Consider the following 138,211-nt stretch of genomic DNA (forward strand, 5'->3'; position numbering starts at 1 on the left):
GCTATCCAAGGGCCCTGTCTGGGGGTGCCCCATTGCCCCCTTGTTCCTATTGAGCCCCCCCCACACACACCTTGCCCCATGTGGCTGTGGGAGCAAAAGCATCAGCTGTGGAGCTGCTCCCACGTCTGCTCTGCCTGCTCCTGGCTTTGGGGACTGGGGCTTCCACCTCATCCCCATCATGCAGCATCCCCAGCAAGGTCATCCTGCCCCAGGCCTTGGCTTGTGGCAAACGCGGCACTGGCTCCACGACCAGCAGCCTTGGGCAGAGCTGAGCAACCAGCTGGTTGTTGTTATCCTGCACCAGGGAGGAAGGGGCAGCGACTTTGGGCTTTACTGAACAGAAACAGAGGTGGTCGTAGGGTGAGCTGCATCCAAAGAGCCAAACACAGAGTCCTCTTTTCAGAAGGATTTTTGAGAAGGGGAAAATATAGCTTAATTGAAGGGGTGGAAGTGCTCCCTCCTTTCAGATCAGAAGGGCTCCTCTGGGGTTTTTGCAGGCAATGTGTGTCCCCTGGGGTTACCCCGGGTTGGCTCAGTGGGCACCAGCCCAGGGACAGGCAAGTAGCAGGGACTGTCACAGCCATGAAACACCCTGTGAGATCCCTCCAGCCACAGGCTGGGGCATTTGCTGAGGCTGGCAGGGACTGGTGCTGTCCCAGGAGCTGAAGGCACGTGTAGGACAGTTGTCAGCACTGGGGCTGCTTGCTGGAGCTCCGAGGCTGCTCCGGGTTCCTGAGTGGCATCTTCTCTGTGAGCCCCAGCCTGCCTTTCATCTCCTGCACTCAGGAGTGACTCAGGCCAGGAAACTGGGCGACATGGCAGCCTCTTTCCCCCATGTCAGGATGCCTCGCACGTCCTCCTCAGGCTCCCCGCAGCAGCTCCCAGCCCGGGGCTGCCGGCTGCTCTGCACGCCGGGGTGCCCGGGGCACCCACGTCCCAGCTGAGCCGGCAGCACGCTGCGGGTAGCACGGCCGCTCGGTGCTTCGTGGGTGGACAGCAGCAACGACATTCCTTCAGAGATGGGACGTTTCTGCTCAGGAAGGCCTGAAAAAAGCCAGGGACAAAGGGGGGAAGTGATGGCGGCTGTGTCTGGAGTTATCTTGCCGCTGCACTTGTGGGGGCTGCTGAGTGACAGCGCTTTTCTGTTTCGCTCCTGAGAGTCAGGAAACACTCATCTCCGCCGGCTCCCTTCCTGCCCTGCCTCGCCCCGCGCTGCGGTTCGGCGGGCCCCGGGCAGGGGGACGGAGCCTAGCCACCTCTCCCGGTGATGCCCGGGGCCAGCGGGCACTGCTGGCGAAGCCCTGTGGGTCCCTGAGCCAGCACATCCTAAACAAGTCCAGAAGCCAGTTGTGGGCTTCTCATATGGGGAGCAGCTCATCAGCCAGGGTGGCAACGGAGCATAAAACAGCTGAACTGGCCCTGGGGGGGACCCGGGGACGACGGCGCAGGGAGGGGATCCCCCCAGCACAGCCTTAGTGCAGGGTGCAGGACCATTGTATCATCCTCCCTGAAATGGGAAGTGAAAGAGTAGCGGCAGAAGGATGTTTAGCTTAACCCTGTCTGCTTTGGAGTATCCTGTGCTGAAATATTGCTTTAGAGCTTCTTCCAGAGCCTGCTCCGCTCTGGATGCCAGCGATGCACCTGGGACTTCAATAGAAACAAAGGAATCTGTTTTCTCTCCCTTTAGGAGTGGAAGAATCACAATATTTTCAGTTGGAAAGACTGTTTTTTCCACCATGTAAAAAGTGTTTTGTTTTTGCTAATAATACTTAGAATTTCTCGAGCCAAAACCAGCCCCAAAGGTGTCGGCTGGACTGAGCTATGGCTGCTTCTGCTCTCCTCCTGCCTCTGTTTCAGCGAAGCATGATCTGCCTGGCCTGGTATCACAGGGCTGCCGGTGCCAGTGGTGGGACAGGAATGAGGATTTCTCCTGCCCGTGTGCTCAGAGCCAGTGCACAAACCTCAGCTCCTGCCCTGGAGACCTGAAGGAAGGAGTTTATACAGTATAACAAAACACTGTGGGAATCAGGTTCATCACTAGAGCGAGTTTCAACACTCGCCCAGGCTGTCCTGGTGTTTAAGGTGCATTTCAATATCTTTCAAATGTGGGTTTTTTAATAACTCCGTTGTCAGCCAGGTTCTCCACCAGCGCTGCCCCAGCCCAGAGCTTCCGCATGGCCCCACTGTGGTTTCAGCCCCTCTTCAATTACTTTTACAACCCTGTTTGCTCTTACTTGCTTTGCTCTTGCAAACAGCAGGTTTGACAAGGCACCATTTGCAGCAGCTTCTCCAACACGTGGGATTGATAAAGAGCAGCAGCCATAGCCTCAGCCCTGCGAGAGCTGAGCTGCCAACACTGAGCGAAGGGGAAGGGCGGCAATTAAGAAGCCAGCGGGGAAGCAAGTGATTCCTGTCGCTGCTGCTCTGTGTCTCGGCTCAGCATGAAATTGCAGCAGGCACAGAGGTCAGGGAGCCCCGGGAAGCTGCGGCAGCGTGTCCCCAGGCTGGGGAGGGCAGGGGGTGCTACACCGTGAGGATCTGCTCTTCTGGGAGAGAGTTTTAGGGGTCTCCGTTTCTGGGGCAAGTTCAACCAGGGGGTCTGTAACCAGGCCCTGCTTCCAAGCAGTGAAATTACTATTGCTGGAGAATCCAGTTTCCTTTTCAGGCTTTCTTAAATTATTTGAACACAGAGGTTTCCACAATGACTTATAGATTCAGAAATGTGGGCGTTGTGTTTTCAGTGCCATTATGGACTTCAGAGGGGTGCCACGTTTCAGATCCGAAATGGAGATGTCTGCTTGGGCACAGGCTGGGGTGTGCAGCCCACTGCTAACCCCACCGTGTCCAGAGATGGGGTTCAGTCTCCTCCACTGCTCCCACATCCCAGATGGGGCCACCACGCTGGGAGCTAACGTCAGCTCCCTGTGATGGAAATGTCGCAGCAACTGGCTGCAAACCTGCCACAGTCTCCGGGCTGAGCAGTTCTACACTAATAACAGATTTTTCTAGGGCCAGGTTCCTAAAGTCCCGCAAAAAACAGGGCTTTGTCATGGAAATGCTGAGACGACATTAATGGCAGTGTCCTGAACGCAACTCTAATTAAAGAGAGGAAGGAGAACTGAAGCAGGATGTCCTGTTTGGCTGCCCAGGATGGAAAGCTTGTCACAAATAAAGTGCATTCTCGTACTTTGTCTCCGTCCCTCTGCACAAGGCTTTCCCAGATTCTGCAAACATTCATTTTCTTATCTCTCCTGGATTCTTGTTTCTTTTCTTTTGAAATAGCTCCTCACAAGAATGTTTTTTCTCTGCTGTATTCCCCACCGAGCTCTCAAACACACCAATCAAACAAATGTCATCTCCTCGAACACAAAGTGAATGTGCTTTTTATTCCTTGAACAAAATCACTTGGGCACAATAGCTGGTTGGCTCCATGCAAAGAAACTTTCCTATTAACGTCGCAGAATAAGCTCTGGCAAGCGAACAGGGACAGGCAAATCAAAGCTGGGAGCAAGATGGCAAATGTTTCCTTTTGAAAACAGGCTTTCCACTGAATTAGCCCGGGGTATGTCACAACCAATCTCTGAGTTGCTTCCTATGATAGCAGAAAAATAAATCAAAATCAAAACAAAGCAAACAAAAGAAAAAAAAAAAAGGAATTCATAAGTAACAGGCAAGTAATTTAGTTTGCTGTGTGCCACAGGAATCCTGATCCACCTGATTTTTGTGCTCATATAGAATCTAGCGAGTGTTGGTGGCTTTGTACCTGGCACTAGTCTCAGCAAAGCTCAGATTTAAGGCTGATACTTGAGCACAAAGCACTGTCCCAGCAGCGCTCCCCTGCAAATCCAGGATGCAAAATCTGGTATGTTTATGGAAAATAAGATGCATGATCCAAACTGGAGTGTTCATTTGTGCAGCAGGAGGAACTGGGCACGTGACGATGTCCTGTCCCAATGACTTGGTTTCTTTGCTACCAACTGGCTGATCTAGATGTTACCGCTCCTGCTGTGACATTGGCCGCGGTGCCTTTGCTGACCTGCTCATTTGCTCGGAGCACGGACCCTCTCTGGGCTGCTGCCAGGGAGGCAGCAGCTCCAGGGCCGCTGTGCAGGGTGGATTTCTATGAATAAAGCAGCTGAAGGCTCCCTGCGGTGCGCTGGGCTGGCACAGCCTCCAGCAGCGTTGCTGAGCCCTGGGTCCTCCTGGAGTACAGGGAAAGTGCCCTTTCACTGCTCAGTGAAAGTTGGGTTGTTCCCAGCATTTCTGCTCTACAAGTCATCTCTTCTCCATTGGGGCACTTGGGTAACGCTCGTGTGCCTGGAGTGGGGTAAGAATCCTGATGTTTGTGGGTGGGACTGGCTTCTGCTGCCTTCTGATGGGCAAAGCAAGGGCTGGGGAGGGGATGAGCTTATTCCAGCCCCACGGGGTGACCTTGCAGCCCTGTGAGTGATGTGGAGCTCAGGGCTCCTCTCCTTGTACCTCCAGCTCTGCCACTCTCCCTGCCCTTGCACAAGCACTTGTGACCCTGTCGTGATCTGCCCTGCCTCAGCATCCCCATGGGGTACAGCCTGCCTGGTCTCGCCACAGTAGCGCTTGTCCTCCCAGTCTGGTCTGGAGTCCCAAACCCAGTGCTCTGACTCTTCTAAACCCATCCTTCCTGTGAGAGGAACCAAATACCTCCTGGTACCCAGCCTGATACATCCAACTCTGCCAACACCAGCTCCCTGCTCTTCAAATAACCCGCTGCTGGCTTTTACACTGCCAACCAGCAATGCCTCTGTGTCATCAGCCTGATGGTTACGCAGCACTTTCTCTTGGGTGATGGGGATTGCCCCACGGTGGGGAATGCCAGCAGGTACGGGCAGGGTGAACTGAGATTTGTGTTGTCCTTTCCCTGACCATGCCCTGGGGGTGCCCTCTGGGCTCTCCTGGACTTTGTGCCTTTCCCTTGTCCCTCCGCAGCCCTCCCTCTCCCCGAGCCCCGGCTCGGAGGGTGCATTCCTGCGGAGCTGTGTACACATTCCCCACACTGCTGGCACTGCTCCCGGAGCCCGTCCCCGACACACCGGCATCATGACTGTGAGCTGCTGCCGTCACCACAACTAGGGGAAAGTTTAGGCCTCCTTATCCTTGCAGGTTAATGAATTACCTTTATGCACCAAGGTGCTGGCTGGGAGTTCAAGTGGAACAGAAATAAGAATAGAAAACCATGGGGCTGGCAAATTCCTGTGTGTGTGGTGTTCTGTAATCCTCACCTGCTCCATACACCACTCACACCGCTCTTCTGCTGACATCCCAGGCTGGACATTGGGATGGGCTTGCCCAGCTTGGCTCCCTTGATGTCAACAGACCCGTAAGTAGAACCTGAAGTTTCACTCAGGCTTCAGCTGGGGGAGCTTGGTCCAAAACTTTTGGTGGTAAAAGGTAAAAATACATGTTGGAGCTGGCGGCAGCGGTGGAGGCGAGGGAGCAGACCTGTGGCAGAGAGCTGGAGGGTGACACCATTTCCTCATGCAGTGAGTCATTGCAGCCACGGTGCTTCCAGATGCACCTTTGCCTAGCACCAGGCTCTGCAGATGTATGACCTTAGCTGAGATGATGCCTGACCCGTTCAGAAGCGTCTGTGTCTGTCCCTCTGGCTCTGGTTTTGTCCCTCTAAGTGCTGGCGGGGGCATCCCTCCAGCTGCACGTATTGAGGCTGGATAACTTTGGAGAAGAAAAGTGGAAGCCTGCCAAGATATATTTGGAGAACCGCAGCTTTAGTATCAAGAGGTGATTTCATCCGAGCTCAGCTGTGAGGTGTCTGGGATGTGCTGTCAGGGGGCTCCATGCCTGGGCTGCTTTGCCCCAGGGTAAGTCACTGGAGCCAGGTGAGCCACTGGGCAGGCAGCCCCCGGCCAAAATCAGTGAGTCTGCCTTCCTGGATAAAACCAGGATAGAGGCAACAAGAGAGCACAAAATAACCCGTTTAACTGTTAGGCCACATTCATCCTTCTTGCAGAGATCACATAGGAGCTCCCCCCGGGAGAAATTTGGCCCATTTTGTCTAATTAGTTTCTCTCCTGCTGACACTTGCTGACATTTGCGGCTGACATTGCCCAGCCGCGGCTTCACGTTCTGAGCAAATATTTTGCTTGGATGGGAGAAAATCAGCTCCGAGGAGCTTGTGTGAGTATGTGGAAACCCAAACTGGAGCTGGATCCCCTCTGCTCCCTCAGGCCCCTGTTTATTACCTGCAGCCCCAAAGGAAAGCAAGCCTGGGAAAGCGATGCTCTCGCTGCAGAATGCACGATGCAAGCTTTTAGCCTGAGCTCTGGTTTTAGGGCAGAAACCCCTCAGGCAGGTTTGTGCCAGGGGTTTGGCACAGGTCTGACTGATGCCGTGAAAAGTGGTGAGAAGGAGGGAAGGGCAATGAGGCCCTCGGTTGCAGCAGTTTATAAGCCAACGCTCTTTATCCAGGATTGCTCTGACAAAGTGCTGGCTACCCCGGGGAGGTCCCAGACTGAGGCACTCGTTGCAACTGACTCTGGGGCTGATTGTCCCAAATGTCCTAAAGTGCTTAATGCCCTTGGAAATAGGATGCTTGAGCATCCTATCAAGGTCTCAACCTCTGTATCCTCCAGCTCTGGAGCTTCCTTGGGAATCTGGCTTGCATGGGGGGAGAAAGAAATACAGAGAAAACTGTGGATATTCAACCCACTAAAACAGGGACTAGTGGTGAGGACTAAAATTGTTAGACTAAAATGGTTAGACGAGACCACACAGATAATGTTTTGACACTTAGTCAAGCCCCTGGGGCCTCAGTTCACATCCTCTTCCCAGAGAAGTGAGGAGAGGGTTTTGTGGTTGACTGAAAAGGGACCAAAAATTGTGGGGCCAGTGTGAGGTCTTGACCACATAACAGGTTGAGTTGATGCCCTGCCTGCTTGTCCAAGAGGCTCTAAATGGGACTTTTGGGGAGAAAGACAAGGGGATCCACTAAATCCCATCCACCAAATCTCATCCAGCTCACCAGACTGGCAGCGTTGGGGAGGGACAAAGAGAAAAACGGTAAATATTTTGCAAAAAAACCCAGGGACTGTCCCTCCTAGCCAGGAACTGTTGACAGGTTTCGGTGACGCCCTTCACCTAGGATAACTAGGAGGGGAGCAGGCGGTGCAGCGTTTGCAGTCGGGCCCCGCTGCTGAAGGACGGCACGAATGGCTGCGGGAGCCCTTTGTCAGGAAAAAGCCTTTATGACTATATTTGTGCAGGCAGCTCTAAATGCTCAGACCTTTATTCTTTCAGGCTTTTAAACTAAAGGTCATATTCTCTTCCCTTCCAGAAAAAAAAAAAAAAAAAAAAAAAAAAGAAAAAAAAAAAGAATTCCTCTTGACGCAGATCCCCTTCCCCTCTGGATGGGAGTTCAATTGTTCTTGCAAGCAAGCTCCAAATCTGCCCCTCGCATTCACTTCCTTTTTCCTGCCCAAAAGGAAACAGAGATTTCTGACTGTGTGAACTAGTCCTTTATTTAAGGATACAAGAAAATAGCTAAATGCTAATTCAGTGTAGTGCTATGCACTTTAGCATGCTGCATGGCAAAACAAAAGAAAGAGAAACATATCCCCGCCCTTCCCAGTTGAATTGTAAACTGCACACTGATTTGAGTATAATGGGTATTTATGAAAGTTATACTAAAACATTTACTGAAGTCCAATGCAAACCAAAACCCTTCAGTCAGGAAGTTTTTAGCTACCAAAAATAATCTCCAAGCCCTGGCTAATATTTTTAATGATCATGTGTTCTTGGGAATTTCCTCTTCCCTCCATGGAGATAAGTGATTAAACAAAGTAAAGGCAGTGGCCATTTTGATACACTGCAACATGTCAGAGAAGAGCCATATCAACGGTTCTTTTTTTGTAACTTTTTCCTAAATTTTTACTTCTGCATTTACTGTCTGACTTTTAGGCTGAATTCCACTTCTCTATTATGTTGCTGAAATCCAGTGAAGTCAGCAGAAAAGTCATGAAAGTTTCCTGGGTAGGATTTTTAAGCCAAGGTATTAGATCCACTAACTGGGAGACAGTTATCTATTACACACCTTACTAATTTTATAAAAAGACATTGAGGTCTATTCAGCTGCATGTTACTTGGCTTAATCATTTCTCTAGAATGCCATGAGTGTAACGTCCTGTCCATTCTTCAGGTCTTCTGCATGGAAACTTCCTCTGGACTTTGTCCCACACAATGAGATCAGAACTGGCCCTTGGAGTGCATTTTTCAATACACCAAGTATTTTTGACATAGAAAACTTTTAATCAGTTGCAAGTGTTTTGTCCTGCAACCGGGCGCTTTTAAATTTTCCTTTATTGTTGTCCGTAATGGCCAGTAAGAGTTGCTGGGAAAGGGAGTGTCAGCTGCAGGCAGGGAGGAGGAGGGCTCTTGGCCCTCAGGACTTTGGTGGAGGATGGAGCAGCCCAGAAGAAGTTGCCTCTGCAGGATCTAACACCATTTCGTGCCGTGCAGGAGGCTTTGTTGTGGTGAGAAGGAAATGTTTCCCCTTTCCGTGCCTTCACCCAGAAGCCAGCGTTCCATGAGCTGGCGCGAAGATGCTGCTCAAGCCTCCGCTTTAGGCACCGGGAGGTTCGCGGCTCTGCACCACCCCAATTGCACAACTGCTCTGGTGTGTGTGGTGCACGGCTCCTTTGTCAGACCCTGCAAAGGGATGGCCTTTACTGCTTACCCTCTATTTTCACGATACGACTTTTCCTCATGGTGTTGCATAAGGTTTTCATAGAAATAAACATTCACTGAAGGTCTTGCAAGCCAAGTCCCTTGTAGGGAAGGGCAGAGCACAAAGAGCTGAACTCCTGGATGGTGATAAATCATACTGGAGAAATCCAGCTCATCCTTTTCAAATATGCACTTATGTCAGGAATGCTGAAGTATGTGGCTTGTTGCAATAAGATACAGTTCTCACCGACTCATTAAAACAAACGTTAATCTTGATTAGCTCTCAAGATGTTCGTGCATCACCAAAGCTTTGAAGCAGGGAGAGGACGTTTTCTTTTTGCATCCTCAGAATAAAGGCAGGTCTGTGGTGGTCCTTACTTGCTTGAGTGTTTGGTGTTACTTTGTGGGGAGAATTCAAAATGCGTATTTTGGATCTTTGCTGAAAGAAAAGTCCTGCGTTTATGATTTGAGCTCTGTTGTCAAAGTATAGTAAAAATAAAAGAATGGTCGTAAATGTATCCATCTCTAGAGACGCTCCTGGTGCAACAAAGGGGCACCTGGATTAACTGAATGAAATTTTGGCATTCAAAATGTTTTCCCATTTTTCTGTGCTGGTGGGATTTGGCTCCAAGGCAGGCACCAGGGACATGCAGGGAGCACATCTCCTCGTACCTCGGGGAATCGAGGGGGAACGTGCAGGTTTCCCAGCCCAGTAAGGAGCCCAGGCACTCGAGTCCTTATTCGGTCTGCGATAACTCTTCTCCAGAGGGACTTGCAATGAGAGAGGCTCTCGCAGCCCAGTTCTACAACCTGAGGAAACGTACTTTGTCCTTGCATGGACGAGGAGACACTGAAACCCCCGCAGCATAGATCTAATCCACCCTGTGTGTCTTTCCATTGCACATGGGTTTCAAAAAGATACGGTCTTGCTCAAATATTTTCTGAATGCCTGATACCTTTCTGCAGCAAGGGGAGGTATCTGTGAGTGATACAAAACTGCTCCGGCAGGACAACACTGAAACCTTATCTCATACCAAAGGGCAGATAAAGGAGCCCTTTACCAAGCTAGCTTAGCAAAAGAGAGGCTCTGGGCTTTTTCCCACCTCTATCCTCGATCTTATCACAACAGTAGCAGCAAGGCATGGCCACATCCCCGACCTTGGGTACACTGGGGTCCCCGCGGTGCTCCAGATTGCATTGCTGCAGAGCAGGGGAGCTTGTCCCCCAGCCCAGGGTTTGCTGACTGTGTGCAAGACACCAGCTTGCACAATATTTAGTGTCTGCTCCCCGTCTCCCTCACTTTCTCCCCCTCTCTTATCAAGCTTTCCTTGCTCTCTGTCAACAACAAGAGTGAGAGGGGAGGCTGAGCCCGCAGGGCTGCTCAGATGAAGCGCCCCAAGGGCTGGCATGCCGCTCTGCCCGCCTGCGCTTGAGCTGCCCACCACCAGTCTTACAGGGATGGATTTTTCACGGGAAATCACACGCGAGCTCTCTTGGCAACTAGTACACAGTCCTTGGCAGCTACGTGTGTGGGAGTGCTTCAGTAGTGTCTCAGGGCAGCCCTGATTCAGGGAAGCACAGATGCACGAGGTGCTTTATGGTAAGGTCTGGCTGATCTTTTGATTCCAGTCTTAATTTTGCTGGAGTTGATTTATGGGCCTGGACAAACTGACCTCGACGGCACAAGCTCACTGGTGCTGAGGTTCCCCCGAACCTCTGACACACCACGGGAGCACAGGCAGGGATTTAAGCACGCACTCAGGTGTTGCCCACAACAGAAACACTTCTCTGGCCGGGGGCTGTGTCCTGAACACCGGGCCGGTCGCTCACACACGTTGCCTTTGCTTTGGTTTATTACCATGTTAGAGACATCCTGGAAGAACCTGCCAATCTTCTGTAGGAAGCACTCCTTAAAGTCTGCATTATAGAGGTCAACCTCCAGCTTTCTGTCATCACAGCCCCAACTCCTTGTGCAACATGATGTTGGATGTCTAATTAACAAATTGGTAGCAATTACCCTTTGGTGTTAAAGAGCAGCTACTAGTAGCAATGGGAGAGAGAAGAGGCCTTATGGATGTTAGGACACCTTGAAAAATGTCTTTCTTGAAAAGGTGGAGACTTTCATGAGGTAGGAGAGACCTGCACAAAGAGAAGGCCTTTGCCCAAAGCAGGCTCAAGCTGTTTTCTCCTGGGGAAGAGACCCAGCCGCTCTCCAGTGGCATCTGCAGCCTCCGGTCCTGGCAGCACTGACAGCAGATCCAACCATCCCTGGATGATGTTGCATGGTGCTTCCCAAGTGTTGAAAATCAGGAATCTTTCTGACTCTTACTGTCAGAGATAAAACAAGCATTTACCATGAGATAAAAAAATCTAGAGATACAAAAAGCCTTGGGCAAGCTGAAACAACAAGGAAAAACCTTGGAAGAGGCAGCTATCCCAAAGCATCTTTTCTTTACCTCTCTTTATGGTCTTTTTTTTTTTTTTTTTTTTTTAATTAAAAGACTAATAATTGAAGACCTGAGGCAACAAATATTCCCCAAACAGCTCTTCCAAAAGAGCCTTTCCCAGTGCTGTGCAGGAGGGTCCCTCTGGACACAGGGTTGCACAGTGACCCAAAACTCCCCTGCAAACAGAAGCCTGTTGGCCACCTCAGCTTGTCACCCCCCAGCATGGCCCCATCCCGAACCAGCCATCGTGTGCTCACAGCCTCCCCAGATACTTCACTGGTGAGGGTTTTGTTTTAACAATAATGCTTTTTTTTTTAACCCTTAGGGAAATTTGAGTGGGAAAAATATGATTTCAAGTCATGATTCAAACTTTGGAGCTCTAACGTTCAAAACTCAATTTATGAACTGGGGGACTTTGATAGTTTCAGAGGAACTTTTTTCCTGAATTCTTATTTATTTGGAATCTGCAACATTCTCTGCAAAACGTGGATAAATTTCCTTTTGATGGAGGATTTTCACCAGGAGAAGACAGTTCTATTTCCCAGCCAGGCTGCAGTCGCCTGCCAGACTCCCAAGGCTCTCCCTGAGCAGCGAGAAGCACTAATGAAGAATACAATCTCTGAACTTGATTAATTACGTCTGCACTGCACGGGTATTCCCATGGCACCCTCAAAACTTCTTGGTCCTGCCCCGGAGCGCAGGAGGCACACCGTAATCTCTGGGCTGGACTCTGCCCAGCTCTGTCGCCTGTTGTTTTCACCAACATCTTCACCTCAAGGGCGGGCTGGAGAGGGGCCAAGTTTGGTTTAGAGGTGCCACTCCTCCCCAGGATCTGGGCATGCAAAACCTGGTGCCTCACGAGAAATATCAGCAAGGGGATGAAGTTGGCTGGGGTGCAGCTCATCCAGGGGATGGTGGGGTACACAGGGCATGTGAGAGAGGCCCCCAGTGCTGAAACTTGGCTGCTGGGGGTCTTGCCCTGGTACTGGTGGCTCTGAGCACCCTGGCAATGGCATGGGCATGCTGGAGAGCAGCGCCAGGACCTGGCTCCAGGTCCCACAGGTGCCCTGTGCATCCCATGTGCAGCATCTTCAGCAGCTGGAGAAATCAAGAGGTGGTTAAAGCACGAGGATGGCAGCCTGGGCTCAGCAGAGCACGAGCAGGGAAAGGTTTTGCTTTTCCTCCCCTGCTTCCCAAAGAGATTCAGGTTTGAAATACCGTTTCCTCTTGCACTTAGAGGCTCAAGCAAGCCTCTGCTGCTTCTGCTGAGAATTAAACCCTGTGAAAAGTTCACAACACCTAAAATTAGGAGTTAAATTTATGTAGCAGGTTTCATGCAGGAATCTAAAAGCAGTTCATGGATGTTTGTTGAGCAAGCAGCACAACATCCCTGTGATGGGACTGGTGCTTTTATTATCCACTGATGAGAAAGCAGGCAAGGGATGGTAAAATAATTTTTCCATGGAGAATACGGGAAGTGGGTGGAAACAGGACCCGGGTGGCCTGGATCCCATGCCCCCACCCGATGGCCGGGGACCATTCCCAGATGCAGCGTGCTCCCCAAGAAGCAGTCATCACTCAAGGATTTGGAGTGTCTCAAGCCTGGAAGCATTTGGCACAGTGCTCCTAAATCCAGCAGAGGTCTGGGCCAGCTCTGTGGGGGTGCAGCAGCGCTTTGCACTGGCTGAGGCTCCGACCCCGTCCCTCTGCAAGCAGCCTGCACACCCCTGCCAGACACGGCTGGGCTGCCCTCCGCTCACTGCGCTGGCAAAAGCCGTGCAAACTGAAGGAGGAGTTTTTGCCATCTGATTCTGATTGCTGCTTGGTAACTGACTTGATTATTTAAAGTATCAAATGTTGCTGCGGGACAGCATTTTTCCCGATACTTGCTCGCATGCTGATTAAACCCTGACTGACTTCCAACGTCACAGTGAACAGCAGCACGCTAGCAGAGAACAGCCCAAAAAGACCAATAAAATAAACCCGGCAGGACTTAGTTTCTCAGGAGCAGCTGAGACAAGAGGGAGAAGACATACATAAGAGAAAAGATCCTGCAGCACCATGGAGGAAAATCCATCATAAAGCGAACATGGCCTCAAACTTAAAGGGATTGGCGTGGGCAAGGCAGCCACATCAGCTGACAGGAAAGCAGCATGCCACACTAATTGGCTAGTGCTAATGAGGAGCTAAAGCCCCCTTGATCCCCCTACTCAATTCACGCCTGACAGGCCCTGAATGTCCCTAAGCCGGGGCAGAGCGGGCTGCCCGGCCTTTGGAAAAGCACATGTTCTGCCTGGGGGCTGCCTGCCCATCTGCTTGCCCTGCTTTTGGTGGGTCCCACTGCCACCTGCCACCGTGGGCTACCAAAAATGTCACCTTTGACAGGCTGGAGATGCTGCCAGGGAACTTGCACCGCGGCGTGCACCAGAGGGGATGCCAGCAGGAGGTTTGGGGACGATGGGGAGGTGCAGGCAGAGGCAGGGCTGTGGGCACGGCCGGGTGTGCGGCACTAACACCCTGCAGCTCCCTCCCTCCTTTCCTCCCTCTCGCACACCGTAAGTGAGCTTTGGCTGACGCCCAGGTTTTCCCCAGCACCGACTTCCACGGGAGGGTAGCGGCGGCTCTGCAAGATGAAGCGTCATGATTTCAAAATTAAAAATACCCGTTCGTATGGCCCCTGCTGACCACTTCCCGCTCCAGCAGCTACTACTAAAGATACCAAAGACTGGGTAAACAGGAAGTGTTTTCCACACATCCCGTCTCACTCCTGCGGCTCCGCTGCTGAGGCCAGAGCAGTCCGGCTCCATGCTCAGCTCCGTGTGCATGTGGAGATGTGGGTCGCCGATGTCCCAGCCATGCACCGAGACCTGCATCCATCCTGGGACGGAGAACATGGGAGAGGCGGCATAGGGCCAAGTGGTGGTTGATGCAACTGATAAAATTCGGGTCTAGAGTTTTTCCCAAAGTTCATGGGATTCAGTTTTGGGGGAGGATGCTAGGAGCCTTTGTGTAGGCTCTGTACGTTTGAGCATTGAGCCTGTGTGTCTGCTGACGGTGGAGAAACCTGTCAGCTCCGGACCCAAGTTTCCAGTATCCATCCTCTCTGATCTGAAAGGAACATCCAGCGCCGTCTCTTCTCACAGGCAGCATGTGCCATCCATGCAAGCCCTGTAACTTTCCATAGGGAGCTGCTGCTTAAAACGCAGCTCCGAGCACAAAAGCAGACCCTCCCTACAGGTTAGCGTCGCACGAACACATAAACATGCACAGCGTTTCATGCACAACTGGGCACAAACTCACGCTTGTGTCTATAAGTGACTCTCCTGAACCGATGCACTCCCATGCAGTCCAGCAGCTGGCGATGCTCGCAGCAAGCAGCATGTGGGATAAAGTCACCTACTGCTGGAGAGAATGATGGGCGGCAGAAAGCAGACTTTAAAAAAAAATCTGCCAAGGAAAACAAGTGGGGTCTTCCTTTAGCCATGCATTTATATAAATAAACACAGGAATATTTTGCAACTCCTGAGGGACTTGCCCAGAGTAAAGTTTTGCTGAATAAGGATGGGAGTAATCCTCTGCTCACCATAAGCCTGCGCACAAGTGCTCTGTGCTGCCCAGACTGGGAGGACCCAGACGTGTGCGGCACGAGCTGCGGACATGGCTCTGCTTCAGGGGAGCCCCAGACAACACACGTCCCCCCGACCCATGCCAAGAGCTCTGCCAGGACAGGAGGAGAGCACACGGGTTGCTGTGGGGGTCTTGATGCCCGCAGCAGCAGGCAGCAATGACCTGGCAGTCATGGGGCTGCTCGCTCGGCGGCCTGATTGCGTCCTCTGAGAGAACCGAGGAATAATTACCAGCCGCACAGCCCTCATGTTCTAAAATGTTTTCTTTCCTGGCACGGTCTGGGTCAAAATTTCAAATCCCAATTGGAAAGTGTACTATTCCTCCTCTGGCTACCCAGAACCAAGGTAATACAGACATTAAATCTGAAATCACAATCAGCTTTGCACCAGAGTGGCCTTGAAAACTGCAGAACGGGGGCAGTAACTTCCATGCCTCTGCTGCCCGGCGCTGAAGATGCCATCTTTGCTGGGTGATGTCCTGCAGCTTTAGTGGCCCACACTGCACGTGCCTTGCTCGCTCTTTCCCAACACAGGGACAGCGTGACAGGGGTAACAAGCCGTCCAACAAACTGACTGACGGCTGCGTTTTAACCCAAATTTCAGGGGGTCGCAAATATCCCAGAACACGCTCTGCTGGTACCTAACGTCAGCGTGGTGCCCTCTGGAGAAGATGGCTGCCAGCCCCGCCATGCTTGGCGTGGGTTGTGAGGGAGGTCTTGATGCCGTGAGGGTCCCCATGGCCCCCCGTCCACCCCCTCCAAGGTGGAATGAGAGGTGGGGGGAAGGGGGGGGTGGGGGGGGGCGGAGGGCTGCTGCCAAAATGTGCCCCGTGCCAGCGAGGCGGGAGGGCGGGGGGCAGCAGCCATCTTAGGCCTGGCGTGAGGTGCAGGTCGGGGAGCCCAGGCAGGCAGCCCTCTCCCTCCCCGTGTCCTCAGGGACGTGCGGCTTGCCTGCCCTCCATTTCGGCACCCTGTGGCCGTCCCCGGTGGGCACGGGGTGGGGGGTGCCGCCCCGCGGCCCCTCTCCCCCTCCGGGCGCGGGGCGGCCGTGTTTGTTCTCCTTCGCGGCGCCTGTTATCAGCGCGCAACACACACAGGAAGTCCTGTCTGGGATTGTCCATCCCCGGCCTGATTTATACAGGAAGAAAAGCATAAAAAGCCACCCTTCCACCTCAGCAGCCACCTCCTGCCTGTGCGCGGCCGGCCGCCGGCCATGCCGGGGGTGCGAGGCGGGTGCCCGGGCCGGCCGGAGCCAGGGCGGCCGGGCGAGGATGGACACCGGGAGATGTTGGGGAGCATGGCGGCACAGCGGGGGACGGCGGGGCACCGGAGGTACCGTACGAGCTGTGGCCATCGCCGCAGAGGGGATGGGATGGGATGGGATGGGATGGGATGGGATGGGATGGGATGGGATGGGATGGGATGGGATGGGATGGGATGGGATGGCAAACTAGCACTGGGGACAGCGGGAGTGTGTCCTCACCAGGCCAGCCCCTGATGGCTCCGGGCACGTTTTTGCCCCTGCTCAGGTAGGGACGATGGCGGGAGCCTCGGGGGGCTGGTGCACACCAGCAAAGGGCTGCCAGGGCAAACTGGTTTTTAAAGCGTCCTTTGGCCGCTCCCAGCCAGGCCGGCTCTGCTGTCAGCCATGCACGGGCTTCGCTGAGGGGCATCTCCAGCGCTGGTTTGCTCAGCGCAGAGCCCAACCTGCAGCACTATTATTTTTAATTCACCCCGCTGGCACTCAGGCTGTTTTCCAGGAGCAGAGAACACAGAGGGTGATTTTACCTCCTATGCATGTAGAGGAAGGCTGCAAACAAATACCTGCGAGATAGCTGGACATTCTTAGCAAATCTCTTTTATTTGCATAACTCATTCACTTTTTCCATCTGCCGGCTCTCTGAACACCTCTGACACAGCACATTGTTCGTCTTTCCCCCCGCCCGCTCCCGCTCCCCTCCACGCAGCACGCGGCCGCGGGGCTCGCCCTCGGCGCGGCCGGACCCCGAGCCGTGACGCTGCGCTGCTGATTTCAGATCGCACGGCCGCAGAGGTTCGGCTCCCGGACGCGTCCAGGGCGACGTGGGGCTGGACGGGGCCGCGGGCAGGGACCGTCCCTGCTCTCACGCAGACCTGAAGCTCGCCCTGGCTGACGGCCGAGCCTGGAGCGTGCCGGTGTGTGCGTGCCAGGAGCTCGGCAAAGCTTCTCAAATTTATAACCGTGGAGCTGGGTGATTTTCATGTTATCTCTTTTCAGCTACCTGCAGACCTGTGGGTCCCGCCATCCTAAGTTGTGGCATTACACGGTGCGGGAGGGAGGCTTTCAGTGAAGTACCTGGGGTATTTTGGGGTAAAAGACTGGGTGTGGGTCGGAGCAGCTGGGATATGCAGGTGCTGACTGGCTGTGTGGGAACATGGAGAAGGACCACGCTGGTGAATGGGTCTCGGTAGAAATAACCCAGCATACTTTTTCCCAGGGTCTAACGTTCACAGAATCCATTCACTGGGCAGAGAATCAAACATAAGAAGAAATAATGAGGCTTTGTCAGTGATAAAATGAATTTAAAAGTGGATTGGGAAGCTCTGCTACCGCTTGGGAAGCTGTGTGAGACAGAAGCCCAGATGCAGTGGCCTCCTCAAAAATCCACTGCTCCTCCGGGTAGTAGCAGAAAACACCGAGTCTGCCCTGTCAGATTTTGAATGTTATTCCCTATGATCCAGCATTCATTCTGCTGATTGAGTTAGTCCTCCTCTATGCTGTTAAACTACCAGCTCTGTACAAGTTTCCCTAGAGGTAAGGAAGAGAAATTGAATCTGGGCTGCAGGCTCATTTGAGCCTTTTCCCAGACTCTACTGCTGCAGTTGGGGCTGGCTCTGGGGAGACAGATTTACAAACTGCAACAAATTAGAGTAAACGAACCTGACTCACAGTCACACCAGCAGCAGAAGGGCATGGCGAAATACAAGGGAAGATTTAACTTGAAGTTTCAGAGCAGACAGAGAAAGAAAAGGGTCTCTGTAAACAGAAGAGTTTGATCAGAAATGTTATTTCACTCTCCATCCTCTCCCAAAGTGAACGCTTGGGTTCCTGTCCTGCCCATAGCCTGGGAGGTGACTGCAGAGAGGAGCTCTGCTTAGTGCAGGTTTCTGGAGCTGGAGACTTTCTCCTGATATAGAAGGATAATCAGAGCAAAAAACAGTCTTGAGCAAAATGCTCTCTCCTGAGCTGCTCACTGGGATGGTGGTGATGAAGTGACTGAGCCGTGCGTGCAGCTCCCAGCTATTCCCACCGCACTTCCCATGCGCTCCTCGGGGAGTGATTCACTGGGAAAACACAGAGGGGGACAGCAGAGTGGGGGGACTATACCCCGCTGAGTAATGCCACTTTTTGCCAGGGAAATTTCACAAAAAGCCATGAAATTCAGTTTATTCCTGGGAGAGATGAATCATTTCCCAGCTTTTATGCAGCAGCCATTACTGCCTCCTCTAAGTGTAAATAAGAACTTCTTTATGTGCACATAAGAGAAAAAATAAGCCTGGCTACAGGATGTTGTCCTGTTCACGCATTGGTTTTTGAACAGCTACAGCCAGTCTGCTGTACGTCTCTGTGGTCGCCTTAAGTTATAACATAGCGGTCCTGAGACACTTAATGCTTGTGAAGATCTTAGGCAAAAAAAATATAACTTTGTGAGAGTCAGATCTTGGTCGTAATATGCACAGCACTGGGCAACTGGTGACGACAGACCGAGAGCTATGGGCCAAGTACTTTTCTTGGTTTGGCCTGCTTTGATCCCACTGACATCAATGGACTCATCTAGATTTCCACTGAGATAACTGGTCTGCAGCTGATGCAACCGAAAACAATATGGGACATAATAGAATAGTGGGAGGTCATTTTCCTTACAGAGCTCTGCAGAACAGGGACTGCTCCAAAGCCTAAACTTAAGTGTAAAGTTTACAAACAGCCTTATGAAGAGCCTGAGCAGAGGAGCTTGTCCTAAAACAGGAAAAGGCATTCCCCCTTTTTTCAGAAGCACCAAAAATTCCTATTGCTTTAGCAAGTGCTTCCAGTTCTGTGCAAGATCCCTGCAGAGGTCAGCAAGAGCCCATTGTACACAGCAGGTATGGGGTCAGCCACCACTTGTAGCAGCTGAAAAGTTTTGCATCTGTATGTGTGTCACTCTTCTGTCTGTCTCCCCATCCGTCTCTCTCCATCTGCCACTTCAGCACCTCTGGCCCCAGTTTGGGGAAGTGCTCGTGTGCTTGGGCATGTCCCGTTTGCTGTGATGGTCTGTAAGCATTCCTCTCTCAAGCGAGGGTTCCTGATGTGGGACCTTAGTGCCGATCTCCTATTAATTGTTCTCTGTTAATCATTCCTTTGTCGTGCATACAGAGCAAGAGCAAAGTTGAGTCCCCCCTACCCCAGCCCCAGACACCTTCACACCCCCCCTAGCTCACCTACCCCAGCGGGGGCCAGCTGGAAGCCCAGCCCACACCTCCAGCCCTCAACCCACCACGGATGCTCTCAGGGTGCTGCTGGATGTGGAGCGAGTGCAGCTTGGCAGGTCGGCGGGATGGGCTCTAGGAAATGGGGAAGAGGGTGAAAAATCTCACCTTCACAGTCAGCCCAGTGCTCAGCCGGAGACCTGCTCCAGGCCAGCACTCAGCGTGCCTCATAGCTCACACTGGTGGTAAAACCAGTGGGAGACAAGGAGGTTTTGACATTGCTAAATCTAAGAGGGAGTTTGGGCAGAAACATTTCTTTCTTGGCCTGGAGACAAGCATTAATATTAGATGTCGTGGGAGTACACTTCTAGTGTGCAAGGGAGAAAGCTTTGGAGGAAACATGTAAAACACCGGTCCCGGGGAGGACTTCAAATTCAGACAGACTTGCAGTCAGGAGCCAGAATCCTTCAGTGCCTTTGTCAGAAGCTCATCACACCCATATTAACAGAGCCAACAAATCTGATCTTCCCCCACTCTGAACTGGCATAACTCCTCTGCTTTCAAGGGAACTTTGCCAGGCAGTGTCCTGGGGGGATTTCCTCCCAGGATAATGAATATTAGCATATAAGACACTGAACCCTCCCTAAGATTGAAGGATTAAATGCTCTTTTAATGGCCTATATGCAGTTCTTAAGAAGCTGACATGGGCTTGAGCAAAGATTTGACCCAATAAATGGAACTGGAAAGCAAACATTTTGCAATTAAAATACTTGCAGAATTTTAAAATGATGCAGTGCACTTAGAGAATAGTTGCCCAATGGCTCTCTAACAGAGACCCTGAAAGGCGACGTGGTTAGTCCTCTGCTGCGTGGTGTTGTCCCACAAGGAGCTGAAAGATGAGTGTCGTGAGAGATGCTGGGTGTCAGTGAGGCCATCCCCCATCTCACCATCAAATTTACACTTGGGATCCCGGGGACTTGTGCAAAGGTTGCCTGGGCAGTTAGGGGTCTTTGTTCTTAAATGAATGTGAGTACATACTGAAGATGGTAAAATATAGCGTTGGGGTACAGCAGATGGGATCAGAAATCAGTGTAGAGGAACCTGGATATGCCCAGGAGAGTGTCAGCAAGAATGGGGCACCCCATTCTCTTGGGGTGTTGGAAAATCCCAGCCATGGGCAAACTGCTGGAGGGGATAGCTTGGTGTTCAGCAAAGTGTGGGCGCTGCGTGAGGTGGAACCAGGGCTTCTCCTCTGCTCAGCCCTTGCTCGTACCCCTGCCTGCTCAACCCCAAAGGGTGCAAAGGCACTGTGGATCTGCCTGGCCTTCCCCACTGGGGTCACAGCAAACTCGTGTGAGCGAGGGGAGGATCAGGACCCATAGGATGCTCCTAAAACAAACCCCCACTGTGCAGCCTGCACTGCACAGCAGGGAAGGGACGGGCCCCCCCATGCCCTACCACCAGGACTGTGGTGCCTGTGCCTCTCCGGCACACCAGCGAGCCTCGGTGGTGTGAGCTCAGTGCCAATGCCAGACACAGGTTCTCTGTGGCCACGATCCTGCTTTCGTCCTCCAACCCACTCCACAAGGACCTTTGGGAGCTTCCAGGGAACCCACACCAGGTCCACCGTGGGCAAGGGCAGGTCACTGATCTCTGCCTGCATGACAAGGGGAGTGTAACAGTGGGCTTTTTTTGTTCTGACAGTAGGAAAGCAAGATGGTCCTTCAGGAAAGGATCCCTGCCTGGGACAAATGATGGAGCACTGAGGATAAGGTGAGTGTCTCGGCTACAAAGCGAGATCCTGTGCTTTCGGTATGGTCAGACGGAGAAGTTTTCCATTGGCTTCCAAATGCATTTTGCAATTATTAGACAAGTTGAGTATCAGGCTCTGTTCATCTCCCCCATACACCAGAAAAAAAAAAACCTAGCACTCTCTGCATAATAAGAAAATTACCATCCCTTCAAGGCTCTTGGGAAAAGTTGCCTGTGCTTCGTATTTATGAGATTAAATGGGCTGAAATCATTCCCCAGAGCTAGGCTGGATCCAGACAGAGTGAGCAAACCTGTTTGTGCCATGCGAGGTGCTGTGTAACGTGGAGCTGTGTTTCCACCAGCACCAGCAAGCCTTTTGCTTGCTGCTGGGAGGGATCCTGTCTTCCGCACACCCTGTCGTCCCCAGCAATGGAGCTTCAGCTTCACCAGCATGTCCCGGAGCTGATTCCCCTCTGCTCTGCTCCCTTGCCCAGGGAGGATCTCGTCAAAGCAGTTTATGGTCCTTTTACACGGGTCCACCTGAGAGCCCCACGCAGTTTCCCGGGAGGGTGCAACATAACCTGAGACAGCTCCAGTTCAACCAGCAGCCTCAACGTATCCATGAGGAAATACAGGGGATCGGCCAGTGATCTCAGTTTCTCTTTCAGAGCCATTATTAACTGGTAAATATTTCCTTTAAATGTCTACAAGCTTTCAAAAAAATTGCAAAGTTTAATGGGAACAAATATTCATTCCCAGGGGGTCGTATCCTGCCATTCATTTGCACATCAGACCCCTGCTATCATTAAGGCTGGTTCTGTGCATGGGTAGGCGCCTAAGTCATCTGAAAAACAATAAGCCTCTGTGCTCTAATTTCCCAGAGAAAAATGTAGACAAAACAAGTGGCAGTTTGGCACAAGCCAAACTGCAGAATTTGCTTTAATAACCAGGCATTTAACACGAGAAGCCTGTAGGCAGCTGGGATCGGCCTGCTTGATCAGTCCCCGGGCAGGTGTTGTGCAAAGTGGCAAAGCTGCGCCCTGCGTGGGTCTGTGGGTTGAATTTGGGCATCTCTCCGGGTCGACCCTCACGCCGCTCCGCAGCCAGCGGGGCGGCCAAGGAATCCTTCAAGCATCCTTTAGGGCTCACTGGAAACCAGCCTCCCTGTCCTGGCAGTTCACTGCCTGCTTCTGAAGGACTTTGCTGTTGTCATGAGTTCAGGGGAATCAATAATATATGTCTTATAATTATATGTCCTCTTGGGGAGTGCAGAACCAGCTACAGTATTTTTTAGCAAAGGGAAATAAATCCGCCCTGGCCGCTGCACTGGTGATGGACCATTTCACCTGGGAGTCTGAACACCCCTGGGTGAGGGGCTGGGGGCTCTGCTGGGGTCTCCTCCTCTCACCATTAATCCCCTGCCCACTCAGGCGAGCTGGTCTTGGGGGGAGTGGGGGGTCAGGGACCTTGTGTCCTCCTAGTGTGGGGCGTGCAGAAACGGGCTGGGGGGGCTGCAGGTCGATGCCAGGGCAGGGGTCCCCCGCAATCCCGGCTCCGTTGGGGTCAGCTCAGCGGTGACAGCATACGGGGCACGGCGTCAGCATGTCCCCCCCACCCTGGGCTGGGCTTCTTGGGGGGGTCTTGCCCTGTCCCTCCATGTCCCCCCACCCCAAGACCAGACTTCTCCGAGGGTCCTGCCGTGTCCCTGCACAACTCCTCGAGACCGGGCATCTCTGGGGGAACCCAGCCTGTCGCTGCATGTGCCCCCCAAAGACCGGACTTCTCCGGGGGTCCTGCCCTGTCCCCTGCACGTCCCCCGGGGAGCCGGGTCACCTCGGTGGGGACGCGGGGGCCGGCGGGGCGGGGGCAGGCGGAGGTTCCCCGGGCCCCGGCGCTTCCCCCCGACCGGGAGGCTCCGCTTTCCTCCCCGCCGGGAGCTCATTGGGCCGGGGCGGAGGGACCGGCTCGGGCCGGGGGAGGAAATGCGGGGGGGGCCGCGGCGCGGCGGCGGCTCCGCGGCTCCGGCACCGGCACCGGTGAGTCCCGGCGGGGGGGGGGGGAGCTCGGCAATGCCCCGGAGGAGGTGGGGGGGGGGAGGGAGGGCTGCGGCCGCATCCTGCAGCGGGGAGGGACGGGGGGAGCGTTTCGTGGAGCGGGACTCGCTGCCGCAGTGGGGGCTGCCGAGGGGTCCCGAGAGTCCCGGGGGGGAGCGAGGGGGGGTGAGGGGGTGGGGAAGGTTCGGGGGGGGGGTGTCTTTAGGCGGGGGGCGGCGGCGGCGCTGCTGTCTCTGTCTGCCCCGGGGGGTGCAGCGCCCGGGGGAGCGGGGCTCGGCCTGCTGCGGGCCGGGGTGAGCCTCCCTGCGCCCATCTCCGCGGTGTCCCCATCCCCGCGCCCAGCTCCGCGGTGTCCCCATCCCCGCGCCCATCTCCGCGGTGTCCCCATCCCCGCGCCCAGCCCCGCGGTGTCCCCATCCCTGCGCCCAGCTCCGCGGTGTCCCCATCCCCGCGCCCATCTCCGCGGTGTCCCCATCCCCGCGCCCATCTCCGCGGTGTCCCCATCCCCGCGCCCAGCCCCGCGGTGTCCTTGTCCCCACACCCAGCCCCGCCGTGTCCCCGTCCCCACACCCAGCCCCGCGCTGTCCCCGCGTCCCCGTGCCCTATCTCTCCAGCATCCCTGTTCCTGTGCTCCGCCGCGCCTGCCTCCCAGCCTGCGGAGAGAGCAGCCGGAGGCGTTTGTAAGGGGAAAATCCATCTTGCTGCTGCTGCCGCTGCCCCTCTCCAGGAGGGTTTGGCTCTAAGGGCACAGACCGGGGCCCACGCGAGGTTGGGAGCAGTGGTTTCACCTGCAGAACCAGGCCAGGCTGTTTGCAAAAGCGCATCTGTCGCATTCCCATGAGGGTAATTACATCCTCTTGAGGGACCGGATTCTCTTGCATCACTTTGCAGACAGACCCCGATTCCTGCTGCTGCCATCAGCTGGAGTTTTAGCCTTGGTTTCATGGGCAGAGCTGGACAAAGCACTGCTCACCTACACGGTGGGTTGTATTTTCCTTTTGGTTGCTGCAGCGGGTTAAGAAAGAGCAGACTTAGGAGAGTTACAGGAACGTTTCTGGCTGATGAGAGGGGGGGACCCCCAGACCCAGAGGAGCACATGGCCAGCTGAGGAGACTTTGCTGCCCCCTGAAACAGCAGAAGCTCAGATGCACCCACATAGTTTCACTTGACAAACCATGGGGTTTCACCTCTTCATATGAGAGATTAGAAAGGCAATGACAAAAAAACTCTGTGGTTTGTTTTTGTTTTTTTTTTTTTTTCCTTAAGCATGAAAAGATTTTCCTTGAGTTATGTGCTTTAAAAGAGGACTGTTAGAACAGATAGTGGCAACAGGTTGGAGGATCTTCAGTGGCTTTAAAGAGGCTGATTTTTATAAACTCATAAAAAAGACAAGTATAGGTTATCATATTTTCCACTTTTGAAACTTTTTCTGGTATGAAGCAACCATAATTTTATGACCCAGAGGGATACTCTGACCACTTGAGGTAGGGCAGTGCTGCTCCATTTCAAAGCAAAAAACCAAACTGTCTATATTTTAGGCTTGTGCCCTGTGTTTCTTGCCTTCCCCACAGGGAAAGCTCCCAAAGCAGACACAGGAATCCTGTGGGAGGACAGAGATGGTTGGCAGAGTTTTACTTACAGACTTCTGGAGAAGCACTGCTAGTCTGAGGATCTGTGATTGTAAGGAAAATATGTGTCCCAGTATAGCCCTGGGAAAAGCTGGTTGGCTGAGCAAAGGGGAATTAGTATGTCTCCATACAGTAGTGTCCCTGGGATGTCTCCAGGAGGACTGGGGAGAAAGAAGGTTCCTTCACTTTTTTTTTTTTTTTTTTTTAAATTCCTACAGGTTAACCAAGATTTGATTTCCTGATGGTGGAGATACCATATATTAATCATTAGAAGATGAATTAGATTGCTACATTTGGAGGAGAATGGAGGACCAAAGGCTTTATATCACCAAAATCCTCCTTACCTCCTCAAACCTGGGCTTGTACAGAGGTTCAGATGGGCCCGTGCTGGGCTGAGCTCAGTTCCCTGCTGGGCTGAGCTCTGTGGGAACAGAGTGGGTATGTCGCTATCCCTCGCTGTCCTGGAGCCAGACCCTCAGCTTCCACAGTACCGCAGAATTCAGGGACTGAGGGAGGTCCCAGCTCTGTTTTACAGCAATAAAGCCGATTTGCTGTGACACGACAGCTCCCTGTAGCTCAGCCAGGCAAAGTGCGCCCTGCTCGTGGGCTGAGGTGAGCCCCTGCCTGGGTGAGGAGGGGACGGGGCTGCTCAGCCGCCCGCCCACTCCGCGCTATCGCTGCGTGGAAATATGCACAACGTGTTTGGTATTAGGGGGCAGGAAGGCACCAGGCTGGTTTCTCTCCAGATGCGGGTCTGCATCTCTCCATGCCTCAGTTCCTTCACCTGCACAAAGGAGAAGATGATACTGAGTGCCTTGGAGAAGGGCTTTGAGACCTGCAGGGTCTACAGATTTGGGATGGTTACCCCTAACATCTTGGCTCGAAGTTAGGAACTGTCCCAAAGGAGTCAGGAGGTGAACCTGAAACTCTCCAGTCCAACCCCACCCCACATCACCTGGGGATTTTAGAAGGTTTATTTGCAGCTCACCATATTTGCAGTTTCAGAAGGATGTTGCATTTTGTGTTGCCTCCCCATAAAGCCACTCCTTTCTCAAGGTTTAATCAGAAAGATTGATTCTGTCTTTAATTCAAGTATGTTTAAGGTGGGTTTCTTTATTCCTTCCTCCTTTAACTGCTGCCATCCGGAGGCCAACTGTTTTGTTTCAAGTAGATATAGTTTAAATTAGGTATTGTTACTGACCTTCTTCAGCCTTGTTTCATATTTGTCCTCTGCTAGAAAATCAAAGCCTCTTTATTCGTGACTCAGTACCGACTCTCCAGACGGTACATATGGCCCTTACAGCACTTTTCTCTGGCAAGAATTTGTATTTTAAAGAGAAGAAGGTCAGATTTCAGTGTATTATGTGGTGGGAAAATGCAGTTTTACAACGCTGTATGGATTAAGAAATTACAGGCCATTGTTTTGCCCTCGCTGCCTGGAATTGGCAGTTTATTTCAGGGCGACACAGGTCCCTTCCCTGCCACGGTCTCTGGTGCCACAAGAGCATCTCCTGCATTGCCGGGCCAGGTATCCCCCCGGGGTAAACCACTGCCACACCGGTGACTCGAGTGGGGCAAAGCGGGTTTGCACCTGGAGGAGCACCCGCCTTGCAAGGGGTTCATGGGTCCCTCGTGTCCCCTCGTCCCCTGTGCTTTAGCACGTCACCCTGCTCTGTTGCCAGCAAGCGTGCTCCTGCCCCAGCCCCTTGCGCTGCCCTCGGAGGGTCTGTGCACGCCCGGGGCCATCCCTCTGACCCCGGGAGAGGGGGCTGGCCCCGTCCCCACGGCTCCGTCAGATGTCACCGGCTGGGGACAGACACCCCACGTTGACTCTGCTCCTCTCTTGCTCGCAGGGTTCCCCGCTGAAGGGCGAGACATGCAGTAGGAGCCAGCGCTTCCCACCAGTGACGCTCGGTCGTGCCGCACAGCCCAGGGCGCCGCGGGAGGGACGGGACATGCGCCGCGTCGGCTGCCTCCTCTCAGGACTCCTCTTCATCCTCAGCGTGACCGGCACAAGCAGCTTTGCCCGGGCTGGGTAAGCCCCGTTTTTGTCTACATCTCCCAGGCGTGCCTGTCTACATGTCACAGTGGGGCGCATCCTCTCTGAGTGATGAAGAGCCCTGTTCAGCCAGCCAGCTACACACGCGTGGGAAGCTCCACTGGGCTGGTGAGGAGGTGGGAAAAGGCTCTGCCGAGTCCTCCTGGGGCAGCCAAGGTTCAGCAGCCCTTTGCTGGTGTTTGTTTTTTCACTGAAGTGAAAAAAACCTCTCAGAGAAAATGCCCTGGCTCCGTTTACCTCCATGCAGGGGACACAAAAACATTCTGGGCTTTTTGTCTGGGAGAATCAAAAGCTAATCAGGCCCTGAGCTGTTCATGAATTATTATTGTCTCTTTCAAGTACATCCTTGCACAAAAATATGCGTGCAAACTTGCTATCACACCAATCAAGCCTTGCAAACAAGCCATCAGAGATGGACTCAGCCTCCCAGCTCGGAGGATGCTTTCAGGGGACGCAGGCGTGGGAAGCCCTGGCGGGTTTTGCCTGCTGTGCCCTGTGCTCCCTGGGGTGCAGCAGCTGTGGTCCAGTGGCAGCTCCAGAGATTCCCCTTTTCTTTCCAAGAAACAGGTCCGACATAGCGCCCTGGATCCCGGCACAGCCTGGGCAGGCACAGCTCGGCTCCCACTGGGTCAGAGGAAGCCCAGAGCTCGGTGCCCCAGTTTCTTCCCCAGCCAAAAGGAGCTTGAGCTCAATGCCCACCCCCCAGATGCAGCTCACATCTTCTACAAAGTTTGTTTTTGCACTGAAATACTCTCCTCTCGTGTTAAACCTTTTGCATTCTGGTCGTGACTAAAACCACAGGCTGCATTCCTTGCTCGCACGCACAGACTGCAGCTATAGCTTTATTCTAAATTTTGCAAAGCAAACAATTGCCATTTAAAAATTGCATCTTCTATAGCATTAATCAGCAAAGCTGAGGGGAGTTCTCTGGAGTTAATGGAAGCCATCTGATGTCCATGCTAATTCCCAGGCTTTTTATTCTAGTTTCTAATTGGGCTGGGAGGTTGAGACAAGTAGATGAGTTCCTCAGTGGGACTGACCTGCTTGGGCTGAAAAATGTTGAAAGAAAGAATTTTTAACTTTGGCTGTTAACCTTGGGAAAGGTTTTGACTACATCACATTGTGTTAGGAAGACTGGAGAGTGACTTTCATCTGGCCTCTACATTTCTGAGGTGAGCCTGACCCTTCCTCTGAGATCATTAATTTTTTGGTGACCACAGGGGGATCTGTTTCAGGCGTGCAAGTCTCAGAAAGGAAAAATCCACCCAGAAAGCCAGTGATTTTAGGACAAGGGAGGCAATGAATGGAAGAAGAACTGCTCTGAGTAAATCCCCCTTAAATCTGGGCCCCAACTGCTCCCCCGGGATGGAGGGACTGTACTGGGGTGAGTGTACGAGGAGGCGTCAGCAGGGAGGAAGAGCTTGCGCAGCCAGCAGTGCTCCAGCTTTGTGTCCCTGCCCCGAAACAGCTTGAAGTAGCCTCCCAGGTCACTCGGGCAATTAGCCACTGCCATTTAAATAGCCCTCTGTAGACAGGGACTGTCAGGCCACGTCCTGGGCTGGTGTAAATCAATGGAGGCCCTTTGCCCCGAAGGGAGAAGCGCCGGGTTGGTTTTTAGCCGGGGTCTGAGCCGCTCCCCTCTGCTCAGCCGCAGGGTCTGCGCCGCGGGGCCGCGGAGCCGGGCGGCCGCCTACGCCGAGTCCCACGTCGAGCCCGTCTACCAGCCCTACCTCACCACCTGCCAGGGCCACCGCCTCTGCAGCACCTACAGGTGAGGGCAGCCACCTGCACCACCGCCCTGGAACCGCACAGGGACCCGGATCCATCCCAGCGAGCCCGTGAGGAGGGGGGGCTGCGGAAGGGGCGGGGGGTCCTGCCTCCATCCGTGGGGAAGGGGCTCCCAGCCTGGGAGGTGCCAGCGGGGCTCTGACCCACGGGTGTGGGAAGGGGATGGGGGGACTCGGGGTGGGTTCTCGGTGACGTCTCAGCCCCATCTTTGCGTTGCAGGACCATCTACAGGGTTGCCTACCGGCAGGCGTACAGGCAGCTGCCCCAGCCCGCGGCCTCGTGCTGTCCCGGCTGGAGCAGAGCTAACGGCCACACGCTCAGCTGTAACAGAGGTAAGAGGCTGCTGTGCCACCCCGGTGCCAGCGCTTGCCCTTTCCCCAGAGCCCAGGAGCTGTGCAGCTCAGGTCCCTGGATGAGGCCCCAGCAGCCAGCTCGCTCATTTACCGGCACTCTGCCTGTCAGGCGGATTCTCCCTGGAGGAAAGCATTTAAATTTTCGGCGTCACAACTAAATGTGGTTCAATTTCTGATTAATTCCCAGCCTTTCTCCACTGCCTCGCAGGCCTTTTTCCTTTGGGATCGCTTATTAACTTTATAGTTACCAGAGGATAAATAAAACGAGTAAGTCCTTTCCACATAAATCAGCAGTAATGGAAGAGAAATGCTTTCAGGAGGCAATTGTGATGTACAACGCAAAACAAATGCAAAACACATCAGCAGCAAGTCCATCCCCAGATGAGCTCAGAGTGCAGCACCAGGGGCTCCCCAGGGCCTGCTGCTGCCCGTCGGCTCCCGTCCCTCCCAGCTCTGCTGGCTGCCAGCACTTTGGCTTCTTTCCACTCTGCAAACCCAGGATCCTGTTCATCCCACCCATCCTGCACCCCGTGCACCCCAGTCAGCTCAACCCCACCGCTGCGGGGCTGGTGCAGGGGTACGTTTTGCTCTGTGTGTACACGCCCCCACGGTAGCAGGGGAAGGGAAATCGGGACCCCTGGAGCTGCCTGATGACGCTGTGCTCTTTCTTTTTTTTTTTTTTTTTTTTTGTCTTGCAGCTCTCTGCTGGGTGCCGTGCCAGAACGGCGGGACCTGTGCCTTCCCTGGCAGATGTGCCTGCCCACCTGGCTGGACGGGGCCAGCCTGCCAGACAGGTACCAGCCACGCCGCTCGCCTCCGGGCTCCCAGCTTCTCCGGGGAGCAGCGGGGCTGCCATGGGGCTCTGGAGGTTCTCTGCCCACAGACTTGACCCCTTGATGGGGGGACAGGGACCAGCACTGTGGCTCCTCACCAGGCCTTGGCACACGCCTGGTGCTACTCAGACCACAGAGAGGAAACCAGTGTGTCACCCCTCCACACACACCCACCCACACACGTGCACAACTACACGTGTTGCTCCAGGGCAGCGACGGAAAGGCCGGGAAGCTCAGCTCCCAGGGGAGCTCGGACCTGCCTTCGGCTGCCTCAGTGCTCCCAGCCCTCACATGCAGCCCTGGCATCTACATTTTCTCTCCGCTGCTGCTCTGTGCTGGGTCAGCACGAGCAGAGGTTGTACTCTGCCATGTCTGTGCAGCCAGCGAAGGGCTTTCTGCAAAGCAGCCCTTACGCTTGTGGGGTCAGCCTGAGATTGTGTATTTGTAATGACCCATCTCCCAGGCTTTGTACGCTCTTGCTGTATACTAAGACGCCCATTTACTGCAGGGACTAAATCTGTAAACCGAAAATATCTGGGGGTGGAGGGGAAGCCTGGCAATCTCCAGGCACCAAGCTCCTCTCCAGCGTGACAGCAGCCCGATGCTCCTCACCAGAGCACAGGGAAATCAGGCAGCGTGGTGCAAACCCCTGCCACGGTGTTTCCTGGCTTTCCACCCTCCCGTAAGGCAGGGGAGGAGCGTGTGGCATTGACCCACGCTGGGCCAGGCAGGGCTGAGCACATTGCTGACAGCTCGGGCTCCAGCACAGGGGGGGGAGAGGATTTTCCCACTGCCTAAAACAGATTCGCCTGGGCGTGGGAAGCGGTTCAGCTCATTCTGCTTTGTGGGAACAGCTTTAATAACTCCCCCGTGTGAGGAGAGGTTACTGGGTTTTGTACACACTTGAAAGGCTGATAGCTCCTCGGCCACGGCTGGCTGGAACCAAAACCCCGGCCATAAATCCAGGATGAGAGCTGAGTGCTGCCTGTGCCCGCCTGGCCAGAGCTGGGACATTTCTGACCACAGCTTTTTGTTCTGGCTCTTTTTTTTTTTTTTGGGGGGGGGGGGGGGGGGGAGTAGGTGGAAGAGGGAGGAGACCAGATCCCCCGTGGGGTTAGCTCAGGTTTGCTCCCACCGGGTGCAAGAGGAAAAGCTGTCCCAGGCGCTGGCAGCCCCTGTGCTCACACGCTGCAGCGCTGGGAGCACCCAGAGCTGGGCCCAGCACAAACGCGCGTGGCCTGGGCACTCGCTGGGGCCCCACTGCAGCCCCACTGCGCCTAAACCCGTGTGTGGCTGAGCCGTCTGAGCCCCTCACCCCCCCACCCCCGGGGAAGCCCTTCCTCACCACCCCTGCCCTCGCTGAGCCCTACCTGTGGTTTCAGACGTGGATGAGTGTGCCGGCCGGAGCCACGGCTGCGGTCAGCTCTGCATCAACACAGCCGGGAGCTACCGCTGCGCCTGCCAGGACGGCTTCAGCCTCGCTGCCGACGACAAAGCGTGCCAGCCCCTGGTGCCAGCGCCCGAGCCTGAAACCTTCAGCCAAGCAGGTAACCTGTCCCCTCTCCGCTGCAGGACAGCCCCGGCTGCTCAGGGCCTTCAGTGAAAGCTGGGATTAACACTCAGCGTCACCGGGTGGTAAGAGACAGGAGCGGGGACAACAGCCAGAACCCCTCAGCTTTATTCTCAGTGACCCAGGAGTCCCTCTACCACCCAACCAACCTCCCCGGTGCACAAATCCAGCCACTGCTCCATCTGCAAGGGTGACAGAGCCTGGCCGGGGCGTACGGGGTCTGGGATGTGGCTGTTCTCTCCCTCATCGTTGTCCTTCCCGCAGAGCAAGTCCGGAGCCATGAGGAGCGGCGGGCGCCGCTGGTGACGGCCCATTATTACTTTTGGTACGCGCTGTGACACTTCAAACTCGTACCGTGAGTAATAATGCGCTGTGGCCAGCACAGGCATCACGCAGTAAACGCCTGGGAGAGCAGAGCACCGTCTGCATGTGCCCCACAAGCCACCTGCCTTTATCCCCTGTCCAGGGCCCTCAGCAGGGACAATCCTTTGTGCCCACCATGGGACAGGGCAGACCCGGGTACTAACTAATCTGCCACCACAGGCACGAAAGGCCAGGCTTTGCCAGCTCTCTTATCACTTAAGCATCACCCCACCTGCCTGAAAAATTCCCCGCTTTGTTGCAGGTACTCCGGCAGCAAGGTGAGGCTTGTGCCCGTTAGCAGCAGGACTAGATGCCAGTGCTTGCAGCAGGCGTTGGATCCGATTGATGCTGCGGGGGCTGGTCCCAGCGGGACAGACCCCAGGGACTCACTAGGAGGGCAGTGAAAAGCAGCAGAGCTTGGCCCGGGCCCTGCAGCAATGCCTCTCCCCAGCACCTTCCAGTTCATCTAGGGCAATGAGCTTTTACTCACTGACCTTCCCTCGGTCACTTTTTCAGGTCCCCCCAGTGAAATGAAGGAAGAAATGAAAGACCTGAAGAGCCGAGTGGAAGCGCTGGAGCAGGTGAGCTTTCAGCACGCGGCTCAGCCCTGCCCTGTCCTGCCCCCGCGGCCCCGTTGCAGCTCAGGGCCAAGCTCAGCCAGCTCCTACCCCGGGGCCGTTGGCAGCCAGGGTTTCCCTCCGCCCCGGCTCTATTTTTAACATCACCCTGGCCTCACGCCGCAGTGATCCCAGCTGTGCTCCACGCTGCCGCCAGCGCCCACGCAGCAGCTCTTCCAGCCCAGTGGCCCTTCGAACGTGACCAAAGCCCCGCGAGCCGGCCGGCGTGCCACCCCGGGGGGGGGGGGGGGGATGCCCCCCGGACCAGCAGCATGCTGTGTCCTGCCGGGTGGTCCTCCCGGCCGGGGAGGACACGCTCACGGCTCCCCTTCTCCCTGCAGAAACTCCAGTTGGTGCTGGCCCCCTTCCACAACCTCATGCCATCTGCGCCGGAGGACGTCGGCGCAGACCCCATCAGCCGGCTGTCCCACTCCCTCCAGCAACTGGACAGAATCGACTCCCTGAGCGAGCAGATCTCTTTCCTTGAGGAGCGGCTGGAGACGTGTAAGTGCCTGGAAAAAGCAGGGTTGAAGTATTTCACTCCACCCACGCTGGCCATGGTGCGCAGATGCGGGCCAGCGAGATCAGTAACACATATGCCACTATTAATCTCTATTTCCCTCAAGCTCAGCAGCCTGTAATTAATAAAAGATGAACACAAAACAGCCCATTAGCTTCATTTCAAAGCTGTTTCTATGGCTGCACCATCTGACTGCCCTTGTAGCAGCCAAAAATCGTAAGATTGGCACATGGAAATGTGGCTCTGGGGCAGAATCAGTGGGAGCCCACTATAGGCAGTGGGTCACACCTCGCAGTCGGCACCCACGACGTCTGTGTTCCATTCCTGTACCATTACAACTTTTTAGAAAAGAAACCCCAGCCCTTAGGAAATTAACAGTCCAAAAAGTCAATCAGGAAAGTTTAGGGAGCGTGCAAAAGTTGGCAGATTTACGAGCCTGGGAAGTTTTACGCATTTCTTTTTGAAGTCTGGTCCAAGCAGCGGACCAGAGAGGGTCTCCTATGTGCAAACTCTGAACGAGAGACACGGGGTGAGAGCTGTCATGTGTGAAATGGCTGAAGGCTGGGGAGGGGGGTGGGGGGTGTTCCTGCCTGGTGTGCTCCCCAACAACACCCCAGATCGGGGCAGCATCCCCTCAGGTCCCTGAGGTGTGTGCAATGCTCGCCCTGGAGCACTGCAGCTTGACTCAGAGCAGAGCACAAACCATATGAAAACTTTGGTAGGCAGCTCTTTGCAGCTCGCTTTCCCATTAAATAACTCCAGTCAAACACACCCAGAAACTGGGCATGGCTGGGCCAGCTCAGGAGCTGGTGTGCAGCAGCAGCCTGGTGCTCAGGGCAGAGGGGCGAGGGTGCTTGGAAAGACTCGAGGGAAAACTGTGTTTCAGGGCATACCCAGTCCCAGTTCACTGCTTGCAGTAATGGCTTAGATATAAAAGACTTCAAAGAACATGTTTGAAGACTAAGTAGCTGCAAATAGACACTTAAAAAACATCTCAGACAGGGGTAACGATCAGAACCACTGAGTGTGCCAGCAGAACAAGTTTCCTAATTTTGCCCTGTACATATTATTAGTGGCAGCACCAAGGAATGTGAATAGTATCACAAGGTAACATGGATTTAGTCCAGGGGATGACTCCAAAATCCTCAAATTAACTTCTGCCAAGCCTGTTCCAGCAAGCAAAACTTGTTTTCGTCCCTCTCATGGTCTTGAAAGTCCCTGGAGGACACGAGACTGTCCTTTCATACGCCAGCAAGCACTGGGGCTTGCAGGGCATCCCACGGACAGTGAAGTAGCTGTCCATTTTTCCCTGCCTTGTGAAGCATTTCACAACCGAACGCTAAGATACAACTGCACCCTCCAATTATCCGCCCAGCAGGGATGTGCCTAAAGACTGAAAAACATCTCCTCCTCTTTAAACCACCGGTGAAGGCACAAGGTTGGCTTTCTTTAAGCCATAACCTTTTTAGCCCCTCTCAGGCTGAACCAGCCCCGCTTCGGCCCAGGCCGGCGGCGCTCGGCTGTGCCACAACCCGCGGAGCTCCCTGGGCCTTGGGGACATTGCTGACCCGCTTCCGATTGCTGCCCCACGGAGCCAGGGGCTGGCGTGGGGACAGGCTGGTCCCAGCCTCCCGTCCTGGGGCAGCCGGGGGGCGTTGTCGCCGGCTCTCCCCACTCCTCCGGACGCTTTGCACTGGACTTCCCAGGCCCAGGCGAGGACGACGCTCCCGGACGCGGCGGGGCAGAGCCAGCCTGGGGGTGTTTGGCAAAGGGAAAGCAGCGAGTCAGGGTGACATTCAGGGAGGTTGAGGTCAACCTCATCCCTCTTGGGGAAAAGCGACAAACCAAATCCAGGCTAACAACATTACTGGATTTTTTTTTTTTTTTTTTCTTCCCCATCTTCCCAGGTTCCTGCAAGAATGAACTTTAGCCGAGCAAGCGAGGAATTGGAGCAAGCTGAGTGCATCTGCAGCTCTTATCTCACTCTCCAGCCCCAGGCTGGGGACGAAGTCGCATCATCTACAGGAAGGCACAGGGGAGCAAGAGAAGGCTGGCTCCCCATCAGCATCTCCATCATTTTCTCTTCCAACTCACCAAAGGTCAAGCAGTTACTGCCAAACTGGACTCTGAGCCCTCAGCATCTCACCCCCTTCCTGCTGGAGAGGCAGAAAATAAATGCCTTACCTCATGCCACTAGTGCCTGTCTGGCTGTGCCAGAGAGACCGGCTGTACGTGAAGCTGTGTGGTGCCGTGCTTTGCCTGGCTTTTACTTAGGGTGACCCTGGGACATCACCTCCCCAGGAGCAGGGGGCACAGGGGTGGTTGTGCTGCCTGCGAGGGGAGCACAGACCCGGCCCGGGCAGGACAGCTGCCCCCCCACACCCCCTGCTCCCACCTAGAGAAGGCGGGGACGAGTCCTGCGTTTGGAGGACTACGGCCCAAAAGGACTCGGTGCAGAGGGGCAGCCCCAAGCCAGGCATCACGGCAGGGGACGGGTGCAACCAGTCCCTGCAAAGGTACCGCGCCAGCTGGGTACAGGGAGCGTCCCTGCAGCTCCTGTTCTGCGCCCTGGGACCAGTCCCCAGCGCTGGAGGTTGGCTGGTGCCTCGCTGCTCCTCAGCGTGGCAGCTGCAGCAGCTTGTTCTGAATTCACCTGCTGACGCTCGCAGCGCTCCGCGCCGTCCCAGTAACAGGGATGAAGCTTTGACATGGGCCTGAGGGTGCAGAGAGTGTTTTTACTTGCTTTAATAGATCAACCTTTCCCTGCGACAGTCCCATCATCAGCACAGAGCAGACGGGGACGAACCTGCCACTCAGTAGTGCCCACAGGGTGAGGTTAAGGAGGGAGGGACAGTCTCCTGCCCTGGGGGCCAAGGCCTGGCAAGCCCCAGTGCTTACACTGGTAAACCAGGCCCTCCCAGACCCTGGGAGGTGCTGTCAGCACCTACCAGCCCTCAGCACCGTTTGCTCAAGCCCAAGGATCGGTAGAGCAGAGCAGCTGCGACCAACCCAGTGCAAGACTTTGCTCCTTGCCTCGAGCAGAGCGGTGCCAGCTGGGCACCGGGGAGCTGCAGGGGCTGTCCCGAAATAAAGCCTCCAGCAGCGCACACGGAGGCTGGGGGATTGTTACTGGCTTTGACCCGGGCTCCCACCCACACAGGCACCACCTTCCTCTTCCCCCGCAAGAGGTCCCTGAAGGCATTTGTCCTCCCAGCTGAGGCCAGGCTGGGGTGCAGCAGCACAGTCCTTCTGCCTGGGAGGTACTGGGAACAGTACCTTGCCCTTCAATCACCAAACCCACTCCCTGCAGGAGCTGAGGGGTCAGCACCCTTCTTCCCCCCCGCAGCAGCCCTCCTCCCCCAGCTCCCACACAAGACCAGGAGTCTCCTTTATTTAAATAACCAAAGGTGTACTTTTTTTTTTTTTTTTTTTAAAGCACATCACATTATTCTCAACCCAATTAAAATTGAACAGCAGACAACTGCGCACAGAGGCACTGCTCCCCCCTCCCAGGGATGGGTGTTGCAGGAGTCACTCCGGGGATACGGCCATGCCCCCCAGGAGCTCTCCCAGGACCCTCCTGGGTTTGACCTCCATGACAGCCCTTTATCTGCTGCTCTTACAAAGTGCTGGTTTGGTTCCCATCCTCCCACCCCGACCCGTCCCACAGAGGGGTCTAACCCCTGAGTCTGTACTAAGGCCCCTCCAATAAAGCCCCCTGCCCCCACAAACATCAGCTCAGGCCAAGGGTCCCCAGTCCTCCCTTGGGGACCGATGGCTCTACAGGAACTCCCTGCCTTTCCCTGTTGAGGCTTTAACCCCAAAATGCTCCCTGACTGCAATTCCACCAACACAGCCCCAAGCCAGGCTGCGAAAACCCGCTGGGTTACCCGAGTAGTCCATCTCAAGGTTAAACGCTGTGCACCATGAACAGGAGAGTTCAAGCCTCCCTGAACCTGAGGGAGAGGTGAAGGTCCCCCCCTGGAACCACGGGCCTGACCCAGACGTGCTCTTCACACAGGGCATCAACACCTCTGCAGCTCCCTGCCATGGATCCAGGAGCCCTGCTGGTCCATCACCTCAAAGCACAGGGGAACTCCCTTTATCTGAAGAGGGAAAGGAACCCATTTCCTCAAAAAAGGAGAGTTAAAGCCTTCCGAGCCCTCTTACAGTGGCAGCTCACCCACCCTGCAGCTCTGCAGGAGTTGCACAAGCCTTGCAGAGCAGCAGCTCTGCTGAGATCAGCCAAGACACACGGGATAGGCACCATCTTTCGGCCAGTGCTGACCATGACAAGAGGCAAAACCGAGCACAGCAGAGCCCTGTGCACCTGCAGCAGGCACCAGGCTGAACCACCGGCACCACCACGGCAGGGAGCTGGCAGCGGTTTCCCAACACCGAGGCAGCTCTGAGCCAACCCAGGTGCAGGTCGCACACGGCATCCAGGTGTGCCACAAACAAGTCACACGTGAAGACGGGTTTGCCCAGGACTCCAACACATTTGTGCAGTTTATAAAACCAAGCTGGTGGCTCTGAGTGGTAGAAACAAGGGTGCGGTTTCATTCAGAAGATGACTCAACTTGTAAGGCTGGACAGCATTCAGCTAAACTTTGCCCAGACCATATATGCTGGTTTGGTCAGGCTGCAGCTTCCATCTTCACTGCTGCACCCCTCAGTGAGCAAGGGCACCCGTTCAGGCAAGGCAATCACACCCCAAGAGACACTGTAAGGCTGACTGGCCCCGTACATGCCCCCTCTGCAGCCCAGCTGAAGTTACTGGCCCTAGGTGCTTCCTTCCAAAGTGAAAGGAGTGCCTGGGCAACACAAAACCCCAGCACAAGATGGTGCTGTGACCCAAGGGCGTCTCTCAAGGAGACAGGCCCTACCCCAGAGACCAGCGTGAGCTCCACGGGGCAGGGTGGCAGTGCTCCGGGCTGCCCAGGGAGGACACTGCGCTCCCAGTGCTGCCAAAGAGCCAGAGTCTGGATTTGCACCCAATTCTCAGCCCCACTGAGCAGCATCAAGGATGTGCAGATACAAATTGCTGTCTGGTGGTTTCCACCTGGGACAGCACAGGGCCAGGCCAGCACAAACATGTGTGCAGGGACACTCATGTGAGGCAGAGCCCAGCCTCTGGCCAGGTTTTTGTTGTCACCCCACACCAGCTGCCTGAGCTGGGGGAACTCACCTCTCTGGGTCATCGAGCCCTTTGGCAGCACAAGTTTGATGCCTGAGAAATTCATAAAAAGGAGACTTTTCATTGTGAGATAATGAACCCAATGGGAGAAATCCACTCAACGGGGAACCTCAGTGCTGGCTCGACACCTCGTGTGTGCCAGTCTGTGGTGTTCCCAGAGTTACAAGTCACTGCAGAGGAAGAGAAGTTCCTTGGGTATTTGGCAACAGACAGGTCCCTTCAGCCACCACCACATGGTGACACCACTGGAGAAGCATCTACGATGAGTCCTTTGCCTCACTTGGACGGCCGGACAGCCTGAAGAGGGTCTCCCTCATGGTGCGGAAGCATCTGTCAGTGAGGTCAGAGACATCGTCTGATGTCAGGCCTTTGGTCTCTATTGCAGGCAGAATCTCAACCTTGATTTTGCCTGGGAACAAAAGAAGAGCTTGGGAGAAACCCACAAGCCACGGGAGCACCGTTCTCTGCCCTCCCAAGACCCCTGTTCCCCCCACCCTGGGCAGCCCCAGCACAGGCCTCATCCCCTCACAGAGCTTCAGGCAGCCACCCCTGGGATTAGACCCTGCCCTCAAACAGCCGCGCCACGCAGAGCACTTCCCTTGTGCCCCAAAGTGATACCCCAGGCAGAGCTTGCAAGGCTGCTGGCCACTCTGCCCCTACCTGCTGGACAAGAGAGTAGGGGGAGCCCAGGGCCACGGACCCGCTCAGCTCCGGGGCCGTGCTGGCCACAGCCTGCACCAGGTGCTCCCTCCATCTGCTTCTCTACAACCCTGCAACCTTTGGCTGGCTCCAGCCAGCCAGGCAGGGAGCATGGCAAGCATGGCTTCTACCCAAAGAAGAGTTACTGCTCCAGGTTGACTATATGCCAACTTTCTGCCCAGCACTTGTACTGACAGGCTTCAGAGCTTTGATACGATCAGCTTCCTTGGTTTGCTTGCAGAGGGGTCCGTGATTGAAAGGTAAGGAGGCTGAGCACGCTTGGTTCTTCCCACAAGCCCTCACCAAATCACTTGGGCTGTGCCAGTTACAAGAGGGAGAGGTGGTGTCCAATTTTTAATTGCAACATCCCTCACTGTATTTAATTACATTCTTTCCTGAGTTAACACAGCCCAGGCTCTGGTGCCAAGCGCTTTAAACTGACTCCACACAACTCCCAGGGGGATGACTCCTGTTTACTTCAGCTCTGCTTCCCTCTCACACCCATGTGAACCAGAGCTCCACATGTGTATGGCATCAGTCCTGTCTCTAAGTGACTGTAAAGACCCTCAGGCTCCTTGATACCTGATGTAAATAGATTCTTCTTTGGGTTATAGAAGGTAGTGAAGGAGGAATACACCACAGGGATCACTGGGACCTGGAGGAAGAAGAGGCACAAGAGGAGTTACTTGCACTGCAGCAACTCAGGGCAGGCCAGAGACAAGCAGCAAATCCCACACAGCAGAGCTGACCTGGCCCAGCTCTCAGACACACAGGGCACACACAGCCCCACAAGAAAGACCCACTCCCCTAAAGGCTGGGGAAGTCAGGAGTCAAATGGGATCAAAACCACTCCCCCAGCAACTCAAGGCACAGGGACATTCAAGGCACTAGGGCCAAGTTACACTTCAGCCTCAGGTCAACACTGGCTCTCAGGGCTTCTCGTCCCAAGCCAGTTTTCCAAATTCAGGTATCTTCTGACCTGCAAACATTGGAGGGTGCCTTTTTTGACAGGTCTTGCCATGCTGTACAGGCACATGTTTGGGGGAGGCCAGCTGGTATGCCTTCAGCTTCTAAGGAAAGGAGTCACCAGTTGCAATCAATTGCTCCCAGGGAAGCTTCAGACAGGCAGAGACACAGCCAGGAGGGCAGGCACAGAGTCATTATCTCAGTGCTAATAACACAGACAGGATCTACAGTCGGTGATTCAGGGGGAGCGTTAGCAGAGGTGAGTACCATTTCCACTCTTGTCCTTTCCTTCTCACAGCTGCTGGCCCCTGCCTCGGTTGCATCACGCTGGCAGGAATGAGAATGGTACAATGCAGGCTACACCCTGGGCTTGGCCAGTTGAATCCAGCAAGAGATCTGGCACCTACTCCCTTCCCAGGAACCCTGCTACAGCACCTCTTTTAGGGAAAAGAGTTTCCCCTCAGGCCTTGAGTCATCCAGTCCCGAGATTCAAGGCAGAGCATGCATGGGAAGGCAAGGCACCCGTCTCCTCCCAGCCAGCTCTCCGGCACCTAGTCCCCAGCACCCAGGAGCCGAGCAGGGTGTCCCAGCTTCCAGCAACTGCCTGGGCACAGGCAGCACAGCCAGGTCTTCAGTGTCCCTGGCACACTGCCCCAGAGCTCTGCCCAGGCAAGCACCACCGCTCCTTCAGCAGCACTGATAGCTCTAGCTCTCCAAAGCAAGGAGCTGTGTCTCTGCTCCACCACTAACTGCTCACGGATCTTGCTGTCTTGGAGAGGAAAAGCATTTAAGGCATACCAAGAAATGCCATACAGCTGTCTGGGAGGGAGCTGCTATTTCCACACAGACCAAGCCCAGATGTTGCTCTAAAGCACTAGCATTAACAGTCCTGAATCAACACTATACTATGGCAACCTGGGGGAATTGAGAAATGCATCAACAGCTTTGGGATTCCCCAAGCAAGCTCACGAAGTGCAGCACCTGCCAGAAGCAAACTCTGTGCTGCAGCTGTGCTACCAGGAGCAGGGCACAGACACTGCACCACCACGCTGCCAGGCAGCTGCCTGCAAAGCTAGAGCTAGGGGATGAAGTGTGCCCGTCCCCCATGCTCTGCCCTCCAGATGGGACACTGGGACTGCAGTGCTGGGGCAGTCAGGAGACAGGACAAGGCAGCTTCTCCACTGTCTGCACCCATCCACAGGGGTCGAGTCACTCATGCAGGGGATGAAAAAGGCTCTTGGATCCTGCTGGGCAGCACTTATCACACCTAATGGTGGTTTAGCTGGGGAGCTCAGAAGAACACAGCTCACTTGAGAGAATATAAGCCATATCACTGCATGACCAGTCTGCAATGCCACTGCAACATAATTCAGGGACCCTGTGCAGGAGCAAAGTGCTGTTACCTGTGCCTGGACAGCAAGGTGAAATGCTCCTTTCTTGAATGGCAGCAAATCCCCAGTGCAGTTCCTCGTGCCCTCAGGGTACACCCACACCTTCACCTGCGCATGGGGAGATAAGGCTTTGCTCCAGCAATCTACCCGCAGTGCTCCCTTCCTGCTGGCCCAGCCACCAGCCAGGAGCTGCAGGTGGCTGTAACTCCAGTCGAGCCAGCACCAGCAGTTCCACATCCCCCCACGTCACCCCAGGATGCCCAGACACATGCCACCCCACCAAGCACCACAGTCACACTCACATTTTCAGCTGTCATAGTCTTGGCCACCTCTGCCATCACCATTTTGGCACTGGTGGTGCTCTTCCTGTTGATGAAGATGACACCGCCGAGGTAGATGATGAGCCCCACACTGCCAGCGTACATCAGCTCTTTCTTGCCCACCTGGACACAGTCATCGGGCAGGACCTCCATCAGCCCTAATAAGATGGCAGAGGGTGAGACCCAGCAGCCACCCCCCTCCACCTGCACTCAGATGGGACAAGAGACACGATTTGAGGTGTGGAGGAGAGGACCAGGGACAGGCCAGTGCCTTGTTTCTCTGCTGGTTTCTGCTGCCATCAAGAGACCAGGAGATTCTTCACACACCAGAACAACAGGGGCAGGGTGGCTGCAAATTATAGCAAGACCCCTCAAAAGGCAGCTCACTCTTTGGCCCCAGGGTGCGCAGCAGAGCCACCCATGACGCTGACATGCATGCTAGGCCAGCCAGGCTATCAGCCAGGAAGGGATGTAAAAGGGAACTGAGAAGCACCTGAAGCTGAACAGTACCTGGGGGGGCTGCAAAGGGGTGTGATTGCTCAGAGTGAGGGGAGTCCCTTCCTGCAGGCAGCAATGACAAACTGGACCAGCTGGCTCGGTAGCACAGGCCTGCTTGGCCAGGGGATGTGGGCAGCATTTTTCTGATGGTGAGCAAGGGAACTGCTCCCTCCCCCCCGCCAGCTCCTCACCCATCATGTCGAGGATGCTCTGGTGGTTGGACACAATGATAGCAGGGCCCTCCACCTCAAAGTTCTCCAGTCCTTTCACCTCAAACCTCAGGCCGAAGAAATACTTGAAGCTCTTGACCACAGTTTTGATGATTCTGCAGAAGAGAAGAGCAATCAGACAGCAGCAGGGCCAGAAGTTGACAGGGTCTGCTATACACAGGGTGGGTGGAAGGAGAGAAGAGCAGCTCTGTGACAGAGAGCCTCCAATCTCTGTGGTCCACCCAGGTGTCTGTCCTGGATGGCCCCATGTGCTCAAAGCACTTCAGTTGCATGCTAAGCCCCGTCAACTCCCAGTGTGGAAGTTTTAATGGAAGCCCAGGGAAAACTGATTGTAAATTTGAGTCTGGTACAGCCAGACTCGATGGCCTTCAAGCTGACAGCATCAGCTCACAACCAGGCTCACTTACAAGATCTTTGGAAGAGGCAAGTCCAGCCTAGCACAGCTGCAAACAGAGAGCAAACTGGAATTCCTCCAGAGTCCAGGAGGGAGAGATGCTGGTTTCAACACTGGATCAAGGACCACTCCTTCCACTGCCAGCCTTATCCACTTAGTGCTGTTTGTTTCCCCCTGTGCCATGCCTGTAGTCTGCTCTGATACTATCAGTGTTTTCCTCCTGCAACCAACAGAGCCCCATAAATTGTTCGGACAGTTCTCCTAGGAGCTGCCACTCCCCAGCACATGGGTGTTAGCCTGCACACCCATCACCCAAGGAAGGCTCTGCCAATCCTGCTCCTTGCAGTGTTGGAAGATGCTGTTTAACGATACAAACACAGGGTGTCGTTACACCAGGCGAGTCCAAGAACGGAGGAGAATGAAGGTGAGAAATACTTCCCTGTACAACACAAGGATGCAAGCAGCAAACAGGGTGCTCCCCACGCAGCCTGGCAGAGGCTGGGTGCCCCCGGCAAACCCATCTTCAAGCAAATAGCTTTTGCCTGTCAGTTCGCTTCCCCAGCGGATCTACAGGTCCGTCCACAAAGCTCCCAGCTTTCTTCCCCTGCACCCAAGGGCTGGGGGCCCAGCTGGCAGGAGGCACCAGCAGCTCCACTCGGCCCTGCCAAAGCATGGAGCAGGCTGCCGTGCCCTTGCTGAGCACAACCAGCCCCGGCTCGCTGGCCCAGACCCTGCCAGCCCATGGGAGCAGGGCCCGTCTACACCACCCCCAGACAGGTGGTTGCTGGGGACCCTCCAACTTGGCCAAAGGACACAGCCAGAAGCTGGCAGCACGCAGGGTCTATTTTGGGCAGGGGAGCAGCCATTTGTCAGGACAGGAGGCAGGAGCTTGCACACGTGCAAAGCTCCCAGAAGCAGCCTCCAGAGCAGATGCAGGAGCTGACCTGCCCTCTGGCAAGCATCTAGATGCCCTGCCTCAGGGCCCTGGCAGACAGGGGATGGAGATCTCCTCCCTGCAGGAGAGGACTGAGGGACAATGTCAGCTTCTCACCCACCACAGGGTCCAGCTGGAGAGCTGCACAGCACCATCAGCCTGGGAAGCATCCCTGTCACCCAGGGCACGAGGTGAGCACCCAACTAGTGTCTCATCCTGGCTTGGCAGCAGCTCCCAGCACCTGCTCTCCAAAAGTATCCCCACCCCTGCCATCAGCTCTTCAACCACACACCTCTGCCAACGTGACTTTCCCCAGTTTGCTCCTACCCACAGTGGGGTTCGTATCTCCGTGGCATGCTCTGCCATGCAGACCACCCAGGTGCTGGCTTTCTCACTGGAGTTCAGGCCAAGCCAGTGCCCGTGGGTGACACAGCTAAAGTGACACCACTGCTATCAGCCCCCATCATTCAAACTTGCTGCAAAGCTTAGAGCTGCACCCAGGGAAAGGACACAGGGAGACTGCAGAGCTCCCAAGCACCACGGGCCCGCAGCGAGGTTACAGGAGTACAGTCCAGGTGAAGAGACAAGGGGGCAGGTGAGGAGAGGCAGGGTGACACGAACCGGTGAGGTCACGGTGGATGCTGTGCCACCAGACTGACCTAAATCCCACTTCTCCTCCCTTCTGACTGCCAACCAAAAAAGAGGTCACTGATCTGGAAGTCACACTGCTCAGTAGCTGCCGGGAGAGGCTGGTTACACATTACTCAAGAGCAACCACCCAACTTCCTCCTGCCAGTAAGGAGTCAGCGTTTCCTTGCACAAGATGTGGCCTGAGCCACTGAAAGAGGCAAAGGGGCAGAGCTCAGAGCAAGTGAAGAAGAACAGGGTGACCAGCAGCCCTGCTGAGCTGGCCACGTCATCCACAGGGTTAAGGAGTCCTACTCCCCTACAACCCTGCAAGCAGCTTCTCAGCCAGTATGAATGATCCTGACAGTGCAGTCACAGCTGCAGAGAGCTGTAAATCTGATGAATTTATTGCCAGATGAAAGGAAAGAGTAGAAAAGTGAGAGGGAATGTGCCTTTCCAGTGCATCAATAACAGCCTGAGTCTGAAAGCCAGCAGCCCCCAGCTTCACGTGCTCTGCTCTATGCCACAGCCTGTGCCAGAGGCCTTTTTAGGATCCTCTGATTTTCAAGGATTAATGAAGTGTGCTTACCAGATTGGAAGCTCTTGCAAGAGGTTTCACCCCTCGATAAACAGCTCTATCTCTATCAGACACAGGGGGCAACCTCTTCCAAGTCACACCAGCTTGGCACTGGAGCCAGGAGCACAGAAAGGACGAGGTGTTCTGCACCGGGCAGTGACACTGTTATCGATGTCTGTCCACCAGCACATGCTCTGCTCCAACCCCTCCCCTGAGCTGGAATAAGCAGACTGGGATGTTGTAGAAATAAGGAGCTCGCTGGATCACCTCAGCCAGGGACCTCCCAGGGGCTGGAATACATGACCACGATCATCAGCCAGTGCCAGCACATGGAAACGATGGGCTTAAGTTACAGGAAAAGGGCGGTTCTGACCAAAATTCAGCTCTGAGTTTCAACATGAGGAGTTGTCCAGGGCAAGGAATTCTCATTCCCAAACAGTTCCTTCAAGTTTACAGGAGATCTACAAAAAGTTTTAAGGGTAGAGAAAAAAAAAAAAACAACCAAACAAAAGAAAGATAGAGAGAGTGTCTCTATAATGGACATCATAAATTCTCCCAGCTGCAAAGCTGGTTGTGCATCGGGAAGCTGCTTCTGAGCGAGCCAAGGCAATCAAAGCTGGAAACAGAGCTTGGCTGGAGATCCCAGAGCAGACTGCTGTTTCCAGTGCCTGGGGCAACTGCACCTAAGGGTATGGCAGAGGGATCGCAGACCATTGTGCTGGGGCAGGGCAGGGCAGAGCCCGCAAGGCAGGACATGGGTGCCCTGCGCCCGCTCACTCCGCCCTGGGCCTTGCCTACGGGAGCTGTGCTGCAAAGCAAAGTCCAGCTCCTCCAGCAGAGACGCTTCCCAACCTTTGATCCAAAAGGATGCAGGAAGGCAACAGGGCTCCCCTTTCCCCCACACCCATATAACCCGGCCTGGGCGCAGATGATTAGAGCAGGTAAAAAGCTGGATATGGGAGAGCAAAGCAAAGAGCCCAAGTTCTACTTTGGTGCCAACAGAAGCGCCAGCTCTGCCCTGAAATTCTGCCTTCGCACGTAGAAGCCGCCGCCCCAGGCGTCCTGTCAGAGGACACGCACAGCAAGGCCTGACAGCAACAGGCATGCCCCGGGCAGCTGCGCTCCTCGCACCAGGCTGAGGGCAGCATATTAAACACCATCTGCCAGCGGGCAGCCCTGCTTCTAGAAGAAGAGAGATAAACAAACAAACAAACAAAAACCAAACAAACGCACACTGCTGTCGCATAGCTTTCCCCAAAAGCTTTCCCCCAAACCTGTGCAGCCGCCAGAGCGTGGCCGCTTGCCACCATCCTCACACCTTCCAGGCCCCTCCAAAGGATGCTTGTCCCCAGGTGGGGTCTCTCTGAAGGGGAGGGCACAGCCACGGGGCAGAGCGGCCCCAAATCACGAGGCAGCCCTGCTGCCACCGCGGCAGCCACCTGAGGGTCTGCTGCCACGCCGCTGAGGTAAAGGAGGCCTCCATCACCCCCCCCTCACACACACACACACAGAAGCTGAGACTGAAACCGATCTCCCCAGTTTGTGTTTCACCCGCCCGCGCCTTGGGTCTGCCATGACACCCGCAGGGCTGGCACACCCCCCACACACACACACACACCGTTTCCCCTCACTCACCTCATGTTCTTGACGGTGCGGCCGCCGTTGACGAGGAGGCAGACGGGCGCCGTCAGCGCCGAGCAGACGACGCAGAGCAGGCAGTAGAAGCCGATGCGCAGCGCGAAGTTGACGGCGGGGCTGAGCTCCGCCAGGACGTGCAGCAGCAGCAGCAGCACCGCCGCCCCCCACAGCAGCCAGCCCAGCTCCATGCCGCCGCCTCGGACCGCGCAATCCCGGCCGAGGCAGCACCGTCTGCCGCTCCTCCTCCTCCTTCTTCTTCTTCTTCTTCCTCCTCCTCCTCCTCCTCCTCCTCCGCCGCCGCGACGAGCGGCGTGGGCTGCGCCCGCCTTATGTGGGCGGCGCGGACGGCCCGGCCCGCCGCCGCCCCGCCGCTCCCCTCAGGCGAGGCGGGAAGGTCCCCTCGGGGCGCGGCGGGAGGATTCCCTCACGGGGCGGTGTGGGTCTGGGTGACCGCGTGGGACGGGGAAGGAGGGCTTTAGGTCCCCTCGTGGAACCCTGTGGCATCTTCGGGTCTCTCGTGGAGCCGTGTGAGGTTTTCACTCCCTTTTTAGGATGCCACGTAAGGTCTTTTCGGGGGTCCCCTCATGGTGCCGGTGAGGGGGGGGGGGGGGTGTGTCTTTGGGTCCTTCATGGCGCTCTGTGGGGGCTTTTGGTCCCACACAGCCTGGTGAGGAGGACTTCGGGTCTGTTCGTGGTGCTATGGGGGGGCTTTTGGTCCCTCATGGCATGGTGAGGAGGGCTTGGGGTCCCCTCGCGGAACCCTGTGGCGTCTTCAGGTCTCCCATGGAGCCATGTGAGGTTTTCACTCCCTTTTATGATGCCATGTAAGGTCTTTTGGGGGGTTCCCTCATGGTGCCGGTGGGGGGGGGGGGAGGTTTCGGACCCTCATGGTGTGCCGTGAGGGCATTGGGTCTGTTCATGGTGCTATGGGGGGGCTTTTGGTCCCCCATGGCACGGTGGGGAGAACTTTGGTTCTGTTCATGGTGCTTTGGGGGGGCTTTTGGTCCCTCATGGCATGCTGAGGGGGACTTTGGGTATCTATGGTGCTATGTGGTATCTTTGGGTCCCTCCTGTCATAGTGTGGGGTCTTTGGGTCTGTCGTGAAAATTCACAACTGACTGAGGTCAGCATGGGTCAGTTGTGAATTTTTGTGACAGATCCCCACTCGCCACATCTCCCTGCCCCTTGTCCTGCCCACGTTCTCCACTGGTGCTTGATGCTGGTTTTCCACCTGCACAAATGCGCTGAGTGGGATGGAGCTTTCCCCACTGGTGCTGGGGTTAGGTCAGGATCAGGCCCAACAGCTTTGTGGGCCCAAAGCTGGCAAGGGAGATGAAAGTGTGTCTGCTGGAACTGACTCAAACTGTTTCACCAGCCTCAGCAGGTTTTGTAACACTTTATAGCAAAACCCTAATCCCACGGGTGGCGGTGACTTCACCGGGTAAGATGTGACCCTGGTGCTGAGTAACCTCTCAGCATCCTCAGCTTTACAGCTCCTGGAAAACTCAAGGAAAAGTGATTGTCCCTTTCCAAATAACCACTGTTAACAAAACAACTCTCCCTAGTCTCAGAAACAGGTAGCGGGCTGTTCCCAAATGAGCTGTCACCAAAACAGAGAGGGGCTCACTGCATTTTCACTGCCCCTCAGCAGCTTTAATGCTTGAAGCAGGAGACAAGCTCCTTCTCTCCGCCGTGGAGCTCCATGCCAGTACTCCCTACAGCTGCCAGGCAGTGACATCTCAGAGCTGGTCTCATGATTCCTGCTAATGCCACAAAGAACCCTCGTTGTATTAGCATCTCGACGCAGCAGTAGATTAATCCCTCCGGCCTGCATTGTACAGGCTGTTCAGAGACCCTTGCTCCAGCGCCGTGTCAGCCAGCATATGCCTGGGAAGTCACTGAGACCTTTTCAGCTGAACATACGCCGGCCCGAAGCAATTCTGCATTATCCTCGTGACTTTTGCTTTTGTTGACATGGGAAGAAAGTCAGTGGTGATCTGTCACCAGGGCATCGTGTGAGCCGACCCGCTCAACTCGCAAACGCCAGCTGACGTGAGGAAACTGAAATGCAAATTCCAGCACGGCCACGGCGCTGATGGCAAACGGCACTAGCAGATATGGCGTGGTGGGGATGGCAGTTGCACGTTTGCTTCATGTGTGGGCTCCTAAAGGAGCTTGGCTGTAACTCCCTTCTCCCCACGCTCTCCAACAGATTATCTGGAGTAATGCAAATGAAACGTTTAATATTAGTCTGTAGCTCAAGGAAAGGGAGTGATTTCTGATGCCAGATTAGAAGCCAGACATGGGCCTGCCTGCTAGCGAGCAGAGCTGTCACGCTGAGTTATTTCATAAGGCAAGCAGTTATGCTGCCAGATGACGACAGCCTGTGCATTAACATTATCATAACAAACTGTCTGATGGAAGGAGGCCCGTGAGCCTCAGCGTGTTGCGTAACGCAACAGGGATCATGTCATCACCCCTGAAACGCGTCCGTTTTGGGGTAGAGGAAAAGGCAACCCCCTCCCTGCCCTCCCAGGCTCCAGCAGCCAGAACCAAGCAGTTCCAAATTCTTTAAAATACAAACCCAGTTTACTAGATTGAGCTGCATGTTTTGCATATTTAAACTACTGACTGAATTATTTAGGCACGTTGCAAGTGTAGCCTGAAGGTAGTTTAGCTGAGCAGGGTCCAGAAAGCTGGTAGGAACAAGCACCCAGCCAGCGCCGAGCAGGCAGTGAATTCTCTGCAGCCAGTGCTACGTGCTGAGGGGGTGTGTGGCACCCGGTGCCCTCCAGCACCCGCAGTGGGGCCCTTGAAAAGCTGCCTGGAAAAACGACCTTGAAAAGGTAAAAGAGTGCTAACAGCAAAGCGCGGTGAGCGGAAGGGTCCACACAGCATTGCTGATGGCGGGATTTCTGTCGCTGGGTCCATGAAAAGCTGTGAAGCTGAGAGCATTACCCTTGGCCTTAGTTTTCTGATGTCTTCTATTAATCTGGCTGTGGTTATTATCTTTTATTTGTCTTAATTTATTGCTTCCCTTGGAAACAACATGTGACCTCACTTTTGATGACTAGCTTCTGACTGGAAAAGAAATGGAGCCAGGGAGAACATCACCCACGCATGCAGGGAGAAGGTGAGCGGAGAAGGGAAAAGAGAGAAAGCACTCGGTGGGGTAGGAAGGAAGGAGAGATGTTATCCATCGCCTGGCATCGCCGTGCGGGGCTGAGCAGGTTGTGGAGCAGCGGGAGGCCGGGCGGGTGGGTGCTCAGCAGGGACCCCCCGGGAGGCACAGGCCGTGCCGAAGGAGGGCTGGCTCCGTCTGTAGAGCTGCGTCTCGCTCCCCGCTGCCTCACCGGGCGCCTGCCCTTGACTTCCCGCGGTGTCTTTGGCCTGCTCCTCTTCGCCGCCTGCCAAGGGACATGTGTTGAAAGCAGCAGCTGGGTTTGGTGACATTAAAGGCAGGGGGGAGGAAGAAGCAACCAGCCAAGCTTCTTTGTTCTTGGCTGTGTCAAAGCGCACATGTGCGTGGCTTGTGAGCCCTCCCAGAAAGGGCTGAGAGTGCAGGCAGCACGAAGCCCCGGGTTGCTCAAACTCCTAAACAGCAACCCCTGCTGCTGGGTGCTGCAAAGCAGCCTCGATTGTCAGGGGCAGTGAGGCGATCCACGCATCTGACCTAACTTCTCCCAGACCACTGTCAGTCTATCCATCCACCCATCCACTGATCTATCCTCTTCCCTCTTTACCTGTCTCAGCTACCAGCTGGCTTTGAGAGGTGTTGTGGAGCTTGGTGCCAGGGTGTAGCTCAGGGTACATAAAACAGCCCGGCATCACGATACAGATGTAATTACGCTGCCACAGCTTGCTCCCGCACAGGCGAGGCTACAGACTGGCAACCTGGACCACCTTTGCATCGATAAGCAAGGCTGCTCGAAGGGCTGACACCAGTGGGATGGCATCACTGAAATCTTCTGAAAGTGTTGCCCTGGCAAAGACAGCGAAGAGGTCTGACCTGTGCTCTATCTACTGCTGTGCACAGCAGGGCCCGCTGCAGGCTGCTCGGCGAGGCAAGGACGGTGGCTAGAGCAGTCTGTGCGAAGGATGTGGGTGAACCCCATTTCCCTCTCACTTGTTTCAGCCTAAAAAGGCACCAGGGCGCGAGGGGTGAAGCCCTCCTGCCGCTCCTCCTGTGGGTGGCACGGGAGCCCACGGCCGAGCCCACGCTTGCAGGGGCAGAACTTCAAACTGACTCCCGGCTGCTGCGTTGGCTCCTGCTGCCCCGCGGTCACACTCCCTGTAGTTGCTGTGCCTGTAAGTAATAACACGTCAGCGCTCTCGTGACAACAGAGCAAACACTTGAGGAGGAACCGAGCTGTTGACTCAGTGCGGTTTGAATGTGAGTGCTGCAGTTACCCGCAGGACTACGTAGTGACCGCATTGCACAAAAACCAGAATAATAAAATTGCTAAACTGCCCTGGTCTGGGGTACTGCATGCACAGCCTGCACTGGTCACTGGAAAGAGAGAGAGTCTGAAGGAGTGTGACTCTGGGAATATGCAATTAAGAGAGAAACATATTGCAAAAGTATATTAGATTATCGGAGCCTTTTTGTAAATTTTACTCACCTACAAATAACTCTACTGAGAAAGTAACTGCGTTATCTGCTCAGATGTTCACTGCTTCATGGTTTTATGGTCCCGTTCGTCAGCTACTGGAGCACTTTGCAGGTCTCAGGCCCCACACAGCCCCCACCAACCCCTCAGGAAACACCCCTGTGCTCTGCAGGTGTCTTGGCACACCCAGCCTTGCCGCTCCCAACACACCTAAAACCGTTCCTCAGCTGTGCTTTTCAAAGCTCTGCTTTCTCTGAGCTTGTTTTACCTCTGCTTTGAGAAACTCAACCAAGTATTTAAATCTACAGAAGATACAGAGCCGATTTGGCACGACGCTTATCCACAGGAGGAACACCACAGGAGCGGTCCCGTTGAGTGCCGGGGCTCTGCTCCTCCGGCTGTCGGTGAGGCTGGAGAGAGTCAGTGAACCATCAGTCAAGGATTCCTGCTCAGGTTTACACCCCACCATGCCCCCCTGCACCGGTTTTTATATTTTCTCTTGTCAGACTTTGCCAAAAACAAAAGGCAGCGAAAATGTGAGGTTGCAAGAACTTACTGTTGCATTTGCATTTGTACACGGAAGCTGGAAATCCCCCTGCACCTGATGTTCTCTGCAGGACACTGCACTGTCTGCCCCAGGCGAGGCTCTCAGTAAAATGAGTGTACAGAGCACAGCTTTGGAAACAGCATCTTGTCTGGCTGCAGCTTGAGCTCCTCTGAGCCCAAAGCTGTAAAATTGGAATTTTTATTTTTTTTTTTTTTTTCCCCGGTTGCAATAGGATTAAGCTTTCTCCCAAATGTCATGCGTAAATAAAGGAAATCAAATTGTTTCTCATGGATTTTGTGCTGCTGGAAGGGGCCGAGTGGTTGACCTGGAGACTGATGGACTGCACAGGGAAGTCAAAGTTGTTAGCCAAGGGCTTCTCTTGATGGGCAACCTGGGACTGAAGAGAGGCTTGCTCTATTTCTCACATCCGAGACTCCCATTTCAGGAAGCCACCACCCAGCCGCAGTGTAACTTGCCCCATCTGGGCTAGATTCAGCTGATGGTGCTGAGCTCTGTGTATGTGTTGTGTGTTCTCAGGGCCGCGACTCTGTCAGGTGCTTACAGCCAGCGTGCGCCCCGCCAGTGCAGCCTGCTTCTGAGGTGGCAACCTCCTCATCCCCTCCTCTCCTGCTCCCTTCGATCCGTTCGCTGTGGATGCGTGGCTGTAATTACAGCACTGATGAAGATCCCGTTTTCCTCAGAGAGCTGCAGTAATTACCACCGCGCAGCGGCCCGTGAGAGCTGGAGCAGGCTGGGGCTCTGGGACTCGAGGCAAGATGTGCCCCAGAGAGGAAAGGGAAGCTGATCTCCATCCCTGCCTCCAAAAGAGCATTTCCCTTCCTCTCAAGCACCACTCGATACCTGCTCGGTGCAGGCCCTGTTAGCAGGAGCTGTGCTCCCTCCAGTACAGGAGCAGCGGGCCCAGTGGGGTGTTCCCAGGTTACCCGACCTGCCGGTGCAGTGCCACAGGGTGTGCCCGGCCGTACCAAAGGGCCTTTGGGCTAAATCTGCAAGTGGAATTAAACATCAGCTCAACTTCTTCTGTCATGGGGCTGTTCCTCGGGCTGAGCTCAGCCCATGTGGGAGCTGGCAGCACCTCCACAAGCCGAGCTTGCCCCCGGGCCGCTGGGCTGCTCTGCCTGCAGGAGCACACACGGATTGCAGCCCGTACCACCGCCTCTCTCTGCAGTCGCCTTTGAAGGTGATCCTGTCCTCCTGAGCACGTCTCCAGCTCCCTTCTCTGGCTCTCCAAGGGGAAATGGGCTCCAGCACCTGCACAGACACTTGCTGGAGCAGAGGAGCTGCTTGGAGGAGAAGAAAAATGGGTGTTGCTGCCACAGATGCAATGGAAATGTACTGACATCTTTGGGGCAGGGCAGGAGGGAGTGGTGCAGCCTGGGGTGCTTGCAAACAACTCCAGTCTTGCCACAGGAATGAACTGGTCTTGCCCAGAGCAGCGACACAGTACTTTTCAGGCAACAGCAGCAGCACCTCGGGCTGAGCCCTGAGGCAGGGACTGAGCTCCCAAGACAGGGCTGGGTCACTGAGCAAGCTGGCGGGACCGATTGCACCACTGCCAGGCAGCAGCTGCCTTTAGCAGAAGTGTGAGACCAGTACCCAGCACTTTGGGCGTATGAAATCAGCACCTAGCGCTTCCTGGGGTATTTGTATAGGAACAGAGAATCTGGGCGATTTGGGATGCTGGGTTACCTGGAAGCGGATGCCACGAACTCCCCAGCTGGTCCCCTCTCATTGCACAGCCTGGCCGGAGCTGCCAGCATGTTGCAAGTGGCTCAGGATCTCCTCCAAGTGCCAGAGTCCAGCACAAGGTGAATTCTTTTCCTGGCAGGCCTCCCTGGCCGCTGGAAATAAAACATGCACACCTCAGCGGGCTAAAACCCACACGGGGAATATGTCTCCATGAAACAAACAGTTTCTCTCTTTCTATTTCCCCTGGTATTGATTAATGCCTCTTAATGACTCCGGCTAAAAAAATCTTGTAGTTGCCGCCTGTCATGGAAGATCAATGGCGCAGCATTAGCGAGAGATATAGAGGCAAACTGTCCCGGGCGAGTTCTCTGCAAAAGCCATCTCTGGGAACTGCACCGCCGTCTGCTCAATCAATAGTTCATCATGACCTCTCCCTCTTGCTTGCTTTTTTTCCCCTTGAGCTAGCTGGGCAGCAAAGTCTGCTCCAAGCTTTCGCAAGGACTAGATTATAACTATCCCGATTGATCTGATATGTAAAGAAAAAAGGGGCCTCTTAAGCCAGCTGTCTGCACTGGGAAAACTCAAGTGGCTGCACAGACAGGGTCAGACCCTCATTAATTCCTGGTTGCTCGGGACCCCGCTCACACGACATGTGAAACCTGTACCGCAGCACTGGAGAGACTCAATTAGCCAAGACAAATCCAATCCAACTCGTCCCCGGAGCTTTCCCAGTCAGCTGCCTGTGCTGCCGGGGCCTTTTCACGATGCCATCGGAGCCACCGTACCCTGTCCCTCCCGGCACCCTTTTTTGCGATACCTCCTTGTTTCTCCTATTTTCCTTTCTCCAGAAATCGCAGTGCCCGGTGCGTGGGGAGGAGGGGGAAGAAGCCCTTTGCTGTTTCCCCCATGCCCACCCCCAGCTCGTGCTGGAACACGCCGTGGCGAGCAGGCGCCTGCCCCAGGTGAAGCGTGGCCACGCGTGGGGGTCCTGGGCAGAGGAGGTGGGGTGGGGGGCTGTCTCCTTTGCTCAGGCAGCTGCTGCTTGCTTGAAACCGCTTGCCCTTTTGCACATTGCGCCTCCAAACTGGAGCCTCTCCCCTGCAGCCATGTGAGGTTAATAAACAAGGAGCACCTGGAGATGAAGGCTGAGTTAAAAACCCGAGCGCGGTGTGGGTTTTCTCCCACCACTCAGAGATGCTGCGATATCTCACGGCTCAGGTGGGCATGCAGGCTGTGGCTCCAGATAAAATTCATTTCCTGCTCCACGCCGGTGCAGCTGTGTTGTCCTGCTGCCGTGGGTTGCTTGATGTGGTTCAGCTATTGTCTGGGAGAGCCCGATCACTTGTTAACACATCAGCACGCCGGGCACGACCCCAGGAGGCTGCAGGGGTGTCTGTGAAGGTCTGAATGGCACTTGTGGGGCGAGGGACCACCAGGTTTTGCCCGGCCTGTGCCACCCTGTCCTGCCACCAGCTCTTATTTGCCGGGGAGGGGAGCGCCGAGCGGCCGGCGTCAAGCCAGCATGTGTTCAGCTGCCGTCCCCCTCTGAGCACACTGGGCTGTGTGTGTCCTCACGCCGGGGCTGCTCGTCCTGCCTGCACACCTCTGTCTCCTCCGTGGCCAGCCGAGCCCTGTGCCTGCTTCCAAGGAATGGAACCCCCGCCAAGCCTGACTTTGGGAGCCAAATGCCCAGGGAGAAAGCCGTGTCCTGGCTCTCGCAGCAACAGGAGCGCTCTGGCTTGGAGGGGGGAGCTGTGCGGAGGGGCTGGGGGCTGGTAGGGGCTGTCTGCAGGCACCGGCGAGGGAGGAATCCCCTGGGTTGTATCTCCTAGTTCAAGCCGTGACGATGAATAACTCGGTAACCAGCTAAGCCTGTGCAGGGATCTGCTTGCTCAGCCTCCTTGTCCATGCTCCTTTGCAAGCTCCTTTTCTTCCTTGGCTGGGAAGAGCCCACAGTTGGCACATGACAGAAATCCTAATGAGAGCAGCTTCCCCTTCCAAAGCCGGGCTGGCGGAGCCGCAGGGCTCCCAGCCACAGCCACCGCCCTTTGCCTGTAGCCAGCAGCGGAACCCTCGGGCTGCCCCTCTCCCACCCCATGGTTCGGTGCCGGAGCTCTTGGCGAAGGGCAGGGGTGTCCCTGGGGTGTCCCCGACCCAGGGGGCTGGTGGCGAATGGAGGGTGAGACCCCTAAGCTGTCCCCAGCGAGGCAGGAGCTCTACAGGGGCTGCATGCCTGGCCCAAGGCAGCTTTCCCCCCCCACTAATTCCATAGTGCTTCATGACAAGTAGCAGGGATTTGGAGAGGAAGCGAAGGGGGCGAGCATAGGACAGATTGGAGGGAAGATTGTGCTGGGGGGTGGCAGGGCTGTCAAGCCAGAAACACAAGAGCTGATTAGCATTTCTAATTATAACCACTGCGCTCAGCCCCATCAGGGCCCGTCAGGCAGGCAGAGGCAGCTGACGGGCGCTGCGCGGGGCCAGCTGTGGATGCCGCGCGGGAAGCGCAGGCGATCAGCCTCAAATCCTCACGGGATGCACAGAAAAGAGCACCCGAGCCCGGATCCGTCATCTCCCGAGCTGCGGCCGGTGCCTGGGAATGCCGGGTGCCAACGCAGCTCCCCCCGCCCTCCCCGGGGCAGAAATCCCCTCCGGTTTATGGCCACGGGGCTGATGCTGAGGGCACCGCTGGGAGAAGGGAGAGCGTGGGCAGGGGGTGAGCACGTGCCCCTGTTTCGGTTCTGGGTCCTGCACCCCCCTGCCAAGCAGCAGCTCTGGGTGCTGCGGGTGGTGGCACTGGGCCGGGCTGTCCCCACTTGTCACCCGCCGCTGGCATCCCACCCAGAGGAGGGTGGATGGTGAAGGGTGCTCTGGAGGGGATGAAGGTGGGTGGAGGTCCTTGCTCACAAATCAGGGCTGCTCTGTACTTTGCTGTTAGCGCTAGCTGGAATGATAATTTACTTAGTTTTGAAGAACATTATCCTGTAATTGGGTAAATATTATTGGCCAGCGAGTGACTGTTCCAGGGCTGTGGGTGGCCTGAGAGCTCCTGTGTCCTGAGGGCACAGTGCTCCTGGGGATGTGCCCGCAGAGCAGCAGCAGGGCTGGGAAATCATCAGAGGTGAGCGTGCCACACGCTGTGGGTTTAGAGGAGATTAGCAGGGGTTTTGTGGGCTGAGTGACCCGGGAGAAACTGAAGCGACTTAATCAAGGGAGCGAGTGAAAGATTCCCAGGGAGGAGATCAACATCGACTGTGTTTGGCATCTTCTGGATGCTGACAGCTCCTGGGGGACCACTTTCCCCAGCCTGCCCGCTGCCGGGAGCCTGGCCTGGCAGTGCTGGGGGGATTTTGGGCAGGGGAGAGACCCCTTGTGCAGGGGCAGCCCGGGCTGTGGGAGCGGGGCGGCAACGTGAGCATCTCCAGTGCCACGTCCTCCACGTGCCTGGGATGTAAATGGGAGACAGACAGCACGGGGAGAGATCTCGCTGCCCTTGTGCATTGAATAGAAGATATAATCACACCTGCAGAATTTTTATTACTCTTTTGATTGGATTAATTAATCATTCAGTGATAACTGCTCATTAGGCATTCCAACAATCAATACTAATCACTTAATTACTTGGCGTATTACAGCTTGGGAAGGTCTGCTCATTCCTAATTAGATTCTCTGGACAATCCACCCCTGAATGTTGCAGAGCCCTGCAGCAGAGATCCGTGGCATTTCAAGCCTCTCTCAACTTTGGCCCAGGCGTCTTGTTTCCCATCCCCGATGAGGGTTTCATTCTGTCTACATGCACCGAGCTCAGCCCCCAAAATCAGCATTCAGGGCGCAAGGAGGGTGAGCTGGGGAGTGCTCGTGGGCACTGTGGGATGCTGCTGAGCCCAGGCAGCGGGAGAGACTTGGTGCTGTGGGCGCAGAGGGGACTTCACTGCAGGCAGGTGCCCTGACAGGACAAATACTAAAAGGCATCTCTGTGTTTAATCCTGCTGAGTCTCAGCAGGCTGGAGTCAGGGTGAGGTGAGGGGCCTGGGGTGGACAGGGCAGGAAAGCTGCCTGCCACTGCTCCCCCTCCTGGGACGGCACAGAGGGTAGTGGGAGACAAATCCCACTGAGGAAGGTTCAGGTGAGTGTGAACCATCTTCAGGCTGGGAGGGAAATAAGGAAATTATTGGTGCTTGAGTAGAAGTGTTCCCTGTAGCTGGGGAGGATGTAGCAGCATGTCGCAGCAGCGGGACCCTCCTCATCCTCACAGCTGGCTCAGCTACTGGGCACCCAGCAATGCATTTTCCTGTCCTCACTGTCTTCCAAATTACCAACCTCACCATTAATAAAAAAAAAAAAAAAAAAAAATCACAGAGGCTTTCTCTTTTACTGCACTAATTAAAACTAAAAATAAGCTGTGTAAGCTCAAGAGAACCATCCTGGCTTCAGCAGGACGGAAAAACCTGCAGGCAGAGGAGGCGAGTTAACCCGGCCCCGTTACTGAGGCGATGCCGTGGGCAATGCCTGCGCCTTGGGAGGCGAGCGCGGAGCTCAGGGCATGGTGTGGGCTTTGCACAGCCAGAGAGCAGCAGGGATCTCCTCGGTGTTAAAAGACAGCAGCAAACGTGCCGCAGGATTTGGGGTGTTTTGGTTCAGTTTTGTTGTGACGCTCATTATTTATCACCACTGGTCAGATTAGGGCAAGCGAAGGCTTTTGCTCATTGGACCCTGGGTACCTGGTTCTTGAGAGTGAGTAGGAACTACTGGGAATGAAGCGACCACCTTGTTTTCAGAGGTCGTTTTGAGCCGAATTCAAACGGAAGGAAGCAATCTGAACCACAAAACGGGGACAAATGGATAATCCGAAGATTTACTAATAGTGAGCAAGGAATTATCTTAACAGTGACTCGTGACTGACTCTCCCTGGACCATTCTCCATCATATTTTTGTTTCTCTTTCCCCTCTGCTCTAGCTTGCCTATGAATGCTGCACCCCCCTGGATGAGAGGCTGTCCCTGGCCTGTCTGCTCGGTGCCTGACACAAAGCAGCCCCTGTTTTGCCTTGAGGTTTCCCTGCCCAGACGCAGTGCAAACAGAGAGGACAGCCGCTGCTGCCGCCGCCGCTGCTGCTCAGCTTTAGGATTTAGAAGGGAGACAGCGAGGAGGCGAAGGAGCCGGGGCGATGGCTGGTCTCAGCCCTGGCGGGGGGGGGGGGGGGATACAGCCCCCCCACGCCGTGACAAAATTACCCTCTGCCACCCAAAATAGCTTTAAATAAAACCTGAGCTGCTGCGAGTGCTGGGGGTGGGGGGGCAGAAGGATCAGCATCTTTATGAACCACCCCCCCCCCCTCCATCCCTGGTCATCAACCAGCCCCGAGGTTGGGATACCCTGCGTGGGGACCCTCAGGCGATGGGGTGAGCCCTGGGGGGGGGGTGGGGGGGGGGTGATGCCCCAGTGGGATCCCCACGCTGGGGAGTCCTGCAGTTGGATTGACCCTCTGGGGATGCGACACACATACACATACACCCCCCCACACCCACACATCCCCCACTCCCCCTCCCGCGGGACCCCGGTGGGGTGGAGTTGGGGCGGGGGGGTGTGTGTGTGTGATGCTGCGGGGCAGTGCCGTGCCGAGCCGAGCCGGGTAGCCCCCCCTTCTCGCTCCCCCCCCCCCCCCCCCCCGAGCTGCGGCGGAGCTGCGTGCGCCGAGCCGGGCGGAGCCGCGCTGAGCCCCGCCGGGCCGGGCCGGGCTGCGGCGGTGCGAGCGGGCGGTGCGGCTCAGCATCCCCCCCCCCCCCAGCTTCCCGTTCCTCCCCCCCTTCCCCTTCCCCCTCCCTCCCTCCTCCTCCTCCTCCAGCCCCCGGTGGCGAGGCGAGGGGCCGCGGCCGCCCCGGCCATGCCCCCCGGAGCCTGAGGCCCGCGGCCGCGGGGGGCCCGCAGCATGCGGAGGATCCGGCGGCTGGTGCATCTGGTGCTGTTCTGCCCCATCTCCAAGGGCTTGCAGGTACCGGGAGGGGGACGGGGAGGCGGGGGATGATGTACCGGGGGGGGGGGGTGGGGGGGGGGGATGATCCGGGCCGGGTGCGGGAGGGCGGCTCGGTGATGCCCGGCTCCGCATCCTGGCACCGGCCGTGCACAAAGGGACGCTCCGCCGCGGGTCCCCCCGCCCCGGCCGCTGCGAAGGGCTGAGGGGGACGGGGACCGGCACCGGGGGGGAGGGGGGGGAACCACCTGGACCCTGGACCGGCACCGGGAGCCGCGGGCGGTTGCATAAGCCGCGCTGCGCTCCGCGGTGCTGGGGGAGCCGTGAAGCACCGGGGCAGCCCGTCCGTCAGCCCGCAGCGCTGGATGAAGCAGCCGATGCAGCAGTGCTGGGCTCTGCTCCCTCTCTTTCTTTATTTTTGATTTTCTTTTTTTTTTTTTTTTTTTTTATCTCCCCGTCTTCCCAGCCCTGAGCTGGCGGGGTGGGGGGCTGAGGACCTGTCTCAGCGCTCCGGGGAGCTGGCGGTGACAGGGCAGGGGATGCTTGGCCTGGGTGTTTTCTCTGCAGCTGTGGGATGAGAAACCCTGAGTCTGGCGAAGGTCCTGGACCAGAGAGGTTGTCCCGCTGGAGGGGAGAAGGGGGGGACACGAGAAGGGGTATCTGGAGGGGAGAAAGGGGGACATGGGAGGGGATATCTGGTGGGGAGAAGCGGGGACACAGGAAGGGATATCTGGAGGGCAGAGTTTGCTGGCAGGAGGTGGGTGCAGAGCTGGGGCAAAGCCCTGGGCTCGCTGGGTGCAGGAAGGGCTGCACGGCCGAGGGGAACATTTAGAGGGGTGGCTCTGTGGGTCCCCAAGACAGCTGAGAGCTGGGTGGGTGCTACAGCTTCGCTCCTGGGGTAGATGGGCCTTTGACTGCTGAGCCACCCCCCCGGGTCGTGTTCTTCTTCCAAGACCAAAGGCCTGAGGAGCAGTTGCGTGAGGCCGCGGACAGGGACTGGGTCTGGCAGGGACGGTGAAGCTGGGTGCAGAGCAAGGGTGGGTGGGTGCTGGGTTGCACCGGGATCATCTACACAGATACCCCACGGGAGGGAGAGTGACAGCCACACCAAACCACCCCTGAGAGCACACCAGCCCTGGCACGGTCCCCACCACGAAACAACCACCCCCCCCCCCCCGCTCCCAGGGTGCTGCAGGGGAACCACGGGGACGGAGGAGGATTTTGTGATGCTGCGTCCATTTTGCCTTTGAAGTCAGCTCCGGCCCAAAGTCACTTCCAGGTCTCCCAGAATCACCCTAAAACTAAACACAGCAACTCACAGGACCCTTTGGCACAGGCTGCCAGCTGAGGCGGTGGGCAGGGGGACAACGGGACCGTGCCTGAAGACTGAGCCCCTGGAAAAAAAGCTGAGCACCAGCTGTGAATCCAAAATACTCCCAGAGCCCGGTGGAACCTCTCGTTGCAATGCATCCCCCACCTCCACGTTTCCACCATTCAGGGGACGATGAAGCCAGCGCTCCCCGTGCTGTGCTCAGGTCACAGTCCTGACCCCCCTTCTGCCCCAGGAATGTGATGGATTCTAGGTCTGAATAAGCCAAAAGGGACATTTGGGCCATACCAGGGCTTTGCCACCCCAAGACATGTCTCTAGTGAGAAGTCCACGGAAAGGGCCCCCTTTGCTGAGTGGGGGGGGGGGGGCCTGATGGGTCACGTCCCCCCCACTGGGCAGTTTTTGAGGGGGCTGCTGCGCTGGGGAGGGTCTCATGGGTCGCAGTGGTGTATGCCTGACTTCAGGGACTTGAGCTGGTTTTCAGCTCACAGGAGCAGCCACCCATCCTTTGTCTTTGCCAAGCCCTTGCCGTGGTTGGGTTCTCGTTAACGGGCGTTAATTAGCGGTGCCATTGCTCGCCGGGCACCGTGGCCTGCCTCACACTTCGGCGCTTCTAATTAACAAGCCAAGTGTTGGGATCTGGAGGCAGACCTGTCTGCAGCCGGGGTGGCAGGAGGGCAGGAGGCTCCACCGCTTCTGGTTACTGCCGCGGGGCAGAGCCCTCACCGCGCTGGGCGAGGGGCCAGGGAGAAGGCATTTTGGAGGTGGGAGCAGTTTTGGGGTACAAGACCCAAGCGAGGATCCCTGGCAGGTTGTAACGGTGCCGCGTCCGCTCGGATCCAGCCCGATCCCAGCAGCCGGTCGTGGTGTTAAAGGCTGATGCAGTGCAGAGAGGGTTTGAGGGTGGCCGCTGGCCCAGGGCTCTCTTGGCCTGGCGTGAGGCAAGAATTATCTATAGAAACCAGAGTGAATGGGGTGTTTGACGCAAGAATTAATTCCCTGCCCTTAGGAACCGCCGGAGATCTGCGCTGTGTATATACAGGTCAGGTAAACAACCTATATTGCGGGGAGGCCAGATGGCAGCAGCGCTGCTGTTGCAGGGTCAAAGGGGAAGAAACGAAGCCAGGAAAACAAAATCACGCCGCGAGCCTTCGAGTTGTTTGCACAGGGTATTGCCCCTGCGCTTCCAGATTCGTTCCTCAGCCGCTCCCACGCGGGAGCTGCTGGTGGCAGCCTCCTGTGTCCGTGGGGCTTTGCGAGGGAGGGGTCTGCCAGGAAGGGTCTCCCCGGGCAGGAGCAGAGCCTCTCGCAGCCCCGATAGCAAAGCCTGGGGTTGCAGAGGGCAGCAGGCTCTGCCCTCACGCTGGCAGGAGAGCGGGTGTACGGGCCTGCGGCTCCCGGGCACGGGGATGCGCTGCATCGCAGCCCACTGCTGTAATCGCCCTGCTTTTAGGGAATTTTAAGTGACCTACTTGTAGCAGGAGTTGCATAATAGACTGGTGAATATATATATATATAAAAAAGGCTGAAGGTTTCCCCGGTGCTCAGGTTGGTTTGTCTAGAAGTTGTCCTTGTCCAGCTGACGACAACCCGTGCAGAGCCCTGCCCTTCACCAGCATTTTCTTTTCCTTCCAGAGTCGCCTCCCGGGCATCAAGGTGAAGTACCTGCTGGTGGTGTGGCTGGGCATCTTCGTGGGCAGCTGGGTGGCATATATGCATTACTCGTCCTACTCTGAGCTCTGCCGCGGCCACGTCTGCCGGATGATAATCGTGAGTGGTGGCCGGCAGCCCCCGCGGCCCTGCTGATCCCGATTCGGGGTGTTTTGTGAGCCCCATTTCCATCCCCCCCGCCCCCAAGCCCTGTGTGGTGCCTGGCAGGCAGCGTCGGGGCAGCATCCTGAGCAAACGCTGGGCTGAGGAGGCGGCTGCTTCCCCGGCCCCGGCATCACACGGAGCTCGGAGCAGGAGAGGTGACCTTATCCTGCCAGGGGGACGGTGAAACAATTTAATGAGATGTTGGAGGGAAGCAGGCCAAGCAGACGTGGGCAGATTAATGTCTGTGGAGATGAAGTTGCAATGTCAGGGCAGCGAGCAGGATCTGCAGGCAGGGAGAGCATCGCGCCAGCCCCTCCCCGAGCTCCGCAGAGCCAGAGAAAAAAGGGGAGCAGCCGGTCCCGGGGTACCTCTGTGTAACTGCTGACGTGCCCTAAAGAAAGCACCACCCTGCACGAGGAGCAGACCCCTCGTGGGAGCTTGGCTTGGTGTGTTTTGCCTCTGCCTGGGGCTTGCAGTGGGGTGCAGCCTGCTCCCCACAGCATCCCCGCTGCTGGCAGCCAAGCGGGGCACCCCCCCCCCCCCCCAGACTGCTGTGTGTGCCTCACAGCAGGGGAGCAGGTCGCCCACCCAGCCCAGGGGAGGGGTGGGGGGGGAACGCCAGGCTCTGTCTGAAAATGCCTCGTTCATCAATCCTTCAGCAGGGAAGGGAGGCAGGAATTGCCATAACAACAGCGACGATCGTTTAATTTGATTTTCTGCATGACTCTGACCACGGGGTCTTGGGCACTAATTCCTGCTCCGAGCTCGGGGTTTAAGATGCCGTGTCTGGCTGTGTCCCCTGTGAGCAGGTCTAAGGGTTAATTCCCCTCCAAGCTGGGGGGAAAAAAAAAAAAAAAGAGGGAAGAGATGCAGTGAATTTCTGCAGCTCCTGTTTCCAGCCCTGAGGCGGTTGTGCCCTCGCTGAGAAGCTGCAGAGCTGCAGCCTCTCCTGCCCGGGGACACTTCCAGCTCCTAACCCGACCTCCCCGCTTGCGGCTCAAATCCACCCTCCGTCCCTGTCCCTGTCCCCGCCACTGCCTGGACCCGGGCCAGCCCTTGCCACTGAGCAGCCTGAGCCCGTGCATCCTCATCCTCGCCCAGCTCCACGCTGCCCTCTCCTCCAGCCCTGGACTCTCCCCTCACCCCCTGGATTTGCAGCAGCAGCACCCAGCAGCGTGGGGGGACCCTGCCAGCCCAGCCCCACCTTGCCCAAAGCACCGAGCCTCCCCAAAGGGTGTGAGCTCTGCCCACAGCTGCTGCCCATTTGGCCAGGGCTCAGCCCCCCGCGTGCCTACACGCTCCTCTTTCCATGTCTCCCCCATTAAAGTCCTTGCACTGGGGCCAGTAGACGCCTTTAGATCTCAGAACAGAGATTTAAGGCTGGGATTTCTTTGGCAGACAGAGAGTGGAGTGGGGAGTTTGGCGGTGCTGGAAGGGGCTGGATGCTGAGCAGCACAGCTCCCCAACGAAAGTCTGAGCACGAGGTGCTCCCCTACCCTGAACTAGCCAAAGTGGCTGGCAAGATGCGGACATCACCCGTAGCCACTTACACGCTGTGCTGGCACAGCCGGGGTCCCCCGCGGCAGGGCAGCACGTCCTGGGCTGCCAAACCCGAGGCCAAAGTGATATTGGGGTGGTGACCCCGAGCAGCCCCTTGGTGCTTGAGAACGTCAGAATCCCAGGAAAAGAAAGAAATCGTTGGCAGCTGGAGATACCGTCCCTGCCTCCAAGCATCTGGTGTGGCTTTGCGATCAGGTGTGCCTCTTTTAAGGGGTGGTTTTTCTCTTGTGTAAGAGACTTGCGTGAACTCAGAGGAAGCAGGCTCACTGGGGACGCGGTGGAATCGATGGTGCTTTCAGTTACACATGGGAAATTGAAAAACCAAAGTGCCAGCTCCAGCCCAGTTGCAGGCACGGAGAGGGGTGAGGAGTTTGGGCATGGCAGGGGCCGGGAGCAGGGCTGGTGGCTGCAACGGGAGCGCAGGGCGGGTGGGGGGCTCACACACCCTCAGCTCATGTGCTTGGGGTGCCCCAAATCATGAGCTGGGGGAATGGGACAAACGGGAAACTGCTCCTGCTGAGCGCCTCTCTCTGCCTTCCCCTCCCCAGTGTGACCAGTACAAGAAAGGAATCATTTCTGGCTCCACATGCAAAGACCTGTGCGAGGAGCGCAGCCTCCTCTTCCAGCACTGCCTCTCCTCCTCTCCCACCCAGCAGGTAGGTCTCTGCCCCGCCGGGGAAACCACCGCAGGGTAGGGGATGGGTGCGAGCATCAAACCCAGGCAGTGTCCTGTCCTCCTCCACCCACCCACGTGTCTCCTCCTCACCCTCTCCCCGGTACCCACCCCGAACCGAAGCAGAAGCCAGCTCTCTGCTGTTTTCTCCTCCCATCTCCGCCGTGTCCCCTCTCCTCTGCTGTAGGTTTACAGCGGGCTCTGGAGGGAGAGGGAGGTGATCATCAAATGCGGTATCGAAGAAGCCTTGAAGGCAGACAACCACCCCGACTCTGTGCCCCGGAGGGACGTGGTCCTCTTCGACAAACCGACACGAGGGACGTCGATGGATGAGTTCAAAGAAATGCTCCTCAACTTCCTGAAGGTCAGCGCGGAGGGTCCCTCCGGGAGCCTGCGGGCCTGGGGTGCCACTTGTCAGTTGGAGAGACGAATCACGTCTTTCCTTCCCCTTAAACGAGAGCTCCCCTGGCCCATCGGGTGCTGGGCAGGGCTCCTTACCACCTACTGCAGACCAAGTACAGGATTAGCTGAGCAAAACCTCCATTCTCACACAGGAATTCTTATTTATAAGGTTGTGGTAGCAGCAACCCGGGAGGCCGCTGTCCCACGGCTGCGGGTGGGATCTGTGGTGGCCAGAGCTTATTCACAAGCCCACGGGTGGCCCTGGCAGCCTTTGCTCTCCCGAGTTTGCTCCCGTCCGGCTCTAGAGCAGCCCCGAGGCTGGTAAAATTCTGCTGGAGCTGAAGCCATCCAACCATACGCAACGGTATTTGCTCGAGCGCGGTGGCTGTTGCCTCCTCTCCCAACCTCTTACGGTTGGACTCACAAAGGTCTTTTCCAACCTAAGTGATTCTGTGTTTTTATGACTCTAAGCTCAGTTCTTTGCTTCCCCACTTCAGTTTCGTGATACGAAGCCTGAACGCAGCTGCAAGGGTCTGATGCCGCTTCTTGTTCTGTTTGCAGTCCAAGCTGGGAGACCAGCCTTCTCTTGCAGCCTTGGTGAGCCGGATCATCGCCATGGCCGATGTGAACCGGGATGGGAAAGTGTCTTTAGCAGAGGCCAAATCCATCTGGGCGCTACTTCAGCTCAATGAGTTTCTTCTCATGCTCTCCTTGCACGAGAAAGAGCATACTTCGAAACTTCTGGGGCACTGCGGGGACCTCTACGTCACGGAGAAGATCCCCCACACCTCCCTCTACGGAGTGGACGTCCCCCCCTTCCTCCAGTCGCTGCTGCCTTCAGTCGTCCACCAAATCATCCACCAGTGGTTCGCACCAGCGTGGCCGCGGCGGGCAAAGATCGCCATCGGCCTTCTGGAGTTCGTGGAGGAGATCTTCCACGGGACCTACGGGAACTTCTACATCTGCGAGGCCAGCTCGAGCAACGTGGGCTACAACGACAAATACGACTTCAAAATGGTCAACCTGAGGAAGGTGGCGACGGAGATGACAATCAGGGGGTTCCTCAAGGGACGTCACTGTGAGCAGAACGTGGACTGCACCTACGGGAAGGACTGCGTGGCGACGTGTGACAAACTCATGAAGCAGTGCAAAAGCGACGTGGTGCAGCCCAACCTGGCGAAGGCCTGCAGGTTGCTGCAGGACTACTTGCTGTACGGAGCACCGCTGGAGCTGAGAGAAGAGCTGCAGAAACAGCTCCGAACTTGCATGACCCTCAGTGGCCTGGCCAGCCAGATGGAAGTCCACCACTCCCTCGTGCTGAACAACCTCAAGACCTTGCTCTGGAAGAAGATTTCAAACACCAAATATTCCTAAAGGGGGGAAGCACGGCCCTGGAGTTTAGAATCTGCAATCCTGGAGTAAAGTCCGAGGGTTAAAGGCCTCTTTCTCCATCCTCTCCCCCAACAGGATCAAAACACCCTGCACGGGGAGTTCAGCATAGCTGCAGCCCCTTCTCCTTCATGGGAAACCAAGCGTCATGACTTCCACCGCCCAGCAGGATCATGGATACAGTCGGCAAGAGCGTGCTGCAGGGCTGGGACACGGGGAGCCGGGTGGAACAGGCGTGGGGGAAGAAGATGACACGGGAAGCGGTAAGGAAGCGGAGCCCAGCTGGACGCATCTAACTGTTTCTTGATTAACAGGAAAGCCGTGCAGAGAGCTGAGAATGAATCATTCATGCTGTACTTGTCACATCTTCTTTTGATGAACGTCTCTGATGTAAATAAATAGCTTTTACGTGAATCACACCAGTACATCAATAGCAAAACAGCAGCCTTTTAAGTACCAGCTTGTTTGTGATCTAAAAAGGAGAAAAAGGTAGATTTCCCTATTCAGAAGTCTCTCCTTAAGTGTCTGAGTCATCCGCCATCACATCCAGCTGTAGCTTAGGAAGCAGATAAGCTGTCTTTTCCACAGCGGAGAATCCTGGCAATTCTTTCATTCCCTTTTGAAGTGCCTGACCCCAGACAGCGATGCGATGGCGTGTGCGAGGCTCCCCCCCGGCTGCTCCTGCCCGCAGCCCGCGGTTGGCACCACGGGGGCCGCTCCCCCTCGCGTGTCGGCTTTGGAAGCATCTAAGGGCAAGAACAGCTTAAAGGAAAAGGGCTAAACCTGAACAGTTCTGACCGGTTAACATACGTGCCCCACGTGTTGCTTCCCACAGTACTCAGAGCAGGGATAAACCAGCCTCTTGGTTTAATTCCCCTAAAACTAAGCTGGTCTTACGCTGCAGAGGTTAAAGATTAACACCAGAATAACCCAGTGTTTCTCTCATCATTAAAACGAATTTCCAGGCAAGCTTTGAGCAGGTTTCAAGACATTTGTTTGGCTGTGACATAACTACCTTCTGTTTCCTTTCAGTGCACAGTTACAGCAACCTTTTAAAACTACAGGTAGAGAGGAAGAGTTTGTGTAAACTACCCTGAGCTTGCTCTGTTCCCAGCACAGTCGTACTCCTGCTGATGGACCATATGCTGGTGCTCTTGCCAACAACTGCTTAGTGAAGTGGACCGTATATCTGAAGTACAATCACAAAGAAAAAAAAAGTCCATCTGACAGTACGTATCGCCTGTGACGGCAAGCGGTAGTGTCATGGCTGAAATTTATGAGCCCTTTGGAGGAGATACCAATATTTCCTTCTATTAGTTCTATAGGATCATTACCTCTCGCTATTATTTATGGAGGAGATGTTTCAGTGTCAGCAGTGCTCTAAATCTAGCACGGAGCCAGCACAGCTCACTCCCCACAGAGGAGTTGGCTCCGCAACGTAATTCATCTGTGGTAAGGCCGAGCACTTGTGGCAAGTTCCTCAGCCCGGTGGAGTCACCCTTAATTCCATCAAACACCACAAAGACGGGCAGGGACCCTGCCAGACACGTGCTGGGGTGCAGGTTCACCCGCACAGGAGCTTTTGGGGGGGGGGGGGGCGAAGGCGAGGGCTGGAAGTCACTAATGAGGCTCCACGCAGCCACCCCAGCTCCTCATCTATTGTCCTGCATTCCCATGGCAACCAGCTCCACTGAAAAATTATTTTTCTTCTGCCATTAGAAAAAGGAACCGAACAACCACGCCAAATCCTCTCCTCAGATTTTCAGGAAAGCCATTTTTCACCCTACCCTGTGTTTAGGAGATGTACTAGTTAATTTTCTCTAGATCAGCAGCGCTCCCACCACACTCTATCCCCGCTGCTCCCTTCCCCAAAAGCAGTAGTGGATAACGGTGGAGGAAAATCACCATCTTCCTTACTTAGCCACATAATCCTAAATACCAGAATCCCTTTAAGCATTTACATTGAAAGATGAAGTTCAAGAAGGGCAGCTCCTGTACTTTAAAGCACTAGCCAAGATAGCTTTGTTCCAATAAAGACACTTCTGAAAAGAACTGTCACATTACGACATTATTCACCTGCCCAGCCCAGGAATCCCTCGCCCCAAGAGCACTGAGCTTTGTTCATCACTAAGAAAAAGCACAACTGTTTTTAGACACGTGCTTATGGTTCAACAAGCTGCACTGCAGCATGGGAGAAAAATGACTGAAGGCAAAACTATTTTACACTCATGCCTTCTCCAGATTTCCCACATTAGATGAAAAAAGGGGGAAAGCCAGAACATGGAAAGACTGACAATCTGATTTCCCCAGATGCTGCCGTTAGCAAAGATTTATACCATAAGGGGATGGAGGTAAGCAGCAGGATTTACACCTTTCATTGTCTAAAGTTAAAAAACCCTCCTTTCCTAGTTCTCGTTTCCACAAATAAAAGCTTAAATCCTAGAGTGGTAAAAAATTAGTATTACTTGGGAGTGCTACAAATACACAAGCACAGTAATTTCAGACTTATTGTAGTTGGCATCTTTATTTAGTGTTTGTGTTTTTTTTTTTTTTTTTTTTTTTTTTTTAATCCTTCTTAACCATGTAGAGAAAACAGATCCAAACAACAGTGCTTTGGAATATGGCTGTGAAAACAGCACATGAGCCGAGATGACTCAGAGAAGGGCAAGCTTACAATTCTTGCAGCTTTCAACAGCAGTAAAGGAACAAAAGCAGAAAGGACACTTAGGAGCAGAACAGCTCCAAGTTTTTTTTTTTTAAACTGACATTCAAGTACACAGGCTGAGGCAAACAATCAGAACCACAAACAGCATCGCACGCACTCCGAGTGGCTGCGGAGTGCTCAAACCCATGTATGAGAAAAGGTCAAGTTTTAGGAGTCTACAAATCTTCGAGTGCAGACGCTGCCACCTGTTTCTCTTGCTGTAGCCAAGTTTGCTAGAAAATTCTAAAACCCAAGGCATGATCTGCAAATAAAAAAAGGCCCAGGACGTTAAGACAACTTCAAATACAGCCAGTAAAAGTCAGTGATAAGTGTCAATACTAAAAGGCTCATTAATCCATACCATCCAGACTCCTGCTGTTCACTCTGGGACAGTTCCTGAGCTCAGGCACTGCAGCTAGTCAGGACAGAGAATTGCTTTTCATTTCAGAGGCAACATTTTCAGCTAATTGAAGAACTACATCAAGGTTTGTCTTGGGACTGTCCAAAGATTTTTTTTTTTTTACATCCCAAAGGAAATAAAAAAAAAAAGCATCATAAAATGAAACTAAATTTTAGGGAACTCATTAACGGGGCTCAATTATGATGATTCCCAGGGAAACTTCAGAAAGCAATTTACTTCAGTCCGGAACCACAGGAACACTGTGACTTGCACCAGCTCTATTCACTGCAGTCAGAGGAAGCCAAGTGCCTGCAAACTTGTGTGGATCAGGGCCACACAGTGCGACACGAGTCAGAGGACAGAAGGCAGATGGCACTAATACATGGGACTAATTTAGGAGAGGTTCTTTGCCACTAGATCAGAAAGGTTTTGAAAAAAAATCTGGCTAGGCACAGTGCACTCTGGTGAGTCTAGGAAGGGGATAATTTAACAGCACAATAGCTGGAATCTGCTCTTGGTTACTCTTTCACTCTTTGGCTCCCTAAAAATCAAAGGTGAGTTTGCCAACCTCAGTTCAGAGACAAGCTATTAAAAGTGCAGAGAAAAAAAAAGCTGGGCTTATTCCAGTGTTCAAAGCCATGACATAAACCAGTTCTAAATGATGAAGGGCTAAGTCAATGTGCAAAAAGATTTTTAATTTCTCTCACACCCACTTTAATACAAAATATTAATCTTTTCCACAGCTGAGAGCCAGGTAATTCTTTCAGCAAATCTATATTAATAGCCTGGGATTGATGCTTAGTCTTGGGAAGATGGTTAATAACAACTGCTATTAGGAAAATTTTAACAGCTATCCTATGCCTCACACAGTAAAGTTCTAAAGAGAGACTCATTAGGCACTCACCACCCCTACAGGACCCTTGAGAGGAGTAAAGTATGATGAAAAAACTCAAATATGTATTTCAGGGTTAAAAGTCAAGAAATTTAAATAGCAGAGTCACCTCTTGAGGCGTGTCTCCTTGCATAACCATATCCCCAACAACCTTATTAGCATTCTTTTCCAAAGTCACTGGTGGGAGGCAGTGACTTTTCCCAATTAAATGGCTCATTTTGCAGCCAGCAGCTACCCGCTTGGTTAAAGGCACCTTTGGCCCTCCTAATGCCCATTTAATGAGGACATTTTCCACCATTTAGCACTGCCAGATTTTGACAAGCTATTAGTCACTGCAAAGCCTCTTAGAATTTCACAATACTATCTATGTGTGGCCAGAGCTTCTCTCACCACTCAACACTGGCACAGCAGAGGCTCATGTACACCCCATCACCCAAGAAAGGACAGTGACACACAGAGCTATTAGGATTTATTGATACCTGGGCTCTTCAGCAGCTCACTGTGCTAGAGGTCAAGTTCCTTTGCCATCGTGCTAGCACATACAGAAACCAACTAAAGTCACATTGTGCGCAGTTATATTTTTGCTGTCTGCCATGTTACCACCTAGAACTTGATGCACAAGGAAACCAGACCTTGGATTGGGAAATGGCAAAGCATTCCTCTGCTGGATTTACTGCAAGTTCGTTTAGGACTTTGAAAAGACTTCAGGTTTTAGCATTATTTTTTTTCTTGGATTACTGAAATCAATTATTTCTTTCTTCGTTATGCCTAAGACATTATCTTGCACATCTGTGACAAATATTTTTTCATGTGCATTTTGTGTAGTAATACCAGAGCCTGTTTTGATCTCAGGCATTCTAATATATGTGAAAGTAAGCTCTCAACAAAAGTGTCTTGTTCTGACAGCTGCCCTTAAAAGGATGTGCTTTGGGAGCTGAGAAAGGCAGTTTGAAATAAAAAAGGTGATCAGAACAGTTTAAGATTGCTTACAAAAATTACTGCATTAGCAAAACAGAGGAACCTGAAAGCACTCCACTCAAAGTAGAGATTTATCAGTGAGAGATGAAAAAATACTGAATGTTAAGTTCTTTTTGAAGTATGCACTAGTAGCATTTTTTGTCATTTTTTTTATTTGTCTGTATCCTGTAAGGCAGAAGGACAAGATGTACCAACCCAAGGACTTCTACCCAGTCACTGACTGTTTTGGTAACACATTGAGGTTTAAAATGTTTCCAAGAAATGACACAATACCTACCTTCAACATCTGAAGCAACTTCCTGAACTCAGTCCTGTTCTCTAAGTAAGAAGGAAAAAGATCTTCAGTTTGGGTTTTCTGGGGGAAAGAGTTGCTCTGGGTTTGTTTGTTTTGTTCCATCCCGCCCCCACGCCCAAAAGCAAGCACAATTATAAAGCTGCATTTCAGAAGACTCCAGATTGCATTTTGTGGTCAAAGTTACTCAGCACCCTTGGAAGTCAAGATGTTGTTGGCTGAGGGTTCCCTCCATATGCCAAATCCACACCCAACCATTTCTAGATCATGCCATACTTTGGAAACAACAAACTTAAATGCCAGTTTCCCCCATCACCTCTACTCCCAAGTGCAATTCTCAGTATCTACATAATACTAAACCCTGCAAAACTCAAGAAGTGCCCTTTCACAGGCAGAACAGGCAGTGAGCAACAATGTCTTGCAGGCCATAAAGGACTGTTGAAAACAAAAATAGAATTCAAGGAGAGAGCTGTCACTTCTATTTGTCCTTGAAAAAAAGAAAAAGGAAGTACATTTCCCTGATGCAGTTAACATTGGCATAATTTTCAAAGGAATTTTTCTCCATCTTTCACCGATTCTCTGGAGAAAGAGGTAAGCATGGTAACAGTGTCAAGCTGCTGATCTCTGAGCAGTTACAGCCTTCAGACACAGGAAGCTCCTGCATCTCTGACCCCTAATGATATTAACATATCAGGAGAATAAACCTCCAAGCACTTAGGACTGTTAGAATAAAAGAATACTGGAGTTTGCCATACTGCCGTAACGATAAGAGGTGATATGCAAGAAACCTGGATTAGCTTTTAACACAGCATGTTAGTAAAACATGGAAGTTCTCTGCTGTCACGTTCTATGTTTAGAAGTCAGTCACACCTCTTATCTGTCACATAAACAAGGTATTTGTTATGAGAATGACTGTCTGCCACACTGAAGGACAGGGCTAGCTGCTGAACCCTGTCCCATGACAGCTGACCTTCATGTATTAAAATTAGCATTAAAGAGAAAAAACAGGAAAAGCAATAAATAATTGTCAGGTTGGTCATCATTCCTGAGTGCTCACAGGTTTCAGAGCACTAGCAAAGACACAGCCTTTTCCTCTCTGCCACCTAATGACACAAACATGGCACTACAGCCACATCTGCAACACGAGCTGGGGCATGGAGTATTCAACAGGGGAACACGCATCCACTGCTGCTCACCTCAGGTCTTTGGGACCTCCTGGGTCTGCCACATCACAATGCTTTCTCTGAAAAATAAGTGGAAAATATATACAGCATTTATTTTATATAGACATGCTTCAAAGCCTGCTTATATTTCAAGAAGGACAAATTTGAAAGGCCCAGCAGGAGAGGGAAGCTAAAGAAATAAATGGGTAGCACAGGCGTAATTTTATTTTCAGACAGGCATAGTGTCAGGGCTGCCAGCATGTGATCCCAGTGATGTCACCAACTTGCCACATGGCTTTACACAGATGACTTCAAGTCATTCTGCAATAAAAGTCTAAATACCCACAGGATCCATTCTCAAGGCCAAATAATCAGAAAGTTATGTACAGCCCCTCTGCTGCACATCCACTACAGGTCCAACATACCACGCTTCTAGTTTATTACCTGCAGATCTCACATTTAAGGCAATTTAAAAAAAATAGGAAAGGCTTAGTTTCTCAAGAGTCTCCTATTAACCAGCCTATTTATAAATGATGTCAGGCTATCAATCACTCTGAGTGCTCACGGGTTTCAGAACAAAAGAGCGTAGAACATAGCCTGTCCCTCTCTGCCACCTAATGACACAAAGGTGCCACAGCAGCCACCTTTGCAACGCCAGTGGCAGGTTGAAAAAAAAATCAGAGACTGAAAAAGGAGATAGTTACAGGTCTTTAAAAACACGATTGCATCACCTGCTCAGAAAGTGGTATTACAAAGGCATTTTGTGCATGTGCAGATACTAAATGTAGCACACCACTTAAGAGTTAACAAGGCGGCTGAAGGACAACAGCCTTTTCGTTAAGCACCACTTACCCTCAATTCTTCAAGGCAGGAAGTCTTTTTCACTTCACCTTTTGTCTTCTGCCAGGCTGAAAACAGACAAATAAAAAGAAAAATGCAGTTGATAACAAAAAAAAGCATGTAGCTGATTGCATAATCTTCCTTGTGACCTGCACCACTTAATAGAAAACCAAAATATTAAAACGTAATTAAAAAAAATTTAAATAGCTTGCTGATTAGATTCACTTTAGCCCGTCAAATCTTTAAAACCATTTCCCTCAGAACCGGAAAAGCTGGCAGCCCTCTATTTTCTCCCCTCCTTCACTGGAAGCACAGCTGTGTTTACCTTAATCCTAGAACCTTCCTATACATTATTTATACGACACCCGAGCTCGGCAGCGCCTCTAGCAAACGCAGTGGGGGACGGGACCCAGGGGACCTGCGGGTCTGTCCCCCCCAGTGTCTGGCCACGTGGCTGAGGGGAGGGGGCACATTCTGACCCGTTTGAGGCCCCAAAAGCTGGGGAAGGGGAGCAGGCAAGGCTGGGGACTAACGCCCGATTTTCCGGGGGGGAAGGGGGGGGGGTGTCACCCAGAGCAGCGCCTCGCAGCAGGCAGCCCACCCAGCTCACCTCCAGGGGCACCTTCCTCCTCCTCGCCCCGCACAGGGGGGTCCGCCGGGGCCCAGCCATGTCCTCACGCCGCCGTTTTCCCTCGTTCAGCGACGGGGCGGATGGAAACGACGGCGGCCCTGAAGAAGCGCCGCCACAACATGGCGCGGGAAAAGGCACCTCGGGGAGAGCGGCCGGCGCGGGCCTCGCTCACCCGCCCCTGCCCGCGCTCCCTTCTCCCCGCCGGGACGGAGGTCGCGGCCAGGAGGAAGAGAGGAAGGAAGGAAGGAAGGGAGGAAGGAAGGGCCGGAGACAGGACGGAGGGAGCCCGGTCCCGCTCCGCGCAGGGAGCGGCCTCCCGCCGGTGCTGACCCCGCCGAAAAGGCCGCAACGCTCCCGCCTTCCGCTTATATAGGGCGGGGGGGGGGGGGGGGGGGCGGGGGCGGCGTGTCCCCGTCCCGCGAGCGCCCCCTGCTGGGCGGGAGGACGCAGAACAGCGAGAGGGCGGGTACACGGACAGGGACACGGGACACGGGACGGGGACAGGGACACAGACAGGGTCACGGGACAGGGACAGGGACACTGGACACGGGACGGGGATGGGGACATGGGACAGGGACATGGCTGGGGACACGGGACCCGGACACGGCTGGGGATACGGGACGGGGACATGGCTGGGGACACGGGATGGGGACACGGCTGGGGATATGGGACGGGGACATGGCTGGGGACACGGGACGGGGACATGGCTGGGGACACGGGACGGGGACATGGCTGGGGACACGGGACCCGGACACGGCTGGGGATATGGGACGGGGACATGGCTGGGGACATGGGACAGGGACGGGGATGCGGACACAGAACACGGATGGGGAGAGGGATGGGAATGTGGACAGGGACAAAGGACACAGTACAGGGACGGGGACACGGGACATGGGACAGGAACGGGGACACAGGATGCAGGACAGGGACCCCCCCAGCCTCTGCCATGCTGGGCCTGACCCCCACTGCCGCAGGGCTGCCCCACGCCCTCCCACTGAGACGTGAGGTGCCCCAGGGGCTGGATTTCCCCTTTCCCAGCTGCGCCCTGCGGTGCCCAGCTCCCCAGGGCGGCGGCAGTGTTGGACCCTGGGCCAAAATGGGGACCCGCCAACCGGCCTGCAACGCCCCGAGGGTCCCCAGGTAGGGAACACCCATCACCCCTTCGCCCCCACATCCCTTGACCGTAAAGATTTGCCAGAGACTCCACCTTCCCCTTTCAGAAAGGAAGAAAGAGAAAGGATCATGGCGGGGGGAGCCCTTTATTTGTCAAGAAGAAGCGCGAGATACAAGTGGTTTCATGAGATACAAGTGGTTTCACGTGAGGTCACAAGCTCAGGAATGAGGAGGTGACAGGACAAGGGCACCTCCCTCCAACAGGGACAAACACAAGGACAGGAGCTGGGTCTGGCCCGGCCCCACCTCCCTTTGTGTCGCACCAGACAATTTATTTTGTTTTAGAGACCCTCTTGGCAGCTGTGAGCGCTGCAGGATCGTCGGGGGGGCATGTCCCTTCCCCAACCAGCCCAGCTCTGCCGAAAGGTGGTGCTCAGGGCGCAGGATCAGTCCCGCAGCGCCCGCGGGAGCGGAGCAGGATGCCTGTCACCGAGCTGCTGGGCACGGCCGAGCCTGTCCCCCGGGGCTCTAATTGCCCTTGGCTTTGCTCCGCAGCTCCTCGAAGACCTCGCTCTGCCGCCTCTTCTCCTTGGCGCGGGTGATGGTCATCCTGAAGAGCTTGCAGTAGAGCTCCATGGCGGTGGGGCTGTCGTCGTTCCCGGGGATCGGGTAGGTGATCAAACAGGGGTTGCAGTTCGTGTCCACCACCCCCACCGTGGGGATGTTCATCTTGGCAGCATCCCGGATGGCCACGTGGGGCTCAAAGACATTGTTGAGGCTGCTGAGGAAGATGAGGAGGTCGGGCAAGCGGATGCCAGACCCAAACTGGATGTGGGTGTTGGTGAGCAGGCCGCCCTGCCAGTAACGGGTGTGGGCGTACTCCCCGCACTCCCGCACCGTGCTCTCGATCAGGTGGCAGAACTGGCGCTTGCGGCTGACGAAGAGGATGATGCCCTTGCGGTAGGCGATGTGGGCGGTGAAGTTGAGGGCCAGCTGGAGATGCTGCATGGTCTGATCCAAGTCGATGATGTCTTGATCCAGGCGGCAGCCGAAGATGTAGGGCTCCATGAACCTGCAGGGAGAGAGGGAGGGCGACGGCGAGGGGACACGGGGACGGGGTGCTACAGGCATCGAGCAGCGTTTCTGAACGTGGCGTGGACCCACAGAAACCCTCCCACGCTCCAACTCCCAGCAGACGCCGGCGGTGCCCTCTGCAGAGCTCCCTCGTGCCCAGAGCCTGTCCCAGCCAGGCTCAGGGCGCTGCCGGTCTCACACCCCACTCAGTGCCCACGCTGAGTGGGGTCCCTGTACTTCTGCAGGGCAGTAAGGATGCCCAGGCAGAAGCGTGGGTCTGCGTGGGTATCTCCAGACCCAGACCAATCTAGTGCAGCCCCCAAAGGGTGACACGGTCTAGGGAAACACTCCTGATGTCAACAAGCGTTGGATCATGAAAGTCACTCACCTATGCCGACATCCCTTTTTGTGCCCCAGGTGCACCCGAGCATCAAAGAGATCTTTCAGGGAGAAAAGCTCCTTCACGTTGAAGAAGTCAGGGTGGTTGAGAGGTGCGGACAGCAGCTTGTCATCCTCAGCTGAGAGAAAAAAAGAAAAAAAAAAAAAAAAAATCACTAGTCCCTCTTGTGTTCGCAGGGGATGAACCGAGAGTGGAGAAAGGGCCCTGATGGCCACTTAACTGCAACAAGGGCACGGCGACACCAGCAAGGGCATTGCTCATCGCCTGGCCCCGGCAGTGCCAGGGGTGCAGGGGCCCGGCTCGGAGGACCCCCCCCCCCGTTTTCCCCAGGGAAGGGGCCGGGACGCTGCAGTACTCACCGCTGGGCCGGGCCGCCGCCGGGGCCGGTACACTGCTGCGGAACCGGGGGGCTGCTGCGGGGACAGAAACACGGAGCGGGGATGGCGGGGCTCGGACGAGCGGGCCGGGCCCGGGTGGGGTGGGGTGGGCACGACCCGCTCACCTGCCCGCAGGAGCCGCGGCACCGCCATGCCCCGTGCCCGGCGGGAGGAGGAGGAGGAGGAGGAGGAGGAGGAGGAGGAGGAAGGTCAAGCGGCGCCTTCCGCTTCCTGCGGGGCGCGGAGCGATCGCTGCCCGCCCGCCGCGTCTCGTCGCCGGGTAACGCGCGGCCCCTCGGCCCGGTCCCGGCCCCCATGGGCAGCCCCGCTCCCCGCACCAGCGACTGGTACCGCACCAGCCCCGGCTTGCCCCCCCGTTTCCAGCAGCCCGCCTGCTTCCGCGGATACGGGTGAGCGCGGCCCCCAGCCCCCCCGGGCTGCGACCCCCCGCCCCGCGGATCCCCCCCCCCCCCCCCCCCGGCAGCCCCGCTCCCCACTTTTCTCTGCTCTCCCCCCCCCCCCCCCCGCAGGAAGCCGGAGCCTCACCCCCGGTACCGCACCACCAACCAGGCCTACGGCAGCAAAGCCCCCACGGTGCATGAGGTGCCGGTAGGTAGGAGGGGTGCGGGGTGACGGGGGCTCCCCCCGGGTTTGGGGGGGGGGGGGTGTCGTTCAGAGACGGGGTCGCACAGCTTTGGCGTCTGCACCAGCCCCCCGGCAGCAAACTCCCCAAAGCAGATGAAGTGCCCTTATGGTTGCACCCGAGCTCCTGTGCGTGGCAGGCGCTATGGGTGGTGGCGTTTAAAGCACCTTCCTCCCCCTTTTCTCGCCCTCGCAGACCTCCTTCCACGTCACCTCGCACGCCTTTTCCACTAATCTGGCACAATGTGGCACGTACAGAAATAACGGGCTCAACACCTCACTGGAGAAGAGCCACGTCACCGGCCCGGGCAACTTCATCACCGCCTCTGACCACCTCAACTTCCATCCCAGCTACAACCCCAACGCCCCGTCGTGCTGTTAGATCTGCAGCGGTAGCAATGCCAGCGTGGAGCTGCTTCAGTTCACTGCTGGCTGCCTAGATGAAAACCAAAAAAAAAAAACCAACCCAAAACTAAAAAACCACGAGCAAGCAAACAGCAGCACTGACCTTATCCTAAATCTCTTGCTAAGCCTTGTCTGAAAGCAGGACAGGAGGCACTACACCATTGCAGTGTGGCCTGTAACCTCGTTTGGCAGCTATTTCATCACAAATAAAGCAGGTTTCTATTTCTATGTGCCATCAAGTTGGGATGGGGGACTCTCATTAGAGCCCTTGGCTACAGGTCACCTCTCCTGAGCGCGGACCTGGGACGTCACAGTTGTTATCACTGAGGAGAGTAAAACTCTGGGGACCGTCAGGAAAATAATTCATGTGGCACAATATGCAGCAGCTGATGAACACGCATGCTTCGCAGCATTAACTCTGTAAGTCAGGAGTTAATGAGGATTTTTCTCCTGAACACAGGAAAAAGAAAAATCTTTCAACTTGGCAATGTGAGACTTGCTATTACAATGTGATGAATAGCTACAAAATGAGCAGGTTAAAGGTAGCAGTACATTTCTAAAAATAACCCCCCCAACCCCAACCATACAACAGTTTAACAGGACTGCTACCTAGTTAAGGTCACAAATTTAGCTTTGGGAGAAAAGCAGTTTAGATCTGTGTTATCAAAACTGAGTTCAGTAATTTATTGGGAAAAACACAGCCACTTTGGTACTAGATGAAAATCATTCATTTACAGACTGAATGCTGCTAGCAATAATATCTTAATTTATAGAGATTGAATGTGATTAGACATCAGTTAAATAGCTCATATGAACCATTTAATTTATAGGCAGCATATAGTCACAAATAAAAGAACAATATACACTACATATATATATGTATTCCCTTAACCTTTTCTCTGTTACTAATGGTGCTTTACACTCTTGGCTCCTGCACCACGTATCATTAAAATTTAAGATCTTGAAATTGTTTCTGTACTATTTAATGAAACACCAAACTGCATGTTTTCCAGAGGTATTCATTAAGCCTTTGGATCTCTCGTAGAAAGCTTGTTCATCTTTCTTACCTCCCAAAGCTGCTGTTTTAAGATTATTCAAATAAAGACAACTAATAAAAATGTTTTCTTAGACTTTATTGTAGCAACTGTAGTTACACAGCCAGTGAAACGGCAGCATTTAGACAGTAACTGCACTAAAAGGAACACCTTAGCATGTTTGGCTTAAAAACTAGTCTTGAAAAACTAGTCTGCCCGTTTATGGATGGGAAACCTTACAGGTATAACATAGTCACAGCATATGTTAAAAATGAGCATAATACTATTCTAAATGTTTGCTAAAAATATTTTAAAATTGGTGTAATAGGATGTCCAAGTACCACTGCAAATGAAATTCTTCACGTTAGAAATATTTCCTATTTATGTCATTTCTATATAGTCTCATAAACAGCACAGGAAGCATGACCACATATTTAAACATACCTGCAAGGTAGGTGGATTCTGTTTAGTTAAAGTCACTAAGCAAAAGTCTGAAGTCCAAAACTGAACAGTGTGTCAGGCCTGTACTTGTGCCTTTTTTAAACATTCATACCCCAGCATAGCTACATGTTTCTGGCCCCAACAGCAAAATCTCAATCACACCTATGAAAGAATTCCAGTTTTCACTGCAATGCATTTGGTTATCTCAAACAGAAGAGTAGTTGACTAAATTCACGTTTGCTGAAAACACACCAATACACTGGAACAAGTAAATATACTAAGCAGAAATCGGCCTGACAAGTTAACTTTTAAAATATTTAACATAGGAAAATAAATAACCAACCCTCTATTGTTCCCTGCTATTCTTCTATTAGATTCTAGACAATACCTTGAGCCTCTCATAACTTCCCTTTCTTCTCCTGAAATGAAAAACAACATGAAGTACAGAATTAATATAAACAGTTGTGACAATTTTACATATATTTTTATCCAGATTTTTCTGCAGGTGGAATAATTTAGGGGTAAGACTGCCTCTTAAAAATACACTTTTAGTGGGTTTTGTCACATATTTTCCACCTGTTTTCATACTTCATCTAAAAACACCCACCTCTTTCCTTCTTTGCCTTAATTTCTTCATTTTTTGTTTTATTCTTGAACTGAAACCAGTTCCTTTGAACAGTTTTGCATGCAATGTACCTTATGTCACCCTCATATAGACTGTGTCCTGAGATACTGTACAAATTCAAAATATCATCCTGAAGATGGCACGTTTTACTGCAGATAATCTACCCAAAACAGCCTCTTTCTACTCTTTATTTTGAAAGCGAGATTTTCACATTTGCAGACAAAATTATATGAGGCTGTACTATCAAACCAAGACAAACTGCAGTTCTTAAAGGTTTGAAAAATTAAAAAGCATGTACATTAATAAAAGAAGTGTGTTCCTTCCTTGTATAAAAAGCAGCTACATGTCAAAATGCATCTTTCTAAAATAGCAGCAAAGAACTGTTTATGAAAAATTAAGGTAGTCCTTGTGATCCCCTGAGGGTCCTTGAAGATTGCCCTTCCTGAAGCACACAAAAATAGTCACTGTGATAAAAATAAAACAATATACCTATTTTCAAAGTCCTGGGCGAGCAGATTTGCCTGAGAACTCTGGTATTGCAGTCAGAATGCCATAACTTACCCATAACTATACTAAAATATACCGAGTAGTTTAATAACAGCCAAATGAGCAAGTTTTGTGCTCTGACTGAAAAAAAAAAAAAAAAAATCATTGTGCATTTTTAAAAAGTATAAAAATTAAAAAAACAAAACCCAAAAAACTATTTTACATGCTTGAGTAGACCCAAGCTCATGGTTCCATGCACGTGTCTACTGCAATAGACAAAGGATCAAATTAAAGTCTCAGGAGGGTTGAAATGATGGAAATAGGAGCTTGTTCTGGGCACTCACCAGCACTAGCACCAGCATGCTGAAAAGGGCCAGGAGGGGTGTACAGTCTGTGCCTACTCTACGGTTGGCTGCCTGTTATGATCAGTATCAACAGGAAGAAAGAAATGCTTTTGGTACTGCACCTATCAACATTCAACCTCAAGAGATTCGTACTGCGGTCCCAAACTTGGTACCACACACGTGGGACTCTTCCTCATTAATTTATTCTCACTCAGTATAATCTTTCTACTCCTCAGCTGTTCAACTTTTAATGTGTAATGTGCAAGAGTGATTTCTTACTGCTCCAAGATCCCAGACTTCTCTTTTTTGAATGATTGATGAGACCTGTACCCAGAATGGGGACACTGCCAGCGGAGCCACAGCACTCTTCTTATGGCTGTGGCACCAATTCCTGAGATGCTCATTGACGCACTATTTAGCGTTACATCCCCTGTGGGTGCTTGCTCCTCCTTGGCAAGTCAGCAATTCTCATGGGACAAATTCTGAAAAAGTCACTTGCTGAGACCAAATACAACTGGGAGGACTTGGAGGGAGAAAGGAACACCCACAGCATATTGGTAGAGAAACACCAAATGTGACAGGCTCGTTGGCGTATCTAAGCAGAAGTCTTCCTTTCCACCCTCCCTCCCTCCCTCCTACCCTGAAGAGTCTCCTTGCCTTCTAGAACCTCAGTGCTGGGTGTCACAACATCCCCTGTGAGCAAGAGAGCATGTTCATCCTGCCTCTGCACCATCAAGGGCTCCTACACTCACTACCACTAGTCTTTGATAGCAGAGCAGAAAGGATCATGAGCTAATCCTGGAGGCTGCAGCTGTGCTACAGAGGATGCCATTTAGAGATACAGCGAATGCCTTCCAACCGAATCACCCATCTCACCTGCTAACTGCTGCCTCAAAAACAAGGAACTCCTTTTGCTAAACTTTTGCTGCTAATGGAGAGGGGTAAGCACAAGGAAAGACTCCACTACTTGACTATGAACACCAGGAAAGAAAACTGCTGTTAGGGCTTTGCTAAAATGACAAGCAGCATTCTCACTCCCCAGAATAGCCACAACTCTTTTTGCCTATGTACTTTGTAGATTTTCCTTCTTCAGTTTTTGTTATTAAGAAAAACATTCCCTTAGCCACATCTTTAAAGATGTGGATTCTGTTTCACAGTCACAAGGAAATCACAAGCTGTTGTCACAGTGGAGATGACCATCTCCGACAGTGGGTGGCTGAAAACAATAAGAGACAAGAAGCAAGAGAGGCAGATGAGCTGAGATCCTGTCCCCAGGTTCGGCTAAGCCAAACGCTGTGATCATCTGCAAGGGTGACATCCTTTACTTTCAAACGTTACTGGCACAAGTTAATTACATCTTCGGACTACAGTCAGGAGGGAAAAAAAGATACCACAAAAATACTGCTCACTAAAGACGATGACACAAACCATAGGAGCACTCTTGTTTCACGGTCCATGGTTAGAACCCCATTTATTAAACATTATAAACTCATCAATATACACCATTTCCTATATACAAATCAAGTTTATCAATTTTAAAAAGTGCTGTTTGAAATTAGGTTTTATTTAAAGCACAAGGTAATCAGAATTGCATCTTCATTGAAAGTGAATCAGTTCACGAGTATTACTGAGAATACAGACACATCGACAGGGGCACAAGACATGTTTTAAGTCTTAATGTTCATTTACCAAAAACTTTGAGGAGAAACATTCAGCTTATTTTATACAAACAGTACATAGTGCTTCCATCATCTCTATTAAAATTAAGTATACAGTTTAATCCTTTTAAAGCAAGGTACTCTGAAAACTTCTATTTTAAAATACCAGTCTATTTACCTATTCCAAACAAAAGGCCCAAATCCTGCAACTGAATCAAGGCAGACAAAAATATATGCCTGCGTAGACGGACTGCAGGCACATGAGCTAAGGAAAAAACACTTTTCCAAGGTATTCTACCACAAAAATGAGATGATCTAGCGTACTGATCTTTTAAACAAACCAACCAACCCAAGGACTACAAAAAAGTGGCCGGACAGTAAGAAATGTCAAGTGACCACTACAAACATGTTTAAAATGTAACTGCACAACAGTATAAACACGCAAAGGATGTTGTTTATTTCTCTACATGCCACAGTTACTTGTTCTACTCTATGCTACGCCGTAGTTTGCCAATATTCTGCCAATGCGATCACACCAGGGGACACTGTGTGATACTGGATCCTTTCTCGACTGCTTTTGCTCCATTTTGCAACATTAAGGCTAGCCTCCAGGAAGACTGCTGAAGTGACTGAGAAATAAAGTGATACTGAGTGGTAGTTGGGCTGAGAGAAGCTCTGTAGAAGACTAGATAAAGAGAATATCGGATCAATTCACAGGGACAAGATGTAAGAACAAACTACTCAAAGGACTTCACTACACACAAATGAAAAGGAAAGAACCAGCCAACAGCTTAAATTCACACTTTGGATTTTTCAGTGAAACCTGTGCGCGGGCACTTTTTTTGTGTGATATGAACATGCTACTTCCATCCCATTTAAAGTTAGTACAAATAAAAAAGATAGTAGTGAAAAATTGCTTTATTCTTGTTGCTGAAAACGGAGGCAGAGAAAGCGCTACCAGTATGAAAGAACAGTGCTGAAAATATCCTTGGCATTTACATTAGGAACTTCCTACAGCAAACCTAGCTTTGTTCTATTGCACAAAAATTGTAAATGAAAATAAATGTTCACAGAAATGTAACATTTTAGAAACCACTTTTGAAAAAAGAAAGTAAGGGCACTCAATTCAAGAAAGTTCATTCAGGAAACCAAAAGCCAGCTCTGGGTAACTGCAGGGCATCCAAATGAGACTTGAGAATAACGAGGAATTGTTTCAGCCTTGCAGGCCCAACAGTACATAAATCTAGCGAAATCCACAGAAATCATGTTGTCTGAACAGACACTCTCCTTCACTTTTCTTAAACTGCAATTGTGCTTGGAATCATCTGCTAGCGGGAGGTTTCGGGTATTCAAAAGGTACTTCCAGCAGCTGCTGAGATCACTTTACACAGGACGTGCAGTCAGACCGATCCACTTTATTTACCCGAATTTGCATTTGTATTTTCAAGGATGGGTCTCCACACCTACAGCTGTGCTGACTTCGCTGGAGCTCTGCTTACTGAACTCACCCAACGGTCCGCGGGGTGGGAGAGCTGAGACCCCAGCATAAAACCACGACACAGGATTGTCCTAAGGCAGCTCGGATGTGAACAGATGTCAGATAATCTGCTTCAAAAGCGTAGCATTGCTATCAAATGCTGTGTTTTCATAAGATCTCTTAACATATTGCCAAAGATATTCTGCGTGCAAACAGGTTTCCTTTTGATATGTGATTAGAGGCCTCAATTTAAAGCGTGATTAGCCAGTATCTTCTTATCTATAATAACTACAGCATCCTGTAGCAATGCAAGCCCTAAAAATCATTATAAAAAATATTTCCTTAGAGCATTTTAAATAATTTACAAAATTCTACAAAATCTATGTATGTTTATCTATGATATCCCTGTTAAATAGAGGAAATTTTCACATTAGTGTGTATATGATATACAGATATCAGCATCTCCCACTGTCTCTCCTTTCATGTCTCAAGTTTTATCAAGGTAATTACAGTGATAGTTATTCTCTAAAAAGACTGTTACTGTAAAAAAAAAAAAAAAAAGTACTTACATATTTGAAACATTTTTTTTCAAGAGGGATTCTGGGCAGTCCCCTGCAGGTACATCAGTAAATTTTGCACAGGTTTTGTCTAAAACTTCCTGCCCTTGGTCCACTTCACAAGCAGTTTCCCTGTTCTGCAGGACAGGTATTTTTCCTTCCAAACTGGAGCTGGATACCTGAATTTCTTCCTGCCCCTCACTGTCCTGGCAGATAACTTTTTCCTTCTTAATGCCCATCTGCATACTGTTATCTGTACACGCTCCTCCACTAGTTTTATCCACTGTTACTGCTGTCACATTTAGCTCCTGCAGCGGGCAACCCAAACTTGGATCTGGCCTGTTGTCCTGCTGGTTCTCCTCTCCCTTACTGCATGCAAGTATACTCTGCTCAGACATGTCTCTGCTAACTTTACCTGCTTTTACCACTGCCATACTGTGGTCAGGACATGGGGGATCTAAATTTGAATTGGCCCAGCCATCTTTGTGGATATCTCCTTCCTTGATCCACATCTGTGTGTTTTCAGCTTTGGATGCTTCTCTGCAAACCTCATCTACTTTTACTGCTGCCACACTCCACTCCTGCAAGGGGAGACTCGACTGTGAATCCGACTGGTCTCCTGAAGCAGTTGCCTTTCTGCAACCCTCGGCTTCCTCTTTGATGTACAAAGGAGCAGCCTCCAGTCTTTCACAGGTTTCTGCTACATGAGGACTTGACACTTCCACAGTGAGCTTCTGAGAACTGGATTCTTTTATTGCTGTTGTACTCTCCCCACTAAATTCACCTTTTGGCAAGGGAGCTCCTCTTCCCTGGTTAAACACGTCTGTATCCTGGGAAGCTACCTCAGTTCCTGACGCACTGCTCTGGGCAAGCAAACGCTCTGCTTTCTGCCTTTTGTTCAAAAGCATGGATTTCTTCCTGTCCCGAGCATATTTTAGACCTGCAATAAATTTACTTGAAATTTTAAGGTGAAAGGTGTTCTTTCTTTTAGATCTAGATTTTGCGTTAATTACTTTTTGTACTTTACAACCTTCATTTTTGCTGGTTTTAGGTGGAAGCATTTTCTGCACGGGCTCCTTTTTACCTGTTGTGTTTCCAGATAACTCACCACCAGCAACACCTTTAACCCCCACCACTCCTTGCTTAGCTTTTGACTGACCAGTAGTATGAAGATTAACGCTCTCTGCAGAGGAAGCGGATTTCCCACTGCCGTGTAACATTGCACTTTTCCCTTCCATTCTCTGAGAGTTCTTCAACTCATCAGTTTGCTGAGATACCTCAGTCTTTTTACTCTGACCCAGCACGAGGTCACTCTCATTTTCAACTGTCTGTTGCTTTGCTTTTCCTTTATTAGCAGTTTGTTTGGTCACTCTCAATAAGTCCAGAGTTGCATCATCTTTTTGTACCTCTGAATTGCTTGCAGAGTCTTTAGCCTTTTCTGCCAAAAACTTCCTAATTTCTTGTTCGATGCTGTCATCACTGTCCACTGAACTGCTGTCATCAGCATCTGACGCAGCTGTGAAAGTACATTTTTTACTTTCAGCTACCCGCAGATTATTTGGGTTTGAAATTGGTTTATGTTTATGTCCCTTTTTAAGCTGAAAGTTAAACTCCAAGCTCTTCATGGTTTCTGTTTTTTCACTGGTAAGTTTGACATTTATGTTGTCTGGAGGATTTCTGATGGCACTCTCTTTCACAGCTTTTCTAGGTTTTGAGAGGCAGCTTTTCAGTAGCACGGGATTTTTACATTTCCACTCATCTTGTTGAAGGCTACTAAATTCATCTAGCAGTTGAGTTTCTGTCTCACTAAATCTGACTCTCTTCTTGCACTGAGATTTCTGGTCCTTGGACTTCTTCTTTAACTTTCTTTTAGACCGTAAAAGGTCCTTGATAGCACTATCAAGGTCCTCATCACTATCCAGAGAGCTGCTCTCATCACCCGAACCATCCCTCTCCCGAGTTTGGATGGTATTTTTCATAAGCTTTCTTGTGCTACTCTGAACCTGCATAAATGGGTTTACAGTGTCCAAGGCCACGCATCTGCCAACAGATCCAGGTAATTCGCAAGACATCAGCTGCTGCTGCCTAGTCTCTTTGCTACTGAGCCTTTGAGCATCACAGAATGCTGCAGGGCTGCTGAGGGCACACTCCTCTTGGAGCACAGGAAATTTTGAAGAGTTACCTGGCTGGAAAAGTCCTGTCTCCAGCTGTACAGGTGTTTTTGATGCACCTTGTTTCGCTATTCTGCCTTCCCTCTTAAGTCTCCTTTTACGACTCAGTGACAGCTTCAGTGTTTTGGGAAGAGAAGGCTCAAGGGTACCAGTGAGGCTGTTTTGATCAGAAGGCAAAGGCATCTGGATTGAGTGTGACAGGCTGGGAGGCTTTGTTCCCATATTTTCTGACTGTGCTTTCAGAGCCAAAAAAGCCCTGATTTCTTGCTCTATACTATCATCACTGTCCACAAGGCTGCTGTCACTTTCGCAACGGGAGGATGAGAGGAGCTGGGGAGAAAAGAAAGAGTCTGCAGTGAGTGATTTGTTGTCACTTCCCATTTGGGATGGCATGATTGTTTTGGAAATATCAAGGATAGCTTCTGCACACATGAGTTCTGCAGATGTGTCCGCTCTGCAAGAGGCTTGCAAAGTGAGCTCACAAGCAGCAATCTTGCTTTCTGGAGGTGCAAAATGTCTGGCTTTTTTCAGTGGTTTAAACAGCTTGTTAAATTCACTGCTGGTACTTTCTAGCTCTGTTGATTTTGAATTAAGTTCTTTTCTCTTGTTGCTTATAGGGATTTTATGGATTTCTGGTGAGGCACTTTTTGTTGAGCTAATTGTCAGGCTTGCAGAAATGTCCGCCATTCCCTTTGTATCAAATTGTTCCCTCTGCAAAGGGACACAGTCTGTTGCATGACCTGCCTCTTTCCTGATTTTCTCAAGCTGATAAAGCTGAATGGCTTCTTCAATGCCATCATCGCTACTTGAGTCAGATGTGTGCATGCTATGTGCTCCCTTCGTCTCCCGGTAATTGGCTCCACTTTCTTCATTTTGCTCCACTAACCAGGGCTGGCTGGCAGTGGCCATTTCTAGATACGCTTGGTTCACTTGGCTGAAATCACTAGGCTCTTCTTGGATTTTAGACTGCAAACACTTGGACTGCATGCTGGTTTTCTGTAGCTTGGGATGGTGCCTCAAGAGGAGAGCATTACAACCTTGCTTAATAGCACCACAGTTCGTTTTGTTTGTTGTTTCTTTGTTGCATTTTAGGACAGGTCTCACATGGGAATCTTTTTTATCCTCCCCAATCACACACTTACTAATTTCTTGCCTCTTCTTCTCATTCAAGAACTGAACTATTTCAGCTTGTATGCTCTGTTCAAAAGAGTCATCGCTACTGATGCTCTGAGGGGAAGCAGGCTGTAGCCTTTTACCAATACCCAGGTGGTCAGACAGGTACTCTTCAGAGAGCATCTCAGCTTTAAATTTCACTGGGAGAAGGTTACTAGCCATTTTGTTCTGTGAGAATTCTCTCTTAAACCTTTTGTCTCTGCTTATATTCTCAGAACACTCTGCATCCCTTTGTAACGACTGGTCGCTTTTGCTTTTTGCTTTCAAGTACTCTTGAATGGCTTCCTCTATACCTCGGTCAACAGAATCATCACTATCAGAATCGAGCAAGAGAGTCCCAAACCCCACATTCTCTTCCACTTCAGTGTCGTCCAAATCAGCAGGGCAACCACACTTGGTGTACTGAGGATGCTTCTGTAGCAACGTGGTGCTTGATGGGACTCTGTTACTGGTGCCTTTTTCTCCCTTTTGTTTCTTCTGCATAATACAGTCATACTCATTGTTCATACCCAGGGGAGACTCTTGACTTTGCAGGTTGTTTATGATCATCTGAACTTTTGCACTTACAGAGGTTCTGGTGACGTCCCCTTCAGATTCAGAGAAGCAAACGGGGTATCTACAATTCCTTGCTGGTCCAAAGGACTCCCATTTTGTCTGAAGAGCTACCAAAGGAGAAGCATTCATAAGGAACATTCTAGCAGACAACAGCAAAGTCCACAATGAAACAGTTTTTCAGACTGGTTTCTCTTCCATCCTACAATAAAGAAAGAGAAAAATATTTTTTATTATGCATCTACCCTCTAGAAGTTCCATGTAATAATACTGGCAACATAAATTATACATTATTAACACTCAGACTTACTGTGCCAGATAATCACAAGAGTTACTCCTCAACATCACCTTAACGGGTAAATCAGTTACTACTGCCAGTAAGGGTAAGACAGAGCACTCATGATTTGTGGCTTTCAGTATTTTTTGGGACAACCATAAACTAATTCAAGTATTTATCTTCACTTCTGAAACTCTTTCTGCCTTTTTCATTGAAGGTTGCACTCTCTTTTGCGCATGCTCCTACATAACCATGTATTGTCAGGACCCACAAAGAATCACTCTGATGATACTTCAGTGCACAGGCATGTGTGATCCCCTTCTGCACTGAAGTCTGAATATTTTTGCAATGAACATTGTGACATGAGAGAAAGAGTAATTTTAAGGGAAATTTTCATAATAAAGTGGAATTGGTGGGAGTGGAGAACCCTGCAAAGTATTCTGCTCCCTGTGTTTCCTTTGGCATAATTGCCCTTTTTAAAGAACTCCCTCCATGCATAGCTCAGCTCTTCAGTTTTACAACGAAAACAATGTTGGCTATGTCCACATGGTATATAATGGGTGGATGTGAAGCAAGCTTGCCCATGATCTGAGATGGCAGAACACAAACCAACTCTTATTCAAAGAGCAAAGTAACTGTGTTAGTATGCCTGGACTCACACACTAGCCCAAGACAGCTTTTACCAGTTCTGGCTTTGTATTACGCGCACACAACTGAGGGACCTGGGGCAGCTCAAAGAGAAGGGGAGCTTATTTCTTCCTGGAACATGCTATACAGCAATAACCCCGAGACATCAATCATTCTGGGCTCACTGCAGCATAAAAGCTCTTGGTAAACACAAATCTTTAGGAGTTTGCAAAAGCAGGATGAGGATTATTAGCTATATTTTGTATTACAGAATGAGAAGCCCTGTTTTATGGAATAGTGAAAAAAGCCATCCAGAAAATGCCAGGTAACACCCCAAAGAGTTCACAACTTCCATGCAGTCCCATGAGGGCCGAAGGTATCAATCACCTGCAGCATCATTTGGTGGGATCAAAACAGCATCTAGCTGACACAAGGCATACAGGAATCCCAACAAAAATCTACAGCAGTTGAGCGGTTCTTCAAGCCTGATACACAGTCTCCCACATAGACCCAGCGAGCCCCAGACGCAGCATGGCACTGGACCCTACCGACCTACAGAGTCGCGCTTCTGCCTCTGAATCCTCTGTGACTTTGCCCTTGTCAATTATTCTCTAGTTCTGTTTTCAAATTAATCATTGGCAATAAATATTTTAATGAACTAATGATTCTAAACTCTTTAAAAGTTATCTTTATCTGCTACTGAGAATAAGGTAACAGACAACCAGGGAAGACTTTATCACTTTTAAAAAGAGCATGGTGATCCAAAAAAACACGTAGTATAACATGACAAATGCTTTTGTCAAAATTATTCTGGGGCCTCTGCTGAAGGAGCAGTTTTATTGCCATCATGTTAGTAGACTCGAATATCCTTGAAATCTTACTGACCAAGCCACGGTCAGCCTGAACATGCCTGACATGACGTCTGCAGAGCAGCTAGCTCTGAACACACCACTAATAACGCTTTTGCCGCTTCGCTCGCTGGTTCTCTGCCACAGAATGTCTTAGCAGAATCCATTTTAACCCAAGCTCTGGGCATCCATTTCTGATATCCTTTTTCTCAGTGATAATTCATCTCAAAACATCATTCCTGCAGAATTAAAATTTTAAGTATAGTGATCAAGAACATCCCTCCTTGCTGGCTGGTACTCAGAGGAACCCAACAAATGCTGTTTTAATTTCTACCTTTTAGTCAACTGAAGATAGTTCAGACTGACTTCTGCTCTACCCGTGCCAATAAAGCACAATGCTCCCGACTGTTCGTATACTCAGCCATAACTAACCAGGGAAGCACCTCACAAGCAGCCTGACACGACGTGGGTCAGAACCCCAACTTTCAGAAGCGTGAATGAACACACAATTTCTAAAGTAGACTTGAATACATTCACTAGGGCAAACATAAATTAAAAACATTTTTCCTTGTAATAATCAGCTAAGGATCGAAAAGACAGAAATTAGAATACCTAATTATCCTGAAAAAAAAATGCAATTAACACACTTAAGCTCTCAGCTTCATTAAAAAAACCCCCACAACTTATTTCTTATTAACCTATTTCCACAGTTTCCAGGAAAGAGGCAGGTGCCTTCATTATCCTGCACTGGGATTGCAGTCACCCTGCAAGAATTACACAGGATTGGGATGAACTTTTCCGCCCCAGCCAGGGCACCCACTCAGGGGTGTAGGCTCTGAGGGGGGCACCCACGGAGGGTGTGAGGGGACACCCATCCAGCAGGACACCCACAGAGAGCACGAGGGGATGTGAAGCGACACCCACAGGCACTGCGTGAGGGGACATGAGGGGACACCCACCTGGGGGGCACCCAGAAAGGGTGTGAGGGGTTATGAGAGGACAACATCCCGGAGGGAGCAGGGGTACCCTCCAGAGCTCTGTGAGGGGAAGTGAGAGGACACCCACCCAGGGGGCACCCACAGGGGGTGTGTGTGAGGCGACACCCACCCGAGGGGGCACCCACAGAAGCCGTGTGTGAGGGGACACCCATCCGGGGGGGCACCCACAGAGGGTGTGTGTGAGGGGACACCCAGCCGGGGGGGCACCCACAGAGGGTGTGTGTGAGGGGACACCCAGCCAGGGGGGCACCTACAGAGGGTGTGTGCGAGGGGACACCCACCCGGGGGGGCACCCACAGAGGGTGTGTGTGAGGGGACACCCAGCCGGGGGGGCACCCACAGAGGGTGTGTGCGAGGGGACACCCACCCGGGGGGGCACCCACAGAAGCCGTGTGTGAGGGGACACCCACCCGGGGGGGCACCCACAGAAGCCGTGTGTGAGGGGACACCCAGCCGGGGGGGCACCCACAGAGGGTGTGTGCGAGGGGACACCCACCCGGGGGGGCACCCACAGAGGGTGTGTGTGAGGGGACACCCACAGAGGGTGTGTGCGAGGGGACACCCACAGAAGCCGTGTGTGAGGGGACACCCAGCCGGGGGGGCACCCACAGAGGGTGTGTGCGAGGGGACACCCACCCGGGGGGGCACCCACAGAGGGTGTGTGTGAGGCGACACCCCCAGAAGCCGTGTGTGAGGGGACACCCACCCGCGGGGCACCCCCAGAAGCTGTGCGAGGGGACACCCACTCGCGGGGGGCGCCTGGAGGCGGCGTACGCGGGGCCGCCGCCGCGGGGCGCGCTGCCCGCCGCCTGCCCGCGGCCGGCCGGGCCCTGCCCGCGCCGCCATGGCTCCCCCTTCCCGCCTTCCCCCGCCCTCAGCCGGCCGCGGACCTGGGCCTCGGCCTCGGCCTCGGCGGGGCCCTGGCCGCGCCGCCCCGCCCGCCCTCCCCGGCGCTCACCTGCCGCCGCCGCCGCCGCGGGGAGAGGCCGAGAAAGACGGGGGGGGGGGGGGGGGGGGGTGATGATGGTGGCGGTGCCCGGCCCGGGCTCGCCGCTCCGCCGGTGCTCCGCTCCGCCGCTGCCCGCCGTGCTGGTGCAGGGGCGGGCGGCGCTTCCTTCCCTGCCCCCGGGGAGCGGGAGGCATGCGCCGCAGGGCTCCGCCGGGGAGGCGGGAGCGACCGCCCGACCCTCGGCGGCCGCCGGCTCTGTCCGCGGGAGCGGCGGGGCGGGGAGGGGCCGGGCCGGGCCGGGCGGCCCCGCCGCCGGGGCACAAAGGCGGGCGCGGCCGCTGCACCGGAGCCCGGGAGCCGACGCGAAGGGAGGGGAGGGAGGGAGCGAAGGAGAAAGGCTGGAGCCTGTTTGAGCGATTGATAGTCTGGAAGATCTGGCGAGTCGCGGCCTTTTGCAGACCCGGAGCAAGATTCGGGCCCCAGTCCCTGATCCTGCAAATGCCGAGCGGCTCTATCCCGGCAGGGACTTTGAAAACGCGCAGCGTTTATTTTTTGAGACGGGGAGTACAGTGTGCAAGAGGGGAATAATTCATTGCGCTCCCTTGGGGGTGCAGTGGGATCTGCCAAGGTGGGGAGAAGTCAAGGCAGGGGCACAACACACAACTGACCGTCCCAAACCCAAAGCTTGGGGATGAAAAACTAGAACTCAAGAGCACCGAGGCCTGGTTTTGGTTTTGTTTGTTCGTTTGTTTGTTTTTCCCAGAAGCAAAGCAGTCAGTGCCTTGGCTCCTGGAGTTTACCAGGGCACTGCAGATTTAAAGTAGAGAAACAGCAAAGTTTTAGTGCTTGTTTCTTCTCTGTTTTGCTGGTGAGCAGGCTTTCCCGAGGATGTGCTGCCAGCTGTGTCCTGCCAGCCCCATGCTCCCCGAGCAGAGCCAGGCTGCAGAATCTTTCCTTTCGGGACACCCATTTCAACCTGCTTGTTCACTAAAAACCGGAGTGAGTCATAACTCTTGGTTTGTAAATCTTTACATGCGTTTCCATTCCTAGTTTCTGGCAAATGAAAACCTAGTGCCTTAACCCAAAGTGCTCCCTATTTTCACTTTCCCAGGTCCTTTTTTTTTTTTTTTTTTTTTTTTTTCCCTGTGATGCATGAACACCTGTGATGCTACAGAGGAAGCCAGCATCTTTTGGCTGGGTGTTGCCAGAATCACAGGGAAATGCTCAGGCTAGGAGATATCAAGCGAACAGCAGTGGGGAGCAACAGGTACGAAGGATCCCAGGCTGAAAATGGGGTGACAGCTTGTGGCAGTGCAGACAAGGCACCGTGCCACTGGGCTGCTCCACCATAGGGGGAATTCTTGCCAGTGCACAAGAATGTAGTGAATGTCAGAATCAGGCCCGTTATCCTTAATAGGTGTTATCACATGCAATTATTCATTTTCTGTGTCACTTTTCATTCAAAGCTCCAGACACTTTGCTTGACTGATGTTGCCGTTTCTGCTGCAGCTTTGATAGCATGTCACAACACTTCAGCACAGCTCAGAAGTTTAACTCAAGAGTTAGAGGGCAGTTTCCTGATGCAGTGTTGAACACTGGTGAGAATTTAGCCAGGCTCTGAAGTGGATTCGTTCTGTCCTTGCAGAAAGAGAAGGGGCTGCTGGAGCTGGCAACGTGGCCAGATTGCACCTGCCCCATCCCTGTCCCTGTTATCGGTGCAGGGTGGGTGCCAGACGCTGTGGCTGTGAGCTGCAAGGCTCTTCGGATGTTTTTGTGCTTGCCCTGTGGCAACACATCACAAGGTGTGGGGCTGATGTATGCCGAGTGCTGTGGAACAGATTTCCACCTGCTTTTACCCCAGAGATGCTTGTTTTGGGGAGAACGTGTATTTTCATGCCCTGAGGAATTGTGCCCTTTCCTGGACTCCAACCTCACGTTCTAAATTTCCTTTCCCCAGGAGTCCTCTACCTACCAACCAGGTCTGACCCCGGGGATGTGGGTCAGGACCATGTTTCAAACCATCAGACACAATTATAGACTCTTATTAATTTATCTCCTGCTTTTACAATAGATAAAGCAGAGCCGATAAGACATTTGCCCGTGTGTTCTTGTCCCTGGGATATGTAATATGCTTTTATATTCTGAAATGGCTCACTTGAACAAAGCTGCTGAAAACAGCACAGCCAGCATCTGTGTGCAGAAGGAAACAATGAACTTGCTTTTCCTTAGCTGCAGAATTGGAGCCCGGAGGTGAGGAAACTTTGCTCCTTTCACCATATTCCTCCTAATGCCACATCAGATGAAAGAAAGGGCTCTTGTATTCATGTATCTGCTCGGGCCAAGTCAATTTACATGTGAATGCTCTTTTAAAATAAAATTAAAGTCAGAGCTATGGCCAGAAGCCTGACAAATGTTTTTGTGCACGTGCAGTTGCTTGGAAGGGGGGAAGCTGCTGCTGGACAGCTCTGCTGTTACCAGCAGAGGTGGCATTTTATGGCTCTGCAGAGCAAGTTGTCTCCATGTGCAGCCTTTGACTTGAAAGAAGAGCAAAGCCTCTCCCCGAGGTCCCATTAGGGATGATTTGTCTTCCTGATCCATGATCTTTGCGGAAATGAGAGCAGTGGTCCCCGTCCCTGTGTCCCCACTGGACGGCTGACAAAGCCACGAGCACTAATTGGACCCCTTGTTAGGATGGCCAGAATGGCAGGGAAACATTCATGTTTTCAAAATGAAACATCTTTCCCGGCCTCAGGGTCTGCTCATGCCACTTGCAGCTTATTGCAGGGGGTAGGAACAAGCACTCATTATAGGTGGCTCTGGCTACATTAGAGGCAAAAGCTGCTGTGGGTTATCAGAGGCTGGAACCGGATCTTAGGTGATAGGTATTTTTATTTTTTTTTTTTCCCATCAAGAGAAAGGGCAAGATTAAAAACAAAATAGTAAGAATAAAAGGACTTGCCTCGCAGATCTTCTTGTTGTCGGATAACCCGTGGCTTCGTGGCCAATTACAATTCCTACATGGAGCCACGTTAGAACACCAGGTATTTCTGCTGCGCTGCTGTTTCATTGGGAATATGAGTCATACCCAATGCCGGCCGAGGGCACAGCCATGTCTAGGACATGAGCAAAGTCGATAGCCCCAGGTTCTGCAAATCCTTTCCTCTGCTGGTGGCAGTTTTGCATTCCCCAAGCCTGTCTTCGGGTTTTGGGGCAAAACTGATCCACAAAAGTGGAATCCTGTTGTAACCATTGAGTTTTTGGTGGAAGAAGCAGCGGAGAAAAGAAGGTGGATGGAATCCAGTCTGAACCTTGAGCTCAGTGAGTATTTGGGGTCTGTATATCGTGTCTCCACTGAACTTCAGGAGGCTCAAAACTGTTTTGGAAAAAAAGCAGTGTTAGCATTGGCTTTAAAATAAATGAAGTGGGCTTCTTACCTCTGGTTTGAAACAGGGCTCATGCGTGGCTTGAGCACTTGTTTCCCCCTTGCACCAATTTGCTCGTGCTACGAGCTGCAGTGAGCCCTGGGCACATCCCGGGTGGCAGCGGGTCTCTTGGAGCAGCAGGACGCGGTGGTGGCCCCGCACCTACATCCTCCTGCCCCGTGCAGCTCCTTCAGTCTGGTTGCAGGTGATGTATTAGATGGAGTACAGCTGGATCATGTAGTAACATGGTAAATTGAAGAGTTTAGTTGTTATTTAATAAATGCCAAGGAGACTCATGAGGCCTTGAAGTTATAATAGAAAGATCTAATTTAGAAAAAAAGGAACAGTGATGCCTGTGAAAGCTGCCAGCAAACAGTGGTGGATATTGAACATTTCTATTTTCCCTTTCAGTGGAGCAGAGATGATGTGGGCTTCCTTACAGCAGGGTTGGATGCTGCCCGGGGAAGCAGCATCTGCAGCAGGAGAAGGTCTGAGGGCAGTTCTCAGTGGAGCTCGGTTCCGGGCAGCTCTGCTGTGTCTTGCCGTAGAAGATACCATTGCTATAAATTACCTTTGGATGCCAGATTTTTTTTTTAAGAAAAGAGACCCACTGGCTCCGTGAAATACATCACATCAAATGGAAAGTAATAGCACAGAGGCATGGTTACAGAGTACATTTAATGTTTTTGAGTCAAATCTGATGAACTTCTCAGTCATTACTGATCTTTATACAAAACCTAGCTGAAGGTCTCAGTGGGGCACAACTGATTGCTTTTGAAGATGTCTCTTTTCAGCAGTGACTCCCAGAGTATCTGGCATAAGAACATAATCTGAGAAATATAATTTAGTGCCAAGAGGTTTGATTGCAACCCTGACCTTTCCTTGCTATCATATGGCAGAGACCTCTAAAATTTCAGAGGAAATTGATGGCACCTCTCTCATATTCTGTACCTAGAACCTTTTAATAGTTTTGGCAAAACTTATTCCTATCTAGGTTAAATTATAAACTTTTCATGTTTACAAAGTGGAAATGCACCATATGGGCTCTTAAGAGTTTTCTTTACACAAGTCTTCCCTTTCTGTCCAGCTCTGCGGGCTGTGCTCGGGGGCAATGCTGTCTGTATTTCTATGAGGACATTTCCAGCCGGATCCTGTTCTTGTCACAATTCTGCTTGTGCCCATTAGGTGTCAGACTGTTTCCAGCACAGTCTGCTCCAGTTTTGGAGCTTCGAAGGGAAGAGAGGCAAGTACGAGAAGCCAAGAGCTGGTGTGACTTGTTCAGGGTGCTGGCTGCATGCTCACTTATGGGTCCTACCCAGAAAGGGCAGACTGGTGGCCCAGACCACTGGGCCACCCACCTCTGGGTCACCAAACAGGGGCTTTCTGCTGGATTTGTCTGAGGCTTTACCAGCTGCAGTTCCTCTGGAGCCAGTGCCAGCTCATCCCGGGGATGCAGGCTGAGCATTAACAGGCAGCACCTCTTGCCCCAACAACAGTGCAGGGGTTTGCAGTGCGTTTATATTTTAGATCATGTTTAATTGCATTCCTCAGGTCAGCTCTTCATATTACAATAGCTCCTTCCTCCTGCTCTCAGATCTGCAGGGTCACTGGGGCTCTGCCAGAGCAGTGGCAGGCCTCTTTCCATCTCATCCATCATCCTTTTGGGGGTGAGCAGTTGAAGTTGAGTGTTAAAGGTTGGAGCCAAGCCACTCTGGCAGCGTAAGTGCAAGGTGCCAGGACAGCTCAGAAATTTCCTGCATCTCAGGGCTTGGGAGCACTGATGAACACGTGGGGATTCATTCAGAGGCAGAAAATCGGTCTTTTTTTTCTTTTTAATGAACCACGTGCAGAGTTTCCTACAGCAACGCTTTGATTTCAGCCACAAGCAGGGATATAAACACAGGCATTAGGTGCCATGAGCCAAAGTGGATGGTGATGAAAAGGGGTCTGTGAGCTTTAAAATGGCCTATTTAAAGGGCAAGATCAAAGATGCACAGTGGGATAGATACCTTCCCCACTACATGAAGAAAAGTCATAATGAAACTGCGATGCTGCGCTTGCTATATATTTCAAAAGGAAACTGTTCTGCTTTGACTTTGCGCTGCAGTTTCTGAGAGCTTTAAGGGAGCTGGGGGGCGGAAAAGAAAACACATTGCACTCCAGCTCCCCTCATTACCGCTCCTATGACTCTTCTGCTGAGAAATCCCAGCACAGCCGTGGACTTGTCCATCTGCAGTTATCATGTCTTGCATTTGCAGAGCGCCTTTCCTGACCGGCTGCTTGCTCGGGAGCATCCCTGCAGCCACGCGTGAGGCAGGGAACTGCCGGACGACTTCTGTGGAGCAACTCCCAATTCCCAGTGGAATTGGGTGTCCCAAGCACCATCCCAGCTGCCATTAGCTCTAAGCCAGTGTTTTTAAAAGGTATCTTCGCATGTAGGAAAGCTTTTCAGATCACCTTCAAGGAGTACTCTATTTTTAGCATCCGTGGACACTCTTGGCTGCAAACAAGCGAAACCTCTCTGCAGCGAATTCACAACAGGGCAACTGGCAGGTGTTCAAAGTCTCCCACTGAAGCGCAGCACACGGGAAGCGACTTGTCCCCGATGTCCACGTGGAGTGGGTTGAGTCCACGCTGCCACCACGGGACACTGCCTGCTCGGTCACGCTGGGGTGGGCAGCGGGGAAGGCCGGGGCCGGGGCCGCGGTGCACAGCGAGTCTCATTCACCCACGCCTTTGCAGTTGCAAAATGGACTTTGCACAAGCAGGCTTTGATTAAGGATTTGCAAACAACTGCTGTTTGGTTCAGCGGTCAAAATGCTTCCTTGGACGAGTTTTGGATCAAACCAAAGATCATCACTGTTTTGAATTTTCATCAGACTGAAAAAGCATGCTGGGCCAGAGAGTCTGTGCAATTTTTTGACTTGGGTTTTTCTCCAGCAAACCAGCACAGAACGAATCACCCTCAGCAGCACAGCCGTACAGAGGGAAAGCCTCCCTGCCGCTCTGCAGGGCGAAGGGACCTCCCAGGAGCTGGTTCAAGCAGCATTTGGCAAACATGCTAATAGTTATTTTAAGTATTTCTTTTTTCCCCAGTCCTCATTTTGTTCTCCCTGTGGGCCAAAGTCACTTCCCAGTGCTCCAGCCAGGGGAGGCAGGGGGCAGGAGCCCTGACCACCCCTGCTTTTTGCTAGCTGCAGCTGCACACACTCCACATTCACACCCACGTGCGCTCCTGCCTTTATATGGAGCTTTTAGGGCCATGGCATATGGCCAGTGATGGTAATTTTGGATTAAGTGCAGTGTCAGATTCACCCTCCCATTCCGCAGAGCTGTCAGGGATGGAGGAGTATTGACTGGGCACCGCAAATGCCTTCAGTGCAACAGATCCCTAACAGCTTTGGAAACAGAGGCGGAGATCAAATCCTGTCCTTCTGGTAAACATTAAGAAAAACATGGCATTTAGAGAGCCACTTTCTCCTGGATGGGGCTCGTGCTGCTGGCATTCATGGACAGCCCTTTTGAGTGTTTCCTGATCCTGGTCTTGAGTGGGCTGAGCCCCTGGGGGAGTGACACAAACCCTCTCCAATCCATCCAGCACCCCTTGGGCAGCTGGCTCCATGGCACAAGGGGGCTGGGAGCTGCCGAGCTGAGGTGCCAGCACAGAGCTACAAACCTTCACCCAAAATGTGGCTCACAGAGAAGGTCCAACGATGGACCAGTACCTGGCACTGCCCTGACTGGCCTGGGAGAATCAGAGGGAAAAAAAAAAAACCAAACCAACAAAACAATTCCCATTACCTGATGTGCTTTGCATTTTGTTTGCTCCTTGCTGCGCCCTACCCTGTGCAGGGTGAGGGCTGGATTTGACCCTTGGCCAGGCTTCCCTGCCTGCCATCCTGCTTGGCCGAGGCTCAGAAAAATCCACAGGCGTGGAAGGGAAGGAGCGGAGGCAGCACGCCGGGCTCCCGGCACCGCCTCGGGCGAGCTGTGCCTGCAGCCGTGCGTGGGACGGGAAAGCCGGAGCAGCTTGCAGCCGTACGTGCCGCAGACCGGGAGGAAGGAACCGACTGCGAGGAGCTGGTGGGAGGAGGAGGAGAGAACTGGGTGTCAGCAAACGAGGCAGATTGAGAGCTGAGATGTGTTAGTGGTTGTATTTGGGATATGACCAACGTTTCCTTGTGACTTGCACAATCTGCAGGGGCCTGAGTGGTATAAAAAAAAAATAAAAATCAGTGGGAACGGAGCTCCTACATCCCCTTATGTTGCAGGAGGCTGCAAAGGAGGGTGAAGCCCTCACACCCTGTGCAAGGGCAATGCGAGGCAGAGCATGGGCTCATCTAGGTGCCGTGGGGCAGGAGGTGGGTGAGCTGGTGGGTGGCAGAGGGCAGCCCCCCCGGTCCTGGGAGCCGGAGCATGCATGGCACAGCCAACCCCATGGTGTGCAGCCTCCTTTTCTTCTGGATACCTGTGGGTATGGCCCTGATGGTTTGGTCCCCAAAATCTCTCTCTGGGGAGATCTCCCGCAGAAGGGAATCACTGCTGTTGGCAGAAAGCTGCTGCTTGCTCGGGGCGCTGGGCAGCGGTTTGGCCTCGGCACCCTGCGGGAAGGGGAGCTGGGAGCACAGAGGGGAGCAGGGCTGCTGCTGGGGCGGGAGGAGCGGGGACCTTTTCATCAACCACTTGCATCTTCACTGTGGTAATTCATGAGTGTCACTGGCACATCTGTTCAGAGAGAGAAAAGTAATACAGGTCCAGCTGAGCGATGAAATTGCTTTCAGGGCTGTTGATTCCCAGCTCAGGGGTATGCGGTCAGCTTGACTGCAGACTGGGGTTTTTTAATTTATTTTTTCCCCTCTCTCTTGCCCTGTTCTTTACAGTCAGCAGAGATCAGTCACACATAAAGCAGATAAGGCCAGCATCTTTGAATCCTATTTTCCCTGTTCCCATTCCCTGGGAAAGATGGGCCATCTGGGCTCATTCATGAGACCCTGAAATTGCTCACACGGCCTCTTGCTGAAGGATTTGCACCTCGCTCGCGACCAGGCTGCTCTGCTCATCCTTTTCGCACAGCCCCTCTGCCTGCCTGCCTTCTGCCTCTGCACTGGGATCGGTCCCTGTTTCTCCTCTAGATGGTGCAAATGCCATTGAACACCCAAACAGCGCCGAGATGCTGCCAGACCCCAGCCCCTGCAGCACAGTGTGGGGTGCAGCCAGCCCTAAGGTCTGCCCCAGCTCCCCGTGACCCCTTCCAGGTCTCTCCCGCAGGCAGGACGGGTGCTGCGGGGCTCGGATCCGCACGGATCACTGACCCAAGGGTCTGTGCCAGATACCTGTGGAGCATCATCACTCCTCCAGCCGTGGGCGCAGGGCTACGTGGAAGTGAGGGGATGAGAAATCTGTCTCCTGCTATTCCTGGCATCGCTGTCCTTGGCAGAGCATGTCCCGGCAGTGCCCGGGGGAGATGCTGGCAGAGCGCTGCGGAAGGCAGAGGAGAGGGGACAGATCCTGGGGGTGACCCCGTGTGCCTCGCGTCAGTCGGGCTGTTTCCGTTCACACCGGGTGTGAAGCAGGCCGGCCGGATGAGCCCCAATGCCAGCACAGTCTTGTGTTAGAAACTCCGCTCGCCTGCCGTCCCCTGACTCATGTCCAGGCGAGGAGGGAGGCGGTTGGGAACCCACAGGGCTGGGCAGAACGGCCCCTGCATCGAGCGGCTCGAGGCTGGTACGCGCTGAACCACACCGTCCCACCTGGAGATTCAGCCTCGCCACCCATCGGATGGCAGCAAAAAGGGGACACAAGGACAGAGATGCTCTTCTTCTCCAGGGACACCACTACGGGAGAGCTGCTGCAGCAGCAGGGCCTGTATGGCTTAGGGGTTGCGTGAGGGCAGAGCGAGCTCCGCTGGGTTCACCAGCCCCCGTGCGCGGGTGAGGACAGCCACCGGCGAGCTCAGCAGGTTGGATTTGGGACCCTGAAGGTGCCAAGGGGAATCCTAGGCACGGTTCTCCCTATAATACTCCCCATTTGTTTAGGCTAAACCCACATAAATACAAGCTTTGAGTGAAACAATAGGAGAGATTCCAGCATAAAGAAAGATTTCCTCCTATTAAGCTTTGCTGGCAAGCTTTAGAGCCTGTATTTTAAATAAATGTTATGGGTGCATTTAAAAACACACCATATGTTCTCCTGCGGATCTTTCTGGTAGCTGCTCTAGCATGGCTCTCGACTGGATCTCCTCCTCCCCGTGCCAGCTCACCTGGGTGTGTTTTGCCGTGCCGCCCACGGTGCCAAAGCCGGAGCAGAGCCCTGCACCCTGACTCCTCGTGCTGGTGAAGAAACCACGTGTGGGACTCCCTGTGCCCTGTGGACATGAGCACCGGTGGGTTTCTTGAAGTCTCTGCTCTGAGCATGGGTTGCAAAATAAACTCTTATTAAAGGTCAGGATGTTTTTTTCCAGAGAGCTGATTAACTTGCTGGGGACCAGCAACCCGCATCCCTGCCACGATTCCTGCGGCTTGGCCAGCTGCAGCCTCACCCTAATTTTTGGGAAACACCCCAAAACCCATCCAGGTCTTTTCTGTCTCCAGCCAGGTCAGGGAGCGTGCTCCCAGTGGGAAGGATGAGCAGATGGAAGGAAGGGCCTGGAGCTGCAGAAGGATTTCGGATTTCTTAGTTCCCCCCGACCACTGTAGATGGCACTCCGGCCCCGCTGCCCGCCCAGCTGCCAGCGAGCTGTAATGCATTCTGGCAAAGAGTCAGGGGATGAGCTCTAAGTTTACAGCAGATTTTCCCTTCTGACAGATTACTGCTTCATTTGTAAGAGGAGAACTTCTCATTAAGTACATTTTTGACATTTTGTTGAGAGGGGGGAAAAAAAAATAAGATCCTCGTGATGCCGAGCACGCTGGAGTGCGAGTGCAGCTGAGTCTTCCCAGGTTTGGGGGCTGGGGTTGAATTTTATTTCTTTTCACTTTGGCACCAAAGTCCCTTTTCATAATTATTCAGCTCCGAGCACAATTGCTGTGGGTGGGAGGCATGTTTAAAACAGAACCCAGCGGAAAAGCCGGGAGGACTTTGTGGTGGAGAAGCGGCAGCTCTCCGTTCCAGCAATGCTCGGATTTCAATGTTAATCCAATAAGGTTTGATTAAAGTGTATTTTCAGGGCAAAATCAAATCTAACTGCTATTATCGTTGCTCTCAGCGCTGTGTGAGTGCCTGGGCATGCCAGGCTTTGGCTCTGATTGGGGTTGGTGATCACAAGGCACAAAGTCGGTCCTGGCTCTGCCAGGGACCCGTGGCTGCGTGTCGGGGACCTGGGGATGTCCCCCGTGGGGACCCAGTTTGCCTTGGGCGAAGCTGTGCTCTTGCCAGGCTCCCTTTGCAAGCTGTCCTAATCATTAGGACAGAACAAAGACTAATTTTAATGTTAGTATGCAAACCAGCCTTGATGGGAAACTCCAGAGTTAGGTTATTATTGCTCTCTTTTCCAGGGTGGGGAATAGGCCTTTTGGAAAAATCCTTCTTGCACAACCATGAACCTTTCTTACCCTTTGGTTTCTTCTGAGTAAAAAAATGCTGAGCGAGGTTGTTGCCATAACCTCCTAGGACATTTTCATTGATCCAAATCATACTTTTAGAGAGGGCAAGTATCAAAAAGCACTGGGTGATGTATTTTAATTATGAAAAATGTTGTAAGCGGCTTAAAGAAATACAGCGCTTCACAAGAAAAAAAGCATTTCACTTCTTTTCTCTCAGAAAACACTTTTTCTCATTATGCAAGCTGCTGAAACCATGCGCTCCTCAGGGGCAAGGACCACGCTGGCCTTTCCCAGCTCGTGCTGAGCACAACAACATCAACAACAAAACTGCATTAAAGTGCCCCAAGATTTTTCTCTCCTGCACTAATTGCCTTTCCAACCCAGACTCTTCCCACCCCCAGTGCAAACACAGGTATAAATCACCTTGCTGGTGGTGTTTTGTACAGCCCAAGCAAAAAGAGGCGGCTTCGGTGATGTCCAGCGCTCCTGCAAGGAGCCACTCTCTTGTTTAGGTGCTTTCTTCGAGGAACACTTTTTAATCAGCTTTTGAAAAGCATTTGGAAACCTGGTTTCCTTGTACCAACGGCTGCGGCTGTGGATGCCCTGTCCTTTTCGCTGCTCTCTGTCCTGCCTGCCTTTCCAAGCTGGGATAAACCCTCAGTCGCTGATGGTTCAAACCCTTCCCCTTCCCTCCGCTGGGCCCTGGGGGATGTCAGCCTTGGGGGGGACACGGGCTGGCAGAGGGGACACGGGCTGGCAGAGGTGGCTGCAGGAGCAGCCCAAAGCACCGATGGGCTCGGGGCTGAGTTCATCTCCCGTCGAGCCTCCCTCTCCCTGGCGCCGCTGGGTTTGCAGCTCCCCGTTTGCAGGGGCTGCTCGCGCTGTGCAGAGCGCCTGTCTCAGAAAAGTTGATCAAATTTTTCTCCCCTACTGAATGGCACGCTCTTGCCTGAGAAAATCAGATTACAGTGCCTTTTAACCATGACAGCTTGAAGTGCTACCACTTACTTCTTTCAAGGAAGGAGTCTTGTAGACAGAGATGATCCTATTGCCGCTTTACCCTGGAAGATAACGTTAGGGCTGAGTGCCAAAGACACACGTGAGAAGGTGCTTTAAGCCGTGGACCTGGTCACCTTCTCAGCCGCGGGGCCATCGCTACAGACATGAGGGGCATCTGCAGGGGGGGACAAAAAGGAGTCCCTTGTCCCCCCCCCAGGGAGAAACTCAAGGACTGTTTAAGTGCAGATCTGTTACCGCCCGAGACAGGCTGAGTGGGCCCAGGAAAAGGTTTCAGGGTTTCTCTAGCGAGGGAGGGATGCGGCTCTGCACATGGCAGCATGGCTTCCAGCAGATGGTACACCCGTCTCATTGCACTTGATGGGATGGTGGGAGAAGTTATTATGAAAGACTGCTGTGACATTCACAGCACAGATCTGCCAAATGGTGTCTAGAGGAGATGGAAGGAGCACATTGCAATGCTGCATAAATTGGTGCAGAGATATATCTGATGCTGTATTTCATAGCAGGGTGGAAAGAAGCCTTCAGCTAACAGTGGAGATGGTGTGTCCAGCCAGCACCGAGCCCTCAGAGGGGCAGAGCAGTTGTGTGCCCGTTGATGCCTTTTGCCATTGGGATGTTCATATTTTCTAAAAACTGATCTTTCCCTGACAGTGCCCGGCTGTCTCAGGTGAATGGAACTGGGGGGTCCTCCCAATGCCACCCCCCGGCTCTCAGCTGCACAGACCCTCACAGATGCCCTGTCCCAACCATGGCTCAAGGTCCCACGGACCCACATGGATCCTCCATCCCACGGGCCCGTCCTGGGGGAGCGAGGGCTGCCTGTCCCAGGCCAGTGTCCCTCGCCACCCGCACTGCACGCCTGGGTCAGAAGAGGGCTGTGCTGTTGCTTTCTCTGTTTTGTGGAGGGAGTTTCTCCTGGAGCTCTCATTTCTGCTTTTTGGGCAGAAAGCAAAACAAAAGTCAGAAAATCCCAGCCCTGGCAAGAAGACGGTCCAGCTCAGATTTAGGTGGGATTTATTTCCCTGCTTTTTTCCTTTGCTTTGCTTTCAGGGTCAGTTCCCCTCCACAGTTGCCCACCCTGTGCAACAAAGCAGAAGCACCTCAACGACCCTACACTTTCATTTTCGCAACTTGTTAATTATTTCATTAGCTTCCTCTGAATCTTGACAGGGGGTTTTATTTTTCCATGGCAACTGCATCTGCGAGACCTCCCCACCCCCGGACCCACGCTGTGCCGGGCTGCGGGAGGGCCACGCTGCGCCCACAGCTCAGCTCCGAGCAGGACCTGCTCCCTGCCGAAGCACTTGCCCTACAGATGTAGGAGGTCAGGGCATCAGAAAAAAACGTCCTTGGAGGGATTTTTCCCACCAACGTAGCAGAAACAGGAGGGATCCATCCCTGAGATGCCCTGCGACGCCTCGGTGGGCTCTGCGGTGCGGGGGCGGCTGAGGTGGTCTCCCCACGGTGAAGATGAGGTGTTCCCAGCTGGACGTGTGCCCTTGCTGCGGCGTCTTGGCAGCCAGGAAGCATCAACCCGGGAGCAGAAGCTCGCCCTGTTCATATAAACAGCACATGAAAATTAACGCCCACGAGGACGACATTCATACCTACAAATTATCTCTGCCGCGAAGCTGCGATTAAACATGCCTCCGCTGCAACGGCAGTGTAACGAGAAACCCATGCAGCTCCCACCCCACGGTGCCTCCTGTCCCCATCCTTGTCCCCATGCCAGCTCCCCTGCACCCCAAGATCCCTGGTCCTCCTTGCCCGGGGCAGGATGGATGCTGCTGACCCCTCCGAGCAGTGCAAGGGCTTGGACAGGGCGGCTGTGTGCGCTTTGGGCTGCTCCATGGGAGTGTTTTTAATTCTGCAGGGGTCTTTCCAGGGGTGATTGGCAAGGAATTTGTCCTGCAGGTTGCAATTCCCTAGATCTACAGCCACAAAATTAAGATCTAAAAGGACTCTGCCCTGACAGCCAGAGAGCCACCGGCTTGAGGAAGGAAACAGAAGAAAAACAACCCTGCATGTGGGTCTGGGGCTGATTTCTAACCCATTTGGTACATCCCAGTAGGAAAGCCCCGATTTCTGATCATTCATGATCTCCCAACAAATGCCTACTGGCACCTCCTGTGCAGTGGCTCCCGCTGCCCCCAGCACAGGGTACCCAAAAAAGGCTCCCTGCCTCAAAACCACAAAGGAGGAGACAGGGACAGGGGGGGGGTCTCAGCAGAGCAAGCGCAGTGAGGGACTGCGGGAGCTCAGGGGACCCCAGGACGTCGTGGGATGAGATGTGAGCCTGGTTCCCTTGGGCTGCCCAGCGCCGGTGAGTCAAAGCCCCCCCAAACTCCCCATTGCCTTTCTGGGGATCCTTTTCTCCCCCCTTCCAAATAGCTGGTGGCAGTGGGGGACCCACAGGACGCCCTAAATCAGGTTGTTGGTATGCCAGAGCAGAGGCAAGTGCTCTCGGGGGCATTGGGGGGAAAGGGGAATTTTGGTCCAAACTGTGACATTTGCTCATTGCAGGCTTTTAGGAAGAAATAATTAGCTCTCTGTTTTTCACCAGGAGCTTCTCCCCCTCCATGCCCTCTTTTGCCAGGATGATGTGTCATCACGAGAAGCTGCAGGATCATTTCCATAAGATAAAAAAATAAAATAGCTCCTATTCATCACTGACATTTGTGCTAATAGCCCGTGCTCTTTAAAGAGAGAGAGTGGCTGGGGCTGTTCCTGCTTCCATCTTGTGGGATAAAGGATCTCTTTGCACTCCAATAATAACCTCTTTCATCTGACGCCCTCAAAGTGCTTTTGGACATAAATTAATTAAGCCTCACAACACCCTGTTGAGTTCAAGCTCACTCAAGGGTTTTCATCATGTGTTCAAACAATTCATCGCATCTTTGTGTTGGCAGTTTTCAGCAGCCCAAGGGTCACGTCCAGCTGGGGTGTGAGCAGGGTCCGTTCAATTATTCTTGCCAAGTGTTGCCTGCTCCTGCCAGGGCTTGGGCTGCCCTTGGGGTTAATGCTCTGTCCTTGGAGCCTCATCAAAAAGCATCTCAAAGCTGCACAGACTGAACCCATGGCACAGCAGCTCCCCGAGGCTGCACAACCTCGCCCGAACCCCTTGGGGAGTACCAAAATAGCCCCACATACGTGACTTTTCCATATTTGAGCGTTTGGGGATTTATGACAGTGCCCCGTTGGCATCCTCAAGGCGGGATCCAGTGGTCCCTTACCCCATGCAAGTTGGGGTTACAACCTGCCCAAGGAGATGAGCTGGGCCCCGCTCTGCTGCAAGCTGAGTGCAGTTTGGCAGCAAACATACAGAGAAATAACTCCCAAACCCCTGCTCCTGCTCACTGTGCCTGCCCCAGGCAAAAAACCCCATCACACATACGTTGGCTTCTCGTCACAAAAAGCAAAATACAGACGGAGACCCCGTGGTGCTGGCTGCCTGCAGCTGTGCGGGGCAGGGAGATGGCCCGACACGCCAATGCTTCAGGTTTGCTCCTTGTTTCCTACCACTTCTGATGAGGCTCTTGCAGGATTGGGGCTGTGGAGGGATTTGTCGTGTGCCCCAGCTCCGCTGAGCAAAGGGTCCTGCGAGAGGAGAGGGGGGAGCCGGAGCCGCCTGCGCAGAAGCAGCAGTGCTGGGGGATGCAGAGTGGCTCATCAGTGTCTTCAGAGTCCTAATTATATCTTTTTAATGAGCACCCACACCATTATCAGGGGTTCCTCTGGGGCTAAGTGGTGATCCAGGCTCTTCTAATTACTTCTGACTCTTAATTTTCATGCCTGTGCTACTCCTTCGTAGTTCCCCTTCGTCACTTGATGCAAAGGTCTCATTACCAGGAAATGCATCCTCATCCTCTCTGCACCTTGCACGAGCTCTTTTTTCCTTTTTCCCCCTCCCCAGATCTTACAGAAAGAGACGGAGCAAGTAGAAGCTGCCCACCCGCAGGGCCCAAAGGCAGGGAGTTAAGTCGGGGAGGGAGTTCAGTTTTCCAGAGGAGGTGCAGGAAGGCGGTTGGGATGGAGAGCCCATCTCCCGCTGCCACGGAGGCTGGAGCTGAGAGGGAGCTGAGCCCGGGGGGTACCTGCTGAGCGGGTGGGCTGTGCTCGCACCCCCAGGGCTCAGCACAGCGAGCACCCACATCAGGGGCAGCGGGGACAGCCGCTTCCCCGCGGGCACCGTCTGTGCTCAGCCCCACTCCCCAGCACAGGCCGGCGAGGGGCCAGGCACCGGCGACTCCTTGTGCACAAGCTCATCTCACCCAGGAGCTCCTGGCACCGTTTCCGAGCCGGGGACCCCAGCAGGTTGGGGTCCTGATGGTCCCCAAATATTGGCTTTGCTGCTCAGCATCCCGTGATGCCCAAGCATCCGGGCACCTACTTCTGGGAAGCGGCAAGAGCTACCCAAAATGTGCCATCGTGGTGCTTTTCCCCGTCCTTCCCTCTGCTGTGCAGGGACAGGCAGCCCATGGGCAGGTCCGGCAGCTGCCGGGGCTTGGCTCGAGAGCACACAAATGTCTCAAGAGAGGTTTTAATTCTGTTTTTGGATTTTTCTGGCCAGTCCTGCTAGCACAGGGAGGGGGCACTGATGGATACATGAAAGCGTGGAAGAGCTTCAGAAGGATGGAGGAGAGGAGGACGCTTGCTGGGAGAGAAAGCCCAGGCTCTTAGCACTACCCCAGTGGCCTTTGAAAGCAGACTGGGAAGGCGTTTGATCTCCAACCAAGTCCTCGATGTTTTTGTGATCGTGGTGAGACCTCTCTTGCCTGGGGCACTTGTGAAGCCGCCTGCTCTGGGAAACCCTTCTCCAGGAGAAACCCTTCACTGCCGGCTTTAAACTCCCCTCTTGCAGGCTGGCCTTCACAGTGGGGTCCTGGGGAGCGCTTGGAGGGGGAAAAAGTCTTTGGGGGGCATTTCTGCTGCTGGCACAGGGATGGGAGGGCAGAGGCAGTGGGCTGCCACCGGCTCCAGTGCTGCCGGGAGGGCAGGAGTGGCTGGGGGGGCTCTGTGTGCCCCCCGACCCAGGTCCCAGGTGCTTGTGCGGGTCCCTACAGGGCAGTGAGAGGAGATGCCTGTGTCCTTGCAGGGTGCTGGTGGCTCCAAGTCCTAGAGAAGAGGTCCAGGTCCAGGGGCAGAGCCTGCTGTGGGTGGTTGGGGGAAACTGAGGTACGGAGATGCTCTGAGCCTTGCAAGGCACTTAAATCAAGCACTTAAGCACATGTTTAAATTAAGCTGGTGCCCTGGGGGTCCACACCCGAGCTGGCTTCCCCCCTGCCCTCTGATGTTTTCCAGTTTTTCCCCTGACCGAAGCGAAAGGGTTTTCAAAAGTGGGACTTGGGCCTTGAAGTGACAAATAATTGAAGGTGGTAATTAAAGGCACAGCCGAGCACTGAGTGAAAAAAGGGAAAATAAAGGAAAAGTGCCAGTTGCAATTTTGTGATTTAATTAGGTTCACTTTCTCTCATAGCGGGGAGTGTGGCAGGCAAACCCCGAAGGCACAGGACTTTCTGATGCTGCTGAAAACAGGGAGGAGGTGGCAGAGCGCTCTGCAGTCAGCGTTCCCAAGGATAACTGCACAACTCTGCCACACATTAAAAGGCAGAGATTAGCAAAAGGCACTTCTAATTTTTATATATTTTTTTCCCCCCTGAGAATGGGAGAGCTTCTTGAAGCAGAAAATTTCAATAATTAAAAAAGGAAAAAGGAAAAAATAATTACTGTTGATATGGAAAGTATATGAAAATGGATCTCTGCTGACTTCCCCACTCTGAGATATCATCGGCTGGCAATATTTTACATTTCTCTAATAAGAGAGCTCCAGTCGGTGGCTTTGGCAGCACTGGGAGGTGGAAACCACTGACTTGAGGGCAGGGCTCACAGGGTCCATGTGTCCCTGGAACCACCCGGGCAGTGGGTCGAAGCCAGGGCAGGTGGTGGGGTTCGGGGGTGGCAGCTTGGCTTTTGTGGGGCACAGCCCAGCCTGGGGGTGAGCGGGACCCTTGGCAGAGCAGCTTGGATGGCTGCGGTTTGCCATCGGAGTATTCTCATTTGTATAAATTATATAAATCATCCCCCCCAGATGAGGGAGTGTGCACATAAATATGTAGATTCAGGCTCCAGCCCTCATGACTTATTCACCAGCAACATCATATTGTTTCTAACTTCGGAGCAGTTCCTGGAAACTGTTCGTTCTTCAAATTAAAAAAAAGATACATGGGCGCTGCCGGAGCAGCCCGCACGATCTCCTGAAAGCGCTGGGTTTGCTGGGGAAGGGCTGAGCAGCAGCACTCGCCTCCCACGAGCTCGGGCTGGTCCGAGGGGCCGCACACCCACCCGGGGAAGGGAAGCGGGGAACCGGCCCGCTGCAGCGGAGGTTTGCAGGATCCTGCCCTGGCTGCTTTCCCCACTTTTCCCTCCGTGCCATCTGTGCAGTCAGCCCCTGCCTTAAACCTCCAGCTTACAAATAAGCGGGTGGAAATCTTCACTTTTGCAGCAGCCTGGGTGACCCAGGGGTTTTTTCCACATCCCCCTCCCTGCCTGATGCTCGTGGTGCCGCGAGGTCCCAGCGATGCTCACCGTACCTCCCGCCTCGCTGGCTTCCAACCCCAGATGCTCGCCACTAAACTCAGCTCCCATTTTACTACATTTTCCTGAGATCAGGACACAAAGACGCAGCGGTAGCAGCATCCAGCCCACAAACGAGGCAGTTTCACCCAGGATGGATGGGTGAGAATCCTCTCCACTGGCTCCTGGCGCGCGGGGCCGTTGCCCGGTAAATGAGCAGCCCCGAGAAGGCTTAACAGCAGCAATTGTTGCACATCCCAAAATATCCTGCTTAATAGACTCCATCAAGTAAGTATTGTCCAAAATGGTTCAGTGGGAGGAGAGGTGGAGGTAGTAACAATGCGGACATGCCATTTGTGGAGAAATTATGCCTTGCCAAGATTTATTGGAGAGCTCACATTGCTGTTAATAAAGCCCGCTTTTGCTGGTGCAAGGGAAATTGGTTTTCATGGAGGCTGAAGGGATCCAAGTAGAATATTCCAGGTATCATCTCCCACACAGCAGGAAAATGAGCTCTCTGCTTTCCTCACCTAACGTGGGCAAGGCCAGTGAGGTCAGATCCTTCACGCTGTTTTTCCCAGCTGGGACTGGGGTTGGGAGGAGACCCCGAATACAGGGGCTTCCCCCCCTGACCTGCTGCTGTCTTCCAGCCATCACTTAACTCCTTTACGCTCCAGTTTGACAGCCCTTAAAGCTTGTATTATATGTTTTCAATGTATTTTAAATGTCTTTCCATTCCTAAAAGCTCTCTGAGAAAATCCCCTATCCTCAGCCTCTTCCAAGCCTGCCTGGTTTCCTCCCAGATTTCTTTCTCTGTGGCTGGCGGCGCCGATCCTTGTAGCACCATGCTGCTTTCATGAACTGAGAGAGACTGGTCCCTTATTTTAAAGCACAAATAAAGAAGCCATCCTGTAATTTCTCCTCTGCGATTGTGTTATTTTCCTTGCCTAACCTGAGTGCCTTGTGTATTCAGGGGAGCGGGTGCTATAGAAAATGCTGCAATTTGATTTGGGAATCATTCTGCTCAGAGAAACTGCAGAGGAGGAGAGTGGAGATCTCTGGCATCAATAAATCATGGCAAGTTGGGAATTTCACAGCTCTGCACAGCACATCGTATGGCACGGGATGGATGTGGGCATCCCTTGCCCCTGGCCCATCCGCAGCGGGACTCTCGCAGAGACGTGTGAAATGAGGGATTAATATTTATTTAGTTTGTTTGCTTAAGAGGCAAACATTTGCTGATGTATTCTTGGCAAATCTATGACATTAATTACTTGGTAGCAGAGCACTGGAGTGCCTGTAATCCACTCCACACCTTGGCAAGTCCCTGCTCTCATATCTGCTAATCCAATATTTGGAGGATAGCCTGCATCGAGAGCATCGCAGAGGAGGCTGAGATTGAGTTTTGGAACAACCTGCAAGGAAGCCCCATCCCGGGAGATGCCCCCAACCCTTCAAGGGGACCTTCTGCTGCCGTGAGGCCCTGTGGCGGTCCCAGGAAGCCCAGGACATGGGCTTTTCTGCTCCTCTGCAAAGGGGAGGCATTCCCTGGGGAGGGACAGGGGTGGGATCAGCCCTGGGAACAGGCACCGACCAGGGGACCCCCCCAGGACCTGCTGCCATCTCCCCTTCCCTGGGTGTCGGAGGAGCTGAGCAGCCTCGCTGACAGTGGTGACCGGGAGATTGCTGGAAAATTTTAAAGCACAGGAAAAAACACATTTCCCCTCCCCTCCTTGAGGAGATTAAAAAGGAGATTGAGCCGCTCCAGAGAGCTGTGCCGCCCTCACCGCTTCCACTGGAATAACAATGACAGCAAGAGATAATTAGTTGAGCTCCTCCAGTCCTGATAATGAATTGAACCCCTCCAACCCCGATAATTAACTGAGCCCCTGCAACACAAAGAATTGGTCAAGCTCCTCCAACCCTGATATTTAGCTGAGCCTCTTCAACCCTGCTCAGGGCAGGGCTGCCCCAGCAGCTCCTTCTCTGGAGGGGATGTTGGGGGGCACAGGGGGTCCCAGAGAGCCACTGACCAGTTCCCCCAGCTCTACCCAACCCTGGGGCTCCCCCCTATGCACCAGCTGGGGCCAAGCTCCTTCCCAATCTTCCCTGCACGGGCTCCTTCTTGGCTGAAGGAGACTTAGCAAAGTCCCTCTTGGCTGAAGGAGACTTAGCAAAGTCCTAAGAGAATCGCGGGGAATTTTTCTCCATGATTATTCATGTCTAACAAGAACTGGCAGCTTTTTTATTTTCTGCTCTCTCAGGCTTTTCCAGAGGCGCCGTCCCCCTTCTCCCTGCAAGGGCTTTCAGCAGGTTTCTTAAGTTTTATTGCTTTGATCCCATAATGTGCCGTTATGCAACGAGACAAGCTCTTTCCCGTCACTTCTCTGGCTTCAGCCAGGCCTTTTGCTGTAATACGCACAGCACTGCCTTGAAATATTAATGAGTTTTACCTTAATTACCTTTTGGGCTTCTCAGGGCTCTCTTCATTTCACTTCTCACTCTCTTTTTAATATCAGCATCGAGAAGAGCCAGCTGCTTGGTGAGGCTGGGATTTATCCCCCTCCTCTCCACCCTGCGCATCAGATGCTGCTGCAGCGAAGGATGGTCCTTGGAGGTGTGGGCAGCGCTGGCAAGGCAATGAGGGTATTTTTTATCTTACGGTAAAACATTTCCCCTTTGAAATTCGGTTGCTAAAAAGAAGATTGCTCCTTACATCTTTCCTGCATTTCAGATACATTAACCGCTTACCAAACATGGAGCGTGGGATGCCCCGACCCACGCTACCCAGAAATGGTCTCTCCATCCTCCCTGGCACATGAGACCTTTCCCCTTGCCCTGCAGCCCTGTGCCCATCACCGTGGCAGGGGGAGAGGCAGCAGCTTCCCAGTCCCTGCACCCGGGGTGATGGTCCTGCAACACCTCCCCAGCTGTCCCCATGCTGCCACCGCTGCCGGTGACACATGAATTCCTGCAAACACACCACCATTTATTAGATAAGTGCATTGGGGCAGCATCAAAGCACTGGAGTATCTGAGGCACTGCTGAAGCTAAATCGCCTGATTAATTCAAATTTCTCAACAAGAGGAGCCCTGGCTCTGCTAGGGCTGGTGCCCTGGCTCAGGGGACAGAGGGTGAAGGACGTGGTGATGGGGACTGATTTTATTGCACAACCCAGCCCTGCAAACCCAGCTCCTTCTTAAGGCATAAGCCAGGTGGGGAGACTGGATAGTTGTTTATCTATTAACGTGCTTTTTGGCCCTTTTGGTTTGGTAACACACGTCTGATGTGTTTCCTGCCATGAAATTCAGCATGAAGGGAGGGCAAGTTAGACGCTAATAGCTCCAAACAAGGAGGCTGATTCATAACTCTTCGCTGCAAAACCCCCATTTTGTTCCCCAAAGACTGATTTTACATTTGTTGTCATTTTTTATCAGATCTGTGGATGTGGGTTGGGTGCTGGGGATGGTGGGATGTGGGAGCCTGGTGGGATGCTCAGCCACGGTGCAGCGCTGCACAAGCCCTGCACAGGGGCAGCGTCTCTCCTGGCCTCTCCCCACCGTTGATGTGTTTTATCAGAGGTTTTCTACCCATCTGCTGGGAGCAGGGCTGGCAGGAGGGGTGGTCTGGGAAAAGACAGCATTTCCAGGCGCCAATTGAGGTGCAGCGCTGGGGAAGGCACCAGCCCACGGGCGTTGGTGTCCATGGCACTGGGTGCCAGTGGCTGCGTGTCCCCCCCCCGTTGGTGACTTCAGTGACAGTGCAAACCTTGGCTGAATGTCCCCAGGGCTTCGGTGGTGTCTGGGCGTTGAAGAAGACCCGAGCCAACAGTAGCTGCTTGATTTCCTCTCCCGCATTTTAAAAATTCATCCAGGACATCCCAACCTCTTGCGACAGCCAAGAGATGTCACCAGCCCGGCTCCCCGGTGCTTCCCAGGCAGCCAGCTGAGAAACAAGCCGCACTGCTGCCTGCCAAGGCAGAACTGGTGGCAGGGGCTGAGCGGGCCGGCTGATACCTGCTGCCGGGAGCCTCGGCTGAGCCATGCGGTTCCCAAGCCCTTGTACGGACTCGAAAATGCCCCGGAGAGAAAGAAAGATTTTTATATCCAAAGCCCTGGCCCAGGTCTTCTTCTCCACCAGTCAAAAGTCAATATTATTCCCCAAAGCTGCTCTTGCAGCTCCTGCTGTCACGCTGGGCAAAGCAAACTTTTCCTTCCCACCCACCCAGTGTGCCTGGGCAGTGGGGAGACGGGCTGCCGTTATGTTACTAACGCCACAGACAGATGTGAACCAAAACCAGACACTTTTAAAATGTTTTTTGTTTGTTTGTTTGTTTTTTTGTTTGTTTGTTTTTTTTTTTTCCCCCATACAACTTGATCATCTCTTCTGCTCAAATCTGCGGCCGCTCTAATGAGCTGTCTCACACGGCTGAGCAGTCAGAAGAAAAATGGGGGAAGCAGAAAATCGGTGTGTAATATTGCAGAGAGCATCGGTGCTGGCAGCTCCCAGCCCCAAAGCCCAAACCCCCCCACCCGGCACTGTGGGAGCCCCTCTGAGCCCCTGGGCCTTTCCCTTTTGGGCCTTTCTTGCTTTCATAGACATCTTTCTAAGTAGCAAAGCGATAGGTAAAATTCCTTGTATCCTGTCAGCAATGGACTGCCACATCAATACAAAATAAATGATAAATCCTGCTATGAGGGAGTCAGTTTCTAACGAACTATCTGCTTTTCCTACTGCTGTATTTTTTTGACCCTTAATTTTTGGATTGGGGGGGGGCGGTTTGTGAAGGTGGCCTCAGGTTTATCATCAGAGCTACTGAGCTAAGGGGCCGCCCAGGATGCGATGGACCCATCAGACCCTCTGTGATGCTTTGTACATAAAAGCTGGGGAAGGGGACAGGGAGGGGGACACGGAGGCCTGCTGCTCCAGGGATCGCTGTCTCTCAGCCCCGAGCAGGATTCTGGCAGACGGGGCTCCTGGCTCTGTGTTTCACCACCCCGGCCCCCCCGGCGCTGGCTGCGATTCCAGCCGGAGCCTCTCTCCCTCTCGCCTCCTCCCCGGCACTGCAGACGCCGAGAGCAGCTGCCACCCTCTCAGCCTGCTTCGCCTCGGAAAAAATGTACAGATCAATAGGTTCAGCAATAGATTTTCCTTCGCTCTGTTCCTTACACGACTTGCTTGGTGAGAGCTTCTGTTGGGGCAATGTAAACGAGCTCTGAAACAAGCAGCACTGAGAGCAACAAACAGCGGCGCTCGAAGGGACCGAGGCTATCAAGAACAGAAAAAACCCTAACTCTCCCCCAAATCTCAGCATATATCACCGACTGTGATGCCAAGCAATACAGTCAGACAACTGGGACACATGCATGAATTAAACATTCCCCTGTAGCTCCTGGGATGTAATTCCCTGAAGTCCAGATCCATGGGTTTTCAAACCAGGAGGGACTGTTGCCATCATTTAAACCCATCTCAGCCACTTGTGTGGCAGCCAGGGACACCTCTAGCCCGAGGCGAGGGGAGAGCTGAGGGGACATGAGGTGCAAGGGGTGAAAGGGGGGAGCCTGAGCTTGGGGGTGGCAGCCCCAGACGAGCCCCCCCCCCCAGCTCCTGCGAGCATCGCTCAGCAGGGCCGTGCGTCGGGCAGGCAGGATGAGTCCTCGTTTCGGAGCGTCCTCGTGTACCAAGGTTAATTTTTCTAAGCAGCTCTGCGGAGGAAAGGACACTGCGTGCCAGGGGCTGGTGGTACATCGCCAGGCTGGCTGGCTGGCTTGGCACGGCTGTCACCACCCCGCCGTGGCTGCCGGGGAGGGGACACGTGCTGCCAGTGTCCCATCAAGAGATGAGGATGGCTCAAAGCTTCCCCCTGCGTGGCTCGTGTCCCCGGGCTGGGGGATGCTCTGCAGAGCAGAGGGTACGGCCGGTCCGAAAGGCAGGAACGCTGGCACCCGTGGTGGGGTGGCAGCAGGCACCCTGCCACCCCCGGCCCACCACCCTCCCATTCTCCTTGGGGTGCTCCACGTTTAGCAGAGCCTGCTACTGACCCTTCGGGCAGCCCTCCCAGGGGTGGGCCCTCCACTCTGTGCCCCCACAGCCATCCCCCGTGGGGACATGGTGCTGCCGGGGCAGCAGCACCGAGGGGTAGAGGGATGGAGGGGGAAGAGAGACCCTCAGGCAAAACAGAGCCATCCCCTGGGGCAATAAGCAGTTTGGAGAGGGGTGAGACCCCCCCCCTTTGCAGCTTGGGCATCATCTGCAAGGGAGCTGTAGTGGCATCCAGCTGCTCTTCCAAGGAAGCAGGTAGCAACAGTCCCTTTTGGGACTTTTCCTGGATTTCTCCTGGTTTGGAGCATCTTTTCCACCACAAGTTTTGCTGTGAATGAATGGGCAGCATCTGAGAGCACATTGCCTGTGTGGTTCATTAATTACCGAAGTTATAGGGCTATTACAGCCAAGAAATTACATTATTAAAAAGAAATCTTTGCAGACGGTTCAAATGCGTCAACCTATTCAATAGCTGACACTGGGTCATAATTAAAAGTAAAAAGTATGGGCCAGAAGGGGACAAAAAATGGCAGATTTCCTGAATACGGCTAATGGAAACATTATTAACATTAGGAAATTGCATACGAGAAATCACTGGCTCCTGGCCCAGTTTAAATATGCATAAGGCTCCTGACGTGTGCCTATGGTGATTAATAGCATTAACAAAAAAAAAAAAAAAATTAATCGAGCTGCCTTTAATGGCTGAGTCTGAGTGTGGCTCCTTTGTTCCCTCCATTACAGCAGGCAGCCAGCAAGAGGGCAGGGTCTCTCTTGTACCCCCGGGGTGCTCGTGCCCCTCGGATGCTTGTGCCTGGCAGCATGGGTGCCCAACAAATTTCTTGCTCCTCAGCAATTTTTGCAGCCCAACCGAGGAGAACCTGGAGCCCAAGGCCAGGCATGGCCACCCATGGAGGAAAGCTGGGGCTGCCAATGGTAGAGAGGATGAGGATGGGGGGAAAATTCCCGATTTGCTCCCCATTGAGTTGCTCCCAGCCGGGCTCTGCTACCCATTTGTGTCCCTGGGGGTTTGAAGATCCTCCATGTGAACACAAGCCTCTGCCCAGGTCCCTTTCATGCCCCTAAACAGCCTTTGGGTGAGGCTTGAGATCCCTTTTTCTCAGCTCAAAGCTCATGATCTTGTCACCGCTTTGCTTAGCTTTCAGGGTCTTTTTTTTTCTTTTTACATTTGTTCTTTGCAAACGTTGCTGTGAATCAATCTGGTGTCAAGCCTATTCGCCGCCTAATATTTCTCAATAATTTATTATCAGTGGTTTAATCCTTGTGGGAGCTTCCTCCACATTAAAGCCTGTTGTTCAGTCAGATCATGTCCTGGACTGGAAGCACTTCCATCCCTTTGATTTGTTTGTGTTTTATGTTTTTGTTGGGAGAGCAGTAAAAGATATGAATTTTTCCACCTCTTGAAATTAATTTATCTTGGTTGTTTCCTTTATTCTCTCCGATTGAACCATAACTTTCTGGTTGCTCTCCTCTCCCTTGTGAGTGGCCCTCTTCCATATGGATGTTATGGGATGCAGCAGGATGTAAATATGGAGCAGAAATCACTGTGCGTACCCAGTGCCAGGGCATCCTTGCTCCCCTGCACAGCCCACACCCCCTTATCTCTGGTATATTCTAGGGGAGAACAGCAGTTTGTTGAACCTCCTGGTCTGGTTTTCTTATGTCAAGCTGGTTGACATCCCCTATTCCTTTCAACTGAAACCCAAATTTGTGTTCAAAAAGTTTAAAAAGTGCCAAGGAGCAAAAAAGCTGGCCTGAGCAACCAAGGATTTTGAGTGGGCTTGTAATTGCCTTTGAAAAGAGATTTATTTTTGGAGTAATGCAGCCCTTAAAATTAAGTCCGCAACTTTCAGCCAGCCCTAAGGAGGGTCTGCCCCAAAGGAGACTGTCTCAGCCCCTCTGCTTTATCCCTGCTGCTCCCTCTGGACTGGTGCTTCACTCTGGGATGGGACTGTGCTGGTTTTTGCAGGGAGATACCAGCTCATACCACCAGACTTCCTCACCAAAAGTCTCCGACCCCTTCCTCCTCCGCAAGTCTGAGCAGAGTTAGGGCAACTCATCACTGGTAATAAGTTACACGGTGCTGCTGCCAAGTGTTTCTGCAAGGCCTGATTAAAACCATTCATGGAGAATAATATTAATCAACACTATTACCCTCTCTCTAGGAGAAATTAGGTTGTTTGTGCTTCTCTGTCTTGTTCCTCGGAACAGTTTTTAATCCTACATGCAAATCAGTGCGCGGGTGCTGCCTGTGTCTTTGGGCAGGGAAAGGGTCGCTGCCTGCAGCGCCGGGACCCAGAGCTGGCCAGGCTGTGGCCCCTGCAAGCCCAGAAACACCATAATTTTAGCATCCCCCAATACAACATAAATCCCAGGTGTGGTTTTCCATGCACAAAGCAAGTCCTTGCAGATGTTTCAGTGCAGAAAAAGACAAAACCTGCCCTCTGTCCCCTGCACCCACGCTGAAAAGGGCCGTTTTTTCAGCTTCAAGAGTTTCTTTACTCAAAAGAGAAGTGCCAAAGCACAAGGGGGGCTGCTAGCAGGTAAAACCCGGTTAACCCCGGGCACAAGCGTGGATGGCTGCAGCAAGCTGCTGTGCCTTGGCTGTCACCCAGAGAAGCGGCTCGTGGATGAATTGCAGGCACAGAATGGGGACAGTGGCACTGGCAGGGGACACGGTGCCATCCTGGGTTCGTCACACGCTCCATCACACTGCTGACGGGCAGCTGGAGAGACCGAGGGGAGAGAGAGATTCAAAAGCATCCAGAGAACTCATAAAAAACTTCGGAGCTGCAGAGGAGCACCGCACCTATTACGTCTTTGCACCCTGGAGATGAGTGTACAAAACAATCATCTTTAAGCAGAAACAGGGGCAGAGAGCTGGAGATTTCCATATAAAATATTGAGATCCTGAGACCATCAGAGTGGAAGGCAGAGCTGATGTGGCTCCTGAATAAATCATGGGAGCTAACACATGTGCTGGCTCGCAGTGACGTCCGAGGGAAGAGCGTGGGACTAGGAAAGAGGAAAAATAAAATGCAGTAAAACAAAATACAGGGCAATTTCTCCTAAGAGCTTCTGTTAGTGAAATAATTACCTCATCTCAACCTCCTATAACATGTCAGCCTAAATCTATTCCCTCGTTTTTCTCTCATCAGCCCATCCACCATACCCACCTCCTCCGCTGCCAAACAGGAGCGTGCCTTGGCAAACCACAGCACTCTGTTAAAATTTCATGGTCTCTGCGTAACCAGGGGCCTGTTAGGAGGAATGCTGAAGTCCTGGGACCACAGAGCCTCTCCAGATCTGGCGGACTGCTGGCAGGGGCTGTGGGCAGAAACGACACACAGAGAACACCCCAACTCCAAACCTTTGTGCAAGAGATGCTCTAAAACTCCGTGGGCTGCCGGATGAACCTGAAACCTGCTCCCATTAAATGTCTGATTGCCTTTCAGCACACCTAAGGGGCAGGCAGTTGTGGCAGAAGTGAATGTTTAATTGCAAAATAAAATAGATTGCTTGGTTTGCTAACATGCATCAGCATTTTGTGCAAGAATAAAAACTGGTAACAAAACTGACCTGGGAGGGATCTGGTTTTATTTCCCCTCTGCCTGGAGAGGCCAGCATACTCCCTGAAGGTTACTTGCTAAAAGAAAGATAATTTTTGTGATTCTAAGAATAACTCTTCTTTTTCTGTGCTGCCCAGTAAGGACATAAGAAAGGCCATCCAGACTAAGCAGGTTCTACACTCTCCCCAGCCCCATCCTTTGCTCTTCTGGGGTCTTTCCCCCAGCCCCAGACAGGGTCCCCACCAGCACAGCTCCAGAAACAACCTGACACAGGCCCTAGTGTAACTGGGCTCTCTTCACTAAAGCTTCCCCTTGAGTCTCAAATTCTCTACGTATAGAAAAGAGAGAGGTTGAAAACCCTAACAAACTTTCAAGCTCTCTTACTGCCAAAGTGTTAAGAGATGTAGGGAGAGGGGAAAGCAGATATATGTACTGGAGGATGTTTCTGAGCTTGAGGGGTCCAGGTGATGCTAATCCCAGCAAAACGGAGATGTGCCCTTGTTAGGAATCAAGTGTTTCCCAGGGTGTTAATTCTTGTCTAATTAACAGCTTTGGAGAGCCACAGAGGACTGGTTTCAGCTGGTTCTCAGTCCTCCCTGGAAATGATGTTTTCCAACATCTCTAGCATCATCCTCAGAAAATGTCTCTAGAGTTAAATCCTCAAGACAGACTTGGGCTTTTAAAAAATACATCGGGAGTGCATCATCATCAACACCGTCACATGAGTAAGAAAGTAGGACAGGCACGATGTGTGCCACGCGCTTTCCTACCCGCGCCGGCTCTGGGCTACTGGTGCTGCTTGGGAAGCCCTGGACCGCGTGAGCCATCCCATGCCATTGACACCTCACCTCAAATCCAGCCCAAGGGGGGATGTTCCAGGGTGTTTTTTCTCCTGCAAAAGGCCTGGGAGGAATTGCAGTGAGTTTATTTATCTTCTAATTTGAAAAACAGAAGCAGCAGCAAACCTTGCAGCTGGCCCAGGCCACTGGGCAATGTACCATCAAAACCATTTCTGAGGTGCTGGGCTGTGGCAGCAGGGTGTGAGCACGGCGAGGGTTTGAGCTGGGTCATGCAGCAGGTCTGTGTAATCACAGCAAATTAATGTGATTACTGAGAGGTTTTTATGTGCTTTTGAAGTTAAATGATAAGAGTTTGCTTGCTAGATGGGAAAAAATGAGTCTGGTGCAGAAGTGAGCTGTGCTGGGATCTCCGTGATTGATGGGGATCAATAAAAACAAAAAAGGGGCATCCCCTGTTTTCACCTGCCTCATTTTTTTTGCTGCGCTCCTCTCTCTAATTAATCCCTGCTGCAATGTCCCTGTGGGCCCCTGCTCTGCCACAGGACAGGCCACGGCAGCTCCTGTGGGCGTCAGAGGACTTGCCTGCTAGGCACTATGTCTGATTGCTGTAATTAAGGTGGCACTGAATGGTATGTGTTGTGATAGGAAGCAATTATATGCAAATAAGAGACCTGACAAGTGTGAGTAAACATTAGGGGTTGTTTTTCCCCCCTTGGTTGAACTTCTGTGATTTAAAAGCCATTAAAGGGCCCAGTTAGCACACTGATGTCAGCAGTTTCCCAGTGCTGCTCGTGGCTCCGAAAGCCATTTGCTCGCTGCTGTGTGGCTTCAGGAGCGCTCGGATCCTTCCCCTCCCGCAGCTCTGCAGCGTGGGGTGGCCATCGCCTGCCTCTTACACCATCAGGCCCTTCCAATGGTCTGGCCATGCAGGGGACAGCCTGCAGCCCCGCATCCTCGGGCACCCTCACCCCATCCCTCCTCGGGCACCCTCACCCCATCCCTCCTCGGGCACCCTCACCCCATCCCTCCTCGGGCACCCTCACCCCATCCCTCCACGGACATGGTCACCCCATGCATCCTTATGCTCACTGCTGGTACCCAGGGCACCCAGGACTGAGTTCCTACAACAGGAGCAGGTATTTTTCCATCGTACTCTGCCCCGTTGACTTCCACTTCTGGGGAGAGCATCGAGCGGGGCTTGCTGGGTGCTTTCAAAAAAATAAATGAAGTCTCTGCCCCTCCGTATCTCTGCTAATAAAGTGGCAATAAAAACAACAGCTGCTGTTAATGGCAGGGTGGACGTGTGGGGGCTGCAGAACCAGCAGGTTATTGCCTGTGTTTGTCTGGCGTTTCCTGCTGATGCTGAAGAAGCGGGGGCTGTGCTCCCCCCAGCGAGGACAGGACACGTCTGTGCAATGTGGCTGCGGGGTCCCAGGGGTTCGCTGCTCTGGGAACGTGCTGAGAGCTTTGGGAAGGGCCAGCGAAGAGCCTGCTTGCTCCTGTCACTGGTTGAGCGGTGGGATGGGGTCTGGGCAACCCCCCCCCCCTCCAAGCAAAATGCTTGGTGAAATGCCTGTGGCTGCAATCCCCAAAGTTGCTGCCAGGAAGGGATTTTCCGATGGGATTTTTGGGGTGAGTACAGCAGGTCCTGCTGGTGGCCAGGGGGAGAGCTGCAGTCATGTTCCTTGACCATGGGGTCGTCTGCCGGTGCACGCACAGGCTTTTCCCCTCGGCATTATTAGGAATAATTATAATTCCATCTCCCCTGCAGCCTCTCTCCAAGAGGCAACGCAAGATTGATCCTCGCGTCCTGTCCTAAGCTGTTGGTCAAACATTTGTCTCTCTCGTAACTGGGGACGTGTGTTAGTAAAACTGCAATTTAGACCAAGGAAATCACGGAGAAAACAAATACGGAGCCCCCATCCAGACATTTGTAACACATCATGCTCCTGACAGTGCTGCCAAATAGCAAAAAAAAAAGCTTCAGCCTTGAAATTTTTCTAGCGCGAAGATAAATGAAGGAGATTCATGTCTCTGTTGGTGCTACATTGTTTTGCTCAGCTGGCTGCAGAGCAAATAAGATACGGTGGCGCATTGATTTGTAGTCTGAGAGCTGTCCTCGCAAATAGATGTACTCAGAAAAAACTTCATTTGTGACTTAAAATGGAGAATGCATCAAGTGTGGGGAGGGGGCACGGTGCTGGGACCCTGGGCGTCCTGCTGCTGCTCCTCCCCGGGGGGGCACATGGCACAGGAGGGTGCAAAACCAGGGCTGTGCCTCCAGCTCGCTCTCTTTTTCGGGATGTTTTTCCTTAAAGCTCTATGGGATCTTCCCCCAGCCCCATGTGCCCTGCTCAGCGCTCGCTGCCCCACGGCTCGGACACGGTGCCAAGAGCAATAAAACCCAAACCAGCTGTTTCCAGTGCTTTTGGGGAGGGGGTAGGGGAACCTGTTTTCTTTTTCTTTCTAGGCTGAGCACAGCCCCCCCCCCCGATCTGCCCCATGTACCCCACCAGCCTCAGGCTCACCCCACAGGGAGGTGCCCCGGGGAGGGACACACACACACCCACACCCACACCCACACCCACACACCCCGGGAGGGCCCGATCCTGCCCCAACCTCAGCAGGGCGCAGGTCCGCGGGGCAGCGCAGCAGAGCCTGTCTGCAAATACATCACCCTGGGTTGTTCCTGGGAGAGTCTGACGGGAGCGGATGGATCCATCACCGCACTGATGCCTCTCGCTGCCCAGCACGGCTGTCACGTGGGGCAGATGATGCTCATTAGCATTAATAAAGGCACAAAAATATCAACTTGGCATGCAGAAATACAAGAATGTTGCAAGGCTGGTGCTTCCCCCAGCTCTTCCCGGAGAGGGTCGGGGTGTCCAACCTGCCGTCAGACGAGGTTCCTCCAATGCACTACACACCGTGACGAGCAGGGCAGCACCTGGGAAGAGGGCAGAGGGAGGATGAGGAAGGACGGGGAGGCTCGTCACTCGTGTGGGTGCTCCCCTTCCCTCCCCACCAGCCCTGCAACCATTGCTTAAGAAAAATCCCCCACTGCTCTCGCAAGACAGGAGGCAATTTTAAAGACCCGGCGTTTCCAAATGAAAGCGATGCTGGCTGTGCCCTAATGGAAAGACAGCCAGTTTTATAGCAGAATGCAAATGAAAAGGTATAAATAAACAATCGCTCACAAATAAGTGCTCGCCTTTAATGAATATTTCATATACAAAAGAAGTCATTGACATTTTGCTGGATTGCTTCAATTAGCTCTTGAGCCTCGTGTTCATGCAAATAATAAGCTCGCTTTTCATAATGCTTTGTTAATCTGTTTCATAGTGTGAATTTATACAGTAATGTATCACACAGACCTCCTGCTGCAGCCTTTATTGGATATAAATGACTTAGTAATTGCTATTGATCATTAAAGAAGTGTGATGTTATTTTGGAATTACAATGTGAGGAATCTTTGAAAGACTGAAGGAACTGGGTGGTTTGTTACATGCAAGCCTGGTTTATATTCAAAGGAGTGACTAATGGGTCCTTGGGAGGAAAAGCCAAAGTGTGCCAAGATTAAGTCTGGGGAAAAACACTGCTAGAGTCATTGCTGGCTTCACATCATGAAATGCTCCTGGCTATATATTCAGAATATATCTCAACGTATTCCATTTCACGCATTGATCCCTGTTCCGACTCAGGCTTTGCTAAGATTAGCCAGGAAAATACTGAGGCTTCTTGAGGAAAGTCAGCAGCAGGCTGGACCTGGGGCGAGTGTGGGCAGCGAAACACGGCGGGGTTGGGAGCCCCGGGCCAGTCCCAGAGCGTGGTGGCCACGTCGGGGTGGGCAGGAGCCGCCCGGCAAAGCCACCTCAGCCCTTCCCAGGGCTCCCACCGGCAGCCCCAGAGAGGCTGCGGATCCTTATCTGGGCTCGCTGTTCAGCTGCATTATGTGAGTAATTAAAGCAAATGTTTTACGATCACCCGGCTTGCAATATTGGGTGTATTGATCACAGCGCCGGATCCTCGAGTCAAGAGAGCATGAAGGTCTCTGCTTTCCCAACAGAATATTCAGGCTGAACCTCCTTTCCATCCCTTGCTGGTTGTCTTCCAGCTCCCGACATTAAAAACTCATCACTTTGAGATGACAAAAGCTGGGGTTGCACTTTAAATTTACATTTTTCATTTAGAAACACCTTTTTTTTTTTTTTTTTGGTTGGCATTTTTGATTTTCTTCCAAACTACTTTCCCTCGGATCCTATTTCTTTCCCCCAGAAAAGCCATTGTTGGCTTGCACGGCCGGGAGAGCTGCGTTCAGCTCTGGCTCTCGGCTTGCTCAGAGTGCAGCGGAGCTGAGAAATCGCTGCTCCTCAAATGCCCCAGGAGGGCACCCCAAAATGCTCCCCCCTCCATGGAGTGGGGTGTTTCATCAAGCTTTGATGTACACATCCATCTGGAAAATAGTTAGGGGCATTAACTCTTCTCTGCCTCAAAGGGGTATACTGGGACTCAGTTAATTAACATCTTGAAAGGACTGTGAGATTCCTCCATGACACTATTTTTATTAAAAGCCTATATACACATTTTTCCCCTTCCAATTTACTGCATTTCCCCCCTGGAATGTGCTTTGATTTTTAAGCAATTTATAAGTCCTCAGGCTTTGCCTGGAAGGTAATTTACACTAGTTTGTGTTTTTATGTGTGTGTACATGTGCTGCAGCTCATCGGGAAGAAACACAAAAAGCAACCGACTGTACTGAGGCTGGTATTGATGGAATAGCGGTGGAGGAGTTATTTCCAGGAGCTGAGAGCTCGCTCTGACCTGCCCAGGCAGACACTGCGATGCCGAACTGCAATTCAAACCAGCCCTGGAGGGAGCTGTGCACAGCGGGACCCGAGGGATGTTTCCTGGGCTCGACCCTGCGACGGGCTCTCTCTGCTCCCTGCGGGGGCCGGACACCCACCCGGGGCAAGATGCCGCTTGGATGAGGTCACCAAAGCCAACGAGGGTCCTTTTGCAGCCCCCAAAAGACCTTTGCAGGTGTTCAGCCACGCGCCCTGTATCCTCCCTTTGCTTGCCGGTGGTGTTGGTGCCAGCCCCATGGCAAGGCTCGTTTGCCCAGCTGGTACCCGGTGGGCAGTGAGGCGGGCTGGCTTTTGGGAGGCTTTTGGGGTTGTTCTCGGTCCCATCAGCACGGCTCTGCTCCTGCCTCGTCACGGGGAGGACCCGAGTGTGAAGCTGGCAGCGTTAAGCAGTGCTGAAACGTTCCCCGAGTCACCCCAGTGCCCCGTGGGCCGTTCTGACGTGAACTTTTGCACCGCAGAAATAATTTGTTTCAAGGAGTTTTATTTATGCAAATCTCCAGCAGTATTTCATGCCGTTACATCTCCCGAGGCAGGTTTTTAATAAAGGCTGGGAGGCGAGAAGACAGCCAGGAGGTGAGTGGGTCAGAGCTCCGGGAGGTGAAAAGCTGCCAGGGATTTAATGGCACCACATCGATTTATGTCCTCTGGGGATGTGACCCTCCAGGACCCCCCAAGACTCGGGCCATCTGCATCTCTAAGACTGCTCTTCAGAGCAACTTTTTTCTTTTTATTTGTGTTTTGGTTCAAACAACTCAGGACTGCTGCCTAATCCCTGCCTGCTGCACTTTCAGCCCCTTGGGTATAACACTCATTTCCACGCCATGCCGCCTGGTTTCTCTCTCACCTATTGCTGTGAAGCAAATCTCCAGGCACATTTGCAGCAGGAGAAGGTGAAGGGAGCTGGGGGAAGTTTGGTTTTTGGGCTCAGGGGCCCTGGCAGCACCTGAACCCCAGCACCCCAACAGAGCAAACCCTCCGATCCTGACCGGTGGTGGAGCAGGATGAAAATGTACCAGAGCAGAAGTGCTGGAGAGGAGTATTGGCTGGAATATGTTAAATATTGTATTTTTCTGGGACAAGATTAGATTTTTAAAATTTTTTATTTTTTTTCCCAGGGAAAGAATGAGAGGCTAAGGTGCCTGAAAAGTGGATGGAGAAGGGATGCCCGGCTGGCACAGTGGGGCTCAGTTCATTCAGTTCCTACCAGCGTATTTCTCTCTCTGCAAAAGTAATTGCAAGACATTAGAGTTCATGGCATGGGATGGAATATATCCACTTAGTTTTATCCCTATCAGCATGAGATTTGTGAAAGCGAAGGGGCTGATGGGAGAGCAGAGGAGCTCACAAATCCCAGTTTTTAGCCAAAACTGGCTGAAACCTCAGCTCGCTCCCCCAGTTGACACCTGAGAGCTGGGCTTCCCACGGCGGTGCTAGGACACAGTGGTCACTGCAAGGTCGCAGCAAGATCACAAACACCCCGTGCATCCAGCCTCCTGCCTTCCCCGTCCCCGGAGCACGCAGCTGCCCACGGGTGCCAGGAACGTGCCCTTTGGTTTAACGTCCATGGCTGCAGCTGCCCACTCCGCTACACAATGCTGGATGTATTCCCCAGCTGAGCGCTCCTCTCTTTGTGAAACTACTGGCAAAGTGTAGTGTTCACGCTGCAGATGCAACACCCCCTCCTCTCCTGGTTCCTGGGTAAATAGGAAAGCTTTACCGTTAACTCCTTGGGTTTTCAGGGGCATTTAAATGCTGGAAGGAGATTCGCATCCCAGCTCAGACACGCTCACCCCCACGGAGCTCAGGATGCTGTCGGGAGGCACCCACAGCAGTATCACCAGGCACAGCACCGCGAGGCTCTCCAGCAGCTAATGGCTTGGGATTTTCCTAGTGCGCTTTGAGAAAGGCTTCTGCCTGACTCAGGCTCTCTGGGCAGGAGCTGAAGAGAAGACCTGATCTCACCCCAAACCCTTTTAGCTACACGGATGTGGAGGGGTGAGTCCCATCTCAAACACAACACCTGATGGGTGCTGGGCCAGCGCTGGGGGTGGCTGTGAGCCCCGGGAGAGCATCGCCATCTCTCAACCACCGATGCATTTTCCTCTTTGGCTTTCCATTCTGTTGCTTTTATAATGTATTTACATCTTTTATAGGTGTTTGCAGTGTTTCTTTTTTAAAAATGGCTTTTCAAGTAGGAAAAATGAGCAGTAGAGGGTTTCTCAGCCTCATGCTCACAGGGAAACACATTTGGTGCTTTGAAGAGTAGGACTCCACGCTCGTGATGGATTTCCATCAGTGGAAAGCCTGACTCTGCTCACCACCCCACACCTCCGAGCCCAGCCCTGCTCTCCCTCCTTGTTGACATGCTGAAGGCAGCAATTATTTCTTCTATCTGCTTTGGTGTTGACACTTGGGTTCAGGTTAAACCTTTGCTCTGGCAGCAGCTCATTCAGACCTGCTCAGCCTCTCCCCAGCAGCATCGCTTTGTATCTCATGCAGGATTGTACACACTGATGTTTTGTACCCAAAGTGGCCCTTTTTTTCCCCAGGGAACCCACCATCCCTCTCCCACAACCAGTTTGCTCCAGATATTGGCATTTCTCATATACCATGCTCGCCAGCAGCTCAGGCATGTCGTGATGCTCTGGTGTGATGTGGCAGGCTTGCATTACCCCAGCCTTATTTCTCTTACTTTTTTGCTTAATCTGTGCACCAGGTCCTGCCCATACTCTGCCAATGGAAAAACAAGGACAGAAAGAAGGACCCTCCCACCCCCCAATAACAGATTGAATTGGAAAAATACAATTGCCACCTGCCAACAACCGGGAGAGAGTGAATGAGGAGTGCCAGGGCTGATCTGCATTTAAAAGAGGGGGAATCAGCACAAGGAAGAGGAGAGTGGTTGCAGAGAGGAGAGGTAGATAAAAGGGAGAGGGGCCTGAATTTGCATGTTGTTTTTCCTTATGGCAAAAATCATTTGAAAGCTGATGTACTGCCAAGAGGAACAAAAAGAGACCCCTTGGCATTGCCCCAGGCTCCTCATTTACTCCTTTACAGCAAGGAATACTTATAAAAACTGTATAAAACATCTAATAAGGCTGTTTAGGATTCCTTAAAAGATGTCTCCATCAAAGCACCTGGGGTCTTGCTCTCCCTGCCTCTGCTCTGACATCCTCACTGATGCTCCTGAGCCCCTGGTACCAACATATCCCTTCCCGGGAGGATGGCCAGCGTGCAGGGCAGCACACGGTCCCTCTGGGACATTTTTGAGGGAAATGAGTCCTTCCCAGCAGCCTCATGCCTGCCGTGGGTGGACATGGGCTTTGCGGAGACCATCCAGGACAGACTTCTGGGGTGAGCAAAGCTTGAGGCTGGGAATTTGGTGAGGGGCTTCAACTGTGTTTGGAGGATGCACTGTGGGTGATGGTGGGTTTCTGCCAATGCGCTGTCGGGACCTTGGTCTTCATTTCTCATCCACGGAAAGGACACAATGACACTGCCCTTGGCAGTGTCCCGCGTCTGCTCCAAGCTCACTGCCTGCCTGTTTTATGCATTTGACCTGCCCTAAAGACCCAGCTCAGTCTGGGTTTCTTGATCTTGGTGTAATACAAATATAAAATGCTACAGCCAATCTGGGGATTTCAGGGCACTTTACAGCTATGGAGCTAGTGGGGGCTCCGGCTGCCAGGATGCAGATTGCTGCACCCCATTGCTACCCCTGCTCCGGGGTCCACACAGGGACGAGTGGAAGGAGATTGGAGCAGAGGTTTTCCAAGGTGGGTTCTCACTGCTGGGGCTGTATTTCGGGATGTGGCCAGCATTCACTGGCAGAGTAGATTTTGCTGGTCTCAGCTCCGGTGTTGGTCTGGAAATCAGAGCTGGGTACAGTCAGACATCACTGTCTCTGCAGGGTACAGCCTTCCTCTGAAGATGGACAGTGGGTTAGCGCTTCTGGGGTGGGTAATGCCACTGTTGTCTCAAGAACAGGCCAAAACGGTGACCAGAAATGCTCTGCAAGACAGTCCCCTGAAAGAAACTGAGCAGGAAGGGTGTGGGTGATGCCGGAGGGGTAGGGTGCACCAGGCCACTTTGGTCTGATGCTGCATTTCATGCTCCTCTAAGGAGAAGCAATAAAACCCCCCAAAAGAGGAAAACAGTTCTTTACTAGCACAGTGCTGTGCTTGCACACCAAGCTACGGGTAAGGTGGCTATGGGAAGAAAAAACCTCCTGGGTTTGCACATGCAGCTTGAGGTGTCAGGGTAGCTCCAACCTGCCCATGCCTGGGACCAGCACAGGGGGCTGTCACACTGCAGGCAGTGAATCAGAGCTCTGAATGAAGTGCTACTGGCTTTTACAAGAAAAATAGAAAAAAAAAAAATGTAGCAGACAGAAGCGGTAAATAGCAAATCTTGATTTTTAAATATGCTACCCATTAGAGGAGAAAAGCTTTTGTGATATATTTGGAGGAGGGATGAAGGGCATGGATGGGGAGAATCCCCAGGGTAGAAGGGATGCTTGTGGGAAGAGGTGTTTACAACAGCAAGAGCATGGGGAAGAGGCAGAGGCAGGTGAAAGAAAGGTAATTATATTGCAAAACCAGGAGCCATGAGCTTCGCAGTACTCATCACCCCATTAGGCGTTTGTAAAATTTGCAGACCGTTAGATGGGGCTTTCAAACACCATTTTTATCCTGCAGTTGCAAACCACTTTTGCCCTGCAGTCACCTTCTGCTTGCAAAGACAAGACTCATTTCACCTCCAGCCGCTGCAGCGTGGGAGTGGTGGCGTGTCCAGCCTCTGCCTGCCGCGCTCCCTGGCCGGGCACGGGGGTGCTGTCTGCAGCTCTCCGTGCCTCTCACACACATACTTACCTAGAGAAAAACCTCTTTTCCATACTTTGCTGTGTTAGATTAGCCAGGGGGGTTCCTTAGTGAGGTTAACTTAACCAGGGATGAGCTGGATCCGTTGCCTCGCTCGCTGTGACAGCGGGAGGCAACCAAAGCTGGACACCGCAGCGCGCCCCTGCCCTGTGCCATACAGATCCCAGGGGACAGCTGTGCCCCGGGGTGCAGGATGAGACCCACGTGCCTTCCCGCAGTGCGGCGGGAGCTGCGGAACAGCATCCCCACACCACAGGCACTGTCCCCTCGAGGCCAGCAAATCCTCGGGAGGGGGAGCGGGAGCACACGCAGCCTGCAAACTAGCCAGCTACTGGAGAGGCTTTAGGAAAATGCAGCTCATTTTGTGGAAGGGGGGGGTCAGCGAGGCTGATCACAGGGGACAGGGATGGGGAGGTGGGTGCCGCCGGGGGGCAGATGGGGCTGGCGATGGGGAGCAGTGCCTGGGGTAGCTCCTCTTCACCAGTGGCACCCCGCGACTCCTCTGCAGGTACACGCTGAGCACGGGCCTGCAGCACCCCAGGGGAATTCATGGTGCTGCCCAGCACTGGGGACATCCCGGGATCTCTGCTATTTTTTCCTTTTTTCAATACGAAGGTCCAAGCCCTTAGGCTGCAGCACGTGCCTGGCCCTGGGAGCCACATCACGCTGTTGCCAGACCTGGATTCATGCACATTTGCTCAGCTGAGAGCAAGAACACCCTGGACCCCAGGATGGACACACAGCAGCTTTCCAATGTAATTTTTCTATTGCAGAATAAATTTGTCTACAACAACCTTCTTCTCCCAGAAGAAAACGTAGTTGTTGATGAAATATTACAATTTTTACTGAACCGATTAAAACAAACTGTGAAAGCATGGAAAGACAGTGTTGTCCCAGTTTTCTCCAGTTTCTCATGCACTGAGAAATTCGGGAAGAAACGACTGAAGGGCAATGCTGTAACCCAGCACCTGAACAGGGAAGCTCCTTGAATGGGACCCCTGAGCTCTCTCCCCCGTGTTGTGTCCCAGCTGCATCCCATGGCCTGATCCAGCTGCTTCTGGGCCAGTCACCGGGATCACCTACCAGGGAAAGCTGCTTTTTCCATGACTCGGTTTTCTCCTGCCATCAAAGACTGTGCAGAGCTCCTCTGCAACGCCCCAACAGTCTCAGCACCGCACGAATCCTCCCTTGGCTTTGTGTTTTGCATTAAAGTCAGGAACTGCTGCAGTGGTTATGGTGGTGGAAACATCCACCAGAAAAAATAACCCGGCCATATACTCCCAAGCTGTTAATTACTTTACTGTTTGTGAAGGATCCTGCACAAATATCACTGCCCTGCTCCATTTCCCTTGCTCTCAAATGGGGAGAGGGGTCGGGGAGGGAGAGAAATCACTGCGCTTAATAGCTGTAAATATTTCAAAGTTTTTAATTAAATATGAGAACCCTGCTGGGGCTGGGAGCAGGACCATCCTGGAATATGAATTATGGAGAATCCTCCTTCCCAGATGTTCAATCTTTCTACCCCAGCCCCCAGACGTTTCAGACAAATAAAATGGAAAATAAATCCAAGTTTAAAAAAAAACCAAAACCACAACGGCAAAAGAACCCCTCAGCCCCCAGCAGCTGAAGAGCCCTCCCATCCCACCTGTTGCTTTGACAGGGACAACTTCTTACTTACTTTTACATTAATAGATTCAATGCTATTTGCAGTGAAGGCTGTTTGGGGGAGGGGGGCCAGGACAACGGGGACATTGTTGACCCCAGCATCGTAGGCACTGGCACCTTGGGAGCTGCCAGCAAGGACCACCAAAGCAGAAAGCCAAACCACATAATTTCAATGCTTTTCTCCTTCCCAAAATGAAGCTGTTAAACCCCAGCAAGTTCAACAGTTTCCAATGGAAACTCATCAGCTGGAGACATCCATGGCAGTTTGCAACATCCTGCTGTGACATGAAAAATAAAAAATTTATTTTGGGGGAAAAGGAGCTGTGAGTGGGTGAAGGGTGCTCACCAGGAGTTACCTCTGGAATAAGCTGGTGGTTTTAGGGGCAGCTGGTTGAGTTTCATGCTGGAGCAGTCTGGTTTGGCAGCGCTGGGTGCCCGGATGCCATCCTGCATCCCAGATGAAAGGCACTGCTTCTCCGCTCTCTGCTAGACGGGTTGTGGCACAGGCACTCAGAAAGGAGATGCTGTTTAAGATGTTTCTATTCTGGTACTTTTGGGAAGAGGTTTCAAGTGGGCTCTGAAGATGGACGGGTAGCAGAGGACACTTGGCCAAGGTAGCCCACTCCCTACGAGCCCTGTGAATCAATTAAGTGGTGCCTCCTGAGAGAAGATTAAGTGGATACAACTGGCCAGGATTGACCTCAATGGATCTCTCGTGATTTATACCAGCTGGGGAAGGATGTTATGCAATGCCTTGTCCTCAGAAACCTGGGGCATGGCTTCCATGGGTGGCTTTCCCGTTTGGAGCGAAGCGGCAGACAGCCCTGCTGAGCCCACGCCAGACGCCGTATTTAATCCAAACCAAGGCTGTTACAGTGTCAGGAAGCAAAGGCAGAGCTTTAAAGCAAGCCAGACTCCCAAATCTGGTCCAATATTATGAACCCAGGAGGGCTTGGTTGCACTGAGGTCAAACACACAAGCAGTGAGACCCATTCATTCCTCACAATATTGGAAACCAATCTCTCGCTGATTAACTAAGTTATATATGACAGGCGATGTCCCATGTAAACCATGAAAACCTACACCAACCCCTTAGACAAAAAAGAGGTCCGAAATGAGTGGGATGTTCTGCACAGTTCCCTGTCCCTGAAAACATGGCTCAGCACCTTTCTGACAGCCCTCGCTCGGCCCTGGGCAGTGCTGGTGGTCGACACCAGCTCCAGCCTGACCCCAGCCAAGCCCCTGGCCCTGGCTGCTGATGTCCCAGCAGAAGCGCCGTGCTGAAGCTGGGGGGCTCCTGGGGGAGGCAAAGCCAGGCACGGCTGGACCCACGGATACTGCAGGAACCTCTGCATCTTCTCCAAGAAAATGTGTCACCTCCAGCATGAAGCTGGTGTCTGGAGCAAAGCAAGGCACCAGCAGGGAGTAGATGAGCCTGTGCCATCATGTGATGTTTATAATTAGACTATTTGGCAGCCTAACATATATTATTAGCCTCTTTGCTAATAGACTTCTCTAATAAGTGAGCCCTTAAGTGACCTTGGTGAACATTCATCTACTTCTAACTAGATTTATAATTGTGATTGATCTGCAAGGTGCTGAAGCTTTGCTTGTCTTCGGTGTCTCTGCTTGGTCGCAGGTAACTTGTTTCCTTTGACCCAGGCTTCAGGGCTAATATTTCCTTTGAACAACTCACAGGGACCAGGTACCAATTAGCAACGCATCTCTCACTTGCAAGCAAGACCCCCTGAACTCGAAGTGAATGCAAATTCCCCTCCTGGGTCCAAGCCACAGCACGGTGCTTTAGTCTGGCAAACAACCAGTCGCATCCTCCTGGAACACAAATCAGCCCTGTACTGGCGATGCCTGAAATGGCTTCAGGTGCTGCTTTTGTTGTCCCTCAAACAGGGTTGGTTACCCTTTGTGCAAAAGCCAACCTCACACACAGAGCTGAGTTACCAGTTTATTCCACAGCTGCTCAAAGATGGGTGCTAGGGGGTAATTCCACAAAGCTAGCACCTCACACAAAGGAACTACAGCCTATTGATCTTGCTACAAGACTAGTAAAATCCTGTCTACATTTACACTCATTGGTCCATAATTACCATTCCATCTGCTATTGGCTAGTTATATTTGAATTAGCCTTGCTTGCAGTGTAAATTAGCACGCATATTCCTTACAGGTGTGGGGGGCAAGTTCCCTCAGTTACCACAGATTTTTTTTTTTATGACTTCATGCTTCCTGAGCAATGTCTTCCTGGTGCCTTCTGGGGCAGACTGTTTACCTCTTATTAGTCTCTTATGTCCTCTTCAATAGCATAGTAGTTAGCAAGGCCTACATCTTATAAGGCTTACACAGAAGCCAGTGATTAGTGGTCCTTGTTTCTCATCAAGCACATCTGCATGGGCTACACTTTGACCTGGTCTTTTCTGCTCTCAGAGACAAGGAGCTGAAGCCTGTCCCTCCATCGCTCCTCTTCCACAAGTCATGAGCTCCTACACCACCTCCCAAACTGGTTGCCCATCTATAAAATGATGCGAACAGCTCAGAGCCCTTTGGCTCCACCACTGCATAAATTATAGGGAAGAATTAAGCATCAGGTGCTCGTGCAGCCCTGGGGACATGCTGAACGTGCCTTAGCTTCTCCCTAAAGGTGCTCAGCCAGGCAAGAGGGGAAGAAGTATTTGTAGTGATGCTTAATTCTTCCCTATAATTTATGCAGTGGTGGAGCCAAAGGGCTCTGAGCTGTTCGCATCATTTTATAGATAAGCAACCAGTTTGGGAGGTGGTGTAGCCCTCGGGATGCTCTGGAGCCCGGGATGAAGGCAGCAACTGCTGCCATTTCTCCCCTCACACATTTGGTGCTGGAGCTGCAGCATCAGGGCTTGAGCTGGGATGGGAGGGGGAAAGTGAATTCACTCAAAGTGGAATTTAAAAGAACTGTGAACAAATAAACAAACAGACATTTCAGAGGGTGAAAAAGAGGGTCACAGCTAAAAGAGCTGTGAAGCAGCCCGTTCACTTTGTGCAGATGTGACTGGGTGTTGATATGCAACATAATTTGGCACGCCAAACATTAAATTCACCCTTGGTTTTGTCGGGAGCCTCCTTGTGTGAATTTTCTGACAGGCGATCAGCTGCGGAGGCTCTCGGTGACCCGGCAGGGAGCTTGTGGTGAGCTCAGGGAGCGAGCGGCTGGCTTGTCCCCACACCAGCGCAGCCCCTTTGCAGGCAGCAGAGTGGTTGCGATGGAAAGTCTCCAGATGGAAAACCGTGCCTTTCCTTCAAAAAAAGAGCAGGCTGGTTTTTCCCCAAAGCTCCTGCTCTGCTGGGGAACCAGTGGCTGCGAGGGCTGAGCCGGCATCGCTGGGGAGAGGCTGCAGCCCTCCTTAGCTGAGGATGCTGATTAAGTGCAGACCTTCAGGGACCTTTTATCCTTCCCAAGCTAATTGATTGCCATTTGCCACTGGTGATCTCTTTCTCTCTCTCTCTCTCATTTCATGACAAAAGAGTAAATTTGAGGAGACATTTTTGGCTAGCAGCTGACCCTGGCTGTCCCTATATCAGCACTTGTCTGATTCCCTGACTCTGTAATTGTATGTTTAAAAGTGCTGGTATTTTTGCTAGGATTTTTAATTGGATGCTGAAACCAACCCTGGGGGAATATTTTTATTTTTGGAGCATTGGCTATTTGGTCAATACCCTTTTTGCCTGAGAAAGTCAGTGCAAGCATGCAGCCTGACTTCTTAAGGGTAGTGATTTTCCATTAGCCTTTGAAAGTGAATTGGCTCCTGACCTGGGTGGGAATTCTTTATGGACTGTGTTTCTTGATGAATCTGCATCCTGGAGCAGTAAGCTAAGCTTTTCGTGAGAGATCAGTTCTGTTAAGCTGCCTCACTTGGTACTTCTCTTCCTTGGGAGGAGGAGGGAGGGTGGAGGGAGGACAGGGGAGGAAGGGGAAGGAGGGTGAAGACATTGGGAAAATAATCTGGAGTTCTGAAAACCTTCCCGAGGGTCTGCTTTGTAAATCAAAAAGTGTGTTTTTTTTGTTGAATCAACCTCTTTTCATTATTTTGGTAAATGCATCTGCCTAAGGCCTGTGGCAAAGTGTTGTCTTGAAAGACCTAGTGACCTCCAGGTTCTTTAGTGGAAGATATTGGAGAATCTCTTGGTCTTGCATTAGAAAGAAAAAGATTCGGCCATCATGGAGCATTACCGCCAGCTCATTGCCTGCACAGCACATTCCCAGTTTAAAAATGGGTTTCTTTCACATAAAAATCTGTGATAGCTGCTGCTAAATAATACCAGATGAAGCATATACACTGAGCACATTGTTATTAGCCCAAATGGTTTGGCTTTCTTTCTTACTTTCTATTTTTTTATTCACGCTGTCAGCAAGCAAAACCAACCAGCTCCATTATGTATAATTTATTCTGGATTAGATCAAAGGAACAGTTTACAGGATAGATTTGGGCATTCTTCTTCTTTTTTTTTTAGCTTTTTCCATTTATTATAAATATATATTTATTCTCCCCCCCCCCTTCTCCACACTCCCCATTGCCTTTCTTCATAAGTGAACTATAAATTATTCACCAGCCCATACAAGACAAGTCCTCCTCAGGACTGGAAATCAAATCAGCCTTGGCCCTGGCAGTGGTGCAGAGTAGGAGCTCGGTGTTTTTGGGGAGCTGAGGCGGACGTGGATGTGTGCAGGGGTGCGGGGAGGCAGCACCCAAGGAGGTGCCGTGGAAAGGCTCCCCTGGGACCAGGCTGGGGTCTGGGGGGGCTGTGCCCTGGGACTCTGCGCTTTGCAAAGCAGCCGGAGCATCCTTGTCCGTCAGCCTGCAGCACCCTGGGGGCTGGCTGGGACCAGGGTGTTCCTTCTATAACTATTTCTGCAGCAGAAAGTTGGGGGGACTTTTTGGGAGCGGGGTGTCTGTGTGGCAGCATGGGCAGGTTGCAGATCCTGGCAGCGTGGGGGATGTCAGCCCCCCAGTAATGCCATCTTCGTGGGGACAGGGGACATGCAGGGATCAGGGAGGATCAATCCTACATGGGCTTTTAGTAACAACAAAGACTTAAAACTTAACCCCAGCCTTCGGCTGCCAGAAGTGTCCTTTGAAACCCTGGATGTGTTTTGCTGGGGGGTTTTGAAAGGACACAGAGCTGTCCACAGCTCAGGTCTGCTTCCTCCCTCTGCCTCCCATTATTCCCTGCAAAATGGGGTGATATACATCTCCTGGATTCTCTGTCAGAGAAGGGAGGGTGGAATCCACCCCCATGTCCAGGCTCTGCCTTGCTGAGCAGCACCCAGGCAGGTTGGCAGCGCCCTGGGGAAGCACCTTGCTCTCTGCAGCCGTTCTACCTTGCTTAGCATAAAGCACAGCACCTCTGGGGTCTTGAAACCTAAAACGTTTGTTCTTGTAGCTGATACAGGCCATTTATTG

At 52.9% G+C, this 138,211-nt stretch overlaps 6 protein-coding genes, 2 long non-coding RNA genes and 2 other non-coding genes across 15 annotated transcripts; 3 read left to right on the top strand and 7 right to left on the bottom strand.

The window, feature by feature from the left end:
- Positions 1-15,981: 15,981 nt before the first annotated feature.
- Positions 15,982-34,960, top strand: EGFL7 (EGF like domain multiple 7). 5 transcript variants are annotated; one of them, XM_042786891.1, is made up of 11 exons: positions 15,982-16,116; positions 20,935-21,003; positions 21,477-21,665; positions 26,518-26,699; positions 28,372-28,494; positions 28,731-28,843; positions 29,563-29,658; positions 31,080-31,244; positions 32,147-32,211; positions 32,589-32,751; positions 34,675-34,960. In XM_042786891.1, the coding sequence occupies exons 4-11, from the start codon at positions 26,620-26,622 to the stop codon at positions 34,695-34,697; spliced, it is 828 nt and encodes a 275-aa protein (XP_042642825.1). In that variant the 5' UTR covers positions 15,982-16,116; positions 20,935-21,003; positions 21,477-21,665; positions 26,518-26,619; the 3' UTR covers positions 34,698-34,960. The 5 variants fall into 5 exon arrangements, with proteins under 5 accessions (XP_042642825.1, XP_042642823.1, XP_042642824.1 ...); XM_042786889.1 differs by lacking the exon at positions 21,477-21,665; XM_042786890.1 differs by lacking the exon at positions 21,477-21,665 and having other exon boundaries at positions 20,938-21,003.
- Positions 34,961-37,246: 2,286 nt separating this feature from the next.
- Positions 37,247-46,519, bottom strand: AGPAT2 (1-acylglycerol-3-phosphate O-acyltransferase 2). The gene is made up of 6 exons (XM_032981527.2): positions 46,236-46,519; positions 42,030-42,163; positions 41,323-41,498; positions 41,033-41,128; positions 39,246-39,318; positions 37,247-38,373 (listed from the first exon to the last, which is right to left on the bottom strand). The coding sequence occupies exons 1-6, from the start codon at positions 46,424-46,426 to the stop codon at positions 38,222-38,224; spliced, it is 822 nt and encodes a 273-aa protein (XP_032837418.1). The 5' UTR covers positions 46,427-46,519; the 3' UTR covers positions 37,247-38,221.
- A 12,270-nt stretch (positions 46,520-58,789) lies between these two features.
- On the top strand, positions 58,790-66,655 carry DIPK1B (divergent protein kinase domain 1B). Of its 2 annotated transcripts, XM_033012075.2 has the most exons (5): positions 58,791-59,093; positions 62,038-62,172; positions 64,326-64,433; positions 64,638-64,814; positions 65,414-66,655. In XM_033012075.2, exons 1-5 carry the CDS (start codon positions 59,031-59,033, stop codon positions 66,224-66,226), a joined length of 1,296 nt encoding a protein of 431 aa, XP_032867966.2. In that variant the 5' UTR covers positions 58,791-59,030; the 3' UTR covers positions 66,227-66,655. The 2 variants fall into 2 exon arrangements, with proteins under 2 accessions (XP_042642692.1, XP_032867966.2); XM_042786758.1 differs by lacking the exon at positions 62,038-62,172 and having other exon boundaries at positions 58,790-59,093.
- On the bottom strand, positions 62,896-64,645 carry LOC116965991. The gene is made up of 2 exons (XR_004409865.2): positions 64,562-64,645; positions 62,896-63,051 (listed from the first exon to the last, which is right to left on the bottom strand). It is a non-coding gene; the product is annotated as an uncharacterized LOC116965991 (long non-coding RNA).
- Positions 66,656-68,780: 2,125 nt separating the features above from the next.
- On the bottom strand, positions 68,781-74,474 carry LOC116965990. Its single transcript, XR_004409864.2, has 5 exons — positions 74,121-74,474; positions 73,523-73,578; positions 72,704-72,750; positions 71,493-71,533; positions 68,781-69,207 (listed from the first exon to the last, which is right to left on the bottom strand). It is a non-coding gene; the product is annotated as an uncharacterized LOC116965990 (long non-coding RNA).
- Positions 72,531-72,664, bottom strand: LOC116958836. The gene has a single exon (XR_004405492.1). It is a non-coding gene; the product is annotated as a small nucleolar RNA SNORA17 (small nucleolar RNA).
- On the bottom strand, positions 73,203-73,335 carry LOC116958835. Its single transcript, XR_004405491.1, has one exon. It is a non-coding gene; the product is annotated as a small nucleolar RNA SNORA17 (small nucleolar RNA).
- Positions 74,475-75,381: 907 nt separating the features above from the next.
- MRPS2 (mitochondrial ribosomal protein S2) lies at positions 75,382-77,326 on the bottom strand. The gene is made up of 4 exons (XM_042786726.1): positions 77,231-77,326; positions 77,088-77,141; positions 76,717-76,846; positions 75,382-76,326 (listed from the first exon to the last, which is right to left on the bottom strand). Exons 1-4 carry the CDS (start codon positions 77,256-77,258, stop codon positions 75,783-75,785), a joined length of 756 nt encoding a protein of 251 aa, XP_042642660.1. The 5' UTR covers positions 77,259-77,326; the 3' UTR covers positions 75,382-75,782.
- Positions 77,327-77,328: 2 nt separating this feature from the next.
- Positions 77,329-79,270, top strand: CUNH9orf116 (chromosome unknown C9orf116 homolog). The gene is made up of 3 exons (XM_042786727.1): positions 77,329-77,515; positions 77,636-77,714; positions 77,944-79,270. The coding sequence occupies exons 1-3, from the start codon at positions 77,421-77,423 to the stop codon at positions 78,127-78,129; spliced, it is 360 nt and encodes a 119-aa protein (XP_042642661.1). The 5' UTR covers positions 77,329-77,420; the 3' UTR covers positions 78,130-79,270.
- PPP1R26 (protein phosphatase 1 regulatory subunit 26) lies at positions 79,271-92,616 on the bottom strand. The gene is made up of 3 exons (XM_042786725.1): positions 92,379-92,616; positions 84,787-88,872; positions 79,271-80,046 (listed from the first exon to the last, which is right to left on the bottom strand). Exons 2-3 carry the CDS (start codon positions 88,809-88,811, stop codon positions 79,998-80,000), a joined length of 4,074 nt encoding a protein of 1,357 aa, XP_042642659.1. The 5' UTR covers positions 88,812-88,872; positions 92,379-92,616; the 3' UTR covers positions 79,271-79,997.
- Positions 92,617-138,211: the final 45,595 nt, after the last annotated feature.

The sequence above is a fragment of the Tyto alba genome, unplaced genomic scaffold, assembly GCF_018691265.1.
Source record: "Tyto alba isolate M040663 unplaced genomic scaffold, T.alba_DEE_v4.0 Super-Scaffold_11, whole genome shotgun sequence".
In the NCBI taxonomy this organism is placed as follows: domain Eukaryota; kingdom Metazoa; phylum Chordata; class Aves; order Strigiformes; family Tytonidae; genus Tyto; species Tyto alba.

Bases quoted from the DNA above. Each gene is read 5' to 3' on its own strand.
- PPP1R26 (XM_042786725.1), bottom strand. From the start codon at position 88,811: ATGTTCCTTATGAATGCTTCTCCTTTGGTAGCTCTTCAGACAAAATGG. The intron at 80,047-84,786 runs GTAAGTACTTTT...TTTTCATTTCAG, and splicing joins AAAAAAAATGTTTCAAATAT to GAGAAGAAAGGGAAGTTATG.
- MRPS2 (XM_042786726.1), bottom strand. From the start codon at position 77,258: ATGGCGGTGCCGCGGCTCCTGCGGGCAG. The intron at 76,847-77,087 runs GTGAGTACTGCA...TTTTTCTCTCAG, and splicing joins GGCGGCGGCCCGGCCCAGCG to CTGAGGATGACAAGCTGCTG. The intron at 76,327-76,716 runs GTGAGTGACTTT...CTCTCCCTGCAG, and splicing joins AAAAAGGGATGTCGGCATAG to GTTCATGGAGCCCTACATCT.
- DIPK1B (XM_033012075.2), top strand. From the start codon at position 59,031: ATGCGGAGGATCCGGCGGCTGGTGCATCTGGTGCTGTTCTGCCCCATC. The intron at 59,094-62,037 runs GTACCGGGAGGG...TTTTCCTTCCAG, and splicing joins CCATCTCCAAGGGCTTGCAG to AGTCGCCTCCCGGGCATCAA. The intron at 64,815-65,413 runs GTCAGCGCGGAG...TTCTGTTTGCAG, and splicing joins TGCTCCTCAACTTCCTGAAG to TCCAAGCTGGGAGACCAGCC.
- CUNH9orf116 (XM_042786727.1), top strand. From the start codon at position 77,421: ATGGGCAGCCCCGCTCCCCGCACCAGCGACTGGTACCGCACCAGCCCC. The intron at 77,516-77,635 runs GTGAGCGCGGCC...CCCCCCCCGCAG, and splicing joins GCCTGCTTCCGCGGATACGG to GAAGCCGGAGCCTCACCCCC. The intron at 77,715-77,943 runs GTAGGTAGGAGG...TCGCCCTCGCAG, and splicing joins CCACGGTGCATGAGGTGCCG to ACCTCCTTCCACGTCACCTC.
- EGFL7 (XM_033012078.2), top strand. From the start codon at position 22,965: ATGCGGGGGGGGCCGCGGCGCGGCGGCGGCTCCGCGGCTCCGGCACCG. The intron at 26,700-28,371 runs GTAAGCCCCGTT...CCCTCTGCTCAG, and splicing joins AGCAGCTTTGCCCGGGCTGG to CCGCAGGGTCTGCGCCGCGG. The intron at 31,245-32,146 runs GTAACCTGTCCC...TCACTTTTTCAG, and splicing joins TGAAACCTTCAGCCAAGCAG to GTCCCCCCAGTGAAATGAAG.
- AGPAT2 (XM_032981527.2), bottom strand. From the start codon at position 46,426: ATGGAGCTGGGCTGGCTGCTGTGGGGGGCGGCGGTGCTGCTGCTGCTG. The intron at 39,319-41,032 runs GTAACAGCACTT...TTCTTCCTCCAG, and splicing joins ACCTTGCTGTCCAGGCACAG to GTCCCAGTGATCCCTGTGGT. The intron at 38,374-39,245 runs GTATCAAGGAGC...TTTTGTTCCCAG, and splicing joins GAAGAATCTATTTACATCAG to GCAAAATCAAGGTTGAGATT.